Source organism: Salmo salar, chromosome 18 (assembly GCF_965601325.2).
Source record: "Salmo salar chromosome 18, fSalSal1, whole genome shotgun sequence".
In the NCBI taxonomy this organism is placed as follows: domain Eukaryota; kingdom Metazoa; phylum Chordata; class Actinopteri; order Salmoniformes; family Salmonidae; genus Salmo; species Salmo salar.
Window position 1 is genome coordinate 96,348,713 of NC_138308.1, and position 133,136 is coordinate 96,481,848.

At 42.1% G+C, this 133,136-nt stretch overlaps 5 protein-coding genes across 16 annotated transcripts; 1 reads left to right on the forward strand and 4 right to left on the reverse strand.

The window, feature by feature from the left end:
* Nucleotides 1-5,294: 5,294 nt before the first annotated feature.
* On the reverse strand, nucleotides 5,295-8,575 carry LOC145861709 (putative selection and upkeep of intraepithelial T-cells protein 1 homolog). Its single transcript, XM_082964602.1, has 4 exons — nucleotides 8,550-8,575; nucleotides 7,378-7,733; nucleotides 6,558-6,842; nucleotides 5,295-6,436 (listed from the first exon to the last, which is right to left on the reverse strand). The coding sequence occupies exons 1-4, from the start codon at nucleotides 8,573-8,575 to the stop codon at nucleotides 6,021-6,023; spliced, it is 1,083 nt and encodes a 360-aa protein (XP_082820728.1). The 3' UTR covers nucleotides 5,295-6,020.
* A 10,577-nt stretch (nucleotides 8,576-19,152) lies between these two features.
* On the reverse strand, nucleotides 19,153-23,280 carry LOC123738290 (endonuclease domain-containing 1 protein-like). The gene is made up of 2 exons (XM_045713351.2): nucleotides 22,809-23,280; nucleotides 19,153-22,588 (listed from the first exon to the last, which is right to left on the reverse strand). Exons 1-2 carry the CDS (start codon nucleotides 23,136-23,138, stop codon nucleotides 21,887-21,889), a joined length of 1,032 nt encoding a protein of 343 aa, XP_045569307.2. The 5' UTR covers nucleotides 23,139-23,280; the 3' UTR covers nucleotides 19,153-21,886.
* Nucleotides 23,281-46,184: 22,904 nt separating this feature from the next.
* Nucleotides 46,185-66,307, reverse strand: LOC123723989 (endonuclease domain-containing 1 protein). 11 transcript variants are annotated; one of them, XM_082965364.1, is made up of 5 exons: nucleotides 66,221-66,305; nucleotides 64,975-65,149; nucleotides 61,095-61,319; nucleotides 57,518-57,774; nucleotides 46,185-49,621 (listed from the first exon to the last, which is right to left on the reverse strand). In XM_082965364.1, the coding sequence occupies exons 4-5, from the start codon at nucleotides 57,731-57,733 to the stop codon at nucleotides 48,974-48,976; spliced, it is 864 nt and encodes a 287-aa protein (XP_082821490.1). In that variant the 5' UTR covers nucleotides 57,734-57,774; nucleotides 61,095-61,319; nucleotides 64,975-65,149; nucleotides 66,221-66,305; the 3' UTR covers nucleotides 46,185-48,973. The 11 variants fall into 11 exon arrangements, with proteins under 11 accessions (XP_082821490.1, XP_082821488.1, XP_082821489.1 ...); XM_082965362.1 differs by having other exon boundaries at nucleotides 66,096-66,303; XM_082965363.1 differs by having other exon boundaries at nucleotides 61,095-61,197; nucleotides 65,936-66,298.
* Nucleotides 66,308-85,400: 19,093 nt separating this feature from the next.
* On the forward strand, nucleotides 85,401-100,585 carry LOC106598859 (myelin-oligodendrocyte glycoprotein). Of its 2 annotated transcripts, none has more exons than XR_014381501.1 (3): nucleotides 85,401-85,657; nucleotides 96,742-97,068; nucleotides 100,469-100,585. XR_014381501.1 is itself a non-coding variant. In XM_082965367.1 (3 exons), exons 1-3 carry the CDS (start codon nucleotides 93,759-93,761, stop codon nucleotides 100,498-100,500), a joined length of 441 nt encoding a protein of 146 aa, XP_082821493.1. In that variant the 5' UTR covers nucleotides 93,647-93,758; the 3' UTR covers nucleotides 100,501-100,585. The 2 variants fall into 2 exon arrangements, 1 of the variants encoding a protein (XP_082821493.1); XM_082965367.1 differs by lacking the exon at nucleotides 85,401-85,657 and adding an exon at nucleotides 93,647-93,840.
* Nucleotides 100,586-106,490: 5,905 nt separating this feature from the next.
* On the reverse strand, nucleotides 106,491-125,936 carry LOC106591982 (butyrophilin subfamily 1 member A1). The gene is made up of 7 exons (XM_082964603.1): nucleotides 125,660-125,936; nucleotides 123,965-124,291; nucleotides 123,145-123,429; nucleotides 122,772-123,023; nucleotides 113,272-113,556; nucleotides 113,010-113,150; nucleotides 106,491-107,276 (listed from the first exon to the last, which is right to left on the reverse strand). Exons 1-7 carry the CDS (start codon nucleotides 125,739-125,741, stop codon nucleotides 107,227-107,229), a joined length of 1,422 nt encoding a protein of 473 aa, XP_082820729.1. The 5' UTR covers nucleotides 125,742-125,936; the 3' UTR covers nucleotides 106,491-107,226.
* Nucleotides 125,937-133,136: the final 7,200 nt, after the last annotated feature.

A 133,136-nucleotide genomic window follows, 5' to 3' on the forward strand; every position in this document is an offset into this window, starting at 1 on the left:
AAATCAAATGCCCTAGAGGCACCAATTGCTCAAATCTTAAAGTGCATTGTTGATCATTCCAAACGCAAGGAAACCAAAGGCTGATTTACCTAAATCTCTAGACCCCAAAGGAAATATATCAAACAGTGTCATACTTGAGTAAAAGTAAAGAGACCTTCATAGAAAAGGACTCAACTAAAAGTCACCCAATAAAATACTACTTGAGTAAAAGTCTAAAAGTATTTGGTTTTAAATATACTGAAGTATCAACATTTAAATTACTTTTTAAGTATCAAAAGTAAAATTAAGAACGTAACGAGAATGTGACTTTTGGGTTATTTTCTTTAGGAATGAGGTGGAATAAAAGTAAAAGTTGTCAAATATAAATAGTACAGAAACCAAAAAACTAGACGCCCTTACTACTGTACGCTAATACATGCCTTATCCAGTGTTTATATGCCAGTAATTCATGTATGGGTACTATCCATACTGCATATCCTGTTTATCTATCCCCTTGGCATAGTTCTGGGTAGAGTACAGTATTCAGCCCTTCAAATTGTTGGTTGTGTCTAAGATGGCTACCAGGTGATAATTCTTACACAACCAGTATGGCCGACCGGTGATGTCATCACACCCGGTCACTTCCTCATACGTACCTAGCCTCTACCAAGATGGCTGTCTGTTTACATATTAGCATTGTTAGCCACACAGCATGCTAACTCGCTACCACTAATGGTGCTGGTTATATTATTGCTATATATTCCGCCTGCTAGCCTAGCGTGCTAAGTTATTACCTTTGCTAGCTCTATATATATTGTGTGCTGTTTATCATAGCAGCCCATTGCTAACACCTTGCTGCATAGAGCCATTGTCCCTGTCAAATAAATCAGCACCTATTACAGACTACCTAAACTACACCAAAGATGGCTGATTAGAAAAAACTAATGCTGATGACACAGTGCTACATATGGAGCGGCAGGAAGTCTAGTGGTTAAGAGCATGGGGCCAGTATCCAATGTTGCTAGTTCAAAACCCTGAGCCAATAAGATGAAAAATCTGTCAGTGTACCCTTGAGCAAGGCACCTAACCCTAACTGTTCCTGTAAGTTGCTCTGGATAAGAGTGTCTGCTAAATGACTCAAATGTAAATATAGCCATGCATATTCCTATATAGTCATAGTTAAGCATGGTCCTTGTAACTCCAGGATAGTGGGTTTGATTCCTGGGACCATCCATACAAGTCTGTTAAATGGCACATAATACTATTATTATAGATCATTTCACATTTAAACCAATGAACGACTGGGTTCACTGGCCTCATCTTCATCATTCTTCATCGTCTCCTTGTTCTTCTTCATTACTGACGTCCACGCTTCCTGTTTAAACAGGATGAGAGACAGGACTAGTACAGAACTGTCTAATAGCACCTCACATGAACACAGTCAACTAAGAGAAACATTTTAAAAACTAAACACAAACTAGTTTCATCTAGAAGTATAATATGGTCATCATCACTGGACTGGTGGAAGCTACTATGTAGTCAAGAACTCTGTGTCTCCTATTGACCGTGTAGACCAGTGGTCTCCTATTGACCGTGTAGACCAGTGGTCACCTATTGACCGTGTAGACCAGTGGTCACCTATTGACCGTGTAGACCAGTGGTCACCTATTGACCCGTGTAGACCAGTGGTCACCTATTGACCGTGTAGACCAGTGGTCACCTATTGACCAATGAGACCAGTGGTCACCTATTGACCGTGTAGACCAGTGGTCACCTATTGACCGTGTAGACCAGTGGTCACCTATTGACCAGTGAGACCAGTGGTCACCTATTGACCAGTGAGACCAGTGGTCACCTATTGACCGTGTAGACCAGTGGTCACCTATTGACCGTGTAGACCAGTGGTCACCTATTGACCAGTGAGACCAGTGGTCACCTATTGACCAGTGAGACCAGTGGTCACCTATTGACCGTGTAGACCAGTGGTCACCTATTGACCGTGTAGACCAGTGGTCACCTAGTGACCGTGTAGACCAGTGGTCACCTAGTGACCAATGAGACCAGTGGTCACCTATTGACCAATGAGACCAGTGGTCACCAACCGTCTGTCAACATCACTAACACTCAGATTCTCTTTTAAACAGGACTTCAAAAACAGAAGCCTACGCAACATTAACCTGTATCTTAAACTGTATCTTTAACCTCTCTTGGGCAGGTGGGATGCTAGCGTCCCACCCACGGTTCACACTATTCAACAGCCAGTGAAAAATCAGAGCGCCAAATTCAAAACAACAAAATGTCATAATTCAAAGTTCTCAAACATACGACTATTTTACACCATTTTAAAGGTACACTTCTCCTTAATGTAACCACATTATCCGATTTCAAAAAGGGTTTATGGCAAAAGCATAAAGTTAGATTATGTTAGTGTAACCGATGTGAAATGGCTAGTTAGTTAGCGGTGGTGCGCGCTAATAGCGTTTCAATCGGTGACGTCACTCGCTCTGAGACTTGAAGTAGGGTTGCCCCTTGCGTTGCAAGGGCCGTGGCTCTTGTGGCGCGATGGGTAACGATGCTTCGGTGGGTGTCAGTTGTTGATGCGTGCAAGGGTCCCTGGTTCGAGCCCGGGTTGAGGCGAAGAGAGGGACGGAACCTACACTGTTACATTGATGCTGTTGACCCGGATCATTGGTTGCTGCGGAAAAGGAGGAGGTCAAAGGGGGGGTGAGTGTAACCGATGTGAAATGGCTAGTTAGTTAGCGGTGGTGCGCGCTAATAGCGTTTCAATCGGTGACGTCACTCGCTCTGAGACTTGAAGTAGGGTTGCCCCTTGCGTTGCAAGGGCCGTGGCTCTTGTGGCGCGATGGGTAACGATGCTTCGGTGGGTGTCAGTTGTTGATGCGTGCAAGGGTCCCAGGTTCGAGCCCGGGTTGAGGCGAAGAGAGGGACGGAACCTACACTGTTACATTAGGACAGGGACAACACAAGAAAAACCACACAGCCATTTTCCAAGCAGGAGAGGTGTCACAAATACCAGAAATTCAGATAAAATTAAGCACTAACCTTTGACGATCTTCATCAGATGACACTCCTAGGACTCAATGTTAGACAATACATGTATGTTTTGTTTCGATAAAGTTCATATTTATATCCAAAAACAGCATTTTACATTGGCGCGTGATGTTCAGAAAATATTTTGCCTCCAATACTGCCAGTGAATCAGCACAACAATTTACAAAAATACTCATCATAAACGTTGATAAAATATTATACTGTTATTGAAAGAATTATAGATAACCATCTCCTTTATGCAACCGCTGTGACAGATTTCAAAAAAGCTTCACGGGGAAAGCACACTTTGCAATAATCTGAGTACGGCGCTCAGAAACATACACCAGGCAATACAGATACCAGCCATTTTGGAGTCATCTAAAATCATAAATAGCGTTATAAATATTCACTTACCTTTGATCTTCATCAGAAGGCACTTCCAGGACAGGAATCCCAGGTCCACAATAAATGTTGTTTTGTTCGATAAAGTCCATAATTTATGTCCAAATACCTCCTTATTGTTAGCGCGTTCAGTAAGCAACTCCAAATGTAGGAAGCGCGACGAAAAGTTTAAAAAAAGTTATATTTACGTTCGTTGAAACATGTCAAACGTTGTATAGCATCAATCTTTAGGGCCTTTTTAACATAAAACTTCAATAATATTCCAACCGGACGATTCCAATGTCTTGAAAAACGTTTTGAAACACATACCTCATCACGTGAACGAGCGCCACAAAACTCATGTAATTTTCTGAGTCACCAACTTCCCAGCCTTCTTGTTCGCTCTCTGTTCACTGCAAAAGCCTGAAACTAGGTTCTAAAGACTGTTGACATCTAGTGGAAGCCTTAGGAAGTGCAAAATGAACCCCAAGTCACTGTGTTAGATAGGCAAGGACTTGAAAAGATTACAAGAACCAGATTTCCCACTTCCTGGTTGGATTCTTCTCAGGTTTTTGCCTGCCATATGAGTTCTGTTATACTCACAGACATCATTCAAACAGTTCTAGAAACTTCAGAGTGTTTTCTATCCAAATCTACTAATAATATGCATATTCTAGTTCCTGGGTCCGAGTAGTAGGCCATTTAATTTGGGTACGTTTTTCATCCGGCCGTGAAAATACTGCCCCCTACCCAAGAGAGGTTAAAATGGTGTAAAATAGTCATAAGTTTGAGAACTTTGAATTATGACATTTTGTTGTTTTGAATTTGGCGCTCTGAGTTTTCACTGGCTGTTGAATAGTGTGAAACGTGGGTGGGACGGTAGCGTCCCACCTGCTCAAGAGAGGTTAATCGTTGTAAAAATTCCCTGTCTTAGGTCAGTTAGGAACACCACTTTATTGTGGAGAGTGATTTATTTCAGCTTTAATTTCTTTCATCACATTGCCAATGAGTCAGAAGTTTAAATACACTCAATTAGTATTTGGTAGCATTGCCTTTAAATTGTTTAACTTGGGTCAAAGGTTTCAAGTAGCCTTCCACAAGCTTCCCACAATAAGTTGGGTGAATTTTGGCCCATTCCTCCTGATAGAGCTGGTGTAACTGAGTCAGGTTTGTAGGCCTCCTTGCTCGCACATGCTTTTTCAGTTCTGCCCACAAATGTTCTATAGGATTGAGGTCAGGGCTTTGTGATGGCCACTCCAATATCTTGACTTTGTTGTCCTTAAGCCATTTTGCCACAACTTTGGAAGTATGCTTGGGGTCATTGTCCATTTGGAAGACCCATTTGCGACCAAGCTTAAGTTCCTGACTGATGTCTTGAGATGTTGCTTCATAATATCCACATCATTTTCCTTCCTCATGATGCCATTTATTCTTCGGCTTGCAAGCCTCCCCCTTTTTCCTCCAAACATAACGATGGACATTAAGGCCAAACAGTTCTATTTTTGTTTCATCAGACCAGATGACATTTCTCCAAAAAGTACGATCTTTGTCCCCATGTGCAGTTACAAACCATAGTCTGGCTTTTTTATGGCAGTTTTGGAGCAGTGGCTTCTTCCTTGCTGAGTGGCCTTTCAGGTTATGTCGTTATAGGACTTGTTTTACTGTGGATATAGATACTTTTGTACCTGTTTCCTCCAGCATCTTCACAAGGTTGTTTGCTGTTGTTCTGGGATTGATTTGCTCTTTTCGCACCAAAGTACGTTAATCTCTAGGAGACAGAACGCGTCTCCTTCCTGAGCGGTATGACGGCTGCGTGGTCCCATGGTGTTTATACTTGCGTACTATTGTTTGTACAGATGAACGTGGTACCTTCAGGCATTTGGAAATTGCTCCCAAGGATGAACCAGACTTGTGGAGGTCTACCATTTTTTTTCTGAGGTCTTGGCTGATTTCTTTAGATTTTTCCTATGATGTCAAGCAAAGAGGCACTGAGTTTGAAGGTAGGACTTGAAATGCATCCACAGGTACACCTCCAATTGACTCAAATGATGTCAATTAGCCTATCAGAAGCTTTGAAAGCCATGACATTTTCAGGAATTTTCCAAGCTGTTTAAAGGCACAGTCAACTTAGTGTATGTAAACTTCTGACCCAGTGGAATTGTGATACAGTGAATTATAAGTGAAACAATCTGTCTGTAAACATTTGTTGGAAAGATTACTTGTGTCATGCACAAAGTAGATGTCCTAACCGACTTAACAAAACTATACTTTGTTAAGAAGAAATTTGTGGAGTGGTTGAAAAAGTAGTTTTAATGACTCCAACCTAAGTGTATGTAAACTTCCGACTTCAACTGTATGAAATGGTTCTAAATAGGAACACTTTGCCTTCCTGGTACCAGGGCTGCTGAATCAAATGTACCTACTGCAAACAGCACAAAAACAAACAAAAAAAATAGGAACGCGAGGCTTTATCGTTGGATGTTTTACAGAAATGTTTGGTGATAAACTAGGAATGGCTTGGAGATGGACCAGTCAATCACGATCGACCGGTTGGTGACCACTGATGTAGACAGACATGACTTTCCTCTCTCTTTAGGTTGTTTAATATATTATAGCTCCACCAGATAACACCACCACACCAGGAAGTAACACCACCACACCAGGAAGTAACACCACCACACCAGGAAGTAACACCACCACACCAGGAAGTAACACCACCACACCAGGAAGTAACACCACCACACCAGGAAGTAACTCCACCAGATAACACCACCACACCAGGAAGTAACTCCACCAGATAACACCACCACACCAGGAAGTAACTCCACCAGATAACACCACCACACCAGGAAGTAACTCCACCAGATAACACTACCACACCAGGAAGTGTGACTTACCTTTCTGATAGTCAATATCCCTTTTTTTATCAACAGGTAGAGACCTCCAGCTCCAGCAAGAACTGTAACAAGAACTGCTACTACAACTGTCAGCCAGCAGGAATGACACGTCTTAGGAAACATTTGATCTGAAACACAGGATGTAGAATTATTACAATACCTAATGCTTAATAGACATGAAATGACTTTTAAACAGGACATTTTTTTACAGATAGTGCCTTTTTTCAAATATCCAAAACAGACCCTCACCTGGAACATGAACCCGTCTCTCCTTCATGTGTTTGATCTCCAACTGTTGAACCCGACAGGTGAAGGTGTTGTTGTCAGAGTTCTGGACGATGACATGGCTTGTCACAGTGTAGCAGCCTTCACGGTCTCTGGCTGTCTCTGTAGGTCCAGCAGCAGAGAGGACACGTCCATGAGCATCACACCACTCCATGACAGGCTCTGGGTAGCAGCCTTCAGCCTCACACCGCAGGACCACCTCATCGCCTTCGTTTCCCTCAATGATGATAACTGGTCTAGACGCAGCACCTATACAGATACAAAGATATACCACGGCTTTCAGCCAATCAGCATTCAGGGCTCAAACCACCTAGTTTATAATGTTTGTGATATCAGACTGTATACCACAGGTATGACAAAACAATACTTTTTACTGTTCTGTTACCTTGGTAACCAGTTCATAACAGCAATAAGGCAACTCAGGGTCCGTAGTATATGGCCAATATACCACGGCTAATGGCTGTATCCAGGTTGCGTCGTGGATAAGAACAGCCCATAGCCGTGATATATTGGCCATATACCACACCCCCCTCGTGCCTTATTGCTTAAATATAACACAAGGGTTTGTTGATATTCTTGGACCTTTAAATTAATAGAGGAACTAACAAGTGATCACAGCATTGCACATGGACTTAACTAGGGTTAAGGTAAGTATGTAGTCTAACCAATGTACAGTATGTAACTAATACTCATCATGCTATGGACTTGACACTGAACTCACCCTTGATTTCATGAGATCTGTCTCCTAAGGGGGTTTGGGTGGTCAGCAGGTGTGTTGACTCACCAACAATGAGTTGAATGATGGTTTTCTGGTGGTCCAGCAGTGGAATGTAACAGGTGTAGTTTCCAGCATCAGAGAGTTTCACTCTGGTCAACTTTAAACTAGCGTTGCCGTTCTCTAGTTCTTCTTTAAACAGTGACGTTCTTCCCCTGAAGACTGGATTCTGGAGCACAAGATCGTCCTTCTCATCTCTGTAAAGATGGACCTCTTTTGGTTTTAGGTCTGGTCTCTGCCACTCTACTGACTGATACACAGCACTGACAGTGCTGCTCAGGGTGCAGGGCAGGATGACGTCATCACCAACTAAGGCCACAATGTGCTGAACTGTACCTGAAAGAAACAGATTACAGATTGATATACTTTGAGACAAAGCCAGATATACTCAGCAAAGAAAGAAACGTCCCTTTTTCAGGACCCTGTCGTCGTCCTACAAATGTGAACTTTACTCTCATAGACAATTCAATAAATCATCTCACTAAATAGTATGGATCAGTTAGAATAATCGGTTTATTGATTAGTTGATCGGGGGCGTTTGAATCAATCACAGATATGAAAAAGGCTGCATTTCCACAGACAGCTGATCTCTCTTTAGTGAGAGCTTCCACATTATGCTAGGCTTCCTCAGGAGACACGGTTAAAAGATCCAATGTAGCCGTTTTTATCTCAATATCAAATCATTTCTGGGTAACGATTAAGTACCTTATTGTGATTGTTTTCAATTAAAATGGTCAAAAAGAAACAAAAATAGAATCTTAGCAAAGACACTTTTCTCAAGCAATAATTTATCTGGGACTTGTCTGGGGCTGGTCTGGGAGTGGTATGGGACTGGTCTGGGAGTGGTATGGGACTGGTCTGGGAGTGGTGTGGGACTGGTCTGGGACTGCCTGAATGTAGCATTGACATTGTCCATATGTTGCCTTTCTAGATCCATGGACCTTATCCGTATATCAGCTCTGCTGCACGGCAGGTCTCCACTGCCAAGACCAGCAGCAAACGTCTGTGGGTTCCCTCATCAGTTATGCCAAGCACTAGCTTATCTCTGATCAGTTCATCTCTTAAAGCACCATAGTCACATGTAGCTGCCTTTTCCCTTCGCCTAGTGACACAGCTGTCAATGGACTCCCCGTCCTCTGGTTTGCAACAACCGAAAACATAACGCTCGTAGATAAACGTACTTTGCTGGCTTAAAGTTCAAGAGCATCGAGAATAGCTGTAGCGTTACCATGCTGAGCTGCTGTTAGGTTCAGGTTGTGTTTGAAGCTAACTAGCATAGTCCTCCCATCCACCTCTAAACGTATCCCAGTTTGTGCTGGATGTCTAACCGCTGCTAACAACACTGAAGCTAACTAGCAAACTCACTCTAGCTAAGGACAAGTTTTACTCAAATAAGCATGTTTTTGGGGCGGTAAACCAGAACAGGTGACTCTAATTTGCGGAAAGCATGGTTAGTTATCCGACTCTGACACCATGTTTGAATGTTAAATAACGAGACAGAGGCATTGATGCGAGTAACCAGTCTTGTTCAGTATATTACAATACATCCGGGTATTTCAAGCACATCGGTAAAAACACTGGAGTTGCAGTAATTAACATTGACCACCAGATGGCGGTGCCACCTTACAGCCATAACAATAGGATCCAATCTGATGATTTGGGGAAACCGGTCCCTAACCCTGTTCCATTCTACAGATCCTGTGTTTAAGAAAGTAACGTTACAACTGCAAAACCCACATTATCACTAGTTATCAAACGTACTTACCACCGGTGTCACTTGATGTTAATGATATACTAATGATGTACATTAAAAGTGTACACAACCCGCAGACTGAATAAGTCTTCATATTGTCCGGTTAAAGACAGAAGTTATGTAGAACCTGCCTCTCTCCTAAACCGGTTAAAGACAGAAGTTATGTACAAATATAGGATCGTGTCAATCTATCTTCTACACGATACAGTGACCTGAAACCGCTGAGCTGCTGCTGCAAACACACTCTCCTTGATGAAGAAAGTCGCATTGCGTCAAACTCGTCACAGGAACCACTGGATATGTCTGATCACCGCCCAGCGGTCAGTACTGACTGGGAAGCGGTGTTTCACTGGGTGTTAGTGTACACGAAGGGAGCCAATAAATAGTGGTCTCTCAACACACACACACACACACACACAGACACACACACACACACACAGACAGACAGACACACACACACACACACCCCACCAGCCTGTCAAGTCAGATTGTATTGGTCATATACACATGGTCAGCCTGTCAGGGTGGGTATAATTTGTGGAACGTTCCAATAGGAATCTGTTCCAAAAACGTTGTAAATAACAAGGTTGCCAACAAATAACGCAAACAAAGTTGTATAGCGGCGGAATAAGATACCGGGCAGGAAGTGGCCAATGTAATTCCGTTTTATTACTCACCACGTTTATTCAGAAACATGTCTGTCTTCATTCTGGTATCCTCCACCGTCTCTCGTTCGTTGTTTTAGTTATTATTTCCCGTGTGTCGGCATTCGGCAGGTGAACTCTACTGCTCCTCTATTAGGCTCCTCTATTAGGCTCCTCTATCAGGCTCCTCTATCAGGTTCCTCTATCAGGCTCCTCTATCAGGCTCCTCTATTAGGCTCCTCTATCAGGCTCCTCTATCAGGCTCCTCTATCAGGCTCCCCTATATTAGGCTCCTCTATTAGGCTCCTCTATCAGGCTCCTCTATTAGGCTCCTCTATCAGGCTCCTCTATTAGGCTCCTCTATCAGGCTCCTCTATTAGGCTCCTCTATCAGGCTCCTCTATCAGGCTCCTCTATCAGGCTCCTCAATCAGGCTCCTCTATTAGGCTCCTCTATCAGGCTCCTCTATTAGGCTCCTCTATCAGGCTCCTCAATCAGGCTCCTCTATTAGGCTCCTCTATCAGGCTCCTCTATTAGGCTCCTCTATCAGGCTCCTCTATTAGGCTCCTCTATCAGGCTCCTCTATCAGGCTCCTCTATCAGGCTCCTCTATTAGGCTCCTCTATTAGGCTCCTCTATTAGGCTCCTCTATTAGGCTCCTCTATGGTTAACATGTAACTTCACTAATGACTGCCTGCTCCAATATTTTATTAACTAGGTGGCTTGTACATAATTGTTACCGATGATACTGTATATACCAGCCTACTCCAAATACAGAAGCATACATTGTATTTTACCAAGTTTTCTCTGTCTTAATCCTGTTGCCCAAATATAGCAGGTAACGTGTGTCTGTGTCCAAGATGTTGAGTTAAATGTAATATATGCTTTGACCTATTTCAGGTAACCTCAAGATGCTTGACTCACTACAGCTGCTTCTGAAGAACTTTCCAGTCGTTTGTTCTTTACATTCCGACTTTACATTCCGACTTTGCATGTCTGTTTATTGGACATATATATTAGTGAGAAGAGCAACGTATGTAAAGCATCCCATCTGTTTTAAGGTGATTGTGTGTGTGGTGTAGTTCCTCTTGATGTCCACCAGGTGTCAGCACAGTTTCAATAATGTCACACCAGGTTCACAACATGTTTTTATGTTGTGAATACGACATGTGTAGACCTTACAGTGAAATGCTGAATACACCATGTGTAGACCTTACAGTGAAATGCTGAATACAACATGTGTAGACCTTACAGTGAAATGCTGAATACAACATGTGTAGACCTAACAGTGAAATGCTGAATACAACATGTGTAGACCTAACAGTGAAATGCTGACTTACAAGCACTGAACCAACAATTGAGTTTTAAGAAAAATACAGACAAGCACAAAAAAAGGTGAAACAGATCAGGGTGTTACAGTATAACATGTTGAAGCAGCACGACCCAGGTAATGGTGTCCAGGTGTTCCCAGAGCAGTGTCCAAAAGGTTCTTCTCAGAAAGAGAGAGAGAAGAGTAGAGAGAGGGAGGTAGGAAGGGGGGATGTTAGCAGGAAAAGGTTAATGAAATGTGATGAGGATTGTAAATGTGTCTCTTTGTAGTTGTCACAGATCATTTCCTGTCCCAGAGTTTGGTCCAGTGGAAACACAGACAACTATAAAGTACATTCCCTCATGGGAGACCAGGGTTCAAGTCAAATCTTTCTATACTGACTTTCACTGCTATGTCTATATATCACATGAAATTCTGAAGAAAATAAAGTTTAATTCAGTTATGATATAAAGACATTACTGTTGTTAATACATAGTCCAACAGTATGTCAGGTTCTGACTACCATGTAACTGTTACCATGGAGATACTATTATATGTTCTGAATGTAATTCTATCACTGTTACCATAGAGATACTATTATATGTTCTGAATGTAATTCTATCACTGTTACCATGGAGATACTATTATATGTTCTGAATGTAATTCTATCACTGTTACCATAGAGATACTATTATATCTCCGAGTTGGGCATCTCCGGCACGGCCCACGCTTGGATTGCGTCCTACCTGACAGGTCGCTCCTACCAGGTGGCGTGGCGAGAATCTGTCTCCGCACCATGCGCTCTCACCACTGGTGTCCCCCAGGGCTCTGTTCTAGGCCCTCTCCTATTCTCGCTATACACCAAGTCACTTGGCTCTGTCATATCCTCACATGGTCTCTCCTATCATTGCTATGCAGACGACACACAATTAATCTTCTCCTTTCCCCCTTCTGATAACCAGGCGGCGAATCGCATCTCTGCATGTCTGTCAGACATATCAGTGTGGATGACGGATCACCAGCTCAAGCTGAACCTCGGCAAGACGGAGCTGCTCTTCCTCCCGGGGAAGGACTGCCCGTTCCATGATCTCGCCATCACGGTTGACAACTCCCTTGTGTCCTCCTCCCAGAGTGCTAAGAACCTTGGCGTGATCCTGGACAACACCCTGTCGTTCTCCACTAACATCAAGGCGGTGACCCGATCCTGTAGCTTCATGCTCCACAACATTCGCAGAGTACGACCCTTCCTCACACAGGAAGCGGCGCAGGTCCTAATCCAGGCACTTGTCATCTCCCGTCTGGATTACTGCAACTCGCTGTTGGCTGGGCTCCCTGCCTGTGCCATTAAACCCCTACAACTCATCCAGAACGCCGCAGCCCGTCTGGTGTTCAACCTTCCCAAGTTCTCTCACGTCACCCCGCTCCTCCGCTCTCTCCACTGGCTTCCAGTTGAAGCTCGCATCCGCTACAAGACCATGGTGATTGCCTACGGAGCTGTGAAGGGAACGGCACCTCCATACCTTCAGGCTCTGATCAGGCCCTACACCCAAACAAGGGCACTGCGTTCATCCACCACTGGCCTGCTGGCCCCCCTACCTCTGAGGAAGCACAGTTCCCGCTCAGCCCAGTCAAAACTGTTCGCTGCTCTGGCACCCCAATGGTGGATAAGCTCCCTCACGACGCCAGGACAGCGGAGTCAATCACCACCTTCCGGAGACACCTGAAACCCCACCTCTTTAAGGAATACCTAGGATAGGATAAAGTAATCCTTCTAACCCCCCCCCCCCCCTTAAAATATTTAGATGCACTATTGTAAAGTGGTTGTTCCACTGGATATCATAAAGTGAATGCACCATTTTGTAAGTCGCTCTGGATAAGAGCGTCTGCTAAATGACTTAAATGTAAATGTAAATGTAAATGTAAATATGTTCTGAATGTAATTCTATCACTGTTACCATAGAGATACTATTATATGTTCTGAATGTAATTCTATCACTGTATGTATCCATCTTCTTCCCAACTGAAGGAATAAAAACTGTAATGATTTAAGTGTTTGAGAGTTTAAAGGTTTGTCTGTATGGTGTTAAATGGAGCCACAGGTAGTGTACACACACTAATCACAAGCCCTGTCAGAGAGAAGTTCAACTAAAATACTTTTAACAATGTATTTTGGTCACATTAGATGTTGAGAGTCTATATACCAGCATTCCCCACACGGGGCCTGGCAGCCCTGGCTCATTATATGAGAGAACGAGAAACTAACAAATACCCACCAACAAACTTTATTCTACAGTTGAATATGTTTTGACATATAACTATTTCAGGTTTGATGATGAATTCTACCTCCAAACGAATGGGACGTTGAAGGGCTCCTAATTTGCTCCAAGCAATGCTAACCTTTATGTGGGTCATTTTTAAAGAACATTTTGTTAACAATGAAAATTAAAATCGTTTTTTAAATAAAAAATCCTGAAGTTGTATCGATATATTAATGACATGTTTTGCATATGGGGAGGAACGGGAGAAGAGCTGTCAGACTTTATAGCATTTCTCAATGACATTGACCCCAATCTGAAATTCACTATTGAATGTGACACTAGACTTGTTCATTACCTCGATATGTGGATTGAGAAATTACATGGAACCCTGTTTACAACTCTGTATAGAAAAAAAACAGAAATACTCTATTACAGGGAGACAGATTCCACCCTGAGACAATACTATATTACAGAGAGACAGATTCCACCCTGAGACAATACTACATTACAGGGAGACAGATTCCACCCTGAGACAATACTAGATTACAGGGAGACAGATTTCACCCTGAGACAATACTATATTACAGAGACAGATTCCACCCTGAGACAATACTATATTACAGGGAGACAGATTCCACCCTGAGACAATACTATATTACAGGGAGACAGATTCCACCCTGAGACATTAAAAAGAGGACTTCCAAGAAGCCAGTTTTTCAGACTGTGTGGTATTTGCCACTCCAAAGAGGACTCTGTAGAAAAATCAGCGGAGATGCGCAATAGGTTTCTAAGGTAAAGCTACTCTCCACAATGTGTGGATGAAGCTCTTAATGTGGCATTAGGGAAAACACGAGATGAACTGATACAAAAAAAGCCACTAGAGCTAAAGAACTCTGTAATGTTCACCACCACATAGACGTTGAACTCAGACAAAGTGGGAGATGCTGTCAAGAACCATTGTCATGTTTTATCATCGGACCCAGCTCTGCCAGCTGAATTTAACAACCCATCCCGTATTGTATATAGGAGAGGATGCAATTTACGTGACAAATTGGTCCATGCCAAACTGCCAGCCACAAAAGAAAACGAGCCAGGCTCTTTACATCCTCTTCTGAATGGTAGCTATAAATGCAGATGCTGAGCTCAGTACAACAATATGATGAAGTGTGAATGTTTCTGTCACCCACATACAGGAAAACGGTTCCAAATAAATGACATCATTACCTGGTCCACCACCCATGTTATCTACATTATTACATGTCCATGTGGGCTGTGTTATGTAGGTAAAACCTCTCGTTATCTCAGAGAATTAGTGAACATAGAAGTTAAATCAGGAGTAAAGACAGGGATTATCCAGTCGCAGTACATTGTAATGACCTAAAACATGACATTTCTACCTTTAGGTTGTGAGACACAGAGAAAGTCAAGATATCAGACAGGGGAGGTGATATAACACTGAGCTAATGAGAATGTTTTGGGATTTTCACCCTCCAGACATTATTCCCTAAAGGTCTTAATGATGAAATGTCCATGCATGTTATGTTGTAAATGTGAACATGAATTAATGCCTCCACTTCAGACTTCATTCCCCCTTCTCCCGAAGTTCATACCACTATCCTTGGTAGCTATGGTGATGTGTGTGTTTATATCTCCTGAAGTTCATACCACTATCCTTGGTAGCTATGGTGATGTGTGTGTTTATATCTCCCGAAGTTCATACCACTATCCTTGGTAGCTATGGTGATGTGTGTGTTTATATCTCCTGAAGTTCATACCACTATCCCTGGTAGCTATGGTGATGTGTGTGTTTATATCTCCTGAAGTTCATACCACTATCCTTGGTAGCTATGGTGATGTGTGTGTTTATATCTCCTGAAGTTCATACCACTATCCTTGGTAGCTATGGTGATGTGTGGGTTTATATCTCCTGAAGTTCATACCACTATCCTTGGTAGCTATGGTGATGTGTGTGTTTATATCTCCTGAAGTTCATACCACTATCCTTGGTAGCTATGGTGATGTGTGTGTTTATATCTCCTGAAGTTCATACCACTATCCTTGGTAACTATGGTGAGGTGTGTGTTTATATCTCCTGAAGTTCATACCACTATCCTTGGTAGCTATGGTCATGTGTGTGTTTATATCTCCTGAAGTTCATACCACTATCCTTGGTAACTATGGTGAGGTGTGTGTTTATGGGATTATCCAATTATGAAACATTAATAAATTAATCTACCAAATAAATGATTGTATTTTTAAAAAATGTGTGTGTGTTAGGAAGACGATTAGTGATTAAGACAGTAACCTAACAGGTTAACGTTAGTGATTAAGACAGTAACCTAACCTGTTAACGTTAGTGATTAAGACAGTAACCTAACCTGTTAACGTTAGTGATTAAGACAGTAACCTAACCTGTTAACTTTAGTGATTAAGACAGTAACCTAACCTGTTAACGTTAGTGATTAAGACAGTAACCTAACCTGTTAACGTTAGTGATTAAGACAGTAACCTAACCTGTTAACGTTAGTGATTAAGACAGTAACCTAACCTGTTAACGTTAGTGATTAAGACAGTAACCTAGCCTGTTAATGTTAGCTAGCTACTATTAATCAAATCAATCAAATGTATTTATAAAGCCCTTCTTACATCAGCTGATATCTCAAAGTGCTGTTCAGAAACCCAGCCTAAAACCCCAAACAGCAAGTAATGCAGATATAGAAGCACGGTGGCTAGGAAAAACTCCCTGGAAAGGCCAAAACCTAGGAAGAAACCTAGAGAGGAACCAGGCTGAGGGGTGGCCAGTCCTCTTCTGGCTGTGCAGGGTGGAGATTATAACAGAACATGGCCAAGGTGTTCAAATGTTCATAGATGACCAGCAGGGTCAAATAATAATAATCCCAGTGGTTGTAGAGGGTGCAACTGCTCAGCACCTCAGGAGTGCAACTAGTGGATATCATTTTAGATAAAAGTCATCTATATGTGCTAGCGGTGGTGCGCTAATAGCGTTTCAATCGGTGACGTCACTCGCTCTGAGACCTGGTTGTTTCCCCGGCTTTTGTGGCGCGATGGGTAACGATGCTTCGTGGGGTGTCAGTTGTTGATGTGTGCAAGGGTCCCTGGTTCGAGCCCGGGTTGGGACGAAGAGAGGGACGGAACTTACACTGTTACATATAGAGATTTCAAACAATTTGCTGCCATGTCTTATAGACAAAACATATCAGGAAGCGAATATAAAAATAAAAAACAATGAGAAAAGAGGCAAAATCTCTAAACCAAAGAAATTGTCTGGTGAAATGTATCAGTGTGCAGCAACGTCCATCAGCCGGTGGGGAGAATTACAAGCCTACGAGGACAGGCCATTCATTCACCGAGAACGACGAGCCCCCGTTAGCTGATTCTAGCAGCGAAGAGGACAAACCGGAGGAGTCCGAGCCATGCACTTCCACCGATGATGACAGCTCTCTGGCTGGACAAGAACAGGTGGTAGCACCAGACCCAGCTACACCTCCAAACAATGCCGGAGAAGACCTTACTATTTTGGACCCAGACTCAGATGAGACAAAAATCATAGAAGATCCCAGTGAGTTGCCAAAATATATGAATATATCTTTACGGGATATGTTAGAACAGGCTGGGCCACATCAGGATAAGGAGGGGAATTTACCAAGAGATGAGGTGCAACGACAGTTTTCGGTGGCCAACTACAATAGGAGGATGGTGAACGGGGAGAGAGTGGAGAGACCAAGGCTTGTCTATTCCAAGAAAAACGATGCAGCCTTCTGTTTTTGCTGCAAACTTTTTTCACAAGAGTGTAAATCTGCGGTGGTCAGGGATGGAACCAGGGACTGGAGGAATCAGTGTCTCCTCCTCAGCCTCTCATGAGAAGTCGCATGACCACCCAGATAGTTTCCAGAGGTGGAAGGAGCTGGAGATCAGGCTGGTGTCCAAGCAAACTCACATGATTTGATTTCAGGACCATGGACAGCTACCGAGAGAAAACATCGCTGACTGCAACGCAACACCACAGCAGAGGAAAGAGGCCACTCTACACAATAAATACATGCTGATGTTGGACCATCACATTCGATATGGAAATAAACATCATTCATTAAGGCTGGGTCATTGACAGAAAGATTATTTTACACTGCTACAGCGAAACGAGGCCCGCCATGCATTTATGAAAGCGCTTGTTTCCAAAGCTCAAATGATCTTACTGTATTTTACAGTTCTACAGGAATATTAAATATATGTTCAATATGTTATATAAAAGTGTTATTTTTATTGTAATTGTAACATTTATGGGGTCGTTCCATGTGTGATAACAGGTGTGATATTATTAATCAGAAACCCGTTTTCCTACTGTAGGTAGTAGGTTGCATAGTGACAGCAACATTGTAACTCTCCGATGCAGCGGTTCAAGTTAAATTCCCTTCTGCCTGGTAAGGAACCTCCTATATGTACACGCGTCCACACAACATGTTAACGGTCATAAACACACAACTACACAGATAATTGGAGCTTATTTCTTCATCCTCCAATAAATAAGTGGTGAGACTCCCTGTTTGACGGACACAATTATCCTCCATAGATGTCGGTATAGACATATACTCCAATACTGTCTCATGTTCTGATTATATACCTCCGTGTCTGGGAAGGGCTTGGTGTGTTTGGTTCTGATTAAATACCTCCGTGTCTGGGAAGGGCTTGGTGTGTTTGGTACTGATTAAATACCTCCGTGTCTGGGAAGGGCTTGGTGTGTTTGGTTCTGATTAAATACCTCCGTGTCTGGGAAGGGCTTGGTGTGTTTGGTTCTGATTAAATACCTCCGTGTCTGGGAAGGGCTTGGTGTGTTTGGTTCTGATTATATACCTCCGTGTCTGGGAAGGGCTTGGTGTGTTTGGTTCTGATTAAATACCTCCGTGTCTGGGAAGGGCTTGGTGTGTTTGGTTCTGATTAAATACCTCCGTGTCTGGGAAGGGCTTGGTGTGTTGGACTAAAACCAAGGCTCCAATTGACAGAGGGTATCACATATCTTTTGTTAAAGAAATTGGCAAAAATGATATCTATTGTTTGCTTTATATTTGTGAATAAATAAAACGTATCCAGATTATATCCAGCGGTCTATAACAATGCTTAACTCTGTGACGTCTTATGGTAGAAACAACCTCTAAAATGCCGAGAAAGACGGGACTCCGATGCATATGGAGATAAACTGATTCCTCTCTATGACAATCTAAAGCTGAGCTGCAGCCTTTGATATTCTTAGAGGTACAAAAAAATGGACTTTGCTATTCTGTCCCTATTAATTGAGCTTTTCTCTTTCTGAAAGAGAAGATTTTTGTTTAAACCCAGGCAGCTTTTAATAAGGAAGCACTTCTGTTGTTGGGTTTTACAACAGACGAGAAGCCAGCAGTTGAAGCTTACAGTTTTCTGTGACAGTAGAGCCTCTGTCTGGGTGGAAAGTTCACTTTTGAAAGTGCCATGCTTAGATTCATCAGGATGTCTAAGATGTCATTATTTTTCTCTCGTCTAGGATGGCAGAACATCTGGGACATTGGTGATTTTATCAATGTAATCAGATATACCAGGCTATGTTATTGACATTGAACTGATTATATAGCCTACTAACCAGATGTGTTAAATGGTGTTTAATTTGTAGCAGAGGACTATTAATTGGAATGCTATTATGTTCTGTTCCTCCGACGTTTAGCTGAGAAAAAATGGACCCAAACACATTGGGGGGCAGAACATCCAGGTCCGGTCCTGGAAGTGTTTAACACGTTTTATGTACACACTTTATTATAATACTTATGAAATACACATTGTTATATTTGGTAACACATGTTTATTTCCCCTCGACTCCAACCCCATTCGATGTAATGTCTACATAAGGGTCCAAACGACAAAACACTCACACAGCTCTGAGGAAGGCCTTGAGGCCGATACGGACAGCTGAATAAAGATCAGTGATACTAGCAAGAGCAGTGGGCTGGTTTCTCCTTTTTTATCAGTTTAACAACGTATAAAATACAACATTATTCAGAATATCAGATAACAGGACTTATTATCCAGCTGCGTATTGTTAGGTAGCTCTGGTCCAGGGTGTTATATCCATCAAGACGGTTCAGCACCATCAAGATGCACGTCACACCCTGGACCAGAGCTAATCATTAGGACCTAGTGCAACAATATATTCCAGTTAGCTACGTCCCTAATGGCCCCCTATTCCCTTTATAGTGCACTACAATAGGGTACCATTTGGGAAGGAAATAAGTTCGTAATTATAACAAAGAACCACTGGGGGGCGACAGACAACAGTAGACAACTCTGTACAATAGAACATAAATACATAAATTACTTTAAAATGCCAATCTCTGCAGAAAGTGTGTGTGTGTGTGTGTGTGTGTGTGTGTGTGTGTGTGTGTGTGTGTGTGTGTGTGTGTGTGTGTGTGTGTGTGTGTGTGTGTGTGTGTGTGTGTGTGTGTGTGTGTCAGTATGACTCCAGTTACAATGAAAATCACTTTGTTCAACAGACCTGGAGATATTTATTGGTTATTGATGGATCAGCAAAGTGATTGGTGATTGATTGGTAACATGGTGAGTACAGGGTTCTCCATGTTTTCTCCCAGGTCAGTAATGTATTGCTTTGTCCCAAATGGAACCCTATTCCCTATGTAGTGCACTACTTTAGACCAGGGCCTATATGAACCCTATTCCCTAACCCTACATAAAAACTAAATAGAACGTTCAGTACATTAAAACTAAATAGAACGTTCAGTACATAAAAACTAAATAGAACGTTCAGTACATTAAAACTAAATAGAACGTTCAGTACATTAAAACTAAATAGAACGTTCAGTACATTAAAACTAAATAGAACGTTTAGTACATTAAAACTAAATAGAACGTTCAGTATATTAAAACTAAATAGAACGTTCAGTATATTAAAACTAAATAGAACGTTCAGTACATTAAAACTAAATAGAACGTTCAGTATATTAAAACTAAATAGAACGTTCAGTATATTAAAACGTAGTGGAGCGTTCAGTTGAATAGAAATGGTGCTGTACTGAACAACCAGCTGAAGAAATGGGGAGCGGTTGGGTTGTGGGTTCAAGATGCATCGTTGCCCTTAAAACACGTCACTCAATGCTTTAATCCACACCCGGCAGACCCACTGAACGGAACAAAGCTGAGAAAAGATTAGGGACCTGCTTTGTTTACTGTACAAGACTCATATTGTCTAACAATGATCACATTTTCAATCCCTGTTCAACCTCACTTGAACCAGGAAATACACATTTTAATATTCCCCTTACCAAACCAAACCCTAACCAAATCAGCTACTCGGTTATATTCTCTAAGAATCAATGGGTACATATCAATCATTTCAGATTGCCCCTTTAACAAGAGAAATAGACTTATAAATAATATACAGAGTGAATCTACTAAAGCAGGTCAGGTCAGTAGTCTACTAAAGCAGGTCAGGTCAGTAGTCTACTAAAGCAGGTCAGGTCAGTAGTCTACTAAAGCAGGTCAGTAGTCTACTAAAGCTGGTCAGTACAGTAGTCTACTAAAGCAGGTCAGGTCAGTAGTCTACTAAAGCAGGTCAGGTCAGTAGTCTACTAAAGCAGGTCAGTAGTCTACTAAAGCAGGTCAGGTCAGTAGTCTACTAAAGCAGGTCAGGTCAGTAGTCTACTACAGCAGGTCAGGTCAGTAGTCTACTACAGCAGGTCAGGTCAGTAGTCTACTAACGCAGGTCAGGTCAGTAGTCTACTAAAGCAGGTCAGGTCAGTAGTCTACTAAAGCAGGTCAGGTCAGTAGTCTACTAAAGCAGGTCAGTAGTCTACTAAAGCAGGTCAGGTCAGTAGTCTACTAAAGCAGGTCAGTAGTCTACTAAAGCAGGTCAGTAGTCTACTAAAGCAGGTCAGGTCAGTAGTCTACTAAAGCAGGTCAGTAGTCTACTAAAGCAGGTCAGGTCAGTAGTCTACTAAAGCAGGTCAGGTCAGTAGTCTACTAAAGCAGGTCAGTAGTCTACTAAAGCAGGTCAGGTCAGTAGTCTACTAAAGCTGGTCAGTACAGTAGTCTACTAAAGCAGGTCAGGTCAGTAGTCTACTAAAGCAGGTCAGGTCAGTAGTCTACTAAAGCAGGTCAGTAGTCTACTAAAGCAGGTCAGGTCAGTAGTCTACTAAAGCAGGTCAGGTCAGTAGTCTACTAAAGCAGGTCAGGTCAGTAGTCTACTACAGCAGGTCAGGTCAGTAGTCTACTACAGCAGGTCAGGTCAGTAGTCTACTAACGCAGGTCAGGTCAGTAGTCTACTAAAGCAGGTCAGGTCAGTAGTCTACTAAAGCAGGTCAGGTCAGTAGTCTACTAAAGCAGGTCAGGTCAGTAGTCTACTAAAGCAGGTCAGGTCAGTAGTCTCCTGTGCTGATAGTTCAGAAAGTATTGTCATTAAAAGTGATTGTTGATCACAGCGTGAAACTCAGGTCAGACTAAACCAGGTCCATTATTACCTGCTTGACCTGATGATGTCACAGGTTCCTGGTGGTTATGTCACTACATCATCATCACCAGCACAGAAACTAATACAACAGGTAGGTAATAACCTTTGACCCCAACAGAGGAATAGACACAGTCATTATCATAGACACTATGATCATGTACATCCCCATCCTTGAGGAGAAGCTCTCTCAGAATATCACCTTTTGGACACTGATCTGGGAACACCTGGACATCACCACCACCACCATAATGCCTGTCCAGCATGTCATACAGTTCTGCCAAGGTATTTGAGGGCAATGTTTTATTGTCCTCCTTTTGGTTCTCCCCCCAGTGTGCTTGGGCCACCCACTGTTTCAGGTTGTTGTTGTAACAGCAGTAGGCTGTCCACATGAGATCTGGGATGTTCACTCGTTCCTTCAGTGTGTTGTTGTTACTGGGCACTGCTCCAGTCACCACATAGGCTTTTATCTGGTCGTTAGCATCCTTACAGTTAAGCTTAAGAGTCGTTTGGACTTTGCACTCCATATTCATCCACCTGCCATTGTTGAAGGACACCACCTGGGGAACGATGTTGGTCAGGGTAAAGGTGGACTTCTGAGTATCAAGGTCATGAGCATGTGAACATGGGAAGAGGTGACCTCTGTTCACCCCTTTAATTGGTATTGAGTTCTTATAGTCGTTGTCCCCAGCCTGCTTTTGATATTCAATCTCTTTACTATCCTTCTGCATTTCAGGGCTGTTGTTTTCCCCGTTGAGCTGCAGGAAACAACAGTCATACATTCATTCACAAGTTTTCTGTACAATAAACCCTCCTTTCTGTACAATAAACCCTCTTCTGGGGGTGTTCACAATCAAGACAAATCAAGTCTCTATACCCTCCATAGTGGTAGTTCTATATTCTGTAACATAACTGTCTGTGATTTATAGCAGTAAACAAATACAAATGTTATGTTATATGAGAAAACATTAGTCCTACCTGGGGCTCAATCATCCAGGGTTGATGTGGTCTGGGGTCTGTAGGAGGACCAGTGAAGGTGTAGGCTGAGAACACAGGGATCCTGTTGGTCGTGTCGTAGAGAGTTGCAAACCTGTAGATGTTGTTGAACAACTGGCAAATCGGCTTGTAGCGGTTCTGGTTCTGGACCGTCCCATCAACCAAAATACCCGTCAGATTTGGAGTTGTCCCCTCCAGGAAGAAATTCTGGCACTGTGGAACATCACTGAACTTCTCCACTACATGAGAGAGAGCAGGAGGAAGGAGAGAGAGAAGGAGGAGAGTAGAGAGATGATTCAATACCCCCATCATCACCTGAAGACTGTACACCACAGAGACAAAGATGAAGTTACAGAGACCAGTTGGTAGACTGGAGACTGTTGAGCTGAGTCAGGACTGGCTGCTTTAAATAGTTATTACAGAGACCAGTTGGTAGACTGGAGACTGTTGAGCTGAGTCAGGACTGGCTGCTTTAAATAGGTTTTCAGAGACTCCTCCTTCATGTGAGACAGAAAGGGTTGATTTGCATAAACTCTTCTGTATGTTTCCATGGAAACTGCTGTAACAAATAACATGTGACTCACCTCCTGCCCAGTCGTGGCCAAAAGATTTGAGAATGACACGAATTTAAATTTTTCACAAAGTCTGCTGCCTCAGTGTCTTTAGATATTTTTGTCAGATGTTACTATGGAATACTTGGGTGAGCAGGCAACTGTCGGGGGAAGGAGAGGGGGGACATTAAAGATAAACTAAAATTCCTTATAAACTGTGTTGTTTGATTTTGAAATTCTAAAACCTATGTTAAAAACACTATTTTAAGAAAAATCAAGGAGGGGGGCAGGGGGTTGGGGAAATTACTTTTACAATGACAGAGTTAGGGCCAATTTTTAATTTCTCAAACACGTCTGTGATGGTTCTTGTTAAAAGGACTGATCACCACACAGTCCCAGGAAGTAGACCTACAGTAGGTTTACATTTGATTTGTCACACCAGATCCAGGAAGTAGACCTACATTAGGTTTACATTTGATTTGTCACACCAGTTCCAGGAAGTAGACCTACAGTAGGTTTACATTTGATTTGTCGCACCAGTTCCAGGAAGTAGACCTACAGTAGGTTTACATTTGATTTGTCGCACCAGTTCCAGGAAGTAGACCTACTGTAGGTTTACATTTAATTTGTCACACCAGTTCCAGTTCATATTCGCTTTCCCTAAAAATTGTATTTCCTGACAACAATATTTCAAAGTTCACCCAGTATAACCAGCTCACCCAGAGATGCAACCTCTCTTATCATTACTCAGTGCCTGGGCTTACCTCCACTGCACATTATGCCCTGAATCTATTCTACCACGCCCAGAAATCTGCTCCTTTTTTTATTCTCTGTCCCCAATGCACTAGACGGCCAGTTTTGATAGCCTTTAGCCGTACCCTTATGTTCCTCGGGTGATGTGGAGGTAAACCCAGGACCTGCATGTCCCCAGGCACTCTCATTTGTTGACTTCTGTAATCGAAAAAGCCTTGGTTTCATGCATGTTAACATCAGAAGCCTCCTCCCTAAGTTTGTTTTACTCACTGCTTTAGCACACTCCACCAAGCCTGATGTCCTTGCCGTGTCTGAATCCTGGCTTAGGAAGGCCACCAAAAATTCTGAGATTTCCATCCCCAACTACAACATTTTCCATCAAGATAGAACTGCCAAAGGGGGAGGAGTTGCAATCTACTGCAGAGATAGCCTGCAAAGGTCTGTCATACTTTCCAGGTCTATGCCCAAACAGTTTGATCTTATAATTTTAAAAATGAATCTCTCCAGAAATAAGTCTCTCACTGTTGCCACCTGTTATAGACCCCCCTCAGCTCCCAGCTGCCCTGGACACCATATGTGAATTGATTTCCCCCATCTATCTTCAGAGTTCGTTCTGTTAGGTGACCTAAACTGGGATGTGTTTAACACCCCGGCAGTCCTACAATCTAAGCTTGATGCCCTCAATCTCACACAAATCATCAAGGAACCCACAAGGTACAACCCTAAACCTGTAAACATGGGCACCCTCATAGATATTATCCTGACCAACTTGCCCTCCAAATACACCTCTGCTGTTTTCAGTCAGGATCTCAGCGATCACTGCCTCATTGCCTGCATCCGCTATGGGTCCGCGGTCAAACGACCACCCCTCATCACTATCAAATGCTCCCTAAAGCACTTCTGCGAGCAGGCCTTTCTAATCAACCTGGCCCGGGTATCCTGGAAGGATATTGACCTCATCCTGTCAGTTGAGGATGCCTGGACGTTCTTTAAAAGTAATTTCCTCACCATCTTAAATAAGCATGCCCCTTTCAAAAAATGTAGAACTAAGAACAGATATTGCCCTTGGTTCACTCCAGACCTGACTGGCCTCGACCAGCACAAAAACATCCAGTGACGGACTGCACTAGCATCAAATAGTCCCTGCGATATGCAACTGTTCATGGAAGTCAGGAACCAATACACGCAGTCAGTCAGGAAAGCAAAGACTAGCTTTTTCAAACAGAAATTTGCATCCTGTAGCTCTAACTCCAAAAAATGTTGTGACACTGTAAAGTCCATGGAGAATAAGAGCACCTCCTCCCAGCTGCCCACTGCACTGAGGCTAGGTAACATTGTCACCACCTATAAATCCACTATAATCGAGAATTTCAAGAAGCATTTCTCTACGGCTGGCCATGCCTTCCTCCTGGCTACCCAAACCCCAGCCAACAGCTCCGCACCCCCCGCAGCTACTTGCCCAAGCCTCCCCAGCTTCTCTTTCACCCAAATCCAGATAGCAGATGTTCTGAAAGAGCTGCAAAACCTGGACCCGTACAAATCAGCTGGGCTAGACAATCTGGACCCTCTCTTTCTAAAATTATCCGCCGCCATTGTTGCAACCCCTATTACCAGTCTGTTCAACCTCTCTTTCGTATCGTCCGAGATCCCTAAAGATTGGAAAGCTGCCGCGGTCATCCCCTTGTTCAAAGGGGTTGACACTCTAGACCCAAACTGTTATCGACCTATATCCATCCTGCCCTGCCTCTCTAAAGTCTTCGAAAGCCAAGTTAATAAACAGATCACTGACCATTTCGAATCCCACCGTACCTTCTCCACTGTGCAATCCGGTTTCTGAGCTGGTCACGGGTGCACCTCAGCCACACTCAAGGTACTAAACGATATCATAACCGCCATAGATAAAAGACAGTACTGTGCAGCCGTCTTCATCGAGCTGACCAAGGCTTTTGACTCTGTCAATCACCGTACTCTCATCGGCAGACTCAACAGCCTTGGTTTCTCAAATGACTGCCTCGCCTGGTTCACCAACTACTTCTCAGACAGAGTTCAGTGTGTCAAATCGGAGGGCCTGTTGTCCGGACCTCTGGCAGGCTCTATGGGGGTACCACAGGGTTCAATTCTCGGGCCGACTCTTTTCTCTGTATATATCAATGATGTCGCTCTTGCTGCGGGCGATTCCCTGATCCACCTCTACGCAGACGACACCATTCTGTATACTTCTGGCCCTTCCTTGGACACTGTGCTAACTAACCTCCAAACGAGCTTCAATGCCATACAACACTCCTTCCGTGGCCTCCAACTGCTTTTAAACACTAGTAAAACCAAATGCATGCTTTTCAACCAAACTAGCTTCAATACCATACAACACAGTGTTGCCTTGAATCAAATCAAATCACATTTTATTTGTAGCGAAATGCTTGGGCTTCTAGTTCCGACAATGCAGTAATATCCAACGAGTAATCTAACCTAACAATTTCACAACAATTACCTTATACACACAAGTGTAAAGGAATGAATAAGAATATGTACATTAAAAAAATTATATGTATGTATGATGGTATAGAACGGCATAGGCAAGATGCAGTGGATAGTATAGAGTACAGTATAAACACATGAGATGAGTAATGTAGGATATGTAAACATATAAAAGTGGAATTGTTTAAAGTGGCTAGTGATACATTACATCAAGATGGCAAAGATGCAGTAGATGCTATAGAGTACAGTATATACATATGAGATGAGTAATGTAGGGTATGTAAACATTATATGAAGTGGCATTGTTTAAAGTGGCTAGTGATACATTTATTACATCAATTTTTCCATTATTAAAGTGGCTGGAGTTGAGTCAGTATGTTGGCCGCCGCCAATCAATGTTAGTGATGGCTGTTTAACAGTCTGATGGCCTTCAGATAGAAGCTGTTTTGCAGTCTCTCGGTCCCCGCTTTGATGTACCTGTACTGACCTCTCCTGCTGGATGATAGCGGGGTGAACAGGCAGTGGCTCGGGTGGATTTCCTTGATGATCTTTTTGGCCTTCCTGTGACATCGGGTGGTGTAGGTGTCCTGGAGGGCAGGTAGTTTGCCCCCGGTGATGCGTTGTGCAGACCTCACTACCCTCTGGAGAGCCTTACGGTTATGGGCGGAGCAGTTGCCGTACCAGGCGGTGATACAGCCCAACAGGGTGCTCTCGATTGTGCATCTGTAAAAATTTGTGAGTGTTTTTGGTGACAAGACGAATTTCTTCAGCCTCCTGAGGTTGAAGAGGCGCTAGTGCACCTTCTTCACCACGCTGTCTGTGTGGGTGGACCATTTCAGTTTGTCCGTGATGTGTACGCCGAGGAACTTAAAACTTTCCACCCTCTCCACTACTGTCCCACCGATGTGGATAGGGGGCGGCTCCCTCTGCTGTTTCCTGAAGTCCACGATCATCTCCTTTGTTTTGTTGACATTGAGTGTGAGGTTATTTTCCTGACACCACACTCCAAGGGCCCTCACCTCCTACCGTAGGCCGCCTCGTCGTTGTTGGTAATCAAGCCTACCACTGTAGTGTCATCTGCAAACTTGATGATTGAGTTGTATGCGTGCATGGCCACGCAGTCGTGGGTGAACAGGGAGTACAGGAGAGGGCTGAGAATGCACCCTTGTGGGGACCCAGTGTTGAGGATCAGCGGGGTGGAGATGTTGTTACCTACCCTCACCACCTGGGGGTGCCCGTCAGGAAGTCCAGGACCCAGTTGCTCAGGGCGGGGTCGAGACCCAGGGTCTGGGCAAGGGCGTCGAGCTTAATGATGAGTTTGGAGGGTACTATGGTGTTAAATGCTGAGCTGTCGTCGATGAACAGCATTCTTGCATAGGTATTCCTCTTGTCCAGATGGGTTAGGGCAGTGTGCAGTGTGATTGCGATTGTATCGTCTGTGGACCTATTGGGGCTGTAAGAAAATTGGAGTGGGTCTAGGGTGTCAGGTAAGGTGGAGGTGATATGGTCCTTGACTAGTCTCTCAAAGCACTTCACTATGACGGAAGTGAGTGCCAAGGGGCGGTAGTCATTTAGCTCAGTTACCTTAGCTTCTTGGGAACAGGAACAATGGTGGCCCTCTTGAAGCATGTGGGAACAGCAGACTGGGATAAGGATTGATTGAATATGTCCGTAAACACACCAGCCAGCTGTTCTGCGCATGCTCTGAGGACGCGGCTGGGGATTCCGTTTGGGCCTGCAGCCTTGCGAGGGTTAACACGTTTAAATGTTTTACTCACGTTGCCTGCAGTGAAGGAGAGCCCGCAGGTTTTGGTAGCGGGCCGTGTCAGTGGCACTGTATTGTCCTCAAAGCGAGCAAAGAAGTTGTTTAGTCTGTCTGGGAGCAAGACATCGTCGTCCGTGACGGAGCTGGTTTTTCTTTTGTGGTCCGTGATTGACTGTAGACCCTGCCACATACCTCTCGTGTCTGAGCCATTGAATTGTGACTCTACTTTGTTGCTATACTGACGCTTAGCTTGTTTGATTACCTTGTGGAGGGAATAGCTACACTGTTTGTATTCGGTCATGTTTCCAGTCACCTTGCCCTGATTAAAAGCAGTGGTTTGCGCGTTCAGTTTTGCGCTGAATGCTGCCACCAATCCACGGTTTCTGGTTGGGGAATGTTTTGATAGATGCTGTGGCTACAACATCACCGATGCATTTCCTAATAAACTCGCTCACCGAATCAGCGTATTCATCAATGTTGTTTTTCGACGCTATGCAGAACATATCCTTGTCCACGTGATTGAAGCAATCTTGAAGAGTGGAATCCGATTGGTTGGACTAGCATTGAATAGACCTGAGCGCTGTTGCTTCCTGCTTTAGTTTCTGTCTACAGGCTGGGAACAACAAAATGGAGTCGTGGTCAGCTTTTCCTTAAGGAGGGCGGGGGAGGGCCTTATATGCTTAGCGGAAGTTAGATTAGCAATGATCTTGGGTTTTGCCAGCCCTGGTAGTGCAATCGATATGCTGATAGAATTTAGGGAGCCTTGTTTTCAAATTAGCCTTGTTAAAATCCCCAGCTACAATAAATGCACCCTCAGGATATGTGGTTTCCAGTTTACATAGAGTCGAATTAAGTTATTTCAGGGCCGTCGATGTGTCTGCTTGGGGGGGAATATACACAACTGTGATTATGATCGAAGAGAATTCTCTTGGTAGATAATGCGGTCGGCATTTGATTGTGAGGAATTCTAAGTCAGGTGAACACAAGGACTTGAGATCCTGTATGTTGTTATGATCACACCACGTCTCGTTAATCATAAGGCATACACCCCCGCCCTTCTTCTTACCAGAGAGATGCTTGTTTCTGTCGGCGCGATGCATGAAGAAACCAGGTGGCTGTACTGAAATTCAGATAGCGTGTCTCGAGTGAGCCATGTTTCGGTGAAACAAAGAACGTTACAGTCTCTGATGTCTCTCTGGAAGGCAACTCTTGCTCGGATTTAGTCTACCTTGTTGTCAAGAGACTGGACATTGGCGAGTAGTACGCTCGGGAGCGGTGCGCGATGTGCCCGTCTACGGAGCCTGACCAGAAGACCGCTCCATCTGCCCCTTCTGCGGCACCGTTGTTTTGGGTCACCTGCTGGGATCCGATCCATTGTCCTGGGTGGTGGGCCAAACAGAGGATCCGCTTCGGGAAAGTCGTATTCCTGGTCGTAATGTTGGTGCGTTGACATTGCTCTTATATCCAATAGTTCCTCCCGACTGTATGTAATAAAACCTTAGATTTCCTGGGGTAAAAATGTAAGAAATAACACATAAAAAAACGAAATACTGCATAGTTTCCTAGGAACGTGAAGCGAGACGGCCATCTCTGTCGGCGCCGGGAGTAGTATGGTATTATCTAAGAAATGCTCCAGTCACCACATTGACCTTGGGTTTACCAGTATTATCTAGACACTGCTCCAGTCACCACATTGACCTTGGGTTTACCAGTATTATCTAGACACTGCTCCAGTCACCACATTGACCTTGGGTTTACCAGTATTATCTAGACACTGCTCCAGTCACCACATAGACCTTGGGTTTACCAGTATTATCTAGACACTGCTCCAGTCACCACATAGACCTTGGGTTTACCAGTATTATCTAGACACTGCTCCAGTCACCACATAGACCTTGGGTTTACCAGTATTATCTAGACACTGCTCCAGTCACCACATTGACCTTGGGTTTACCAGTATTATCTAGACACTGCTCCAGTCACCACATTGACCTTGGGTTTACCAGTATTATCTTGACACTGCTCCAGTCACCACAGAGGCGTTTTTGCAGTGTCCAGTGGCTCTTGCCCTTTGGGACATTCTGGCTCAGGCAATACCATATTACCTGTTTCTTTGGAAACAAAATGAGTGAACTATCGTTTTAACTGTTGTCAACTGACTACTTAAGTAAGTAAACCTTGCCTCACTACTTTACATTGTAACAAAGTGTAATTTCTTCAGTGTTGTCACATGAAAAGATATACTCAAATATTTACAAAAATGTGAGGGGTTTACTCACTTTTGTGAGATACTGTAAATATCCAATGTTTTCTCTCCCCTCCCTTTTCACTGTAAGGTCTACACCTGTTGTATTCGGCGCATGTGACAAATAACATTTGATTTGATTAGGGGAGAGAAAACAACAGCTGGTGCACGATATGTAAGGAAGTCTCGAGTCATTGCTCTACTGAGGTAGTTTCTCATGAAAGAGCTGTAGACCACATTACCTACTGAGAGAGTTTTTATCTATATTCTTTGCAGCTGTTTACATACTACAGCAGTCAGAGGCTGGAACCAAGATAGCATTGAATGAGCTGTATTCCACCATAAGCAAACAAGAAAATGCTAAGGGCAAAGTGCAACTGCCAACATTCATTATCCAAAGGGATACATTCTAATGACAAGCATCTCACATAAGCATATTATGCAAATACAACATCTTAATTATCTATGTTACCCAACTAATTCTGATTCATCCGCCACACTTCTCAGGGCTTTGACTGTCCTGTCCTCTTCACTATCAACATGTCTATGTTCTACCATTAACTCTAGCTTTTCTACATCTAAACGTCCATCAAATTCGTACTTATTTCTCCATTTTGGGCCATTATCCTTGGATTCAATATATCTCTCTTAATTCCGGGACCTCCTTTGAGGATTTACCACCCATATTATTCAATTACTTTCCTTGTTATTATGCTTATTCTCACAATCTATGTGTGTGCTTTTACTGTTTTTATACTTAAATCTTACAATCTATGTGTGTGCTCTTATTCTCATATATTTTTAATAGTCCCAGACTACTTCCCATATGTTTTTACTTGTCCCAGACTACTTCCCATATACCCCAAATAGTCTCAGACTACTTCCCATATTCCTCTAATAGTCCCAGACTACTTCCCATATATTCTTGAATAGTCCCAGACTACTTCCCATATACCTCTAATAGTCCCAGACTACTTCCCATATTCCTCTAATAGTCCCAGACTACTTCCCATATACCCCTAATAGTCCCAGACTACTTCCCATATACCCCAAATAGTCCCAGACTATCTAGATACTTTGTTACTTTTGAACTTTCTCTATATAAACTTCTAAAAACGCTATACTGAATATGAATCCTCCTGGACGTTGTCACGTCATGACCAGTAATAGGGGTTATTTGTTATGGTAGTTTGGTCAGGACGTGGCAGAGGGTATTTGTTTTAGGTGGTTTGGGGTGGTTGTGTGTTTAGTGGTGTGTTTGATTTATTATTCCGGGTTTTTTGGGCAATGTTCTATGTTTATGTATTTCTATGTTTAGTCTAGTTATTTGTATTTCTATGTTTATGTAATTGGGGTTTGGACTCTCAATTGGAGGCAGGTGTTTTCTAGTTGCCTCTGATTGAGAGTCCTATATATAGGTATGTGTTTGTTTGAGTATTTTGTGGGAGATTATGTGCTGTGTATAGCTTTGTGCCTTACCGGCCTGTTATTTGTAGTCGTGTTTTCTGTATACGTGTTTATTTTGGTTTTTCCTTCTTTGCCGTTAATAAAAGAAGATGAGTGTACATATACCCGCTGCGTCTTGGTCCACTTTACCCTACGACAACCGTGACAGAATCTCCCACCAACCAAGGACCAAGCAGCGGAGGAAGGAGCAACGGGTGGACTGTCGGGAGCAGCACCTGGAGTGGAGAAAACAGCGCGCTCGGGAGGTAATGGCATCCTGGTCGCTGGAGGTATTAGAGGCAAGGATTGACTGGACGTGGGTACAACTACTGGACCATTGTGACAGCCTGCCTGGGAAACAGGTAAAGGTGTTGAGGACGGTAGTTTGGCTGGGCAAGGATTAAGCCCCAAGCCAAATCCCCGTGCTTTTGTTGAGCAACCTTTGACTGGACAGGTCCCGTGCTTCGGGTTATTGCGTACTGTGGAGAGGCCAGGTGTTTTTAGGCCGGTGTGCGCAGTGCCAGTGCCCCGCATTTGCCAGGGGTAATTGGGCACCCAGCCAGTAAGGGCGTTGCCAGTCCTGCGCTCGAGACCGCCAGTGTGCCTCTACGGTCCAGTACATCAGCCCAGTCCAGTATGTCCTGTTCCCGCTCCTCGCACTAGCCCTGAGGTGCGTGTCCCCAGTCTGGTACCTCCACTACCAGCCCCACGCATCAGGCGTCCAGTGCGTCAGCCCAGTCCCGAGCTTCCGGCAACAGTGCCTCGTCCAGAGTGTCCGGAACCGAGTGAGTCTGCCTACAGTCTGGAACCGAGTGAGTTGGCCTACAGTCTGGAACCGAGTGAGTTGGCCTACAGTCTGGAACCGAGTGAGTCTGCCTACAGTCTGGAACCGAGTGAGTTGGCCTACAGTCTGGAACCGAGTGAGTCGGCCTACAGTCCGGAACCGAGTGAGTCGGCCTACAGTCTGGAACCGAGTGAGTCGGCCTACAGTCTGGAACCGAGTGAGTCGGCCTACAGTCTGGAACCGAGTGAGTCTGCCTACAGTCTGGAACCGAGTGAGTCGGCCTACAGTCTGGAACCGAGTGAGTCGGCCTACAGTCTGGAACCGAGTGAGTCGGCCTACAGTCTGGAACCGAGTGAGTCGGCCTACAGTCTGGAACCGAGTGAGTTGGCCTACAGTCTGGAACCGAGTGAGTCGGCCTACAGTCTGGAACCGAGTGAGTCGGCCTACAGTCCGGAACCGAGTGAGTTGGCCTACAGTCTGGAACCGAGTGAGTCGGCCTACAGTCCGGAACCGAGTGAGTTGGCCTACAGTCTGGAACCGAGTGAGTTGGCCTACAGTCCGGAGCTCCCAGAGACGCTCTACAGCCCCAAGCATTCAGCAGGGGTGGACAGGTTTGGTGGGGGAAGTAGACCAGAGCCTGAGCCACCTCCAGTATAGGTGGGTTGGGGAGGGGGGGGTGTAGCACAGTAGCCGTCGTTGACGGCAGCCACCCTCCCTTCCCTCCCTTTAGTTAGGGGTTTATTTTGGGGGGTTTTGTTGAGGTGCATACAGGGTCTGCACCTTTGGGGGGGGGGGGGGGTAATGTCACGTCCTGACCAGTAATAGGGGTTATTTGTTATTGTAGTTTGGTCAGGACGCGGCAGAGGGTATTTGTTTTAGGTGGTTCGGGTGGTTGTGTGTTTAGTGGTGTGTTTGATTTATTATTCCGGGTTTTTTGGGCAATGTTCTATGTTTATGTATTTCTATGTTTAGTCTAGTTATTTGTATTTCTATGTTTAGGTAATTGGGGGTTGGACTCTCAATTGGAGGCAGGTGTTTTCTAGTTGCTTCTGATTGAGAGTCCTATATATAGGTATGTGTTTGTTTGAGTATTTTGTGGGAGATTATGTGTTCTTGTTTAGCTGTGTGTGCCTGAGAAGACTGTCAAGTTCGTTTAGTTTTTTTTGCATACGTTTTTCTGTGTTTTTCCTTCTTCACTAAATAAAAAAAAGATGAGTATACATTTTCCCGCTGCGTTTTGGTCTACACCCTACGACAACCGTGACAGACTTTAGTAATTATCACCTTACCTACACAAGATTTATAACAATGTATACGTCTAATGCAAGTTTAGATCCTACCCCCAAAATCCATGAATAAAGACTACTGACCTTATTCTTGCAGCTGAGAATTCAATGTAGGTTGGATCTCGTCACCGTTTCTGTTGCATACCAATTCGCCATCGGTCTGTAAAGAACCCTCAGTCTGGGGCCAGGTCTTTAATCTATGGATATCTCATCCGCCCGTGCACGGTTTCGGTGTCTCCATGGAACGACAGAAAAAGGTATTGAGATCCGGCTCGAAGGACCAAGCTGTCATAAGAATTTTTCAATCCCAATGATGATAACTAACAGTCAATAAGCTTTGACTAATCCCCGAGGTTTGTAAGACACTGGGTTAATAATAATTAGGCAAAGACTCAGCTTCTGCAAAAGGTCCGTACAGTTTAATTCAGAGAACGTTCTGAAGTTCATAATCCAAAGACATCCATTTTATAGTTCACTGCCTACGTACACACATACATACACACGAATGTAGATATCCTACACACATACATACACATGAACGGTAGGTGAGTTGTATCCCTCCCCAGAGTTCTCACCACTGTTTATCACTACCCAGCACTGTCCATTCCATTCCCCCGAGATTAGAGAAACCTTGAGAAGTATTCCCTGTCCTATCATAAGTTCCTCAGAGTTTTAGCCAGGTCGGGCCAAACACAGTCTAATTGTTCTCGGTATTTTCTTAGGCACACACATACAGATCTCTTCCTCACAGGTCTCTACTAAACCTTATGGGACTTACGTTTAGTACTTTAATTATTCATTATACATGCTACATAACCTAATAATCACTAATAGTTAGGTTTCAGGGTAGAATTATTTAATCATTACATTTAAACATATAAATCCCTTATCAGGGATGTCTTCTACCTGGGGGGATGTCTTCTACATCCTGAAATATATTCCTGGGGGGATGTCTTCTACATCCTGAAATATATTCCTGGGCGGGGATGTCTTCTACATCCTGAAATATATTCCTGGGGGGGGATGTCTACTACATCCTGTAATATATTCCTGGGGGGATGTCTTCTACATCCTGAAATATATTCCTGGGGGGATGTCTTCTACATCCTGAAATATATTCCTGGGGGGATGTCTTCTACATCCTGATATATATTCCTGGTGGGGATGTCTTCTACATCCTGAAATGTATTCCAGGGGGGGATGTCTTCTACATCCTGAAATATATTCCTGGTGGGGATGTCTTCTACATCCTGAAATATATTCCTGGGGGGATGGCTTCTACATCCTGAAATATATTCCTGGGGGGATGTCTTCTACATCCTGATATATATTCCTGGTGGGGATGTCTTCTACATCCTGAAATGTATTCCAGGGGGGGATGTCTTCTACATCCTGAAATATATTCCTGGGGGGATGTCTTCTACATCCTGAAATATATTCCTGGTGGGGATGTCTTCTACATCCTGAAATATATTCCAGGGGGGGATGTCTTCTACATCCTGAAATATATTCCAGGGGGGGGATGTCTTCTACATCCTGAAATATATTCCAGGGGGGGATGTCTTCTACATCCTGAAATATATTCCTGGTGGGGATGTCTTCTACATCCTGAAATATATTCTTGGTGGGGATGTCTTCTACATCCTGAAATATATTCCTGGGGGGATGTCTTCTACATCCTGAAATATATTCCTGGTGGGGATGTCTTCTACATCCTGAAATATATTCCGGGGGGGATGTCTTCTACATCCTGAAATATATTCCTGGTGGGGATGTCTTCTACATCCTGAAATATATTCTTGGTGGGGATGTCTTCTACATCCTGAAATATATTCCTGGGGGGATGTCTTCTACATCCTGAAATATATTCCTGGTGGGGATGTCTTCTACATCCTGAAATATATTCCGGGGGGGATGTCTTCTACATCTTGAAATATATTCCGGGGGGGATGTCTTCTACATCTTGAAATATATTCCGGGGGGGATGTCTTCTACATCCTGAAATATATTCCTGGGGGGATGTCTACTACATCCTTGTCACGTCCTGACCATAGTAAGTTTTTATTTTCTATGGTAGAGTGGTCAGGGCGTGTACTCACCATGTTACCAATCAATCACCAATCACTTTGCTGATCCATCAATAACCAATAAATATCTCCAGGTCTGTTGAGTGTGTGTATTGTGTACATAGTTAGAATACATCCTGGTACTAGAGGTTCTGATCTCTACCGTTCAACAGTTTGGGGTCACTTAGAAATGTCCTTGTTTTTGAAAGAAAAACAAATTTTTCGTCCATTAAAATAACATCAAATTGATCAGAAATACAGTGTAGACATTGTTAATGTTGTAAATGACTATTGTAGCTGGAAACGGCTGATTTTTAATGGAATATCTACAGAGGCCCATTATCAGCAACCATCGCTCCTGTGTTCCAATGGCACATTGTGTTAGCTAATCCAAGTTTATCATTTTAAAAGGCTAATTGATCATTAGAAAACCCTTTTGCAATTATGTTAGCACAGCTGAAAACTGTTGTCTTGGCTAAGGGGTTAATATTGTAACTAGGTATTGTCTCTCTCTCTCTGGTACCAGGATATATTGTAACTGTGTCTCTCTCTAGTACCAGGATGTATTGTAACTGTCTCTCTCTCTCTCTCTAGTACCAGGATGTATTGTAACTGTCTCTCTCTCTCTCTAGTACCAGGATGTCTGTTGAACAAAGGTATTTTCATTGTAAGTGGGGTCATACTGACACACACACACACACACACACACACACACACACACACACACACACACACACACACACACACACACACACACACACACACACACACACACACACACACTTTCTGCAGTGATTGGCATTTTAAAGTAATTTATGTATTTATGTTCTATTGTACAGAGTTGTCTACTGTTGTCTGTCGCCCCCCAGTGGTTATTTGTTGTAATTACGAACTTATTTCCTTCCCAAATGGTACCCTATTGTAGTGCACTATAAAGGGAATAGGGGGCCATTAGGGACGTAGATAACTGGAATATGTTGTTGCACTAGGTCCTAATGATTAGCTCTGGACCAGGGTGTGACGTGCATCTTGATGGTGCTGAACCGTCTTGATGGATATAACACCCTGGACCAGAGCTACCTAACAATACGCAGCTGGATAATAAGTCCTGTTATCTGATATTCTGAATAATGTTGTATTTTATACGTTGTTAAACTGATAAAAAAGGAGAAACCAGCCCACTGCTCTTGCTAGTATCACTGCTCTTTATTCAGCTGTCCGTATCGGCCTCAAGGCCTTCCTCAGAGCTGTGTGAGTGTTTTGTCGTTTGGACCCTTATGTAGACATTACATCGAATGGGGTTGGAGTCGAGGGGAAATAAACATGTGTTACCAAATATAACAATGTGTTTTTCATAAGTATTATAATAAAGTGTGTACATAAAACGTGTTAAACACTTCCAGGACCGGACCTGGACGTTCTGCCCCCCAATGTGTTTGGGTTCATTTTTTCTCAGCTAAAAGTCGGAGGAACAAAACATAATAGCAGCCCAATTAATATTCCTCTGCTACAAATTAAACACCATTTAACACATCTGGTTAGTAGGCTATATAATCAGTTCAATGTCAATAACACAGCCTGGTATATCTGATTACATTGATAAAATCACCAATGGCCCGGATGTTCTGCCATCCTAGACGAGAGAAAAATAATGACATCTTAGACATCCTGATGAATCCAAGCATGGCACTTTCAAAAGTGACCTTTCCACCCAGACAGAGGCTCTACTGTCGCAGAAAACTGTAAGCTTCAACTGCTGGCTTCTCGTCTGTTGTAAAACCCAACAACAGAAGTGCTTCCTTATTAAAAGCTGCCTGGGTTTAAACAAACATCTTCTCTTTCAGAAAGAGAAAAGCTCAATTAATAGGGACAGAATAGCAAAGTCCATTTTTTGTATCTCTAAGAATATTATAGGCTGCAGCTCAGTTTCAGATTGTCATAGAGAGGAATCAGTTTATCTCCATATGCATCGGAGTCCCGTCTTTCTCGGCATTTTAGAGGTTGTTTCTACCATAAGACGTCACAGAGTTAAGCATTGTTATAGACCGCTGGATATAATCTGGATACGTTTTATTTATTCACAAATATAAAGCAAACAATAGATATCATTTTTGCTATTTTCTTTAACAAAGGATATGTGATACCCTCAGTCAATTGGAGCCTTGGTTTTAGTCCAACACACCAAGCCCTTCCCAGACACGGAGGTATTTAATCAGAACCAAACACACCAAGCCCTTCCCAGACACGGAGGTATTTAATCAGAACCAAACACACCAAGCCCTTCCCAGACACGGAGGTATTTAATCAGAACCAAACACACCAAGCCCTTCCCAGACACGGAGGTATTTAATCAGTACCAAACACACCAAGCCCTTCCCAGACACGGAGGTATTTAATCAGAACCAAACACACCAAGCCCTTCCCAGACACGGAGGTATTTAATCAGTACCAAACACACCAAGCCCTTCCCAGACACGGAGGTATTTAATCAGAACCAAACACACCAAGCCCTTCCCAGACACGGAGGTATTTAATCAGAACCAAACACACCAAGCCCTTCCCAGACACGGAGGTATTTAATCAGAACCAAACACACCAAGCCCTTCCCAGACACGGAGGTATTTAATCAGAACCAAACACAGCAAGCCCTTCCCAGACACGGAGGTATTTAATCAGAACCAAACACACCAAGCCCTTCCCAGACACGGAGGTATTTAATCAGAACCAAACACACCAAGCCCTTCCCAGACACGGAGGTATTTAATCAGAACCAAACACACCAAGCCCTTCCCAGACACGGAGGTATTTAATCAGAACCAAACACACCAAGCCCTTCCCAGACACGGAGGTATTTAATCAGAACATGAGACAGTATTGGAGTATATGTCTATACCGACATCTATGGAGGATAATTGTGTCCGTCAAACAGGGAGTCTCACCACTTATTTATTGGAGGATGAAGAAATAAGCTCCAATTATCTGTGTAGTTGTGTGTTTATGACCGTTACCATGTTGTGTGGACGCGTGTACATATAGGAGGTTCCTTACCAGGCAGAAGGGAATTTAACTTGAACCGCTGCATCGGAGAGTTACAATGTTGCTGTCACTATGCAACCTACTACCTACAGTAGGAAAACGGGTTTCTGATGAATAATATCACACCTGTTATCACACATGGAACGACCCCATAAATGTTACAATTACAGTAAAAATAACACTTTTATATAACATATTGAACATATATTTTAATATTCCTGTAGAACTGTAAAATACAGATAATTTGAGCTTTGGAAACAAGCGCTTTCATAAATGCATGGCGGGCCTCGTTTCGCTGTAGCAGTGTAAAATACGCTTTCTGTCAATGACCCAGCCTTAATGAATGATGTTTATTTCCATATCGAATGTGATGGTCCAACATCAGCATGTATTTATTGTGTAGAGTGGCCTCTTTCCTCTGCTGTGGTGCTGCATTGCAGTCAGCGATGTTTTCTCTCGGTAGCTGTCCATGGTCCTGAAATCAAATCATGTGAGTTTGCTTGGACAGCAGCCTGATCTCCAGCTCCTTCCACCTCTGGAAACTATCTGGGTGGTCATGCGACTTCTCATGAGAGGCTGAGGAGGAGACACTGATTCTTGTCCTCGTAGGCTTGTAATTCTCCACACCGGCTGATGGACGTTGCTGCACACTGATACATTTCACCAGACAATTTCTTTGGTTTAGAGATTTTGCCTCTTTTCTCATTGTTTTTTATTTTTATATTCGCTTCCTGATATTTTTGGTCTATTAGACATGGTAGCAAATTGTTTGAAATCTCTATAGATGACTTTTATCTAAAATGATATCCACTAGTAGTACTCCTGAGGTGCTGAGCAGTTGCAGCCTCTACAACCACTGTGATTATTATTATTTGAACCTGCTGGTCATCTATGAACATTTGAACATCTTGGCCATGTTCTGTTATAATCTCCACCCGGCAAGGCCAGAAGAGGACTGGCCACCCCTCAGCCTGGTTCCTCTCTAGGAGTTTTTCCTAGCCACCGTGCTTCTACACCTGCATTGCTTTCTGTTTGGGGTTTTAGGCTGGGTTTCTGGGTTGGTCTTGAAGCATCGAGATTGTGACTCTTTTCTCAATGTTTTTTATTTTTTTTAATTTTCACTTCCTGATATTTTTTGTCTATTAGACGTGGTAGCAAATTGTTTTATATCTCTATAGATGACTTTTATCTAAAATGATATCCACTAGTAGTAGCTAGCTAACGTTAACAGGTTAGGTTACTGTCTTAATCACTAACGTTAAGTTACTGTCTTAATCACTAACGTTAACAGGTTAGGTTACTGTCTTAATCACTAACGTTAACAGGTTAGGTTACTGTCTTAATCACTAACGTTAACAGGTTAGGTTACTGTCTTAATCAATAACGTTAACAGGTTAGGTTACTGTCTTAATCACTAACGTTAACAGGTTAGGTTACTGTCTTAATCACTAACGTTAACAGGTTAGGTTACTGTCTTAATCACTAACGTTAACAGGTTAGGTTACTGTCTTAATAACTAACGTTAACAGGTTAGGTTACTGTCTTAATCACTAACGTTAACAGGTTAGGTTACTGTCTTAATCACTAACGTTAACAGGTTAGGTTACTGTCTTAATCACTAACGTTAACAGGTTAGGTTACTGTCTTAATCACTAACGTTAACAGGTTAGGTTACTGTCTTAATCACTAACGTTAACAGGTTAGGTTACTGTCTTAATCAATTAACGTTAACAGGTTAGGTTACTGTCTTAATCACTAACGTTAACAGGCTAGGTTACTGTCTTAATCACTAACGTTAACAGGTTAGGTTACTGTCTTAATCACTAACGTTAACAGGTTAGGTTACTGTCTTAATCACTAACGTTAACAGGTTAGGTTACTGTCTTAATCACTAACGTTAACAGGTTAGGTTACTGTCTTAATCACTAACGTTAACAGGTTAGGTAACTGTCTTAATCACTAACGTTAACAGGTTAGGTTACTGTCTTAATCACTAACGTTAACAGGTTAGGTAACTGTCTTAATCACTAATCGTCTTCCACACACACTTACAAAAAATACAATCATTTATTTGGCAGATTCATTTATTAATGTTTCATAATTGGATAATCCCATAAACACACACATCACCATAGCTACCAAGGATAGTGGTATGAACTTCGGGAGATATAAACACACACATCACCATAGCTACCAAGGATAGTGGTATGAACTTCAGGAGATATAAACACACACATCACCATAGCTACCAAGGATAGTGGTATGAACTTCAGGAGATATAAACACACACATCACCATAGCTACCAAGGATAGTGGTATGAACTTCAGGAGAAGAGGGAATGGGGTGGGGGGGACTGTAGCAACACTATGAGCTGGTGGCTGGGCGCAGCATGCGGTGTAGTGACCGAACAAGGGCACCGGAGGGCGGCAGACAAGTGCTGCCATAGGCGACGGTCTAATGGGAGGGCTGGCCCTGAACACGTCTGTAAACCCACAATGAGGACATCAAGTAAGTTTTCATAAATCATTGGGTTCCGTTCAAGAAAAAACGTCAGAGTAGTCCGAAGTGGAGGCATTAATTCATGTTCACATTTACAACATAACATACATGGACATTTCATCATTAAGACCTTTAGGGAATAATGTCTGGAGGGTGAAAATCCCAAAACATTCTCATTAGCTCAGTGTTATATCACCTCCCCTGTCTGATATCTTGACTTTCTCTATGTCTCACAACCTAAAGGTAGAAATGTCATGTTTTAGGTCATTACAATGTACTGCGACTGGATAATCCCTGTCTTTACTCCTGATTTAACTTTTATGTTCACTAATTCTCTGAGATAACGAGAGGTTTTACCTACATAACACAGCCCACATGGACATGTAATAATGTAGATAACATGGGTGGTGGACCAGGTAATGATGTCATTTATTTGGAACCGTTTTCCTGTATGTGGGTGGTAGAAACATTCACACTTCATCATATTGTTGTACTGAGCTCAGCATCTGCATTTATAGCTACCATTCAGAAGAGGACGTAAAGAGCCTGGCTCGTTTTCTTTTGTGGCTGGAAGTTTGGCATGGACCAATTTGTCACGTAAATTGCGACCTCAACGTCACTGATCTTCACCACTCTGTCTGTCTGTCTGTCTGTCTGTCTGTCTGTCTGTCTGTCTGTCTGTCTGTCTGTCTGTCTGTCTGTCTGTCTGTCTGTCTGTCTGTCTGTCTGTCATTCTGTCTGTGTGTCTGTCATTCTGTCTGTGTATCTGTCATTCTGTCTGTGTATCTGTCTTTCTGTCTTTCTGTCATTCTGTCATTCTGTCTGTCTGTCTGTCTGTCTGTCTGTCTGTCATTCTGTCTGTGTATCTGTCTGTCTGTGTATCTGTCTGTCTGTCTTTCTGTCTGTGTATCTGTGTGTCTGTCATTCTGTCTGTGTATCTGTCTGTCTGTCATTCTGTCTGTGTATCTGTCTGTCTGTCATTCTGTCTGTGTATCTGTCTGTCTGTCATTCTGTCTGTGTATCTGTCTAGATTTAGGTTCCCAAGGAAGGTTCTCCTGATAGCGCTCAAACCCGTCTGGATCTTGACACTCTGAACGTACGTTTTGCATCATATCTCTGACACCAGATATGATATTTGCTGTATTTTGTTCATTGTAAAAGGGTATTTTCTTTTTGTTTGCTGCAAAAACTGAAAAACCTGCTTGGAACGAAATACTGCTGTGAAACCTACAGGAGCCGTATCTTAATTTGATCATCTTGTTGTGTAGGAATTTTCCTGTACAAAATGAAATGCTAATTTGTAATGTATTCCAGGTTAAAAAGGCTTCTAAAGTTTGTAATGACTTCTTTAAAAATGTCAGACTTTTTTTTACTTAACTATTTTTGTAACAACCCCTACAAAAAATGTCCATTAATTATAAACAACATAACAATTACAATTTCCTGTTGCTGAAGGATCATTTTCTTGCTGTGTGAAACTGTCTCAAATGAATATATGGCATATCTCTCTCTCTCTGCCTCCCTCGCTCTCTGCCTCTCACTATCTCTCTATATTTTACTCATCAAGGTATTTTTTTCTATAGACTACTAAAGTGACACGTCATTTTCCAGGAAGTGGCATTGTAGTATTTTGTTGTCTTTCTGAATAGTCTTCAATGGGCAAAAACGCATCACAATGGTCTTCAAGCCAAATAATCCATAAAAGGAATCCAGGCAGAGGTAAATTCATCCAAAACAAAATATGTGTTTTATATATATCGTAAATGACCGTGTTTTCACAAATGTTATGATATGAAGTTCAAGTCATTTCAAAAGATTTGGGGACACGACCCGGAAGTAAAACGGAAGTGGCTGTCGTGACTTTGGCTATGCCGGATTAAGTGATATGACATGCTATTCTTTAAAATCATTTCTCTGTCATTAATATCACCTGATTAAGCTACTCAAACCATCAGCTTTTTCCAACATTGGTTCTCCTTTCATCCCCCAAGGTCAGTCTGTCTCTCTTACCTCAGCGTCAGGTTAGTCTGTATCTCTTACCTCAGCGTCAGGTCAGTCTGTCTCTCTTACCTCAGCGTCAGGTCAGTCTGTCTCTCTTACCTCAGCGTCAGGTCAGTCTGTCTATCTTACCTCAGCGTCAGGTCAGCCTGTCTCTCTTACCTCAGCGTCAGGTCAGTCTGTCTCTCTTACCTCAGCGTCAGGTCAGTCTGTCTATCTTACCTCAGCGTCAGGTCAGCCTGTCTCTCTTACCTCAGCGTCAGGTCAGTCTGTCTCTCTTACCTCAGCGTCAGGTCAGTCTGTCTCTCTTACCTCAGCGTCAGGTCAGTCTGTCTCTCTGACCTCAGCGTCAGGTCAGCCTGTCTCTCTTACCTCAGCGTCAGGTCAGTCTGTCTCTCTTACCTCAGCGTCAGGTCAGTCTGTCTCTCTTACCTCAGCGTCAGGTCAGTCTGTCTCTCTTACCTCAGCGTCAGGTCAGTCTGTCTCTCTTACCTCAGCGTCAGGTCAGTCTGTCTCTCTTACCTCAGCGTCAGGTCAGTCTGTCTCTCTTACCTCAGCGTCAGGTCAGTCTGTCTCTCTGACCTCAGCGTCAGGTCAGTCTTTCTCTCTGACCTCAGCGTCAGGTCAGTCTTTCTCTCTTACCTCAGCGTCAGGTCAGTCTGTCTCTCTTACCTCAGCGTCAGGTCAGTCTGTATCTCTTACCTCAGCGTCAGGTCAGTCTGTCTCTCTTACCTCAGCGTCAGGTCAGTCTGTCTCTCTTACCTCAGCGTCAGGTCAGTCTGTCTCTCTGACCTCAGCGTCAGGTGTGTCTTTTGTTGCCTTCCACTGAATGCAGGGAAACATTTTGTAATTATTTTTCACAGCAGCTCAACCAGTGACATTTTGAGGAAAAATAATAGTATTTCTTGTTTGTGGACTTGGACAAAAGGGGGACATTTCCTGGTTCAAGTGTGGCTGAATGTGGGATGTAAAGTCTCACAATCTGTTTTTAGTCTGCTTGTTTAGCGTAACTGAATGCAAATATGCTAATTATCAATGATATGGATAATAGATCTAAAACACAGATGATGGTGACTAATTGGACATATATCAATCATTCAATCAATCAATTGAAACCTGTTCTGTTCACAGAGCTCATGGAGTGGAGGTTTGAAAACTGGAACAAGGCTGCCACCTGCTGGTGAGATGATTGGAGAACACTGCTTGAAAATACTTTTAAAACTTTTTTTTAACCTTTATTTAACTAGACAAGTCAGTTAAGAACAAATTATTATTTAAAATGACGGCCTACCCCGGCCAAACCTGGACGATGATGGGCCAATTGTGCGCCGCCCTATGGGACACCCAATCACGGCCGGATGTGATGCAGCCTGGATTTTGATGATTCCAGAACAATGTTTGTAAATCCTTCTTGACCAGCTCCAGGTATGTTTAGAGACATGGTAGCTTCTTGACCAGCTCCAGGTATGTTTAGAGACATGGTAGCTTCTTGACCAGCTCCAGGTATGTTTAGAGACATGGTAGCTTCTTGACCAGCTCCAGGTATGTTTAGAGACATGGTAGCTTCTTGACCAGCTCCAGGTATGTTTAGAGACATGGTAGCTTCTTGACCAGCTCCAGGTATGTTTAGAGACATGGTAGCTTCTTGACCAGCTCCAGGTATGTTTAGAGACATGGTAGCTTCTTGACCAGCTCCAGGTATGTTTAGAGACATGGTAGCTTCTTGACCAGCTCCAGGTATGTTTAGAGACATGGTAGCTTCTTGACCAGCTCCAGGTATGTTTAGAGACATGGTAGCTTCTTGACCAGCTCCAGGTATGTTTAGAGACATGGTAGCTTCTTGACCAGCTCCAGGTATGTTTAGAGACATGGTAGCTTCTTGACCAGCTCCAGGTATGTTTAGAGACATGGTAGATAGCTGGTATCTTGGACCATAGCTGGTTGGACACATAGTTACGGCAAAGTTTGAATGATAAACCGACAACTAAAAGAGTACTTTAGGAGTTTACTTTTAAGAGTACTTACCTCTGAGGAAGCACAGTTCCCGCTCAGCCCAGTCAAAACTGTTCGCTGCTCTGGCACCCCAATGGTGGAACAAGCTCCCTCACGACGCCAGGACAGCGGAGTCAATCACCACCTTCCGGAGACACCTGAAACCCCACCTCTTCAAGGAATACCTGGGATAGGATAAAGTAATCCTTCTAACCCCCCCCCCCTTAAAAGATTTAGATGCACTATTGTAAAGTGGTTGTTCCACTGGATATCATAAGGTGAATGCACCATTTTGTAAGTCGCTCTGGATAAGAGCGTCTGCTAAATGACTTAAATGTAAATGTACTTTCAATCATTTATGTTTTTAGCTCAAATAACTTGGTCTAATGTTGAATTGGAACATTGGAGTCTCTTGGCTACATTTAATTACTATGAGAACAAAACACCAGACTCTCACAGGCTTCATTCATTATAGATGTTTATTCCTTCAGATGGGAAGAAGATGGATACATACAGTGATAGAATTACATTCAGAACATATAATAGTATCTCCATGGTAACAGTGATAGAATTACATTCAGAACATATAATAGTATCTCTATGGTAACAGTGATAGAATTACATTCAGAACATATAATAGTATCTCTATGGTAACAGTGATAGAATTACATTCAGAACATATAATAGTATCTCTATGGTAACAGTGATAGAATTACATTCAGAACATATAATAGTATCTCTATGGTAACAGTGATAGAATTACATTCAGAACATATAATAGTATCTCTATGGTAACAGTGATAGAATTACATTCAGAACATATAATAGTATCTCTATGGTAACAGTGATAGAATTACATTCAGAACATATAATAGTATCTCTATGGTAACAGTGATAGAATTACATTCAGAACATATAATAGTATCTCCATGGTAACAGTGATTGAATTACATTCAGAAGATATAATAGTATCTCTATGGTAACAGTCATATGGAAGTCACAACCTGACAAACTGTAGTCCAGGGTTGGGGTTAATTCCATTTCAATTCCAAATGTTCCTCATTGAAAAGCATTGAAGAGAAATGGAATTCCAGTGTATTTCTAGAATTGACTGGAATTGAAATGGAATTGACCTCAACCCTGCTGTGAGCATAATTATTAACATTAACAAGAGTAATGGCAGCACATCATCAAGGAATTAAACTGTATTTTATTTCTTAGAATAGAATTCTGTTCCCTTTTGTACTTTTTATATTTGATATAGACAGAGAAGAGTATAGACTATAGATATATATAGACATAGAAGAGATGGGTAGAGAGGGAAGAGAAGAGACTATAACCCGTATTACCACTATAACAATTATTACCACTATAACCCTTAACAACTATAACCACTATAACCCTTATAACCACTATAACCCTTATAACCACTATAACCCTTATAACCACTATAACCCGTATAACCACTATAACCCGTATAACCACTATAACCCTTATAACCACTATAAGCCCTATAACCACTATAACCCTTATAACCACTATAACCCTTATAACCCCTATGACCCTTATAACCACATATAACCCTTATAACCACTATAACCACTATAACCCTTATAACCACTATAACCACTATAACCACTATAACCCCTATAACCACTATAACCCCTATAACCACTATAACCCTTATAACCACTATAACCCCTATAACCCTTATAACCACTATAACCCTTATAACCACTATAACCCTTATAACCACTATAACCCTTATAACCACTATAACCCTTATAACCACTATAACCCTTATAACCACTATAACCATTATAACCACTATAACCCTTATAACCCCTATAACCACTATAACCACTATAACCCTTATAACCACTATAACCACTATAACCCTTATAACCACTATAACCCCTATAACCACTATAACCCCTATAACCCTTATAACCACTATAACCCTTATAACCACTATAACCCTTATAACCACTATAACCACTATAACCACTATAACCCTTATAACCACTATAACCCTTATAACCCCTATAACCCCTATAAACCTTATAACCACTATAACCCTTATAACCCTTATAACCCCTATAACCCTTATAACCACTATAACCCTTATAACCCCTATAACCACTATAACCCCTATAACCCTTATAACCACTATAACCCTTATAACCACTATAACCCCTATAACCACTATAACCCTTATAACCACTATAACCCTTATAACCACTATAACCCTTATAACCACTATAACCCTTATAACCACTATAACCACTATAACCATTATAACCACTATAACCCTTATAACCACTATAACCCTTATAACCCCTATAACCACTATAACCCTTATAACCACTATAACCCCTATAACCACTATAACCCCTATAACCACTATAACCCCTATAACCATTATAACCCTTATAACCCCTATAACCACTATAACCCCTATAACCACTATAACCCTTATAACCCCTATAACCCTTATAACCACTATAACCCTTATAACCACTATAACCCTTATAACCACTATAACCCTTATAACCACTATAACCCTTATAACCACTATAAACCTTATAACCACTATAACCCCTATAACCACTATAACCCTTATAACCACTATAACCCCTATAACCACTATAACCCCTATAACCACTATAACCCTTATAACCACTATAACCCTTATAACCACTATAACCCTTATAACCACTATAACCCCTATAACCCTTATAACCCCTATAACCACTATAACCCTTATAACCACTATAACCCTTATAACCACTATAACCCCTATAACCCCTATAACCACTATAACCCTTATAACCACTATAACCCTTATAACCACTATAACCACTATAACCCCAATAACCACTATAACCCTTATAACCCTTATAACCACTATAACCCTTATAACCACTATAACCCTTATAACCCTTATAACCACTATAACCATTATAACCACTATAACCCTTATAACCCTTATAACCACTATAACCCTTATAACCACTATAACCCTTATAACCACTATAACCCTTATAACCACTATAACCCTTATAACCACTATAACCCTTATAACCCTTATAACCCTTATAACCACTATAACCATTATAACCACTATAACCCTTATAACCACTATAACCCTTATAACCACTATAACCGTAACAAGTGGCTGCATATCAACATCATTTCAACAGAGTTTAGTTGGTCGTTTGTTGATATAGTCTGAGCATCTGTACCCAGATCATCCAATTCTATTCATCATGGAATTGGAAAGATTCCTGACTGTGGAAGAAATTCTTTCAAGATAATTCTTCCAACTGGGTTGGTTAGTGGTAGGTTTAGGACCTCTTGGACAATCCTTTGGGAACACCTGGACACGACCACCTTGGTGAAATTGGTTCAACTCCTTTTCGAGTGCTCCCAAGGTTTCTGGTTTCAATGTTTTCCTCTTTCCCTTCTTGTTCCACCCCCAGTGTGCTTCGGCCTTCCACTTTTTCTTCTTGTTGTAACAGCAGTAGGCTGTCCACATGAGATCAGGGATGTTCACTCTGTTCTTCAGTGTTTTGTTCTTACTGGGCACCGCTCCAGTCACCACATAGGCCTTTATCTTCCTGTTGTTACTAAAACAGTCCGTCATCAGCTTCTCTCTGACATTTTCCTCCATTTTCATCCACCTGCCATTGTTGAAGGACACCACCTGGGGAACGATGTTGGTCAGGGTAAAGGTGGACTTCTGAGTATCAAGGTCATGCGCATGTGAATTTGGGAAGAGGTGACCTTTGTTCACCCCTTTATTTTGTATTGAGTTACTATAGTCGTAGTTCCCAGCCTGGTGTTGGTAGTGTTCTCCCATATTCTTCATTTCAGGGCTGTTGTTTACACCGTTGAGCTGCAGGACACAATCATACGTTCATTAATTTACAAACTTTCAGTGAATAAACCCTCCTTTCAGTACAATAAACCCTCCTTTCAGTGAATAAACCCTCCTTTCAGTATAATAAACCCTCCTTTCAGTATAATAAACCCTCCTTTCAGTACAATAAACCCTCCTTTCAGTACAATAAACCCTCCTTTCAGTACAATAAACCCTCCTTTCAGTACAATAAACCCTCCTTTCAGTACAATAAACCCTCCTTTCAGTACAATAAACCCTCCTTTCAGTATAATAAACCCTCCTTTCAGTACAATAAACCCTCCTTTCAGTACAATAAACCCTCCTTTCAGTACAATAAATCCTCCTTTCAGTACAATAAACCCTCCTTTCAGTACAATAAACCCTCCTTTCAGTATAATAAACCCTCCTTTCAGTATAATAAACCCTCCTTTCAGTACAATAAACCCTCCTTTCAGTACAATAAACCCTCCTTTCAGTACAATAAACCCTCCTTTCAGTACAATAAACCCTCCTTTCAGTACAATAAACCCTCCTTTCAGTGAATAAATCCTCCTTTCAGTATAATAAACCCTCCTTTCAGTACAATAAACCCTCCTTTCAGTACAATAAACCCTCCTTTCAGTACAATAAACCCTCCTTTCAGTACAATAAACCCTCCTTTCAGTACAATAAACCATCCTTTCAGTACAATAAACCCTCCTTTCTGTACAATAAACCCTCCTTTCAGTACAATAAACCCTCCTTTCAGTGAATAAACACTCCTTTCAGTATAATAAACCCTCCTTTCAGTGAATAAACCCTCCTTTCAGTACAATAAACCCTCCTTTCAGTACAATAAACCCTCCTTTCAGTACAATAAACCCTCCTTTCAGTACAATAAACCCTCCTTTCAGTATAATAAACCCTCCTTTCAGTATAATAAACCCTCCTTTCAGTACAATAAACCCTCCTTTCAGTACAATAAACCCTCCTTTCAGTACAATAAACCCTCCTTTCAGTACAATAAACCGTCCTTTCAGTATAATAAACCCTCCTTTCAGTACAATAAACCCTCATTTCAGTACAATAAACCCTCCTTTCAGTATAATAAACCCTCCTTTCAGTATAATAAACCCTCCTTTCAGTATAATAAACCCTCCTTTCAGTACAATAAACCCTCCTGTCAGTACAATAAACCCTCCTTTCAGTACAATAAACCCTCCTTTCAGTATAATAAACCCTCCTTTCAGTACAATAAACCCTCCTTTCAGTACAATAAACCCTCCTTTCAGTACAATAAACCCTCCTTTCAGTGAATAAACCCTCCTTTCAGTATAATAAACCCCCCTTTCAGTACAATAAACCCTCCTTTCAGTACAATAAACCCTCCTTTCAGTACAATAAACCCTCCTTTCAGTATAATAAACCCTCCTTTCAGTATAATAAACCCTCCTTTCAGTGAATAAACCCTCCTTTCTGTACAATAAACCCTCCTTTCAGTATAATAAACCCTCCTTTCTGTACAATAAACCGTCCTTTCAGTACAATAAACCCTCCTTTCAGTACAATAAACCCTCCTTTCAGTATAATAAACCCTCCTTTCTGTACAATAAACCGTCCTTTCAGTACAATAAACCCTCCTTTCAGTACAATAAACCCTCCTTTAAATACAATAAACCCTCCTTTCAGTACAATAAACCCTCCTTTCAGTACAATAAACCCTCCTTTCAGTACAATAAACCCTCCTTTCAGTACAATAAACCCTCCTTTCAGTACAATAAACCCTCCTTTCAGTACAATAAACCCTCCTTTCAGTACAATAAACCCTCCTTTCAGTACAATAAACCCTCCTTTCAGTACAATAAACCCTCCTTTCAGTATAATAAACCCTCCTTTCTGTACAATAAACCCTCCTTTCTGTACAATAAACCCTCCTTTCAGTATAATAAACCCTCCTTTCAGTATAATAAACCCTCCTTTCAGTATAATAAACCCCCCTTTCAGTACAATAAACCCTCCTTTCAGTGAATAAACCCTCCTTTCAGTACAATAAACCCTCCTTTCAGTACAATAAACCCTCCTTTCAGTATAATAAACCCTCCTTTCAGTACAATAAACCCTCTTTTCTGTACAATAAACCCTCCTTTCTGTACAGTAAACCCTCCTTTCAGTATAATAAACCCTCCTTTCAGTACAATAAACCCTCTTTTCTGTACAATAAACCCTCCTTTCTGTACAATAAACCCTCCTTTCAGTATAATAAACCCTCCTTTCAGTACAATAAACCCTCCTTTCAGTACAATAAACCCTCCTTTCAGTACAATAAACCCTCTTTTCTGTACAATAAACCCTCCTTTCTGTACAATAAACCCTCCTTTCTGTACAATAAACCCTCTACTGGGGGGGTTCACAATCAAGACAATCAAGTCTCTATACCCTCCATAGTGGTAGTTCTATATTTTGTAACATAACTGTCTGTGACATACAGTTGAAGTCGGAAGTTTACATACACCTTAGCCAAATACATTTAAACTCAGTTTCACAATTCCTGACATTTAATCCTAGTAAAAATTCCCTGTCTTAGGTCAGTTAGGAAAACCACTATTTTAAGAAAGTGAAATGTCAGAATAATAGTAGAGAGAATTATTTATTTCAGCTTTTATTTCTTTCATCACATTCCCAGTGGGTCAGAAGTTTACATACACTCAATTAGTATTTGGTAGCATTGCCTTTAAATTGTTTAACTTGGGTCAAATGTTTAGGGTAGCCTTCCACAAGCTTCCCACAATAAGTTGGGTGAATTTTGTCCCATTCCTCCTGACAGAGCTGGTGTAACTGAGTCAGGTTTGTAGGCCTCCTTGCTTGCACACACTTTTTACATTTACATTTAAGTCATTTAGCAGACGCTCTTATCCAGAGCGACTTACAAATTGGTGCATTCACCTTATAATATCCAGTGGAACAACCACTTTACAATAGTGCATCTAAATCTTTTAAGGGGGGGTTAGAAGGATTACTTTATCCTATCCCAGTTATTCCTTAAAGAGGTGGGGTTTCAGGTGTCTCCGGAAGGTGGTGATTGACTCCGCTGTCCTGGCGTCGTGAGGGAGCTTGTTCCACCATTGGGGTGCCAGAGCAGCGAACAGTTTTGACTGGGCTGAGCGGGAACTGTGCTTCCTCAGCGGTAGGGAGGCGAGCAGGCCAGAGGTGGATGAACGCAGTGCCCTTGTTTGGGTGTAGGGCCTGATCAGAGCCTGAAGGTACGGAGGTGCCGTTCCCCTCACAGCTCCGTAGGCAAGCACCATGGTCTTGTAGCGGATGCGAGCTTCGACTGGAAGCCAGTGGAGAGAGCGGAGGAGCGGGGTGACGTGAGAGAACTTGGGAAGGTTGAACACCAGACGGGCTGCGGCGTTCTGGATGAGTTGTAGGGGTTTAATGGCACAGGCAGGGAGCCCAGCCAACAACGAGTTGCAGTAATCCAGACGGGAGATGACAAGTGCCTGGATTAGGACCTGCGCCGCTTCCTGTGTGAGGCAGGGTCGTACTCTGCGAATGTTGTAGAGCATGAACCTACAGGATCGGGTCACCGCCTTGATGTTAGTGGAGAACGACAGGGTGTTGTCCAGGGTCACGCCGAGGCTCTTAGCACTCTGGGAGGAGGACACAAGGGAGTTGTCAACCGTGATGGCGAGATCATGGAAAGGGCAGTCCTTCCCCGGGAGGAAGAGCAGCTCCGTCTTGCCGAGGTTCAGCTTTTTCAGTTCTGCCCACAAATTTTCTATAGGACTTTGTGATGGCCACTCCAATACCTTGACTTTGTTGTCCTTAAGCCCTTTTGCCACAACTTTGGAAGTATGCTTGGGGTCATTGTCCATTTGGAAGACCCATTTGCGACCAAGCTTTAACTTCCTGACTGATGTCTTGAAATGTTGCTTCAATATTTCCACATAATTTTCCTGCCTCACGATGCCATCTATTTTATGGAGTGCACCAGTCCCTCTTGCAGCAAAGCACCCCCACAACATGATGCTGCCACCCCCGTGCTTCACGGTTGGGATGGTGTTCTTCGGCTTGCAAGGATCCCCCTTTTTTCTCCAAACATAACGATGGTCGTTATGGCCAAACAGTTCTGTTTTTGTTTCATCAGACCGGAGGAAGTTTCTCCAAAAAGTACGATCTTTGTCCCCATGTGCAGTTGCAAACCGTAGTCTGGCTTTTTTATGGTGGTTTTGGAGCAGTGCTTCTTCCTTGCTGAGCTGCCTTTCAGGTTAAGTCGATATAAGACTCGTTTTACTGTGGATATAGATACTTTTGTACCTGTTTCCTCCAGCATCTTCACAAGGTCCTTTGCTGTTGTTATGGGATTGATTCGCACTTTTCGCACCAAAGTACGTTCATCTCTAGGAGACAGAACGCGTCTCCTTCCTGAGCGGTATGACGGCTGCGTGGTCCCATGGTGTTTATACTTGCGTACATTGTTTGTACAGATGAACGTGGTACCTTCAGGCATTTGGAAATTGCTCCCAATGATGAACCAGACTTGAGGAGGTCTACATTTTTTTCTGAGGTCTTGGCTGATTTCTTTAGATTTTCCCATGATGTCAAGCAAAGAGGCACTGAGTTTGAAGGTAAGCCTTGAAATACATCCACAGGTACACCTCCAATTGACTCAAATTATGCCAATTAGCCTATCAGAAGCTTCTAAAGCCATGACACCATTTTCTGAAATTTCCCAAGCTGTTTAAAGGCACAGTCCACTTAGTGTATGTAAACTTCTGACCCACTGGAATTGTGATACAGTGAATTATAAGTGAAATAATCTGTCTGTAAACAAATGTTCGAAAAATGACTTGTGTCATGAACAAAGTAGATGTCCTAACCGACTTGCCAAAACTATAGTTTGTTAACCAGTTAGGGCTAGGGGGCAGTATTGACACGGCTGGATAAAAAAACATACCCGATTTAATCTGGTTACCACTCCTACCCAGTAACTAGAATATGCATATACTTATTACATATGGATAGAAAACACCCTAAATTTTCTAAAACTGTTTGAATGGTGTCTGTGAGTATAACAGAACTCATTTGGCAGGCAAAACCCTGAGACATTTTCTGACAGGAAGTGGATACCTGATGTGTTGTATTACCTTTAAACCTATCCCATTGAAAAACACAGGGGCTGAGGAATATTTTGGCACTTCCTATTGCTTCCACTAGATGTCACCAGCCTTTACAAAGTGTTTTGAGTCTTCTGGAGGGAGATCTGACCGAACAAGAGCCATGGAACGATGATGGCCCATTAGACACCTGGCGCGCGAGTTCATGTTGGGCACCCTCGTTCCAATACGTTATAAAAGAGGATGCATTCGTCCACCTTGAATATTATTCATGTTCTTGGTTAAAAAAGGCCCTAATGATTTATGCTATACAACGTTTGACATGTTTGAACGAACGTAAATATCTTTTTTCCCCTCGTTCATGAAGTGAAGTCCTGCGGGCTTAGATCATGTGCTAACAAGACGGAGATTTTTGGACATAAATGATGAGCTTTTTTGAACAAAACTACATTCGTTATGGACCTGTGATACCTGGAAGTGACATCTGATGAAGAGAATCAAAGGTAATGGATTATTTACATAGTATTTTCGATTTTAGATCTCCCCAACATGACGGCGAGTCTGTATCGCAACGCGTATTTTTCTGGGCGCAGTGCTCAGATTATTGCAAAGTGTGATTTCCCAGTAAGGTTATTTTTAAATCTGGCAAGTTGATTGCGTTCAAGAGATGTAAATCTATAATTCTTTAAATGACAATATAATATTTTACCAATGTTTTCTAATTTTAATTATTTAATTTGTGTTGCTGACTTGACTGCCGGTTATTGGAGGGAAACGATTTCCTCAACATCAATGCCATAGTAAAACGCTGTTTTTGGATATAAATATGAACTTGATAGAACTAAAAATGCATGCATTGTCTAACATAATGTCCTAGGAGTGTCATCTGATGGAGATTGTAAAAGGTTAGTGCATCATTTTAGCTGGTTTTATGGTTTTGGTGACCCTGTCTTTGAATTGACAAAACATTACACACAACTCTTGTAAATGTACTGTCCTAACATACTCTAAATTTATGCTTTCGCCGTAAAACCTTTTTGAAATCGTAAAACGTGGTTAGATTAAGGAGATGTTTATCTTTCAAAGGGTGTAAAATAGTTGTATGTTTGAAAAATTTGAATTTTGACATTTATTTGGATTCAAATTTGCCGCTCTTGAAATGCACCTGCTGTTGATGGAGTGCACCACGGGTGGCACGCTAGCGTCCCACCTAGCCCATAGAGGTTAACCTGTTGGGGCTAGGGGGCAGTATTTGCACGGCTGGATAAAAAAACATACCCGATTTAATCTGGTTACTAATCCTACCCAGTAACTAGAATATGCATATACTTATTATATATGGATGGAAAACACCCTAAATTTTCTAAAACTGTTTGAATGGTGTCTGTGAGTATAACAGAACTCATTTGGCAGGCAAAACCCTGAGACATTTTCTGACAGGAAGTGTATACCTGATGTGTTGTATTACCTTTAAACCTATGCCATTGAAAAACACAGGGGCTGAGGAATATTTTGGCACTTCCTATTGCTTCCACTAGATGTCACCAGCCTTTACAAAGTGTTTTGAGTCTTCTGGAGGGAGATCTGACCGAACAAGAGCCATGGAACGATGATGGCCCATTAGACACCTGGCGCGCGAGTTCATGTTGGGCACCCTCGTTCCAATACGTTATAAAAGAGGATGCATTCGTCCACCTTGAATATTATTCATGTTCTGGTTAAAAAAGGCCCTAATGATTTATGCTATACAACGTTTGACATGTTTGAACGAACGTAAATATCTTTTTTCCCCTCGTTCATGAAGTGAAGTCCGGCGGGCTTAGATCATGTGCTAACAAGACGGAGATTTTTGGACATAAATGATGAGCTTTTTTGAACAAAACTACATTCGTTATGGACCTGTGATACCTGGAAGTGACATCTGATGAAGAGAATCAAAGGTAATGGATTATTTACATAGTATTTTCGATTTTAGATCTCCCCAACATGACGGCGAGTCTGTATCGCAACGCGTATTTTTCTGGGCGCAGTGCTCAGATTATTGCAAAGTGTGATTTCCCAGTAAGGTTATTTTTAAATCTGGCAAGTTGATTGCGTTCAAGAGATGTAAATCTATAATTCTTTAAATGACAATATAATATTTTACCAATGTTTTCTAATTTTAATTATTTAATTTGTGTTGCTGACTTGACTGCCGGTTATTGGAGGGAAACGATTTCCTCAACATCAATGCCATAGTAAAACGCTGTTTTTGGATATAAATATGAACTTGATAGAACTAAAAATGCATGCATTGTCTAACATAATGTCCTAGGAGTGTCATCTGATGGAGATTGTAAAAGGTTAGTGCATCATTTTAGCTGGTTTTATGGTTTTGGTGACCCTGTCTTTGAATTGACAAAACATTACACACAACTCTTGTAAATGTACTGTCCTAACATACTCTAAATTTATGCTTTCGCCGTAAAACCTTTTTGAAATCGTAAAACGTGGTTAGATTAAGGAGATGTTTATCTTTCAAAGGGTGTAAAATAGTTGTATGTTTGAAAAATTTGAATTTTGACATTTATTTGGATTCAAATTTGCCGCTCTTGAAATGCACCTGCTGTTGATGGAGTGCACCACGGGTGGGACGCTTGCGTCCCACCTAGCCCATAGAGGTTAACAAGAAATGTGTGGAGTGGTTGAAAAACGAGTTTTAATGACTCCAACCTAAGTGTATGTAAACTTCTGACTTCAACTGTACAGCAGTAAACAAATAATGTTATGTTATATGACAAAACATTAGTCCTACCTGGGGCTCGATCATCCAGGTTGGATTTGGTCTGGGGTCTGTAGGAGGACCAGTGAAGGTGTAGGCTGAGAACACAGGGATCCTGTTGGTCGTGTCGTAGAGAGTTGCAAACCTGTAGATGTTGTTGAACAACTGACAAATCAGCTTGTAGCGTTTCTGGTCCTGGACCGTCCCACCAACCAAAATACCTGGGAGATTTGGAGTTGTCCCATTCATGAAGAAATTCTTGCACTGTGGAACATCACTGAACTTCTCCACTACATGAGAGAGAGCAGGAGGAAGGAGAGAGAGGAGGAGGAGAGTAGAGAGATGATTCAATACCCCCATCATCACCTGAAGACTGTACACCACAGAGACAAAGATGAAGTTACAGAGACCAGTTGGTAGACTGGAGACTGTTGAGCTGAGTCAGGACAGACTGCTTTAAATAGTTATTACAGAGACTCCTCCTTCAGATGTCAAGACAGATAGGGTTGATTTGCATAAACTCCTCCCTATGTTTCCATGGAAACTGCTGTAACACATAAAATGGAATAGATAGTATAGAATAGATAGTATAGGATAGTATAGATAGTGTAGAATAGATAGTATAGAATAGATAGTGTAGAATAGATAGTATAGAATAGATAGTGTAGAATAGATAGTATAGAATAGATAGTGTAGAATAGATAGTATAGAATAGATAGTATAGTATACTATCACCTCCTGTAGTTTCTAACACGTATGGACCCAGAACTGAATCACACAATATTATAGTTCTGGGTTAATGAGATTAGACTGCTCTAAATAGTGACTGCATCCACACTTTGGTTCTGGTAGAAAAACGTTTTAGGATAAAACATGACTTTACTCAGCATAGAGTCTGTCAGAAGATACACATCAGACTATTGTAACAGAGGGACTGTTCTGGAATTACGGTTGCTGAGTTCACATTCATTAATATCCCACAAGGCTTAGCGACTCTGACTCAAAAACTCAAAGAAGTAAACTTGCATTTCCCTTGACAAGCAAGTAAAGGGAAATGTAGGGAAATGCTTGTGCTTCTTATTCCAACAGTGCAGTAATATCTAACAGGTAATATCTAATAATTCCACAACAAATACCTAATACACACAAATCTAGTAAAGGAATGGAATAAGAATAATAATATATAAATATATGGATGAGCAGTGTCAGAGAGGCTAAGATGCAATAGATAGTATAGAATAGATAGTATAGAATAGATAGTGTAGTATAGTGTAGAATAGATAGAATAGAATAGATAGTGTAGACTAGATTGTATAGAATAGATAGTATAGAATAGATAGTGTAGAATAGATAGTGTAGTATAGATAGTGTAGAATAGATAGTGTAGAATAGATAGTATAGTGTAGATAGTATAGACTAGATAGTATAGGATAGATAGTGTAGAATAGATAGTATAGAATAGATAGTGTAGAATAGATAGTGTAAAATACAGTATATATATGGATCAGCAATGTCAGAGTGGCATAGGCTAAGACGCAATAGATGGTATTCTATACTATCAGGTACGAAGGCTAAGATGCAATAGATAGTATTCTATACTATCAGGTATGAAGGTAAGACCCAGATGCAGACAAGTTGAATTAACAATGGATTAATAATCCAACAGGGGCAATAGACAGGTCAAGGCAGGCAGGGGTCAGTAAAGGCAGGCTCCGGGTCAGGGAAGGCAGAGAGGTCAGGCAGGTGGGCTCAGAGTCAGGACAGGAAAGGGTCAAAACCAGGAGGGTGAGAAAAAGAGAGACTCAGAAAAAAAAAAGCTGGTTGACCTGGCAACAGACAAACAGAGAACACAGGTATAAATACACAGGGGATAATGGGGAAGATGGGCGACACCTGGAGGGGGGTGGAGACAACAGGGACAGGTGAAACAGATCAGGGTGTGACAGAATACAATATATACATATTAGATGAATAATGTGAGATATGTAAACATTCTTAAAGTGGCATTATTAAAGTGACTAGTGTTCCATTTATTAAAGTGGCCGATAATTTCAAGTCTGTATGTGGGCAGCTGCCTCTCTGTGCTAGTGATGGCTGTTTAACCTGTTTAGGATAGGGGGAAGTATTTTCACGGCCGGATAAAAAACGTACCCGATTTAATCTGGTTATTACTCCTGCCCAGAAACTAGAATATGCATATAATTATTTGATTTGGATAGAAAACACCCTAAAGTTTCTAAAACTGTTTGAATGGTGTCTGTGAGTATAACAGAACTCCTATGGCAGGCCAAAACCTGAGAAGATTCCATACAGGAAGTGCCCTCTCTGACCATTTCTTGGCCTTCTATAGCCTCTTTATCGAAAATAGAGGATCTCTGCTGTAACGTGACATTTTCTAAGGCTCCCATAGGCTCTCAGAAGGCGCCAGAACGTGGAATGAGATCTCTGCAGTCCCTGGGCGAAAAACAGTAGGGGTTTTGGAAAGTGGTCGTTCTGAGAACAATGACACGGGTGCGCGCGTGCATGTGAAGACTCCATTTTCTATCTTCAGTGTTTGAACGAAAACAAGGTCTCCCGGTCGGAATATTATCTCTATTTTATGAGAAAAATCGCATAAAAATTGATTTTAAACAGCGTTTGACATGCTTCGAAGTACGGTAATGGAATATTTTGAAATTTTTTGTCACGATACGCGCCGGCGCGTCACCCTTCGGATAGTGTCTTGAACGCAAGAACAAAACGCCGCTATTTGGATATGACTATGGATTATTTGGAACCAAAACAACATTGGGTGTTGAAGTAGAAGTCCTGGGAGTGCATTCTGACGAAGAACAGCAAAGGTAATCCAATTTTTCTTATAGTAAATCTGAGTTTGGTGAGTGCCAAACTTGGTGGGTGTCAAAATAGCTAGCCGTGATGGCCGGGCTATCTACTCAGAATATTGCAAAATGTGCTTTCACCGAAAAGCTATTTTAAAATCGGACACCGCGATTGCATAAAGGAGTTCTGTATCTATAATTCTTAAAATAATTGTTTTGTTTTTTTGTGAACGTTTATCGTGAGTAATTTAGTAAATTCACCGGAAGTTTTCGGTGGGTATGCTAGTTCTGAACGTCACATGCTAATGTAAAAAGCTGGTTTTTTATATAAATATGAACTTGATTGAACAAAACATGCATGTATTGTATAACATAATGTCCTAGGAGTGTCATCTGATCATCAAAGGTTAGTGCTGCATTTAGCTGTGGTTTTGGTTTTTGTGACATTATATGCTAGCTTGAAAAATGGGTGTGTGATTATTTCTGGCTGGGTACTCTCCTGACATAATCTAATGTTTTGCTTTCATTGTAAAGCCTTTTTGAAATCGGACAATGTGGTTAGATAAAGGAGAGTCTTGTCTTTAAAATGGTGTAAAATAGTCATATGTTTGAGAAATGGAAGTTTTGGGATTTTTGAGGTGTTTGTAATTCGCGCCACGCTCTATCATTGGATATTGGAGAGGCGTTCCGCTAGCGGCACATCTAGATGTAAGAGGTTAACAGTCTGATGGCCTTGAGATAGAAGCTGTTTTTCAATCTCTCAGTCCCAGCTTTGATGCACCTGTACTGACCTCGCCTTCTGGATGATAGCGGGGTGAACAGGCAGTGGCTCGGGTGGATGTTGTCCTTGATGATCTGTTTGGCCTTCCTGTGACATCGGGTGGTGTAGGTGTCCTGGAGGGCAGGTAGTTTGCCCCATGGTGATGCGTTGTGCAGACCTCACTACCCTCTGGAGAGCCCTGCTGTTGTGGGCGGAGCAGTTGCCGTACCAGGACGTGATACAGATATGTGTTCAACTGAATGAAACGGAGGAAGATGTGTTCAACTGAATGGAATGGAGGAAGATGTGTTCAACTGAATGGAATGGAGGAAGATGTGTCCAACTGAATGAAATGGAGGAAGATGTGTTCAACTGAATGAAACGGAGGAAGAGGTGTACAACTGAATGAAACGGAGGAAGATGTGTTCAACTGAATGGAATGGAGGAAGATGTGTTCAACTGAATGGAATGGAGGAAGATGTGTTCAACTGAATGAAATGGAGGAAGCTATCAAATGTCAATCAAGTTTCCACCTCTGATTTGGCCTCTAATCAATCAATCAATCAATCAATCAATCAATCAATCAATCAATCAATCAATCAATCAAATGTATTTATAAAACCCTTATTACATCAGCTGATGTCACAGAGTGCTGTACAGAAACCCAGCCTGAAACCCCAAACAGCAAGCAATGCAGGTGTAGAAGCACGGTCGAACACACTTCCTGGAAACCAGAAGATGGCAATAATGGATGTTTCATTTACTGGTGGTGTTTATGTTGATGTATTGTGGTCTGACCTCTGCTGAGTTTATTTCCAGTAACTAAAGTAGGTCACAGTAAGAGTTGACACAAGGCTGTGTATGTAGCATTAGAAAATGTGGTTCCTAACAACACTGTGGTCAGAGCAGCACTGGACTGATTAACACCTCAGACTCAGCAGCTGTAGATTCTTCAGTTGAGGAGGCCTTTTCTCAGTCAGAGTAGAGGAGACTGGGGAACAAACTAACACTTTTACACTTTAGTTAATTATGAAAATATTATTTAAGTTAGATTAATCATATTTTTATATAAACATACATACCTCAGCTACCTTTACACACTAAGTATGTTCCCAGGACCTACCAGTCATTTACAATTGAACCAAGTGGAGGATATTAAATGTTATAATTGACCCAGTAGGTGAATGTTCCACAGGTCAATAATTTAACAAAAAGACAGGAGGATAGAATATTTACTTTAGGACCTCAAAACCTTTTTTCTTCTTCAATAAAACTAAAAGTCATCAATGGATTTAAACAAAACCTCTTGGTCATGTAGCGACTAGAGCTGGGTGATATGGCCAAAATATCATATCATTATATTTTTGTCATTTTTGACGGTATTTTATGTTTTTGATGAATAAAAGTTGTACATTTTCTTTATGAGTAGTGTGTGATCCTACCGTGGCAACACATATATTCTGAATTATTTCAATGGGTCTTTCTACATTCTGATTGGTTTATTCTCTTCAATTAAACTTCAACCTAAAATCATTTCCTGCATTTACATCAATTTCTGCATTTCCTGCACTCATTTCAGATCATTTCCACGATATGGGCAAAAATACTAGGCCTCATTTTTAACCAAATGTTGCAATTGCGATTTAGATCAAAACACTTGGGTGAACATTTGGAATCATGGAAATAGAATGTTTATTATAATTCTATAGTTAGAATATAAATAACAGTGGGCACTTTGAATACAGTGTTGTTTGACATGACAACGAATGAAAGGACCAGTTATTGTGACAGGGTAGGAACCAAAGTGATGTTCAGCGCTTCCTTGGGGACCCTATAATCTTTGGCTACATTAAAACTTTATTCATATTGCCAGCATATTCATGCTTTGCCTATTTCTCTTTGATTTAGAAGATACTGTTGCACAATCAACATGCTGATTTAGCCAGCTAACTAGCGTGTTAGCCATTAGTGGCAAACACGATTTAGCTTAACTTGCTAAGAAAATAAAATACTATTGTTGGGGTAAAGTACTGGGTAATGGAGATGTACTGCTTTAGTTCTCAGGCTGAGACCTACCTGCACCTACTGATAGTCACGTAGCCTCAAGGCCAAGATGTTCTGAAAATAGCAAAGCGTCTGAGACCACACAGGTGTGGTTGATGGCTTGTAGCAGAGTGTGAAACCACATGTTTTTCTCATCTGAGATACCTTGTATCTAATCCAATGCAACAATGTTAAGATATGATTGACGGTAGGTTGTTCACACCACCCAGTATAAAGAGTGTTGTCTCCTGTTTCACAACACAGATCATCACTATAGACTCCTGAGGTATTCTGGGTGTCAATCTCTGTCTGCAATTGTATTTTATTAGTAAAGAATTTTATATCAAGGTTCCTGTGTCATCTATCTGGAAGACTGATTGTTGAAAGAAACTTACATCACACCATGCAAAGGACACTATGAATCAATTTATATTTCATGAAACTACAGGAATCCTTTGTTTCAGGGAAACATTATATTTGTTCAACATGCGTGTGGGGAGGAGTTCCCCTTTCTGTCCAATGAGGTCATTTCTGGACAATATTTCAGCAAGTAAAATGATGGTTCTACTTTAGAATGTGGAACACAGCCAATAGGGAGGTTTGATTGTTACACATTCTAAATAGTTCCACCTGTTCCACATACAGAGGAGTTTATCCAACCCTCCTTGTCCAGTCTGACCACTAATTATACCAGACAGGACTCATCTTCATACAGAGGAGTTTATCCAACCCTCCTTGTCCAGTCTGACCACTAATTATACCAGACAGGACTCATCTTCATACAGAGGAGTTTATCCAACCCTCCTTGTCCAGTCTGACCACTAATTATACCAGACAGGACTCATCTTCATACAGAGGAGTTTATCCAACCCTCCTTGTTATTATTTGACCATGCTGGTCATTTATGAACATTTGAACATCTTGGCCATGTTCTGTTATAATCTCCACCCGGCACAGCCAGAAGAGGACTGGCCACCCCTCATAGCCTGGTTCCTCTCTAGGTTTCTTCCTAGGTTCTGGCCTTTCTAGGGAGTTTGAACTAGCCACCCCTCATAGCCTGGTTCCTCTCTAGGTTTCTTCCTAGGTTCTGGCCTTTCTAGGGAGTTTTTCCTAGCCACCGTGCTTCTACACCTGCATTACTTGCTGTCTGGGGGTTTTAGGCTGGGTTTCTGAACAGCACTTTGTGACATCAGCTGATGTAAGAAGGGCTTTATAAATACATTTGTTTTGATTTGTCCAGTCTTGACCACTAATTATACCAGACAGGACTCATCTTCATACAGAGGAGTTTATCCAACCCTCCTTGTCCAGTCTGACCACTAATTATACCAGACAGGACTCATCTTCATACAGAGGAGTTTATCCAACCCTCCTTGTCCAGTCTGACCACTAATTATACCAGACAGGACTCATCTTCATACAGAGGAGTTTATCCAACCCTCCTTGTCCAGTCTGACCACTAATTATACCAGACAGGACTCATCTTCATACAGAGGAGTTTATCCAACCCTCCTTGTCCAGTCTGACCACTAATTATACCAGACAGGACTCATCTTCATACAGAGGAGTTTATCCAACCCTCCTTGTCCAGTCTGACCACTAATTATACCAGACAGGACTCATCTTCATACAGAGGAGTTTATCCAACCCTCCTTGTCCAGTCTGACCACTAATTATACCAGACAGGACTCGCTCTAGGCCAGTTCCTCTGTTTACTTCAGACATATATTCTTCCACATATCATCACAGAAAAGTTAATCAGTTAGATAATATTTACCCAGTGGCATCCTGAGACATTGATAGATCATGAGAGAAGAAAATATTAAATTACCATTTCTAAGCTGCTCATTTATTATGTTAAAACTCACCCCAGCACATTCTGAGGCAGGAAGGACATCACCCTCTTCTGGTCTTCACCCCACTGGGGCAAGTTCAGAAGCCTGGGGTGGATACAAGAGGGCCTGGGATAGATCACCAGGGACAGGGGCCGAACGTGAGGCAGGAGGGAGTGCTGCAGGTACCTGCATGTCCACGGGTTCATACCTAATACATACAGAGAATACCTAAGACACAGATACAGTACTAAGCATTCTCAGCACCATGACAGTAAATCTACAGCATGAAAGGTAAGAGACAGATACAGTACTAAGCATTCTCAGCACCATGACAGTAAATCTACAGCATGAAAGGTAAGAGACAGATACAGTACTAAGCATTCTCAGCACCATGACAGTAAATCTACAGCATGAAAGGTAAGTGACAGATACAGCACTAAGCATTCTCAGCACCATGACAGTAAATCTACAGCATGAAAGGTAAGAGACAGATACAGCACTAAGCATTCTCAGCACCATGACAGTAAAACTACACCATGAAAGGTAAGTGACAGATACAGTACTAAGCATTCTCAGCACCATGACAGTAAATCTACAGCATGAAAGGTAAGAGACAGATACTAGATTTAGTTGTGTAACTAAAGGACAAAGAATGCATAGCCCTTTATGACAGATTCAGGAAGGGAGTGTCATGATGCTGAGGAGTGTCACATTCAATACATGGACAAATAGTAAGATTAACACAATGCATATCTTCCATTATTGTAAAGTATTCATGCTTGCAGAATGTCAAGGGAACAGAATATCCTACCTAACATTGCAGAACCATATTCATGTGTAGATTGAAATGCAAGGCAAATATCATGATTATGACACCATGAAACTAGACAACATAATACATCTATTATCTAATCCATGACTGATACATGTTGAATAAAACTGTTTTACACTGAAACATAAACTACTGTACAGTAGCATGTTAAAGTTACTCAACTGTAGCCTGCATCACGTTCACACGATTTCACAACTTCACAGACGTCTTACACCACACAACAAAGCACCAATTTAAGCGATAGTATGAATTAAAATAGCTCCGATTGTAAAAATAGTATTGAAAATGCAGACAAGTGGTGTGTGATTGTACAGGTAGTTACCGATACCAAACCAATGCTACGGGTATCATAGGTAGATGACTGCTGAGATGTTTTACATTCACTTTTCCATTCTTCTTACAACTTCACAGATGTAGCAATAAGATTTACAACTGATTTCATCCAACCTTGTAAAAGATATTTACTCTGTAACTCTCCGTTTGATGTAAACAAAGATCCGATGAGGGGAAAGTGTCATGGCGCCGTTTGGTTTTTCAAACTTCCGGTTAGGGCGGAGCTAAGGTCAAAGGGCGAATCTGATTGGACCACACGTAGATGGATACGGATCTTTGAGACTGTCTCGCATTCCCATTGGTGGATTTACGCTAGTTGAGACTGGATAGACATCCGGTTGGTCTGCACAGGAAAATAATGCGCAACAGATTACACGCACATTCGTGAAGCGGCCTTATTCTGTCCCTCCGCTGGGGATAGACATGTTCCTGAGCGAACATAGCGAATAACTTTGAAATGTACGTTTATTTAACTATTGAATTAATGTATTTATTTACCAAATTGTTTAAATGCCCAACAAATTACTTTAATGTGAATTTTTAATTCAAATGTTGAGTCAGTGCTTTTAGGGATAACCACTAGGCTACCCTGCCACCGCTATATGCACGACCTACAGACGGCTGTATTCCCCGTGGACCGGTTCATAAGTAAATGTATTCTGCTGCAAGGCGTCTATTTTCTCCAGTACTCGATTTAATGTCGAAGACAGAAAAAAACGGAAAGACACCGTTTTCCACCACCACGAGTGTATAGCTGATTGCATACAACTTGATCAAGACCATGCATATGCAAAACTCTTTATAAAACCATTGCACATTAATAAAGGGAGTTGAGGTTCTCAGCAACTTGAACCAACACTGAAATTTGAGCAATAAGGTAATTTCCCCCCCTTATGTTTCTGCTCTGTTCTCCTCAGGCTGAAGCACATCCCCCCATCACCCAGACAGATGTAATGAAGTTGGGAACCTCCCGTCCAACAGGAACATCCCCCTATCCCAGGAGGTCAGTCAGGAGTTTATTCAGCAACATCACTATGGTTAGATGGAAGTAGATCCACACATGTTGTTCTCTATCATGCAGAATTGCCATCTCATTGTAACTTATAAAGCACATTGTAAAATACAGATGTGGGTGATTTCTGTCCCAGGGTACTGCATTGTGTACAAGTTTTCTTTCCTGCCAGCCCAGCACAAACACCTTGTTCAACTACTCATGGTGCTCAATGTAGATCACAATGAGTTGAATGAGGTCAGAAAGGGTCTGGAACATGAGCCTTCATTCAGAAAGGGTCTGGAACATGAGCCTTCATTCAGAAAGGGTCTGGAACATGAGCCTTCATTCAGAAAGAGTCTGGAACAAACAAAAAACGTCACTGTCATGAGCCTTCATGTACCCAACAAGCTTTTGAGTGTTGGAGGTTCATCTCCTTGATGTCCCTCACTTGGGGATGACTTATTTTGTACAATGGACTGTGTTCTAAGGGTTCATGCACAGATACAGGAAACCAATAAGAGTTTATATTATTAAAAATGACAAGTGCTGATGTCTCTCCACGGTTCTGGTTTGGAGGCTTGGACAGGATGCAGTTTATCTGTCTAATACCCTGCAAGGAGAAAGACAATAATTGTGGTATCCTGGGAGGTCTACCCCGGGGGTTGGTGATAGAGGGGAGGTACATGCCGGGACGTTGGCTCCCTCTGCTGGGAGTACCCGGAATGGATGGCACCAATTAGGGGAGAGTGCCAACCAGCCGTGCAGGCCACATAAATGGAGCACTGCGGGGGAGGAAAAGAGAGGCACTCCCGGGGTACAGTGTTGTACCAGAGGGCAATGATGTCTTCCTGGATGGGTCAACTTCAAATATTCAGGGTACTTCGGTTGGTGGGACAGTCCAGGACCAGAACAGCTACAAGCTGATCTGCCAGTTGTTTAAATACATGAAGAAAAAGGAAGTTTACAACACCTACGTTTGCAACTCTCTATGACACAACAAACAAGATCCCTGTGTTCATTTTACATTTCACTCATTTTACAATTTAGACATTTTTATAAGCAACAGCTAAAATACACAAAAGAAGAACATAATTATATATCTACGTAGAGAGCCTTCGGAAAGTATTCAGACCCCTGGACTTTTCCACATTTTGTTACGTTACAGCCTTATTCTAAAATTGATGAAGATTTTTGTTATTTAATCCATCTACACACAATACCCCATAATGACAAAGCAAAAAAATGGTTTTTAGATTTTTGGGGAAATGTATTAAAAATAGAAAACAAATACCTTATTTACTTATGTATTCAGGACCTTTGTTATGAGACTCGAAATTGAGCTCAAGTGCACCCTGTTTCCATTGATCATCCTTGAGATGTTTCTACAACTTTAATTGAGTCCACCTGTGGTAAATTCAATTCATTGGACAGTGCGTCAGAGCAAAAACCAAGCCATGAGGGATGAAAGAATTGTCCGTAGGCACAGATCTGGGGAAGGGTACTAAAAAATGTCTGCTGCATTGAAGGTCCCCAAGAACACAGTGGCCTCCATCAGTCATAAATGGAATACGTTTGAAACCATCATGTCTCTTCCTAGAGTTGGCCGCCCGGCCAAACTGAGCAATCGGGGGAGAAGGGCCTTAGTAAGGAAGGTGACCAAGAACCCGATGGTCACTCATGCAGAGCTCCAGAGTTCCTCTGTGGAGATGGGAGAACCTTCCAGAAGGACAACCATCTCTGCAGCACTCCACCAATAAGACATTTATGGTAGAGGGGCCAGACGGAAGCCACTGCTCAGTAAAAGGCACATGACAGACCGCTTGGAGTTTACCAAAAGGCACCTAAAGGACTCTCAGACCATGAGAAACAAGATTCTCTGGTCTGATGAAACCAGGATTGAACTATTTGGTCTGAATGCCAAGTGTCATGTCTGGAGGAAACCTGGCACCATCCCCTACGGTGAAGCATGCTGGTGGCAGCATAATGCAGTGGGGATGTTTTTCAGCGGCAGGGTCTGGGAGACTAGTCAGGATCGAGGCAAAGATGAACAGAGCAAAGTACAGAGAAATCCTTGATGAAAATTGAGGGCTCCAGAGGGCTCCAGAGGGCTCACCTTCCAACAGAACAAAGACACTAAGCACACAGCCAAGACAACTCAGAAGTTGCTTCAGGACAAGTCTCAATGTCCTTGAGTGGCCCAGCCAGAGCCCAGACTTGAACCCGATCAAAAATCTCTGGAGAGACGCAGAAAATAGCTGTGCAGTAACGCTCCCCATCCAACCTGACAGAGCTTGAGAGGATCTGCAGATAAGAATGGGAGAAACTCCCCAAATACAGGTGTGCCAAGCTTGTAGCGTCATACCCAAGTCTGTAATGTAACAAAATGTGGAAAAAGTCTGAATACTTTCATAGATGACATCTCTAAACTACCAGGTCTAAACTACCAGGTCTTCAATCACTAATCAACCAGAACATCACTACTGTAAACTGCCTGAGCGGCACCAGAACATCACTACCAAATGAAATCAAATGTATTTATATAGCCCTTCGTACATCAGCTGATATCTCAAAGTGCTGTACAGAAACCCAGCCTAAAACCCCAAACAGCAAGCAATGCATGTGAAAGAAGCACGGTGGCTAGGAAAATCTCCCTAGGAAAAACACCCTAGAAAGGCCAAAAACCTAGGAAGAAACCTAGAGAGGAACCAGGCTATGAGGGGTGGCCAGTCCTCTTCTGGCTGTGCCGGGTGGATATTATAACAGAACATGGTCAAGATGTTAAAATGTTCATAAATGACCAGCGTGGTCAAATAATAATAATCATAGTAGTTGTCGAGGGTGCAACAAGCACGTCCGGTGAACAGGTCAGGGTTCCATAGCCGCAGGCAGAACAGTTGAAACTGGAGCAGCAGCACGGCCAGGTGGACTGGGGACAGCAAGGAGTCATCATGCCAGGTAGTCCTGAGGCATGGTCCTAGACATTTACATTTTACATTTAAGTCATTTAGCAGACGCTCTTATCCAGAGCGACTTACAAATTGGTGCATTCACCTTATAATATCCAGTGGAACAACCACTTTACAATAGTGCATCTAAATCTTTTAAGGGGGGGTTAGAAGGATTACTTTATCCTATCCCAGGTATTCCTTAAAGAGGTGGGGTTTCAGGTGTCTCCGGAAGGTGGTGATTGACTCCGCTGTCCTGGCGTCGTGAGGGAGCTTGTTCCACCATTGGGGTGCCAGAGCAGCGAACAGTTTTGACTGGGCTGAGCGGGAACTGTGCTTCCTCAGAGGTAGGGAGGCGAGCAGGCCAGAGGTGGATGAACGCAGTGCCCTTGTTTGGGTGTAGGGGCTGATCAGAGCCTGAAGGTACGGAGGTGCCGTTCCCCTCACAGCTCCATAGGCAAGCACCATGGTCTTGTAGCGGATGCGAGCTTCGACTGGAAGCCAGTGGAGAGAGCGGAGGAGCGGGGTGACGTGAGAGAACTTGGGAAGGTTGAACACCAGACGGGCTGCGGCGTTCTGGATGAGTTGTAGGGGTTTAATGGCACAGGCAGGGAGCCCAGCCAACAACGAGTTGCAGTAATCCAGACGGGAGATGACAAGTGCCTGGATTAGGACCTGCGCCGCTTCCTGTGTGAGGCAGGGTCGTACTCTGCGAATGTTGTAGAGCATGAACCTACAGGATCGGGTCACCGCCTTGATGTTAGCGGAGAACGACAGAGTGTTGTCCAGGGTCACGCCGAGGCTCTTAGCACTCTGGGAGGAGGACACAAGGGAGTTGTCAACCGTGATGGCGAGATCATGGAACGGGCAGTCCTTCCCCGGGAGGAAGAGCAGCTCCGTCTTGCCGAGGTTCAGCTTGAGGTGGTGATCCGTCATCCAAACTGATATGTCTGCCAGACATGCAGAGATGCGATTCGCCACCTGGTTGTCAGAAGGGGGAAAGGAGAAGATTAATTGTGTGTCATCTGCGTAGCAATGATATGAGAGACCATGTGAGGATATGACAGAGCCAAGTGACTTGGTGTATAGCGAGAATAGGAGAGGGCCTAGAACAGAGCCCTGGGGGACACCAGTGGTGAGAGCACGTGGTGCAGAGACCAGAACATCACTACTGTTGTACTTTCTTTCTCTCAGGTCCTCCGAGAGAAAGAAAGAAAGAGAGAAAGAGAGAATTAGAGAGAGCATATTTAAATTCACACAGGACACCGGATAAGACAAGAGAAATACTCCAGATGTAACAGACTGACCCTAGCCCCCCGACACATAAACTACTGCAGCATAAATACTGGAGGCTGAGACAGGAGGGGTCAGGAGACTGTAAACTGTAAACTGCCTGAGCGGTACCAGAACTGCACTACTGTAAACTGCCTGAGCGGCACCAGAAAATCACTACTGTAAACTGCCTGAGCGGTACCAGAACATCAATACTGTAAACTGCCTGAGCGGCACCAGAACATCACTACTGTAAACTGCCTGAGGGGTACCAGAACATCACTACGGTAAACTGCCTGAGCGGCACCAGAACATCACTACTGTAAACTGCCTGAGCGGCACCAGAAAATCACTACTGTAAACTGCCTGAGCGGTACCAGAACATCACTACTGTAAACTGCCTGAGGGGTACCAGAACATCACTACTGTAAACTGCCTGAGCGGCACCAGAACATCACTACTGTAAACTGCCTGAGCAGCACCAGAACATCACTACTGTAAACTACCTGAGCGGCACCAGAACATCACTACTGTAAACTGTCTGAGCAGCACCAGAACATCACTACTGTAAACTGCCTGAGCGGCACCAGAACATCACTACTGTAAACTGCCTGAGCGGCACCAGAACATCACTGCTGTAAACTGCCTGAGCGGCACCAGAACATCACTACTGTAAACTGCCTGAGCGGCACCAGAACATCACTACTGTAAACTGCCTGAGCGGCACCAGAACATCACTACTGTAAACTGCCTTAGCATGGCAGAGGCTGACACATTAGTTCAGTCCGATCTGAAAAATTCCATCATTAGAATATTTTGGCAAGAAAAGCGGCAAGTCTGCAGGATATGCACTATGCCTTACCATTACATTTACAGTAAATTACATATTGTAATGCATGTAAATTCACAAAACGTTACAGTATTCTTACAGTTTGATCTATTGACAGTGGACTCTGTTCTACCCTCAGAATAGACAGAAGACCCCATGGTGGTGGGCGTGGTCGTGTGCTGACCGACCAGGAGGAGTGGGCCGTGGAGGAAATGGTGAGGGCCAGGGAATGACATACGGCTGTCTGAAATAAAGCAGGCCATTGAGGAGAACGATGACGCCTTTGCCAATGTGATATCCATCAGCCTACCATCAATCACCCTGCTTTTAGAAGAGTCACCAGGTGTTTATGAAACACATTTACCTGGTGCCTTTTGAGAGAAACAACGACCAGTATATACAGTACTATATACTGTTTTACTGTACAGTACTATATACTGTTTTACTGTACAGTACTATATAGTGTTTTACTGTACAGTACTATATACTGTTTTACTGTACAGTACTATATACTGTTTTACTGTACAGTACTATATACTGTTTTACTGTACAGTACTAATATACTGTTTTACTGTACAGCACTAATATACTGTTTTACTGTACAGCACTAATATACTGTTTTACTGTACAGCACTATATACTGTTTTACTGTACAGTACTATATACTGTTTTACTGTACAGCACTAATATACTGTTTTACTGTACAGTACTATATACTGTTTTACTGTACAGTACTATATAGTGTTTTACTGTACAGTACTATATACTGTTTTACTGTACAGTACTATATACTGTTTTACTGTACAGTACTAATATACTGTTTTACTGTACAGTACTATATACTGTTTTACTGTACAGTACTATATACTGTTTTACTGTACAGTACTATATACTGTTTTACTGTACAGTACTGTATACTGTTTTACTGTACAGTACTATATACTGTTTTACTGTACAGTACTATATACTGTTTTACTGTACAGTACTATATACTGTTTTACTGTACAGCACTAATATACTGTTTTACTGTACAGTACTATATACTGTTTTATTGTACAGTACTATATACTGTTTTACTGTACAGTACTATATACTGTTTTACTGTACAGCACTAATATACTGTTTTACTGTACAGCACTATATACTGTTTTACTGTACAGTACTAATATACTGTTTAACTGTACAGCACTAATATACTGTTTAACTGTCCAGCACTAATATACTGTTTTACTGTACAGTACTAATATACTGTTTTACTGTACAGCACTAATATACTGTTTTACTGTACAGCACTAATATACTGTTTTACTGTACAGTACTATATACTGTTTAACTGTACAGCACTATATACTGTTTTACTGTACAGTACTATATACTGTTTTACTGTACAGTACTATATACTGTTTTACTGTACAGCACTATATACTGTTTTACTGTACAGCATTATATACTGTATTACTGTACAGTACTATATACTGTTTTACTGTACAGTACTAATATACTGTTTTACTGTACAGTACTATATACTGTTTTACTGTACAGTACTATATACTGTTTTACTGTACAGCACTAATATACTGTTTTATTGTACAGTACTAATATACTGTTTTACTGTACAGCACTAATATACTGTTTTACTGTACAGTACTAATATACTTTTTTACTGTACAGTACTATATACTGTTTAACTGTACAGTACTATATAGTGTTTTACTGTACAGTACTATATACTGTTTAACTGTACAGTACTATATACTGTTTTACTGTACAGTACTATATACTGTTTTACTGTACAGTACTATATACTGTTTTACTGTACAGTACTATATACTGTATTACTGTACAGTACTATATACTGTTTTACTGTACAGTACTATATACTGTTTTACTGTACAGCACTATATACTGTATTACTGTACAGTACTATATACTGTTTTACTGTACAGTACTATATACTGTTTTACTGTACAGCACTAATATACTGTTTTATTGTACAGTACTAATATACTGTTTTACTGTACAGCACTAATATACTGTTTTACTGTACAGTACTATATACTGTTTAACTGTACATTACTATATACTGTTTTACTGTACAGTACTAATATACTGTTTTACTGTACAGTACTATATACTGTTTAACTGTACAGTACTATATACTGTTTTATTGTACAGTACTATATACTGTTTTACTGTAGAGTACTATATACAGTTTTACTGTACAACACTAATATACTGTTTTACTGTACAGTACTATATACTGTTTAACTGTACAGCACTAATATACTGTTTTACTGTACAGTACTATATACTGTTTAACTGTACAGTACTATATACTGTTTTACTGTACAGTACTATATACTGTTTTACTGTACAGCACTAATATACTGTTTTACTGTACAGTACTATATACTGTTTTACTGTACAGCACTAATATACTGTTTTACTGTACAGTACTAATATACTGTTTTACTGTACAGTACTATATACTGTTTAACTGTACAGTACTATATACTGTTTTACTGTACAGTACTATATACTGTTTAACTGTACAGTACTATATACTGTTTTACTGTACAGTACTATATACTGTTTTACTGTACAGTACTATATACTGTTTTACTGTACAGTACTATATACTGTATTACTGTACAGTACTATATACTGTTTTACTGTACAGTACTATATACTGTTTTACTGTACAGCACTATATACTGTATTACTGTACAGTACTATATACTGTTTTACTGTACAGTACTATATACTGTTTTACTGTACAGCACTAATATACTGTTTTATTGTACAGTACTAATATACTGTTTTACTGTACAGCACTAATATACTGTTTTACTGTACAGTACTATATACTGTTTAACTGTACAGTACTATATACTGTTTTACTGTACAGTACTAATATACTGTTTTACTGTACAGTACTATATACTGTTTAACTGTACAGTACTATATACTGTTTTACTGTACAGTACTATATACTGTTTTACTGTACAGTACTATATACAGTTTTACTGTACAGCACTAATATACTGTTTTACTGTACAGTACTATATACTGTTTAACTGTACAGCACTAATATACTGTTTTACTGTACAGTACTATATACTGTTTAACTGTACAGTACTATATACTGTTTTACTGTACAGTACTATATACTGTTTTACTGTACAGCACTAATATACTGTTTTACTGTACAGCACTAATATACTGTTTTACTGTACAGTACTATATACTGTTTAACTGTACAGCACTAATATACTGTTTTACTGTACAGTACTATATACTGTTTAACTGTACAGTACTATATACTGTTTTACTGTACAGTACTTATATACTGTTTTACTGTACAGTACTATATACTGTTTTACTGTACAGTACTAATATACTGTTTAACTGTACAGTACTATATACTGTTTTACTGTACAGTACTATATACTGTTTTACTGTTACTATTAATGCACATGATACTTCACAATATCATACTGGAACTATACTGTAAAAATAACTAGCCACAATATATTGTTATAGAGTGATGGTGCTTGATGCTGCTGTGAACCATCACAACTATATCTTTGTTGATGAAGTGGTTCTTCAATCTGGCCAAAATTCAGCGCCGTGGGTCAGAACCTCATCGGCCAACGGGCATCCATCCAGGTGCCTGGACAACGGAGAGGAAACATCTCCATGTGCGCTGCTATCTCTGAAGATGAAGATGGTGTGGTAGGACGTAGACAATTACTTGGATCCTACAACGCTGCACACCTCATTGTGTTTCTCAGTGAAATTGAGCAGGCCTGTCAAGGTCAAGGGGTCACACACCTCATTGTGTTTCTCAGTGAAATTGAGCAGGCCTGTCAAGGTCAAGGGGTCACACACCTCATTGTGTTTCTCAGTGAAATTGAGCAGGCCTGTCAAGGTGAAATGGTCACACACCTCATTGTGTTTCTCAGTGAAATTGAGCAGGCCTGTCAAGGTCAAGGGGTCACACACCTCATTGTGTTTCTCAGTGAAATTGAGCAGGCCTGTCAAGGTCAAGGGGTCACATATGTCATTGTGTGGGACAATGTCAGGTTCCACCCTGCAGAGGTGGTTCAGGCATAGTTTTCGGGACCAGCCCTGATTCGTGACTCTACACCTGCCCCCATACTCTCCTTCCCCTCCACACTATTGAGGATTTGTTTTTCAGCATGGAGGTGGAAGGTGTACGATCGGCGTGTCGACCACCTTCTGGCCATGGATGAGGCATGCGACAACATCAACGCAGACTAATGTCAAGCTTGGATTCATGAACAATGAGGACGTTCACTGTGATGTGGATGAGAATTTACAGCTAAATGCTCAAGACAGGCTTGATGCAAATGTGTGCCTGCTAAACATTATGTTTCTGTCATTTCATTCATTTCGTTTGTTTCATTTACTTTCTTACATTTGATTACAGACAGCACACGATTTGAAACACGTATCTTGCATTGTTCACTATTTGATTAAACTGGTAGTTAAAACGACTAAATAAAAAATATATTATTATGCTGTGTTTTGGTGATTAAATCAATGTTCTCATTACATTTCACAATAAACTTATATTTTGAATCAATGGTTATGTGGTGAGAGATGTTTACAATCCAAATGATGCACTATTAATGCACATGATACTTCACAATATCATACTGGAACTATACTGTAAAAATAACTAGCCACAATATATTGTTATAGAGTGATGATGCTTGATGCTGCCGGTAACCATCACAACTATATCTTTGTTGATGAAGTGATTCTTCAATCTGGCCAAAACCCGTCAAACATCGAAGACAGTCAGGTTTTGATCAACTGGAGAACAACTGGTCTCACCTTGCTGTAGTTGCATGTTCTATCCAGAAGGGGGAGCCGTCTCCCCTCTGTACCACACAACGCTTGATTACTAACACCTACGTTGTAACCTTTCATTCATAGGCCAGGCTGTAGCAACCTCACGATGGGTACAGGGAACATTCTAGTATCATGTAGTAACCTAAACCCATCACTGTTACATTGAACTGGGTGAATATGAAGGACAGTATCCTAAACCCATCACTGTTACATTGAACTGGGTGAATATGAAGGACAGTATCCTAAACCCATCACTGTTACATTGAACTGGGTGAATATGAATGACAGTATCCTAAACCCATCACTGTTACATTGAACTGGGTGAATATGAATGACAGTATCCTAAACCCATCACTGTTACATTGAACTGGGTGAATATGAATGACAGTATCCTAAACCCATCACTGTTACATTGAGCTGGGTGAATGGAATATGAATGACAGTCATCCATTATGCTGTAATAGAAATAAGGCCAATCCTCATTCCTCATCTGAAACTGCACCGACCGCCACTGGTGTGTGTGTGTGTGTGTGTGTGTGTGTGTGTGTGTGTGTGTGTGTGTGTGTGTGTGTGTGTGTGTGTGTGTGTGTGTGTGTGTGTGTGTGTGTGTGTGTGACATGGGAAGTTGAACAGTCGAGGTTCTTCGATGATCCTGATGAGAACTTCTCAGCAGGCGATATGTGTTTCAACAGAGAACTGTTCACATACACACACAGACCGACATGTCTCTACAATGCTACCGTTTTCGGGGGGCATATTCTCCTAAAATATTTTGCTGTGCTTCCTGGACTTCTAATTTAGGAGCACCAGCGCCCCTAGAAAAATAATCACTCAGGTAATAATGGTTGTAATGATTTCTTTGCTGTCCCGCAGCCTCAGCAGTATGCATGTGGTGGCACAGAGAGAAAGAAAGAAAGAAAGAAAGAAAGAAAGAAAGAAAGAAAGAAAGAAAGAAAGAAAGAAAGAAAGAAAGAAAGAAAGAAAGAAAGAAAGAAAGAAAGAAAGAAAGAAAGAAAGAAAGAAAGAAAGAAAGAGAGAAAGAAAGAGAGAAATAAAACGAGAAAGAAGGAGAGAAAGAAAGTGTCATGCTCGTCGTAAAGATGAGACCAAGGCGCAGCGGGAATGTGTCTGCTCATCTTCTTTATTTAATGAGACGAAAACGAAACAAAACACTTAATCAAAACGACGACGAGAAACAGTCCTGTAAGGAACACAACTACACAAGGAACAACTACCCACAAAAACCCATGAAAAAAACACCCCTACTAAATAGGACCTTCAATTACAGGCAACGAGAAACAGCTGCCTCCAATTGAAGGTCAAACCAATAAACTAAGCATAGAAATAGATAAACTAGACACAGACATATAAATAGACTAACATAGAACATTGCCCAACAAACCCCGAAACACAATAAACAAACACCCCCTGCCACGTCCTGACCAAACTACAATAACAAATAACCTCTTTACTGGTCAGGACGTGACAGCAAGAGAGAAAGAGAGAAAGAAAGAGGGAAAGAAAGAAAGAAAGAAATAGAGAAAGAAAGAAAGAAAGAAAGAAAGAAAGAAAGAAAGAAAGAAAGAAAGAAAGAAAGAAAGAAAGAAAGAGAGAAAGAGAGAAAGAAAGAAAGAAAGAGAGAGAAAGAAATAGACAGAGAAAGAAAGAGAGAAAGGAATATAGAGAGCTTCTTTATGAGCTGTAAATGTAGCTGGATTCATAAATGTAGGCTGTATCTCAACCTTAGAAATACAAGCACAAGTACACGTGTTTCTGGTGCTCCTGAACAAGTGTTCTCATTAAAGGGGAAATCTGCAGTTACTACATACATTTTTGGATTTATAAATGAATGATATAAACCCATTGGTTCTTGAAGAGTAGGCTAGTTCAACTGTCGTACCCCACGGAAACCAACGTATTAAACAAAACATGTAAACAAACACTGTATCATCTCTAAACATGTTAAACCGTATCATGTTGATGTTATGGAATTTTGATTTATTTATCCTTTATTTAACCATTGAGACCCAGAGCCTCTTTTTCAAGGGAGACCTGGCCAAGAAGGTAGCAACAATCAATACATTACAGATTTAATACATACAACAATACAATACAACATGATCCAGCTTTAAAAAAGCATTTACACTCCTCTGTAACAGAGTCTCCCATCAATATTTTAAATTCATTCAGTGGCACTAACATATCTAGATGAAGCATGGGTTATAGACTATTCCATGCCTCTGGTGCACAAGAAGAGAAGGCAGTCTTGCCTAATACTGTGTATGTCCTGGGGACTTTAAGTAGCAACCACCTAGCAGACCGGTTATGGGAACTGCTGGTGGTGAAGGAGACCAGACTACAGAGTTAAAGAGGGAGTTTACCCAAAAGGGCTATGTAGAAGAACACATATAAAGTGAGGTCCAACCTACCATTTGGTACAATGTGCAATGGTGGGTGAGTGACTTGGCATTTGTAATAAAGCCCAAGGATGCATGATAAACAGAGTCCAGTCTCTGTAAGATGGAGGAGGCTGCATGATAAACAGAGTCCAGTCTCTGTTAGATGGAGGAGGCTGCATGATAAACAGAGTCCAGTCTCTGTTAGATGGAGGAGGCTGCATGATAAACAGAGTCCAGTCTCTGTTAGATGGAGGAGGCTGCATGATAAACAGAGTCCAGTCTCTGTTAGATGGAGGAGGCTGCATGATAAACAGAGTCCAGTCTCTGTTAGATGGAGGAGGCTGCATGATAAACAGAGTCCAGTCTCTGTTAGATGGAGGAGGCTGCATGATAAACAGAGTCCAGTCTCTGTTAGATGGAGGAGGATGCATGATAAACAGAGTCCAGTCTCTGTAAGATGGAGGAGGCTGCATGATAAACAGAGTCCAGTCTCTGTTAGACAGAGGAGGCTGCATGATAAACAGAGTCCAGTCTCTGTTAGATGGAGGAGGCTGCATGATAAACAGAGTCCAGTCTCTGTAAGATGGAGGAGGCTGCATGATAAACAGAGTCCAGTCTCTGTTAGACAGAGGAGGCTGCATGATAAACAGAGTCCAGTCTCTATAAGACAGAGGAGGCTACATGAATATTCAACAAGTCACCATAATCAATTACAGAGAGAACAGTGGCCTGAACAAGCTTCTTTCTAGCCATAAGCATAAGCAAGCCGTATTACGAAAATAAAACCCATATTTTAGATTTAAGCTTCCTCACAAGATTATCCACATGAACTTTAAAGGACAACTTGTCATCCAACCATATACCTAGGTACACTAATTTTAGGATGACACTTTTCAATGGATAAGCCACCAGATATGACAATGCTAACCTTTTCTGGCAGAGTTTGAGCTCTGGTAAAGGTCATTCATTTGGTTTTTTGTACATTCAAGACCAGTTTGAGACCATAAAGGGAGGTCTGCAGTGACTGAAAACCTTCTTCAACAGCCTGAACCAGAGAAGGAGCATATGAATATATGACTGTATCGTCTGCATATAAACTCAGCAAAAAAATAAACGTCCTCTCACTGTCAACTGCGTTTATTTTCAGCAAACTTAACGTGTGTAAATATTTGTTTGAACATAACAAGATTCAACAACTGAGACATAAACTGAACAAGTTCCACAGACATGTGACTAACAGAAATTGAATAATGTGTCCCTGAACAAAGAGGGGGGTCAAAATCAAAAGTAACAGTCAGTATTTGGTGTGGCCACCAGCTGCATTAAGTACAGCAGTGCATCTCCTCCTCATGTACTGCACCAGATTCGCCAGTTCTTGCTGTGAGATGTTACCCCACTTTTCCACCAAGGCACCTGCAAGTTCCCGGACATTTCTGGGGGGAATGGCTCTAGCCCTCACCCTCCGATCCAACAGGTCCCAGACGTGCTTAATGGGATTGAGATCCGGGCTCTTCGCTGGCCATGGCAGAACACTGACATTCCTGTTTTGTAGGAAATCACGCACAGAACGGGTAGTATGGCTGGTGGTATTGTCATGCTGGAGGGTCATGTCAGGATGAGCCTGCAGGAAGGGTACCACATGAGGGAGGAAGATGTCTTCCCTGTAACCCTCCACCTCCAAATCAATCCTGCTCCAGAGTACAGGCCTCGGTGAAACGCTCATTCCTTGTGAGACAAAACTGCGACTCGTCAGTGAAGAGCACTTTTTGCCAGTCCTGTCTGGTCCAGCGATGGTGGGTTTGTGCCCATAGGCGACGTTGTTGCCGGTTATGTCTGGTGAGGACCTGCCTTACAACAGGCCTACAAACCCTCAGTCCAGCCTCTCTCAGCCTATTGCGGACAGTCTGAGCACTGATGGAGGGATTGTGCGTTCTTGGTGTAACTCGGGCAGTTGTTGTTACCATCCTGTACCTGTCCCGCAGGTGTGATGTTCAGATGTACCAATCCTGTGCAGGTGTTGTTACACGTGGTCTGCCACTGCGAGGACGATCAGTTGTCCGTCCTGTCTCCCTGTAGCCCTGTCTTAGGTGTCTCACAGTACGGACATGGCAATTTATTGCCCTGGCCACATCTGCCTCTTTGCAGCATGCCTAAGGCACGTTCATGCAGATGAGCAGGGACCCTGGGCAACTTTCTTTTGGTGTTCTTCAGAGTCAGTAGAAAGGCCTCTTTAGTGTCCTAAGTTTTCATAACTGTGACCTTAATTGCCTACCATCTCTAAGCTGTTAGAGTCTTAATGACCGTTCCACAGGTGCACGTTCATTAATTGTTTATGGTTCATTGAACAAGCATGGGAAACAGTGTTTAAACCCTTTACAATGAAGATCTGTGAAGTTATTTGGCAGCTCTGGCAGCTCCGGACAGGCGGGCGACTCTGGCAGCTCCGGACAGGCGGGCGACTCTGGCAGCTCCGGACAGGGGTCAGGCACAGGACTCACCAGTCTGGGGAGACATGCAGGAGCCCTGGCTCTGGTAGCAGGCACAGGACTCACCAGTCTGGGGAGACATGCAGGAGCCCTGGCTCTGGGAGCAGGCACAGGACTCACCAGGCTGGGGAGACATGCAGGAGCCCTGGCTCTGGGAGCAGGCACAGGACTCACCAGGCTGGGGAGACATGCAGGAGGCCTGGCTCTGGGAGCAGGCACAGGATAGACCGGGCTGTGGGGGAGCACTGGAGACACAGGTGCGTAGGCTTGACACCACTCTTCCAGGCTGAATGCCCACTTTCGCCCAGCACAGGACGAACTGAGCCCTCCCAGCGCCCCGGAGACACAGTACGCAGAGCCTGCGCAGGATACCCTGGGCCGAAACGGCGCACTGGAGACCAGACGCGCTGAGCTGGCACAATCCGCCCTGGCTCGATGCCCACTCTCGCATGCCACTTGCGGGGGGCTGGTATATAGCGCACCGGGCTATGAGCACGTACTGGAGACACCGTGCGCTTCACCGCATAACACGGTGCCTGACCAGTACCACGCTGCTTCCGATAAGCATGGGGAGTTGGCTCAGGACTATCGCCTGACTCCACCAATCTTTGGGGGGCTGCCTCTCAGCCTCCTCTTGCCGTGCCAGCCGATCCTCCCAGAAATGCCGTTCTGCCTTCGCTGCCTCTATCTCCTCCGGCGGGCGGCGGTATTCTCCCGGCCTTGCCCACGGTCCTGCCCCATCCAGGATTTCCTCCCAGGTCCATGACTCCTTTTTCCCATGCTGCTTGGTCCGTTGGTGGTGGGTGCTTCGGTAACGTTCGTCTTTGGAAGAAGGAGTAGACCAAAGCACAGCGTGGCATGTGTTCATGATGTTTAATAATATCTTGAACACAGCAACAACAAAACAAAGTGGAACAAAACGCAACAGCTCTGAAAGGAGCAAACACTAAACCGAAATTAACCACCCACAAAACCCAGAAGAAAACAGGCTACCTAAGTATGGCTCCCAATCAGCGACAGCGATGTACAGCTGTCCCTGATTGAGAGCCATACCAGGCCAAAACAAAGAAATACAAAACATAGAATGCCCACCCTAGTCACACCCTGGCCTAACCAAAATAGAGAATAAAACCCTCTCTATGGCCAGAGCGTGACACCGTTACTGCATCAATGCCCTCTACAATAGGGCCTGTTACTGCATCAATGCCCTCTACAATAGGGACCGTTACGGCATCAATGCCCTCTACAATAGGGACCGTTACGGCATCAATGCCCTCTACAATAGGGCCCGTTACTGCATCAATGCCCTCTACAATAGGGACCGTTACTGCATCAATGCCCTCTACAATAGGGGCTGTTACTGCATCAATGCCCTCTACAATAGGGACCGTTACGGCATCAATGCCCTCTACAATAGGGCCCGTTACTGCATCAATGCCCTCTACAATAGGGACCGTTACGGCATCAATGCCCTCTACAATAGGGCCCGTTACGGCATCAATGCCCTCTACAATAGGGACCGTTACTGCATCAATGCCCTCTACAATAGGGGCCGTTACTGTAGGGCGTCCTGGAGGTTTTGTAACATTCTTGTGTAATTTCGTATCAGATTGTACAACCAACCCTCCCTTATCAGCAGGACGGGTAAGGACTGACGATCAGATTGTTCTTCATCCTTAAGTAAATGATGGATAGAGATGTTCTCCTGTTGGTTCTACAGTAAATGATGGATAGAGATGTTCTCCTGTTGGTTCTACAGTAAATGATGGATAGAGATGTTCTCCTGTTGGTTCTACAGTAAATGATGGATAGAGATGTTCTCCTGTTGGTTCTTCAGTGAAGATGATGGATAGAGATGTTCTCCTGTTGGTTCTACAGTAAATGATGGATAGAGATGTTCTCCTGTTGGTTCTACAGTAAATGATGGATAGAGATGTTCTCCTGTTGGTTCTACAGTAAATGATGGATAGAGATGTTCTCCTGTTGGTTCTACAGTAAATGATGGATAGAGATGTTCTCCTGTTGGTTCTACAGTAAATGATGGATAGAGATGTTCTCCTGTTGGTTCTACAGTAAATGATGGATAGAGATGTTCTCCTGTTGGTTCTACAGTAAATGATGGATAGAGATGTTCTCCTGTTGGTTCTACAGTAAATGATGGATAGAGATGTTCTCCTGTTGGTTCTACAGTAAATGATGGATAGAGATGTTCTCCTGTTGGTTCTACAGTAAATGATGGATAGAGATGTTCTCCTGTTGGTTCTACAGTAAATGATGGATAGAGATGTTCTCCTGTTGGTTCTACAGTAAATGATGGATAGAGATGTTCTCCTGTTGGTTCTACAGTAAATGATGGATAGAGATGTTCTCCTGTTGGTTCTACAGTAAATGATGGATAGAGATGTTCTCCTGTTGGTTCTACAGTAAATGATGGATAGAGATGTTCTCCTGTTGGTTCTACAGTAAATGATGGATAGAGATGTTCTCCTGTTGGTTCTACAGTAAATGATGGATAGAGATGTTCTCCTGTTGGTTCTACAGTAAATGATGGATAGAGATGTTCTCCTGTTGGTTCTACAGTAAATGATGGATAGAGATGTTCTCCTGTTGGTTCTACAGTAAATGATGGATAGAGATGTTCTCCTGTTGGTTCTACAGTAAATGATGGATAGAGATGTTCTCCTGTTGGTTCTACAGTAAATGATGGATAGAGATGTTCTCCTGTTGGTTCTACAGTAAATGATGGATAGAGATGTTCTCCTGTTGGTTCTACAGTAAATGATGGATAGAGATGTTCTCCTGTTGGTTCTACAGTAAATGATGGATAGAGATGTTCTCCTGTTGGTTCTACAGTAAATGATGGATAGAGATGTTCTCCTGTTGGTTCTACAGTAAATGATGGATAGAGATGTTCTCCTGTTGGTTCTACAGTAAATGATGGATAGAGATGTTCTCCTGTTGGTTCTACAGGAGATGAACACCACATTTTTCAATGAGTCTGCAATATGTCTCAAATGAGAGATTGTTATTGGCTGGAGGTACAACCAACATGTTCAGTTGAAATATCACGATTTGGGGATCTTAAGTATTCCCTTAAACCGATGTTTCTAAAAAATAAAAACCCCTAACTTAAACATGTCTACCTTCACATCGAAATCGTTGCACTGAGTTGTAGACACAAAATATAAGCCATTACAGGCTGTTGCTGAGTGGTGAGGTGTGTGTGTGTGTGTGTGTGTGTGTGTGTGTGTGTGTGGTGTGTGTGCGTGCGTGCGTGCGTGCGTGCGTGCGTGCGTGGTGTGTGTTGAGAGAGCACTACAGTTATTTGCTCACTTTGTGTTCCCAGTCAGTCCGCTGGGCTGTGATTAGTCATATCTAGTGGTTACTGTGGTCACTCAGTCGGTCAGTCAATATCGATATTATCCTTGGGAAGGGAGGAGCTGGGACTTTCTTCAGCGGCTGCACACTTGACAGATTGTGGAAGTAGAAGGAACTATTGGCTAATGGTGTAGTTTGTGTTTGACAAAAGTCGATAAAAGGGGCTGTCTGCTATAGACAGAGGCAGTGTAGCAGCAGCTCAGCGTTTCAGGTCACTGTCTCCTGTCGCAGATAGATTGACATGATCCTATAGTTCTACATAACTTCTGTCTTTAACGGGACAATATGAAGACTTATTCAGTCTGCGGGTTGTGGATACTTTTAATGTACATCATTAGTATTTCATCAACATCAAGTGACACAGACGGTAAGTACGTTTGATAACTAGTGATAATGTGGGTTTTGCAGTTGTAACGTTACTTTCTTATACACAGGATCTGTAGAATGGAACAGGGTTAGGGACCGGTTTCCCCAAATCATCAGATAGGATCCTATGGTTGTAACGATACACTGAGCCTTAAGATGCTTCTTGTCGTGTACACAATCTGGGTGGGTATAAACAAACAACGCAAACAACGTTGTATAGCGGCAGAATAATATACCAGGTAGGGAGTGGGACATTTAATTACGTTTTTCACTCACCACGTTTATTCAGGAAAATGTCTGTCCTCACTCTGGTAGCCTAGGGACAAACATTAAGAATAAGCTACGTGGTGAGTTGATGCCTATTCGGCAACTAGTTGAATTGATCGTGTTACTTTGCATTAGTTGTTTGTTGGTAACCTTGTACTTCACCAAGTTTTAGTGAACAGATTCCTGTTGGAACATTACACAAATTATATCCACCCAGACAATCTTGTTTTGTACCAGGGATGCAAACTAGTCACCTGATGGCGAAATTCACCGTTTTGAATCCAAAATAGGTGACCTACATGATTCGTGTAGATCCGATGAGAAAAGTTGAGAGGGAACTGTTTCGGAATAAACGTGGTGAGTAAAAAAACGGAATTACATAGGTCACTTCCTGCCCGGTATCTTATTCCGCCGCTATACAACTTTGTTTGCGTTATTTGTTGGTAACCTTGTTATTTACAACGTTTTTGGAACAGATTCCTATTGGACCGTTCCACAAATTATACCCACCCTGACAGGCTGACCATGTGTATATGACCAATACAATCTGACTTGACAGGCTGGTGGGGGTGTGTGTGTGTGTGTGTGTGTGTGTGTGTGTGTGTGTGTGTGTGTGTTGAGAGAGCACTAGTTATTGGCTCCCTTCGTGTACACAAACACCCAGTGAAACATCGCTTCCCAGTCAGTACTGACCGCTGGGCGGTGATCAGACATGTCCAGTTTTCAGCAAGGGGGTGGTTACTTGAGGGGGGAGTGGCCGCTGGACGAGAGTGTGTTTCCAGCAGGCAGCTCAGCGTTTCAGGTCACTGTCTCCTGTCGCAGATAGATTGACATGATCCTATAGTTCTACATAACTTCTATCTTTAACCAGACAATATGAAGACTTATTCAGTCTGCGGGTTGTGGACACTTTTAATGTACATCATTAGTATATCATTAACATCAAGTGACACAGACGGTAAGTACGTTTGATAACTAGTGATAATGTGGGTTTTGCAGTTGTAACGTTACTTTCTTATACACAGGATCTGTAGAATGGAACAGGGTTAGGGACCGGTTTCCCCAAATCATCAGATAGGATCCTATGGTTGTAACGATACACTGAGCCTTAAGATGCTTCTTGTCGTGTACACAATCTGGGTGGGTATAAACAAACAACGCAAACAACGTTGTATAGCGGCAGAATAATATACCAGGTAGGGAGTGGGACATTTAATTACGTTTTTCACTCACCACGTTTATTCCGTAAAATGTCTGTCCTCACTCCCCCCTTATTCTTAATGTTTGTCCCTAGGCTACCCTAGGGACAAACATTAAGAATAAGCTACGTGGTGAGTTGATGCCTATTCGGCAACTAGTTGAATTGATCGTGTTACTTTGCATTAGTTGTTTGTTGGTAACCTTGTACTTCACCAAGTTTTAGTGAACAGATTCCTGTAGGAACATTACACAAATTATATCCACCCAGACAATCTTGTTTTGTACCAGGGATGCAAACTAGTCACCTGATGGCGAAATTCACCGTTTTATATCCAAAATAGGTGACCTATTTTGGACCACTACTGGCTGTAAGAGAACGACTGATGACTGTGTGTCATGGCTGTTAGCTGGTGAGCAGTACTGTCTGTATCCAAGACTGGTGAGCAGTACTGTCTGTATCCAAGACTGGTGAGCAGTACTGTCTGTATCCAAGACTGGTGAGCAGTACTGTCTGTATCCAAGGCTGGTGAGCAGTACTGTCTGTATCCAAGGCTGGTGAGCAGTACAGTCTGTATCCAAGACTGGTGAGCAGTACTGTCTGTATCCAAGGTTCAGCCAATCGGTCACATGACAACAGAATACAGCAGCTCCGGAAAGCGATGAGAAAGCGGAAATGCAGTTCACCAAATCTGTAGAGCTGAAATACAGTTCACCAAAGCTGTAGGGCGGAAACCATTTACAGTTTACACGCGATTTGAACAGTTGTTATGGGCATTTTACACGCATTCATTACACCCGTTCAGCCTATTGGGGAAGGAATGGCGATTTTGTCGTTGTTTTTGGATAATTGCCGAATACAACTTATTTGGTTGTTAACATCACTTTTTAAAACAATGTTTTAAGCATTTATGTATTGAAAGAAGCACAAAGGCTTCATAATTCATCGAGGTAATTTTTATAAGGTATCCATAATTTTTCTTTGTCTGAAGTATCAAGCTAAGTATCAAATATAATATATATATATATATATATATATATATATATATATATCTACCTACCTACCTACCTACCTACCTACCTACATATAACTAGGTGACTTGTACATAATTGTTACCGATGATATTGTATATACCAGCCTTCTCTAATACAGAAGCATACATTGTATTTTACCAAGTTCTCTCTGTGTTAATCCTGTTGCCCAAATATAGCAGGTAACTTGTTGTTTGAATGTTAAATGACGAGACAAAGGCATTGATGTCTTGTTCAGTATATTGCAATACATCCGGATATTTCAAGCACACCGGTAAAACACTGGAGTTGCAGTAATTAACATTGACCACCAGATGGCGTCACGGTGCCACCTTACAGCCATAACAAGTACTGATCCAAACGCGCATCAGTCGTTCCTTACAGCCATAACAAGTACTGATCCAAACGCGCATCAGTCGTTCCCTTACAGCCGTAACAGCCCCGTCCCAAAGCAGTCCCAGGCGGCCCAGTCCCTCCCGGGTCCAGTCAGAGCAGGAGATGTTCACCCCGTCCCAAAGCAGTCCCGGGCGGCCCAGTCCCTCCCGGGTCCAGTCAGAGCAGGAGATGTTCACCCCGTCCCAAAGCAGTCCCAGGCGGCCCAGTCCCTCCCGGGTCCAGTCAGAGCAGGAGATGTTCACCCCGTCCCAAAGCAGTCCCAGGCGGCCCAGTCCCTCCCGGGTCCAGTCAGAACAGGAGATGTTCACCCCGTCCCAAAGCAGTCCCAGGCGGCCCAGTCCCTCCCGGGTCCAGTCAGAGCAGGAGATGTTCACCCCTCCGCGTCCAGACTGCAAATGAATCCCGCCCTGGTTTACATTAAAACAACAAACTATTAACCTGAATTAGGGCCAGACTAGTTACCATCATTTTATCACATTGACAGTTTTTTCTATTGTCTCTTGTTGGTCCATTTAGATTGTTAATGTAGATTTTATACAAAAACAATAAAAAAATGTTATGGTTAAAAATGTTCATGTTTTACTGTGACTTGTTGTGGGCTCCTAAGTGGACCATAAGGTTAAAAACCAAACTAAATTAAGAAAACTAAACTAATAAACAAAAAAAATAATAAAATAAAATAAAAAAATTAGTAAGTCCGCCAGAGTGTCTCTTTTGGGTCACTTTTGCTGGTCCCAAGCCCGGATAAAGGAGGAGGGTTGGAATTGTGACATTAAAAAAAAACAAGAATCGACAGAAGAAAGTTAATTTGCAGTTCTAAACATATTTAGGGTGTTTTTTACTCACTTTTTGTCTCTCCCACGACGTCATTCCTCTCTCCTACAGTGTCCATCACAATTACATGCACACGGCCAATTATGAAAATTAGGTGATGACGTCAGACCTGGTTGTCGTAGCGCCGAGTAGGATTGCCCATAGCAACAGAACCTCGTTCTCCAGGGACACAGGCGTGGCTGTTGGGGCCGCAGGGCGCTATGGCAACCGGGGGCACTACCATGGCTACCGGGGGCACTATGGTGATACTAATAGATACTGTACATAGGGTGGTGTGATGTCACAACTTCCTCTGAGAAAGCTTTGTTTTTTAAAATATATTAAAAAATATATATGTTTAGAAGTATATTTTTGTGGGTTTACGTATTTATTGAGATAGAACAGTGAAGAGGAGACAGAAAAGAGAGGAGAGGAGAGGTTGGACAGTGAAGAGAAGACAGGAAGAGAGGAGAGGAGACAGGAAAGAGGAGACCCATTTTTTGTCCATTAAAATAACATTAAATTGATCAGAGATACAGTATAGACATTGTTAATGTTGTAAATGACTATTGTAGCTGGAAACGGCTGAATTTTAATGGAATATCTACATGGGCGTACAGAGGCCCATTATCAGCAACCATCACTCCTGTGTTCCAATGGCACGTTGTGTTAGCTAATCCAAGTTTATCATTTTAAAAGGCTAATTTATCATTAGAAAACCCTTTTGCTATTATGTTAGCACAGCTAAAAACTGTTGTCCTGATTAAAGAAGCAATAAAACTGGCCTTCTTTTAGACTAGTTGAGTATCTGGAGTATCAGCATTTGTGGGTTCGATCACAGGCTCAAAATGGCCAGAAACAAAGAACTTTCTTCTGAAACTCGTCAGTCTATTCTTGTTCTGAGAAATGAAGGCTATTCCATGTGAGAAATTGCCAAGAAACTGAAGATCTCGTACATTGCTGTGTACTACTCCCTTCACAGAACAGAGCAAACTGGCTCTAACCAGAATAGAAAGAGGAGTGGGAGGCCCCGGGGCACAACTGATCAAGAGGACAAGTACATTAGAGTGTCTAGTTTGAGAAACAGACGCCTCACAAGTCCTCAACTGGCAGCTTCGTTAAATAGTACCCGCAAAACACCAGTCTTAACGTCAACAGTGAAGAGGAGACTCCGCGATGCTGGCCTTCTAGGCAGAGTTGCAAAGAAAAAGCCATATCTCAGACTGGCCAATAAAAATTAAAGATTAAGATGGGCAAAAGAACACAGACACTGGACAGAGGAACTCAGCATCCCAGAGTCGCCTCTTCACTGTTGACGTTGTAGGTTATTGTCCTGCTGAAATGTGAATTCATCTTCCAGTGTCTGGTGTAAAGCAGAGTGAACCAGGTTTTCCTCCAGGATTTTGCCTGTGCTTAGCTCCATTCCATTTCTTTTTTTATCCTGAAAAACTCCCCAGTCCTTAACGATTACAAGCATACCCATAACATGATGCAGCCACCACTATGATTGAAAATATGGAGAGTGTTACTCAGTAATAGGTTGTATTGGATTTGCCACAAACACAACACTTTGTATTCAGGACAAACAGTGAATCGCTTTGCCACATTTTTTGCAGTATTACTTTAGTATCTTGTTGCAAACAGGATGCATGTTTTGGAATATTTGTATTTTGTACAGTCTTCCTTCTTTTCTCTCTGTCAATTAGGTTAGTATTGTGGCGTAACTACAATGTTGTTGATCCATCCTCAGTTGTCTCCTATCATTAAACTCTGTAACAGTTTTAAAGTCATAAAATGGCATCATGGTGAAATCCCTGAGCGGTTTCCTTCCTCTCTGGCAACTGAGTTAGGAAGGACGCCTGTATCTTTGTAGTGACTGGGTGCATTGATACACTATCCAAAGTGTAATTAATAACTTCACCATGCTCAAAGGGACATTCAATGGCTGCTTTTGATATTTGACCCAGCTACCAATAGGTGCCCTTCTTTGCGAGGCATTGGAAAACCTCCCTGGTCTTTGTAGTTGAATCTGTGTTTGAAATTCACTGCTGGACTGAGGGACCTTACAGATAATTGTATGTGTGGGGTACAGAGATGAGGTGGTCATTCAGGGTGAACACAGAGTGAGTCCAGGCAACTTATTATGTGACTTGTTCAGCACATTTTTACTCCTGAACTTATTTAGGCTCCTTACCATAACAAAAGGGTTGAATACTTATTGACTCACTTCTGCGTTTCATTTTTTAATAATTTGTAAATATTTCTAAAAACATCCACTTTCACATTATGGGGTAGTGTGGGTTGGCCATTGACAAAACATCTCAACTCTACTAACTGCTGTACTAACTGCTGTACTAACTACAGCCACTGGCCTACCAAAAGTACTAACTGCAGCCACTGGCCTACCAATAGTACTAACTGCAGCCACTGGCCTACCAATAGTACTAACTACAGCCACTGGCCTACCAATAGTACTAACTGCAGCCACTGGCCTACCAATAGTACTAACTGCAGCCACTGGCCTACCAAAAGTACTAACTGCAGCCACTGGCCTACCAATAGTACTAACTGCAGCCACTGGCCTACCAATAGTACTAACTGCAGCCACTGGCCTACCAATAGTACTAACTGCTGTACTAACTACAGCCACTGGCCTACCAATAGAACTAACTGCTGTACTAACTATAGCCACTGGCCTACCAATAGTACTAACTACAGCCACTGGCCTACCAATAGTACTAACTGCTGTACTAACTACAGCCACTGGCCTACCAATAGACTAACTGCTGTACTAACTGCAGCCACTGGCCTACCAATAGTACTAACTGCAGCCGCTGGGGTCTGTCTGTCTGTCTGTCTGTCTGTCTGTCTGTCTCTGTCTCTGTCTCTGTCTCTGTCTCTGTCTCTGTCTCTCTCTGTCTGTCTGTCTGGGGTTAGGGCTCTGTCTGTCTGTCTGTCTGTCTGGGGTTGGGGTTAGGGCTCTGTCTGTCTCTCTGTCTGTCTGGGGTTGGGGTTAGGGCTCTGTCTGTCTCTCTGTCTGTCTGGGGTTGGGGTTAGGGCTCTGTCTGTCTCTCTGTCTGTCTGGGGTTGGGGTTAGGGCTCTGTCTGTCTGTCTGTCTGTCTGTCTGGGGTTAGGGCTCTGTCTGTCTGTCTGTCTGTCTGTCTGTCTGTCTGTCTGTCTGTCTGTCTGTCTGTCTGTCTGTCTGTCTGTCTGTCTGTCTGTATGTCTGGGGTTAGGGCTCTGTCTGTCTGTCTGTCTGTCTGTCTGGGGCTGCTTCAGTAGATGGAAGAAAGTCTGCTTCTGTTTCTGGACTTTTAGTCCTCACCTCCCTTCTTCACACACATCACACACACACACACACACACACACACACACACACACACACACACACACACACACACACACACACACACACACACACACACACACAGGTAGAGTAGAGATGGAAGGCTGAGTAGTCTCATTGAAATACAGAAAATACTGTGTGTGTGGTGGTTAAAATACATCAGTAGAATAATATGAAGTAGTTTTGTATAAATACCTGCAACCTCAATGTTTTGTGTAACGTTATACTGTAACCCTAATGTCAACATTCCCATAACGTCAACTCCTGATACTCCCCCAACCTTCATGTCAAACTGCAGTAATAAAACACTTCACTGTAACTAGGGTTGTAACATCAAATTCAGGTTGGAGCGTTCCAGATTTATGACTTTTTCCTGTCCTTCTGATTCTGGGAATCTTTCAACCAGGATTTCTGGAAAACCTGGGAATTTTACAGGAAAGTTACCAGAATTTTGCCACCCTAACAAACTTTCAGTAACTTATGTGCCCCCGATCATAACTTAACCCCAACGTTGAAGCAATGTTATTATGTAAATGTTACTGTATTCTGTAATGCTAAGGGGATTTTTTAAATGTTTTTGATTTTCTTAAAACTAATTTCTATGTTCAATTCATGTGCTGAGTTAATTTCTATGTTCTAAACACACCTGTTATATTCAATCACCTGATATCAAGGCTCAGGCTAAGACCCAGTTTCTGACACAGGAGGCGGATTGTACAAGTCTCAGAGTTTATTATAGTTCAAGATGCAAAAGGTAAATCAAGGCAGGAAAACAAAGGGAAAGAGTCGTAATTCAAATCAGAGTTCACGAGTTGGCGACGAAGGGTTAAAAGGAGCGAAAGGCAGGTTTGGGTTTGAAGCGTTACGTGGAAGGAGCGGTGTCGAAAGTGGGAGGGGCTACATGGGGCCAATGAAGAGAGGAGAGCGGTGGGTTGGTAGCCTACGTCACAGTGTCTACTAATGGAAGGAATGCAACGGCATTGTCTCCTGTCGCTGATAGATTGACATGATCCTATAGTTCTACATAACTTCTGTCTTTAACGGGACAATATGAAGACTTATTCAGTCTGCGGGTTGTGGACACTTTTAATGGACATCATTAGTATTTCATCAACATCAAGTGACACAGGCGGTAAGTACGTTTGATAACTAGTGATAATGTGGGTTTTGCAGTTGTAACGTTACTTTCTTATACACAGGATCTGTAGAATGGAACAGGGTTAGGGACCGGTTTCCCCAAATCATCAGATAGGATCCTATGGTTGTAACGATACACTGAGCCTTAAGATGCTTCTTGTCGTGAACACAATCTGGGTGGGTATAAACAAACAACGCAAACAACGTTGTATAGCGGCAGAATAATATACCAGGTAGGGAGTGGGACATTTAATTACGTTTTTCACTCACCACGTTTATTCCGGAAAATGTCTGTCCTCACTCTGGTAGCCTAGGGACAAACATTAAGAATAAGCTACGTGGTGAGTTGATGCCTATTCGGCAACTAGTTGAATTGATCGTGTTACTTTGCATTAGTTGTTTGTTGGTAACCTTGTACTTCACCAAGTTTTAGTGAACAGATTCCTGTTGGAACATTACACAAATTATATCCACCCAGACAATCTTGTTTTGTACCAGGGATGCAAACTAGTCACCTGATGGCGAAATTCATCGTTTTGAATCCAAAATAGGCACTTATTTTGGACCACTACTGGCTGTAAGAGAACGACTGATGACTGTGTGTCATGGCTGTTAGCTGGTGAGCAGTACTGTCTGTATCCAAGACTGGTGAGCAGTACTGTCTGTATCCAAGACTGGTGAGCAGTACTGTCTGTATCCAAGACTGGTGAGCAGTACTGTCTGTATCCAAGACTGGTGAGCAGTACTGTCTGTATCCAAGACTGGTGAGCAGTACTGTCTGTATCCAAGACTGGTGAGCAGTACTGTCTGTATCCAAGACTGGTGAGCAGTACTGTCTGTATCCAAGACTGGTGAGCAGTACAGTCTGTATCCAAGACTGGTGAGCAGTACAGTCTGTATCCAAGACTGGTGAGCAGTACAGTCTGTATCCAAGACTGGTGAGCAGTACTGTCTGTATCCAAGACTGGTGAGCAGTACTGTCTGTATCCAAGACTGGTGAGCAGTACTGTCTGTATCCAAGACTGGTGAGCAGTACTGTCTGTATCCAAGGCTGGTGAGCAGTACTGTCTGTATCCAAGGTTCAGCCAATCGGTCACATGACAACAGAATACAGCAGCTCCGGAAAGCGACGAGAAAGCGGAAATGCAGTTCACCAAAGCTGTAGGGCGGAAACCATTTACAGTTTACAGGCGATTTGAACAGTTGTTATGGGCATTTTACACGCGTTCATTACACCCGTTCAGTCTATTGGGGAAGTAATGGCGATTTTGTCATTTTTGGATAATTGCCGAATACAACTTATTTGGTTGTTAACATCACTTTTTAAAACAATGTTTTAAGCATTTATGTATTGAAAGAAGCACAAAGGCTTCATAATTCATCGAGGTAATTTTTATAAGGTATCCATAATTGTTCTTTGTCTGAAGTATCAAGCTAAGTATTATATATATATATATATATATAACTCTTTCCATCCACCAGATGGTGGTGTTTTCTAAAGTACCTACATAGCTCTCTGTCTATGAATTAGAGAGTGGTTCCATATCTTCAGGCTCCTCCCTCAGCTTTTACCAAAACTGGGGCAGGGAGGAGCCTTTGTTATTGTTTCAACAGCTGATTGCTGATTTAAAGAAATGTCTGCAGGTAACTGTTCAGGAGAACTATTAAAGGCCCAGTGCAGTCAAAAATCTGATTTGCCCCCTGTGTTTTATATTTCCACACTGAGGTTGGCATAATGCCGTGGAATTGTGAAAATTATGATTATGCCATTTTAGTGTTGGAGCTGTTTGAAAAGACCAGGTGAAATTTCAGCCTGTTTTGGTGGGATGTTTTGTCTTTCCATGGTGACATCACCATGAGGTAAATTAGTTAATAGACCAATAAGAAAGAGTTCCAAACCAATAACAGCTACTTTTCAGTTTCCCCTCCCACTCAGACCAGTCCCAGACCAGTCCCAGACCAGTCCCAGACCAGTCCCAGACCAGACCCAGACCAGACCCAGACCAGACCCAGTCCAGTCCCAGACCAGTCCAGTCCCAGACCAGTCCAGTCCCACACCAGTCCCAGTCCAGTCCCAGTCCCAGTCCAGACCCAGTCCAGACCCAGTCCAGACCCAGTCCAGACCCAGACCAGTCCCAGACCAGTCCCAGTCCAGTCCCAGACCAGTCCAGTCCCAGACCAGTCCCAGTCCCACACCAGTCCCAGACCAGTCCAGTCCCAGACCAGTCCCAGTCCCACACCAGTCCCACACCAGTCCCAGACCAGTCCCAGACCAGTCCCAGACCAGACCCAGACCAGACCAGACCCAGACCAGTCCGAGACCAGTCCCAGTCCAGTCCCAGACCAGTCCCAGACCAGACCAGACCCAGACCAGTCCCAGTCCCAGACCAGTCCCAGACCAGTCCCAGACCAGCCCCAGACCAGTCCCAGACTGTCCCAGATAAATTATTGCTTGAGAAAAGTCTCTTTGCTAAGATTCTATTTTTGTTTCTTTTTGACCATTTTAATTGAAAACAATCACAATAAGGTACTTAATCGTTACCCAGAAATGATTTGATATTGAGATAAAAACGGCTACATTGGATCTTTTAACCGTGTCTCCTGAGGAAGCCTAGCATAATGTGGAAGCTCTCACTAAAGAGAGATCAGCTGTCTGTGGAAATGCAGCCTTTTTCATATCTGTGATTGATTCAAACACCCCCGATCAACTAATCAATAAACCGATTATTCTAACTGATCCCTACTATTTAGTGAGATGATTTATTGAATTGTCTATGAGAGTAAAGTTCACATTTGTAGGACGACGACAGGGTCCTGAAAAAGGGACGTTTCTTTCTTTGCTGAGTATATCTGGCTTTGTCTCAAAGTATATCAATCTGTAATCTGTTTCTTTCAGGTACAGTTCAGCACATTGTGGCCTTAGTTGGTGATGATGCCATCCTGCCCTGCACCCTGAGCAGCACTGTCAGTGCTGTGTATCAGTCAGTAGAGTGGCAGAGACCAGACCTAAAACCAAAAGAGGTCCATCTTTACAGAGATGAGAAGGACGATCTTGTGCTCCAGAATCCAGTCTTCAGGGGAAGAACGTCACTGTTTAAAGAAGAACTAGAGAACGGCAACGCTAGTTTAAAGTTGACCAGAGTGAAACTCTCTGATGCTGGAAACTACACCTGTTACATTCCACTGCTGGACCACCAGAAAACCATCATTCAACTCATTGTTGGTGAGTCAACACACCTGCTGACCACCCAAACCCCCTTAGGATACAGATCTCATGAAATCAAGGGTGAGTTCAGTGTCATGTCCATAGCATGATGAGTATTAGTTACATACTGTACATTTTTTCTATAGGATTGAGGTCAGGGCTTTATGATGGCCACTCCAATATCTTGATTTTGTTGTCCTTCAGCCATTTTGCCATAACTTTGGAAGTATGCTTGGGGTCATTGTCCATTTGGAAGACCCATTTGCGACCAAGCTTAAGTTCCTGACTGATGTCTTGAGATGTTGCTTCATAATATCCACATCATTTTCCTTCCTCATGATGCCATTTATTCTTCGGCTTGCAAGCCTCCCCCTTTTTCCTCCAAACATAACGATGGACATTAAGGCCAAACAGTTCTATTTTTGTTTCATCAGACCAGATGACATTTCTCCAAAAAGTACGATCTTTGTCCCCATGTGCAGTTACAAACCATAGTCTGGCTTTTTTATGGCAGTTTTGGAGCAGTGGCTTCTTCCTTGCTGAGTGGCCTTTCAGGTTATGTCGTTGTAGGACTTGTTTTACTGTGGATATAGATACTTTTGTACCTGTTTCCTCCAGCATCTTCACAAGGTTGTTTGCTGTTGTTCTGGGATTGATTTGCTCTTTTCGCACCAAAGTACGTTCATCTCTAGGAGACAGAACGCGTCTCCTTCCTGAGCGGTATGACGGCTGCGTGGTCCCATGGTGTTTATACTTGCGTACTATTGTTTGTACAGATGAACGTGGTACCTTCAGGCGTTTGGAAATTGCTCCCAAGGATGAACCAGACTTGTGGAGGTCTACCATTTTTTTTCCTGAGGTCTTGGCTGATTTCTTTAGATTTTTCCTATGATGTCAAGCAAAGAGGCACTGAGTTTGAAGGTAGGACTTGAAATACATCCACAGGTACACCTCCAATTGACTCAAATGATGTCAATTAGCCTATCAGAAGCTTCGAAAGCCATGACATTTTCTGGAATTTTCCAAGCTGTTTAACCTCTAGGGTCGGCGGGACAAAATCGTCCCACCTACTCAACAGCCAGTTGAATCCCGTGGCGCGTTATTCAAATACCTTAGAAATGCTTTTACTTCAATTTCTCAAACATATGACTATTTTACACCATTTTAAAAGACAAGACTCGTTAATCTAACCACACTGTCCGATTTCAAAAAGGCTTTACAACGAAAGCAAAACATTAGATTATGTCAGCAGAGTACCCAGACAGAAATAATCAGACACCCATTTTTCAAGCTAGCATATAATGTCACATAAACCCAAACCACAGCTAAATGCAGCACTAACCTTTGATGATCTTCATCAGATGACAACCCTAGGACATTATGTTATACAATACATGCATGTTTTGTTCAATCAAGTTCATATTCATATCAAAAACCAGCTTTTTACATTAGCATGTGACGTTCAGAACTAGCATACCCCCCGCAAACTTCCGGTGAATTTACTAAATTACTCACGATAAACGTTCACAAAAAACAGAATTATTTTAAGAATTATAGATACAGAACTCCTCTATGCACTCGCTATGTCCGATTTTAAAATAGCTTTTCGGTGAAAGCACATTTTGCAATATTCTCAGTAGATAGCCCGGCATCACAGGGCTAGCTATTTAGACACCCACCAAGTTTAGCACTCACCAAAATCAGATTTACTATAAGAAAAATGTTATTACCTTTGCTGTCTTCATCAGAATGCACTCCCAGGACGTCTACTTCAATAACAAATGTTGGTTTGGTTCAAAATAATCCATAGTTATGTTCAAATATCCTCTGTTTTGTTCGTGCGTTCAAGACACTATCCGAATGGTAAATATGGGTGACGCGCACGACGCATTTCGTGACAAAAAAAATCTAAATATTCCATTACCGTACTTCGAAGCATGTCAACCGCTGTTTAAAATCAATTTTTATGCCATTTTACTCGTAAAAAAAGCGATAATATTCCGACCGGGAATCTGTGTTTAGGTTCAAAGACGATAGAAAATAAAAACATGGGGTCGACTCGTGCACGCGCCTCATCCCATTGTCCTCTGATAGAGCACTTGCCAAAAGTGCTAATGTGTTTCAGCCTGGGGCTGGAATTACATCATTCAGCTTTTTCCCGCTTTCTGAGAGCCTATGGGAGCCGTAGGAAGTGTCACATTACAGCAAAGATCCTCAGTCTTCAATAAACAGAGTCAAGAAGCTCAAGGAATGGTCAGAGAGGGCACTTCCTGTAAGGAATCTTCTCAGGTTTTTGCCTGCCATATGAGTTCTGTTATACTCACAGACACCATTCAAACAGTTTTAGAAACTTTAGGGTGTTTTCTATCCAAAGCCAATAATTATATGCATATTCTAGTTTCTGGGCAGTAGTAATAACCAGATTTAAATCGGGTATGTTTTTTTATCCGGCCGTGTAAATACTGCCCCCTACCCCCAACAGGTTAAAGGCACAGTCAACTTAGTGTATGTAAACTTCTGACCCAGTGGAATTGTGATAGTGAATTATAAGTGAAATAATCTGTCTGTAAACAATTGTTGGAAAGATTACTTGTGTCATGCACAAAGTAGATGTCCTAACCGACTTACCAAAACTATACTTTGTTAACAAGAAATTTGTGGAGTGGTTGAAAAAGTAGTTTTAATGACTCCAACCTAAACTTCCGACTTCAACTGTATGAAATGGTTCTAAATAGGAACACTTTGCCTTCCTGGTACCAGGGCTGCTGAATCAAATGTACCTACTGCAAACAGCACAAAAACAAACAAAAAAAATAGGAACGCGAGGCTTTATCGTTGGATGTTTTACAGAAATGTTTAGTGATAAACTAGGAATGGCTTGGAGATGGACCAGTCAATCACGATCGACCGGTTGGTGACCACTGATGTAGACAGACATGACTTTCCTCTCTCTTTAGGTTGTTTAATATATTATAGCTCCACCAGATAACACCACCACACCAGGAAGTAACACCACCACACCAGGAAGTAACACCACCACACCAGGAAGTAACACCACCACACCAGGAAGTAACACCACCACACCAGGAAGTAACTCCACCAGATAACACCACCACACCAGGAAGTAACACCACCACACCAGGAAGTAACACCACCACACCAGGAAGTAACACCACCAGATAACACCACCACACCAGGAAGTAACTCCACCACACCAGGAAGTAACACCACCACACCAGGAAGTAACTCCACCAGATAACACCAGGAAGTAACTCCACCAGATAACACCACCACACCAGGAAGTAACTCCACCAGATAACACCACCACACCAGGAAGTAACTCCACCAGATAACACCACCACACCAGGAAGTGTGACTTACCTTTCTGATAGTCAATATCCCTTTTTTTTATCAACAGGTAGAGACCTCCAGCTCCAGCAAGAACTGTAACAAGAACTGCTACTACAACTGTCAGCCAGCAGGAATGACACGTCTTAGGAAACATTTGATCTGAAACACAGGATGTAGAATTATTACAATACCTAATGCTTAATACACATGAAATGACTTTTAAACAGGACATTTTTTTACAGATAGTGCCTTTTTTCAAATATCCAAAACAGACCCTCACCTGGAACATGAACCCGTCTCTCCTTCATGTGTTTGATCTCCAACTGTTGAACCCGACAGGTGAAGGTGTTGTTGTCAGAGTTCTGGACGATGACATGGCTTGTCACAGTGTAGCAGCCTTCACGGTCTCTGGATGTCTCTGTAGGTCCAGCAGCAGAGAGGACACGTCCATGAGCATCACACCACTCCATGACAGGCTCTGGGTAGCAGCCTTCAGCCTCACACCGCAGGACCACCTCATCGCCTTCGTTTCCCTCAATGATGATAACTGGTCTAGACGCAGCACCTATACAGATACAAAGATATACCACGGCTTTCAGCCAATCAGCATTCAGGGCTCAAACCACCTAGTTTATAATGTTTGTGATATCAGACTGTATACCACAGGTATGACAAAACAATACTTTTTACTGTTCTGTTACCTTGGTAACCAGTTTAACAGCAATAAGGCAACTCAGGGTTAGTAGTATATGGCCAATATACCACGGCTAATGGCTGTATCCAGGTTGCGTCGTGCATAAGAACAGCCCATAGCCGTGATATATTGGCCATATACCACACCCCCCTCGTGCCTTATTGCTTAAATATAACACAAGGGTTTGTTGATATTCTTGGACCTTTAAATTAATAGAGGAACTAACAAGTGATCACAGCATTGTACATGGACTTAGCTGGGGTTAAGGTAAGGATGTAGTCTAACCAATGTACAGTATGTAACTAATACTCATGCTATGGACTTGACATTGAACTCACCGTTGATTTCATGAGATCTGTCTCCTAAGGGGGTTTGGGTGGTCAGCAGGTGTGTTGACTCACCAACAATGAGTTGAATGATGGTTTTCTGGTGGTCCAGCAGTGGAATGTAACCTACGTTTTCGTTTATACCCGAGAACAGTTGAGACGGTACTGTTTCTGAATAAACGTGGTGAGTAATAAAACGGAATTACATAGGCCACTTCCTGCCCGGTATCTTATTCCGCCGCTATACAACTTTGTTTGCGTTATTTGTTGGCAACCTTGTTATTTACAACGTTTTTGGAACAGATTCCTATTGGAACGTTCCACAAATTATACCCACCCTGACAGGCTGACCATGTGTATATGACCAATACAATCTGACTTGACAGGCTGGTGGTGTGTGTGTGTGTGTGTGTGCCTGTGTGTGTGTGCCAGTGTGTGTGCGTGTGTGTGTGTGTTGAGAGAGCACTACAGTTATTGGCTCCCTTCGTCTACACTAACACGCAGTGTTGACGTAATGCGACTTTCAACAGCAAAGAGGTGAAAGGAGGCAGTGTGTTTTTCAAAGTTTTTTTTATAGGGAGTGGGAGTGTGAATTTGACTTGACAGGCTGGTGGGGTGTGTGTGTGTGTGTGTGTGCGCAGGGGCGAAAATCTGATATCAACTTTGGAGGGGACAATTACATTACATTTTCTCAAGAGCAATTCCTGAGGGGGACACCAAAAGTAGTGCTGTAACACATAGCCTACATTGTAATATGGTAAATGTATATTGAGGAACCAAAGAAATAAGGTGTTTGCCGTACTCCTAACTACCGGTACCCAAAACTACACAACTAATCACAACAGCAATACCATTGCCTTTAACAAATCTTAGTTCAGTCACCAGTTTAAGTTGAGTGGGGGTATCCATGGCATTTTCCAATTATGTTCCTATTTTACAAGTAAAAAAAATTGAGAACCTTTCATAATGTTGCCAAACAAAGACTCAACAAACTTACCTGAGACTCCCTGTCTCTGCCAGTCTGTCCCTGCATATCTGTCCCCAACTCTGCTGTCTGTGTGCCATCTGTTGCCTGCTCTGCCTAATGACATCATTGTGAAACATTTCCATTAGAATTTCATTTCTTTCTTATGAACATTTTATCAACTAGTCTTTGAGATATTAGGCTACTAGGGTTCTTACTATGTGTTTTGGTGTATTGAAAAATACTCTTTTATTTTTCTGCCATTTTTCTACCTGGCTGGCTGGCTGGCTACACACACAGTGTGTAGGTTATTTACAGTAGGAGATGGGCTTCTATCATCTTCAATCATTCTATATGGGCTTCGATCTAAAAGGTAGCTAGCAAATGTGAAACGGATTAAAATGACAAGAGTTGACAGCTGTATGAGTTCACCATTTACACAACATATGCTGCAACCTTTTGTAATTTTAATAGTTTGTTTCATATTGGCTGGCTTCCAACAATAGCTGAATTTGCAAAGCTAGCGAGCACCAATTCAGTTTCAGTGGTGTTTGCTATAATCTTTGCTACCCGGGTTAAATAAAGGTGAGATTAAATAAATAAAAGTTCCCTTGCGACAATTTAGCTTTTGCAACGAGACCATTAAATATATTTAAGACAATGGTAGATGAGAGTGTAGTTCTGTTCAGTTTGGACTTCAGTTTATCGCTAACCTTATCACAGGGACTTTGAAGCACTAACTTACATCATCTGCATGCTGATTCCATCTTTGACGACGCCACATAAATGGAATAGGTACTAGCTAGCTTAATAGTTAATATTTGCGCGCTAGCTCTGCATATTCAGCTAGTGTGTGTGTGCGCGATTGACTGGATGAACCTCACGGCAGTTACGGAGCAAGCTAAGGAACTGGCAGTGGATCAAACCATTGTGAGGCAAAGGGGTCGCAATCTTTTGAAACTTAAAAACGCGCTATTAAGTGTCAATAATCAGCACAATTGCTTTCATTGCGTATTATTAACCTCTTGGGGCTAGGTGGGACGCTAGCGTGCCACCTGTGGTGCACTCCATCAACAGCAGGTGCATTTCAAGAGCGGCAAATTTGAATCCAAATAAATGTCAAAATTCAAATTTTTCAAAAATACAACTATGTTACACCATTTGAAAGATAAACATCTCCTTAATCTAACCACGTTTTACGATTTCAAAAAGGTTTTACGGCGAAAGCATAAATTTAGAGTATGTTAGGACAGTACATTTACAAGAGTTGTGTGTAATGTTTTGTCAAGTCAAAGACAGGGTCACCAAAACCATAAAACCAGCTAAAATGATACACTAACCTTTTACAATCTCCATCAGATGACACTCCTAGGACATTATGTTAGACAATGCATGCATTTTTAGTTCTATCAAGTTCATATTTATATACAAAAACAGCGTTTTACTATGGCATTGATGTTGAGGAAATCGTTTCCCTCCAATAACCGGCAGTCAAGTCAGCGTCACAAATTAAATAATTAAAATTAGAAAACATTGGTAAAATATTATATTGTCATTTAAAGAATTATAGATTTACATCTTTTGAACGCAATCAACTTGCCAGATTTAAAAATAACCTTACTGGGAAATCACACTTTGCAATAATCTGAGCACTGTGCCCAGAAAAATACGCGTTGCGATACAGACTAGACGTCATGTTGGGGAGATCTAAAATCGAAAATACTATGTAAATAATCCATTACCTTTGATTCTCTTCATCAGATGTCACTTCCAGGTATCACAGGTCCATAACGAATGTAGTTTTGTTCAAAAAAGCTCATCATTTATGTCCAAAAATCTCCGTCTCGTTAGCACATGATGTAAGCCAGCCGGACTTCTCGTCATGAACGAGGGGAAAAAATATATTTCCGTTCGTTCAAACATGTCAAACGTTGTATAGCATAAATCATTAGGGCCTTTTTTAACCAGAACATGAATAATATTCAAGGTGGACGAATGCATAGCCTTTTATAACGTATTGGAACGAGGGTACCCAACATGAAGTAGCGCGCCAGGTGTCTAATGGGACATCACCGTTCCATGGCTCTTGTTCGGTCAGATCTCCCTCCAGAAGACTCAAAACACTTTGTAAAGGCTGGTGACATCTAGTGGAAGCAATAGGAAGTGCCAAAATATTCCTAAACCCCTGTGTTTTTCAATGGGATAGGTTTAAAGTCAATACAACACATCAGGTATCCACTTCCTGTCAGAAAATGTCTCAGGGTTTTGCCTGCCAAATGAGTTCTGTTATACTCACAGACACCATTCAAACAGTTTTGGAAACTTTAGAGTGTTTTCTATCCATATATAATAAGTATATGCATATTCTAGTTACTGGGTAGGATTAGTAACCAGATTAAATCGGGTACATTTTTTTTATCCAGACGTGCAAATGCTGCCCCCTAGACCCAACAGGTTAATATTATTTAAATTACATAGTTATGTTTCAGTGATATATTGGGGGGGACAAATCATATTTTTCCCAGGATGGGGGGGTCGTGTCCCCCCCGTCCCCCCCGGGATTTCCGCCCCTGGGTACAAGTGTATCGTTAGATAGACACGATCCTATAGTTCTATCTGCAATACGATACAGTGACCTGAAACCGCTGAGCTGTCTGCTGCAAACACACTCTCCTCCAGCGGCCACTCCCTCCCAAGTAACCCCCTCTTGCTGAAGAAAGTCGCATTGCGTCAAACTCGCCACAGGAACCACTGGATATGTCTGATCACCGCTCAGCGGTCAGTACTGACTGGGAAGCGGTGTTTCACTGCGTGTTAGTGTACACGAAGGGAGCCAATAACTAGTGGTCTCTCAACACACACACACACACACACATTGGACACTTCCTGGTTGGTATCATTAACACATTATTATAAATAATGACTATTATTCACTCTAAAATTAGATGTTTTTTCATTTATATGATAAAATATGGTCATTTTCCCGTTCCCTCTGTTGCGTAGTGATGGGCATTCAGTCTTCTGTTAGCCGGATCATTTGTCTCCGTTCACCTAAAAAGAGCCGTTCATTCGGCTCCCAAACGGCTGTTCGTTCAGTAAGACTTAGAAATGGAGAAACCATTACAACAATCACATTTTATTTCACCTTTATTTTGAGTCATGCTGAGACGAAGGTCTCTTTTCCAGGTGAGCCCTGTATAGCACCACAATACAATAAACACATGAAACTACACATTAAACAATTATACACTACAATACATGAAAAGCAAAATACAATCATATAAAACAGACAGGCTTCAGTAAAAAGGCTCCAGAGTGGTGCAGTGGTCTAAGACACTGCATCTCAGTACAAGAGGTGTCATTGCAGTAAATGGCTCAAATCCAGTCTGTATCACATCCAGCCGTGAATGGGAGTCCCATAGGGCGGCGCGCAATTGGCCCAGCGTTGCCCGGGTTTGGCTGGAGTAGGCCGTCATTGTAAATAAGAATTTGTTCTTAACTGTCTTTCCCTAGTTAAATAAAGGTTCAAATAAATAAAAAAATCAAATGCCCTAGAGGCACCAATTGCTCAAATCTTAAAGTGCATTGTTGATCATTCCAAACGCAAGGAAACCAAAGGCTGATTTACCTAAATCTCTAGACCCCAAAGGAAATATATCAAACAGTGTCATACTTCAGTAAAAGTAAAGATACCTTCATAGAAAATGACTCAACTAAAAGTCACCCAGTAAAATACTACTTGAGTAAAAGTCTAAAAGTATTTGGTTTTAAATATACTGAAGTATCAAAATGAAATTACTTTTTAAGTATCAAAAGTAAAATTAAGAACGTAACGAGAATGTGACTTTTGGGTTATTTTCTTTAGGAATGTGGTGGAGTAAAAGTAGAAGTTGTCAAATATAAATAGTACAGAAACCAAAAAACTAGACGCCATTACTACTGTACGCTAATACATGCCTTATCCAGTGTTTATATGCCAGTAATTCATGTATGGGTACTATCCATACTGCATATCCTGTTTATCTATCCCCTTGGCATAGTTCTGGGTACAGTACAGTATTAAGCCCTTCAAATTGTTGGTTGTGTCTAAGATGGCTAACAGGTGATAATTCTTACACAACCAGTATGGCCGACCGGTGATGTCATCACACCCGGTCACTTCCTCATACGTACCTAGCCTCTACCAAGATGGCTGTCTGTTTACATATTAGCATTGTTAGCCACACAGCATGCTAACTCGCTACCACTAATGGTGCTGGTTATATTATTGCTATATATTCCGCCTGCTAGCCTAGCGTGCTAAGTTATTACCTTTGCTAGCTCTATATATATTGTGTGCTGTTTATCATAGCAGCCCATTGCTAACACCTTGCTGCATAGAGCCATTGTCCCTGTCAAATAAATCAGCAACTATTACAGACTACCTAAACTACACCAAAGATGGCTGATAGAAAAAACTAATGCTGATGACACAGTGCTACATATGGAGCGGCAGGAAGTCTAGTGGTTAAGAGCATGGGGCCAGTACCCAATGTTGCTAGTTCAAATCCCTGAGCCAACATGATGAAAAATCTGTCAATGTACCCATGAGCAAGGCACTTAACCCTAATTGTTCCTGTAAGTTGCTCTGGATAAGAGCGTCTGCTAAATGACTAAAATGTAAATATAGCCATGCATATTCCTATATAGTCATAGTTAAGCATGGTCCTTGTAACTCCAGGATAGTGGGTTTGATTCCTGGGACCATCCAAACAAGTCTGTTAAATGGCACATAATACTATTATTATAGATCATTTCACATTTAAACCAATGAACGACTGGGTTCACTGGCCTCATCTTCCTCATTCTTCGTCGTCTCCTTGTTCTTCTTCATTACTGACGTCCACGCTTCCTGTTTAAACAGGATGAGAGACAGGACTAGTACTGAACTGTCTAATAGCACCTCACATGAACACAGTCAACTAAGAGAAACATTTTAAAAACTAAACACAAACTAGTTTCATCACGAAGTATAATATGGTCATCACTGGACTGGTGGAAGCTACTATGTAGTCAAGAACTCTGTGTCTCCTATTGACCGTGTAGACCAGTGGTCACCTATTGACCGTGTAGACCAGTGGTCACCTATTGACCGTGTAGACCAGTGGTCACCTATTGACCAATGAGACCAGTGGTCACCAACCGTCTGTCAACATCACTACCACTCAGATTCTCTTTTAAACAGGACTTCAAAAACAGAAGCCTACGCAACATTAACCTGTATCTTAAACTGTATCTTTAACCTCTCTTGGGCAGGTGGGATGCTAGCGTCCCTCCCACGGTTCACACTATTCAACAGCCAGTGAAAAATCAGAGCGCCAAATTCAAAACAACAAAATGTCATAATTCAAAGTTCTCAAACATACGACTATTTTACACCATTTTAAAGGTACACTTCTCCTTAATGTAACCACATTATCCGATTTCAAAAAGGCTTTATGGCGAAAGCATAAAGTTAGATTATGTTAGGACAGGGACAACACAAGAAAAACCACACAGCCATTTTCCAAGCAGGAGAGGGGTCACAAATACCAGAAATTCAGCTAAAATTAAGCACTAACCTTTGACGATCTTCATCAGATGACACTCCTAGGACTCAATGTTAGACAATACATGTATGTTTTGTTCGATAAAGTTCATATTTATATCCAAAAACAGCATTTTACATTGGCGCGTGATGTTCAGAAAATATTTTGCCTCCAATACTGCCAGTGAATCAGCACAACAATTTACAAAAATACTCATCATAAACGTTGATAAAATATTAAACTGTTATTGAAAGAATTATAGAAGAACATCTCCTTTATGCAACCGCTGTGACAGATTTCAAAAAAGCTTCACGGGGAAAGCACACTTTGCAATAATCTGAGTACGGCTCTCAGAAACATACACCAGGCAATACAGATACCCGCCATTTTGGAGTCATCTAAAATCATAAATAGCGTTATAAATATTCACTTACCTTTGATCTTCATCAGAAGGCACTTCCAGGACAGGAATCCCAGGTCCACAATAAATGTTGTTTTGTTCGATAAAGTCCATAATTTATGTCCAAATACCTCCTTATTGTTAGCGCGTTCAGTAAGCAACTCCAAATGTAGGAAGCGCGACGAAAAGTTTAAAAAAAGTTATATTTACGTTCGTTGAAACATGTCAAACGTTGTATAGCATCAATCTTTAGGGCCTTTTTAACATAAAACTTCAATAATATTCCAACCGGACGATTCCAATGTCTTGAAAAACGTTTTGAAACACATACCTCATCACGTGAACGAGCGCCACAAAACTCATGTAATTTTCTGAGTCACCAACTTCCCAGCCTTCTTGTTCGCTCTCTGTTCACTGCAAAAGCCTGAAACTAGGTTCTAAAGACTGTTGACATCTAGTGGAAGCCTTAGGAAGTGCAAAATGAACCCCAAGTCACTGTGTTAGATAGGCAAGGACTTGAAAAGATTACAAGAACCAGATTTCCCACTTCCTGGTTGGATTCTTCTCAGGTTTTTGCCTGCCATATGAGTTCTGTTATACTCACAGACATCATTCAAACAGTTCTAGAAACTTCAGAGTGTTTTCTATCCAAATCTACTAATAATATGCATATTCTAGTTCCTGGGTCCGAGTAGTAGGCCGTTTAATTTGGGTACGTTTTTCATCCGGCCGTGAAAATACTGCCCCCTACCCAAGAGAGGTTAAAATGGTGTAAAATAGTCATAAGTTTGAGAACTTTGAATTATGACATTTTGTTGTTTTGAATTTGGCGCTCTGAGTTTTCACTGGCTGTTGAATAGTGTGAAACGTGGGTGGGACGGTAGCGTCCCACCTGCTCAAGAGAGGTTAATCGTTGTAAAAATTCCCTGTCTTAGGTCAGTTAGGAACACCACTTTATTGTGGAGAGTGATTTATTTCAGCTTTAATTTCTTTCATCACATTGCCAATGAGTCAGAAGTTTAAATACACTCAATTAGTATTTGGTAGCATTGCCTTTAAATTGTTTAACTTGGGTCAAAGGTTTCAAGTAGCCTTCCACAAGCTTCCCACAATAAGTTGGGTGAATTTTGGCCCATTCCTCCTGATAGAGCTGGTGTAACTGAGTCAGGTTTGTAGGCCTCCTTGCTCGCACATGCTTTTTCAGTTCTGCCCACAAATGTTCTATAGGATTGAGGTCAGGGCTTTGTGATGGCCACTCCAATATCTTGACTTTGTTGTCCTTAAGCCATTTTGCCACAACTTTGGAAGTATGCTTGGGGTCATTGTCCATTTGGAAGACCCATTTGCGACCAAGCTTAAGTTCCTGACTGATGTCTTGAGATGTTGCTTCATAATATCCACATCATTTTCCTTCCTCATGATGCCATTTATTCTTCGGCTTGCAAGCCTCCCCCTTTTTCCTCCAAACATAACGATGGACATTAAGGCCAAACAGTTCTATTTTTGTTTCATCAGACCAGATGACATTTCTCCAAAAAGTACGATCTTTGTCCCCGTGTGCAGTTACAAACCATAGTCTGGCTTTTTTATGGCAGTTTTGGAGCAGTGGCTTCTTCCTTGCTGAGTGGCCTTTCAGGTTATGTCGTTGTAGGACTTGTTTTACTGTGGATATAGATACTTTTGTACCTGTTTCCTCCAGCATCTTCACAAGGTTGTTTGCTGTTCTGGGATTGATTTGCTCTTTTCGTACCAAAGTACGTTAATCTCTAGGAGACAGAACGCGTCTCCTTCCTGAGCGGTATGACGGCTGCGTGGTCCCATGGTGTTTATACTTGCGTACTATTGTTTGTACAGATGAACGTGGTACCTTCAGGCGTTTGGAAATTGCTCCCAAGGATGAACCAGACTTGTGGAGGTCTACCATTTTTTTTCCTGAGGTCTTGGCTGATTTCTTTAGATTTTTCCTATGATGTCAAGCAAAGAGGCACTGAGTTTGAAGGTAGGACTTGAAATACATCCACAGGTACACCTCCAATTGACTCAAATGATGTCAATTAGCCTATCAGAAGCTTCGAAAGCCATGACATTTTCTGGAATTTTCCAAGCTGTTTAACCTCTAGGGTCGGCGGGACGAAATCGTCCCACCTACTCAACAGCCAGTTGAATCCCGTGGCGCGTTATTCAAATACCTTAGAAATGCTTTTACTTCAATTTCTCAAACATATGACTATTTTACACCATTTTAAAAGACAAGACTCGTTAATCTAACCACACTGTCCGATTTCAAAAAGGCTTTACAACGAAAGCAAAACATTAGATTATGTCAGCAGAGTACCCAGACAGAAATAATCAGACACCCATTTTTCAAGCTAGCATATAATGTCACATAAACCCAAACCACAGCTAAATGCAGCACTAACCTTTGATGATCTTCATCAGATGACAACCCTAGGACATTATGTTATACAATACATGCATGTTTTGTTCAATCAAGTTCATATTCATATCAAAAACCAGCTTTTTACATTAGCATGTGACGTTCAGAACTAGCATACCCCCCGCAAACTTCCGGTGAATTTACTAAATTACTCACGATAAACGTTCACAAAAAACAGAATTATTTTAAGAATTATAGATACAGAACTCCTCTATGCACTCGCTATGTCCGATTTTAAAATAGCTTTTCGGTGAAAGCACATTTTGCAATATTCTCAGTAGATAGCCCGGCATCACAGGGCTAGCTATTTAGACACCCACCAAGTTTAGCACTCACCAAAATCAGATTTACTATAAGAAAAATGTTATTACCTTTGCTGTCTTCATCAGAATGCACTCCCAGGACGTCTACTTCAATAACAAATGTTGGTTTGGTTCAAAATAATCCATAGTTATGTTCAAATATCCTCTGTTTTGTTCGTGCGTTCAAGACACTATCCGAATGGTAAATATGGGTGACGCGCACGACGCATTTCGTGACAAAAAAAATCTAAATATTCCATTACCGTACTTCGAAGCATGTCAACCGCTGTTTAAAATCAATTTTTATGCCATTTTACTCGTAAAAAAAGCGATAATATTCCGACCGGGAATCTGTGTTTAGGTTCAAAGACGATAGAAAATAAAAACATGGGGTCGACTCGTGCACGCGCCTCATCCCATTGTCCTCTGATAGAGCACTTGCCAAAAGTGCTAATGTGTTTCAGCCTGGGGCTGGAATTACATCATTCAGCTTTTTCCCGCTTTCTGAGAGCCTATGGGAGCCGTAGGAAGTGTCACATTACAGCAAAGATCCTCAGTCTTCAATAAACAGAGTCAAGAAGCTCAAGGAATGGTCAGAGAGGGCACTTCCTGTAAGGAATCTTCTCAGGTTTTTGCCTGCCATATGAGTTCTGTTATACTCACAGACACCATTCAAACAGTTTTAGAAACTTTAGGGTGTTTTCTATCCAAAGCCAATAATTATATGCATATTCTAGTTTCTGGGCAGTAGTAATAACCAGATTTAAATCGGGTATGTTTTTTTATCCGGCCGTGTAAATACTGCCCCCTACCCCCAACAGGTTAAAGGCACAGTCAACTTAGTGTATGTAAACTTCTGACCCAGTGGAATTGTGATAGTGAATTATAAGTGAAATAATCTGTCTGTAAACAATTGTTGGAAAGATTACTTGTGTCATGCACAAAGTAGATGTCCTAACCGACTTACCAAAACTATACTTTGTTAACAAGAAATTTGTGGAGTGGTTGAAAAAGTAGTTTTAATGACTCCAACCTAAGTGTATGTAAACTTCCGACTTCAACTGTATGAAATGGTTCTAAATAGGAACACTTTGCCTTCCTGGTACCAGGGCTGCTGAATCAAATGTACCTACTGCAAACAGCACAAAAACAAACAAAAAAAATAGGAACGCGAGGCTTTATCGTTGGATGTTTTACAGAAATGTTTGGTGATAAACTAGGAATGGCTTGGAGATGGACCAGTCAATCACGATCGACCGGTTGGTGACCACTGATGTAGACAGACATGACTTTCCTCTCTCTTTAGGTTGTTTAATATATTATAGCTCCACCAGATAACACCACCACACCAGGAAGTAACACCACCACACCAGGAAGTAACACCACCACACCAGGAAGTAACACCACCACACCAGGAAGTAACACCACCACACCAGGAAGTAACTCCACCAGATAACACCACCACACCAGGAAGTAACACCACCACACCAGGAAGTAACACCACCAGATAACACCAGGAAGTAACTCCACCAGATAACACCACCACACCAGGAAGTAACACCACCACACCAGGAAGTAACTCCACCAGATAACACCAGGAAGTAACTCCACCAGATAACACCACCACACCAGGAAGTAACTCCACCAGATAACACCACCACACCAGGAAGTAACTCCACCAGATAACACCACCACACCAGGAAGTAACTCCACCAGATAACACTACCACACCAGGAAGTAACTCCACCAGATAACACCAGGAAGTAACTCCACCAGATAACACCACCACACCAGGAAGTAACACCACCACACCAGGAAGTAACTCCACCACACCAGGAAGTAACTCCACCAGATAACACCACCACACCAGGAAGTAACTCCACCAGATAACACCACCACACCAGGAAGTGTGACTTACCTTTCTGATAGTCAATATCCCTTTTTTTTATCAACAGGTAGAGACCTCCAGCTCCAGCAAGAACTGTAACAAGAACTGTAACAAGAACTGCTACTACAACTGTCAGCCAGCAGGAATGACACGTCTTAGGAAACATTTGATCTGAAACACAGGATGTAGAATTATTACAATACCTAATGCTTAATACACATGAAATGACTTTTAAACAGGACATTTTTTTACAGATAGTGCCTTTTTTCAAATATCCAAAACAGACCCTCACCTGGAACATGAACCCGTCTCTCCTTCATGTGTTTGATCTCCAACTGTTGAACCCGACAGGTGAAGGTGTTGTTGTCAGAGTTCTGGACGATGACATGGCTTGTCACAGTGTAGCAGCCTTCACGGTCTCTGCCTGTCTCTGTAGGTCCAGCAGCAGAGAGGACACGTCCATGAGCATCACACCACTCCATGACAGGCTCTGGGTAGCAGCCTTCAGCCTCACACCGCAGGACCACCTCATCGCCTTCGTTTCCCTCAATGATTATAACTGGTCTAGACGCAGCACCTATACAGATACAAAGATATACCACGGCTTTCAGCCAATCAGCATTCAGGGCTCAAACCACCTAGTTTATAATGTTTGTGATATCAGACTGTATACCACAGGTATGACAAAACAATACTTTTTACTGTTCTGTTACCTTGGTAACCAGTTTAACAGCAATAAGGCAACTCAGGGTTAGTAGTATATGGCCAATATACCACGGCTAATGGCTGTATCCAGGTTGCGTCGTGCATAAGAACAGCCCATAGCCGTGATATATTGGCCATATACCACACCCCCCTCGTGCCTTATTGCTTAAATATAACACAAGGGTTTGTTGATATTCTTGGACCTTTAAATTAATAGAGGAACTAACAAGTGATCACAGCATTGTACATGGACTTAGCTGGGGTTAAGGTAAGGATGTAGTCTAACCAATGTACAGTATGTAACTAATACTCATGCTATGGACTTGACATTGAACTCACCGTTGATTTCATGAGATCTGTCTCCTAAGGGGGTTTGGGTGGTCAGCAGGTGTGTTGACTCACCAACAATGAGTTGAATGATGGTTTTCTGGTGGTCCAGCAGTGGAATGTAACCTACGTTTTCGTTTATACCCGAGAACAGTTGAGACGGTACTGTTTCTGAATAAACGTTGTGAGTAATAAAACGGAATTACATAGGTCACTTCCTGCCCGGTATCTTATTCCGCCGCTATACAACTTTGTTTGCGTTATTTGTTGGCAACCTTGTTATTTACAACGTTTTTGGAACAGATTCCTATTGGAACGTTCCACAAATTATACCCACCCTGACAGGCTGACCATGTGTATATGACCAATACAATCTGACTTGACAGGCTGGTGGTGTGTGTGTGTGTGTGTGTGCCTGTGTGTGTGTGCCAGTGTGTGTGCGTGTGTGTGTGTGTTGAGAGAGCACTACAGTTATTGGCTCCCTTCGTCTACACTAACACGCAGTGTTGACGTAATGCGACTTTCAACAGCAAAGAGGTGAAAGGAGGCAGTGTGTTTTTCAAAGTTTTTTTTATAGGGAGTGGGAGTGTGAATTTGACTTGACAGGCTGGTGGGGTGTGTGTGTGTGTGTGTGTGTGTGTGCGCAGGGGCGAAAATCTGATATCAACTTTGGAGGGGACAATTACATTACATTTTCTCAAGAGCAATTCCTGAGGGGGACACCAAAAGTAGTGCTGTAACACATAGCCTACATTGTAATATGGTAAATGTATATTGAGGAACCAAAGAAATAAGGTGTTTGCCGTACTCCTAACTACCGGTACCCAAAACTACACAACTAATCACAACAGCAATACCATTGCCTTTAACAAATCTTAGTTCAGTCACCAGTTTAAGTTGAGTGGGGGTATCCATGGCATTTTCCAATTATGTTCCTATTTTACAAGTAAAAAAAATTGAGAACCTTTCATAATGTTGCCAAACAAAGACTCAACAAACTTACCTGAGACTCCCTGTCTCTGCCAGTCTGTCCCTGCATATCTGTCCCCAACTCTGCTGTCTGTGTGCCATCTGTTGCCTGCTCTGCCTAATGACATCATTGTGAAACATTTCCATTAGAATTTCATTTCTTTCTTATGAACATTTTATCAACTAGTCTTTGAGATATTAGGCTACTAGGGTTCTTACTATGTGTTTTGGTGTATTGAAAAATACTCTTTTATTTTTCTGCCATTTTTCTACCTGGCTGGCTGGCTGGCTACACACACAGTGTGTAGGTTATTTACAGTAGGAGATGGGCTTCTATCATCTTCAATCATTCTATATGGGCTTCGATCTAAAAGGTAGCTAGCAAATGTGAAACGGATTAAAATGACAAGAGTTGACAGCTGTATGAGTTCACCATTTACACAACATATGCTGCAACCTTTTGTAATTTTAATAGTTTGTTTCATATTGGCTGGCTTCCAACAATAGCTGAATTTGCAAAGCTAGCGAGCACCAATTCAGTTTCAGTGGTGTTTGCTATAATCTTTGCTACCCGGGTTAAATAAAGGTGAGATTAAATAAATAAAAGTTCCCTTGCGACAATTTAGCTTTTGCAACGAGACCATTAAATATATTTAAGACAATGGTAGATGAGAGTGTAGTTCTGTTCAGTTTGGACTTCAGTTTATCGCTAACCTTATCACAGGGACTTTGAAGCACTAACTTACATCATCTGCATGCTGATTCCATCTTTGACGACGCCACATAAATGGAATAGGTACTAGCTAGCTTAATAGTTAATATTTGCGCGCTAGCTCTGCATATTCAGCTAGTGTGTGTGTGCGCGATTGACTGGATGAACCTCACGGCAGTTACGGAGCAAGCTAAGGAACTGGCAGTGGATCAAACCATTGTGAGGCAAAGGGGTCGCAATCTTTTGAAACTTAAAAACGCGCTATTAAGTGTCAATAATCAGCACAATTGCTTTCATTGCGTATTATTAATATTATTTAAATTACATAGTTATGTTTCAGTGATATATTGGGGGGGACAAATCATATTTTTCCCAGGATGGGGGGGTCGTGTCCCCCCCGTCCCCCCCGGGATTTCCGCCCCTGGGTACAAGTGTATCGTTAGATAGAACTATAGGATCGTGTCTATCTGCAATACGATACAGTGACCTGAAACCGCTGAGCTGTCTGCTGCAAACACACTCTCCTCCAGCGGCCACTCCCTCCCAAGTAACCCCCTCTTGCTGAAGAAAGTCGCATTGCGTCAAACTCGCCACAGGAACCACTGGATATGTCTGATCACCGCTCAGCGGTCAGTACTGACTGGGAAGCGGTGTTTCACTGCGTGTTAGTGTACACGAAGGGAGCCAATAACTAGTGGTCTCTCAACACACACACACACACACACATTGGACACTTCCTGGTTGGTATCATTAACACATTATTATAAATAATGACTATTATTCACTCTAAAATTAGATGTTTTTTCATTTATATGATAAAATATGGTCATTTTCCCGTTCCCTCTGTTGCGTAGTGATGGGCATTCAGTCTTCTGTTAGCCGGATCATTTGTCTCCGTTCACCTAAAAAGAGCCGTTCATTCGGCTCCCAAACGGCTGTTCGTTCAGTAAGACTTAGAAATGGAGAAACCATTACAACAATCACATTTTATTTCACCTTTATTTTGAGTCATGCTGAGACGAAGGTCTCTTTTCCAGGTGAGCCCTGTATAGCACCACAATACAATAAACACATGAAACTACACATTAAACAATTATACACTACAATACATGAAAAGCAAAATACAATCATATAAAACAGACAGGCTTCAGTAAAAAGGCTCCAGAGTGGTGCAGTGGTCTAAGACACTGCATCTCAGTACAAGAGGTGTCATTGCAGTAAATGGCTCAAATCCAGTCTGTATCACATCCAGCCGTGAATGGGAGTCCCATAGGGCGGCGCGCAATTGGCCCAGCGTTGCCCGGGTTTGGCTGGAGTAGGCCGTCATTGTAAATAAGAATTTGTTCTTAACTGTCTTTCCCTAGTTAAATAAAGGTTCAAATAAATAAAAAAATCAAATGCCCTAGAGGCACCAATTGCTCAAATCTTAAAGTGCATTGTTGATCATTCCAAACGCAAGGAAACCAAAGGCTGATTTACCTAAATCTCTAGACCCCAAAGGAAATATATCAAACAGTGTCATACTTCAGTAAAAGTAAAGATACCTTCATAGAAAATGACTCAACTAAAAGTCACCCAGTAAAATACTACTTGAGTAAAAGTCTAAAAGTATTTGGTTTTAAATATACTGAAGTATCAAAATGAAATTACTTTTTAAGTATCAAAAGTAAAATTAAGAACGTAACGAGAATGTGACTTTTGGGTTATTTTCTTTAGGAATGTGGTGGAGTAAAAGTAGAAGTTGTCAAATATAAATAGTACAGAAACCAAAAAACTAGACGCCATTACTACTGTACGCTAATACATGCCTTATCCAGTGTTTATATGCCAGTAATTCATGTATGGGTACTATCCATACTGCATATCCTGTTTATCTATCCCCTTGGCATAGTTCTGGGTACAGTACAGTATTAAGCCCTTCAAATTGTTGGTTGTGTCTAAGATGGCTAACAGGTGATAATTCTTACACAACCAGTATGGCCGACCGGTGATGTCATCACACCCGGTCACTTCCTCATACGTACCTAGCCTCTACCAAGATGGCTGTCTGTTTACATATTAGCATTGTTAGCCACACAGCATGCTAACTCGCTACCACTAATGGTGCTGGTTATATTATTGCTATATATTCCGCCTGCTAGCCTAGCGTGCTAAGTTATTACCTTTGCTAGCTCTATATATATTGTGTGCTGTTTATCATAGCAGCCCATTGCTAACACCTTGCTGCATAGAGCCATTGTCCCTGTCAAATAAATCAGCAACTATTACAGACTACCTAAACTACACCAAAGATGGCTGATAGAAAAAACTAATGCTGATGACACAGTGCTACATATGGAGCGGCAGGAAGTCTAGTGGTTAAGAGCATGGGGCCAGTATCCAATGTTGCTAGTTCAAATCCCTGAGCCAACATGATGAAAAATCTGTCAATGTACCCATGAGCAAGGCACTTAACCCTAATTGTTCCTGTAAGTTGCTCTGGATAAGAGCGTCTGCTAAATGACTAAAATGTAAATATAGCCATGCATATTCCTATATAGTCATAGTTAAGCATGGTCCTTGTAACTCCAGGATAGTGGGTTTGATTCCTGGGACCATCCAAACAAGTCTGTTAAATGGCACATAATACTATTATTATAGATCATTTCACATTTAAACCAATGAACGACTGGGTTCACTGGCCTCATCTTCCTCATTCTTCGTCGTCTCCTTGTTCTTCTTCATTACTGACGTCCACGCTTCCTGTTTAAACAGGATGAGAGACAGGACTAGTACTGAACTGTCTAATAGCACCTCACATGAACACAGTCAACTAAGAGAAACATTTTAAAAACTAAACACAAACTAGTTTCATCACGAAGTATAATATGGTCATCACTGGACTGGTGGAAGCTACTATGTAGTCAAGAACTCTGTGTCTCCTATTGACCGTGTAGACCAGTGGTCACCTATTGACCGTGTAGACCAGTGGTCACCTATTGACCGTGTAGACCAGTGGTCACCTATTGACCAATGAGACCAGTGGTCACCAACCGTCTGTCAACATCACTACCACTCAGATTCTCTTTTAAACAGGACTTCAAAAACAGAAGCCTACGCAACATTAACCTGTATCTTAAACTGTATCTTTAACCTCTCTTGGGCAGGTGGGATGCTAGCGTCCCTCCCACGGTTCACACTATTCAACAGCCAGTGAAAAATCAGAGCGCCAAATTCAAAACAACAAAATGTCATAATTCAAAGTTCTCAAACATACGACTATTTTACACCATTTTAAAGGTACACTTCTCCTTAATGTAACCACATTATCCGATTTCAAAAAGGCTTTATGGCGAAAGCATAAAGTTAGATTATGTTAGGACAGGGACAACACAAGAAAAACCACACAGCCATTTTCCAAGCAGGAGAGGGGTCACAAATACCAGAAATTCAGCTAAAATTAAGCACTAACCTTTGACGATCTTCATCAGATGACACTCCTAGGACTCAATGTTAGACAATACATGTATGTTTTGTTCGATAAAGTTCATATTTATATCCAAAAACAGCATTTTACATTGGCGCGTGATGTTCAGAAAATATTTTGCCTCCAATACTGCCAGTGAATCAGCACAACAATTTACAAAAATACTCATCATAAACGTTGATAAAATATTAAACTGTTATTGAAAGAATTATAGAAGAACATCTCCTTTATGCAACCGCTGTGACAGATTTCAAAAAAGCTTCACGGGGAAAGCACACTTTGCAATAATCTGAGTACGGCTCTCAGAAACATACACCAGGCAATACAGATACCCGCCATTTTGGAGTCATCTAAAATCATAAATAGCGTTATAAATATTCACTTACCTTTGATCTTCATCAGAAGGCACTTCCAGGACAGGAATCCCAGGTCCACAATAAATGTTGTTTTGTTCGATAAAGTCCATAATTTATGTCCAAATACCTCCTTATTGTTAGCGCGTTCAGTAAGCAACTCCAAATGTAGGAAGCGCGACGAAAAGTTTAAAAAAAGTTATATTTACGTTCGTTGAAACATGTCAAACGTTGTATAGCATCAATCTTTAGGGCCTTTTTTTAACATAAAACTTCAATAATATTCCAACCGGACGATTCCAATGTCTTGAAAAACGTTTTGAAACACATACCTCATCACGTGAACGAGCGCCACAAAACTCATGTAATTTTCTGAGTCACCAACTTCCCTGCCTTCTTGTTCGCTCTCTGTTCACTGCAAAAGCCTGAAACTAGGTTCTAAAGACTGTTGACATCTAGTGGAAGCCTTAGGAAGTGCAAAATGAACCCCAAGTCACTGTGTTAGATAGGCAAGGACTTGAAAAGATTACAAGAACCAGATTTCCCACTTCCTGGTTGGATTCTTCTCAGGTTTTTGCCTGCCATATGAGTTCTGTTATACTCACAGACATCATTCAAACAGTTCTAGAAACTTCAGAGTGTTTTCTATCCAAATCTACTAATAATATGCATATTCTAGTTCCTGGGTCCGAGTAGTAGGCCGTTTAATTTGGGTACGTTTTTCATCCGGCCGTGAAAATACTGCCCCCTACCCAAGAGAGGTTAAAATGGTGTAAAATAGTCATAAGTTTGAGAACTTTGAATTATGACATTTTGTTGTTTTGAATTTGGCGCTCTGAGTTTTCACTGGCTGTTGAATAGTGTGAAACGTGGGTGGGACGGTAGCGTCCCACCTGCTCAAGAGAGGTTAATCGTTGTAAAAATTCCCTGTCTTAGGTCAGTTAGGAACACCACTTTATTGTGGAGAGTGATTTATTTCAGCTTTAATTTCTTTCATCACATTGCCAATGAGTCAGAAGTTTAAATACACTCAATTAGTATTTGGTAGCATTGCCTTTAAATTGTTTAACTTGGGTCAAAGGTTTCAAGTAGCCTTCCACAAGCTTCCCACAATAAGTTGGGTGAATTTTGGCCCATTCCTCCTGATAGAGCTGGTGTAACTGAGTCAGGTTTGTAGGCCTCCTTGCTCGCACATGCTTTTTCAGTTCTGCCCACAAATGTTCTATAGGATTGAGGTCAGGGCTTTGTGATGGCCACTCCAATATCTTGACTTTGTTGTCCTTAAGCCATTTTGCCACAACTTTGGAAGTATGCTTGGGGTCATTGTCCATTTGGAAGACCCATTTGCGACCAAGCTTAAGTTCCTGACTGATGTCTTGAGATGTTGCTTCATAATATCCACATCATTTTCCTTCCTCATGATGCCATTTATTCTTCGGCTTGCAAGCCTCCCCCTTTTTCCTCCAAACATAACGATGGACATTAAGGCCAAACAGTTCTATTTTTGTTTCATCAGACCAGATGACATTTCTCCAAAAAGTACGATCTTTGTCCCCATGTGCAGTTACAAACCATAGTCTGGCTTTTTTATGGCAGTTTTGGAGCAGTGTCTTCTTCCTTGCTGAGCGGCCTTTCAGGTTATGTCGTTATAGGACTTGTTTTACTGTGGATATAGATACTTTTGTACCTGTTTCCTCCAGCATCTTCACAAGGTTGTTTGCTGTTCTGGGATTGATTTGCTCTTTTCGTACCAAAGTACGTTAATCTCTAGGAGACAGAACGCGTCTCCTTCCTGAGCGGTATGACGGCTGCGTGGTCCCATGGTGTTTATACTTGCATACTATTGTTTGTACAGATGAACGTGGTACCTTCAGGCGTTTGGAAATTGCTCCCAAGGATGAACCAGACTTGTGGAGGTCTACCATTTTTTTTCCTGAGGTCTTGGCTGATTTGTTTAGATTTTTCCTATGATTTCAAGCAGAGGCACTGAGTTTGAAGGTAGGACTTGAAATACATCCACAGGTACACCTCCAATTGACTCAAATGATGTCAATTAGCCTATCAGAAGCTTTGAAAGCCATGACATTTTCAGGAATTTTCCAAGCTGTTTAAAGGCACAGTCAACTTAGTGTATGTAAACTTCTGACCCAGTGGAATTGTGATACAGTGAATTATAAGTGAAACAATCTGTCTGTAAACATTTGTTGGAAAGATTACTTGTGTCATGCACAAAGTAGATGTCCTAACCGACTTAACAAAACTATACTTTGTTAAGAAGAAATTTGTGGAGTGGTTGAAAAAGTAGTTTTAATGACTCCAACCTAAGTGTATGTAAACTTCCGACTTCAACTGTATGAAATGGTTCTAAATAGGAACACTTTGCCTTCCTGGTACCAGGGCTGCTGAATCAAATGTACCTACTGCAAACAGCACAAAAACAAACAAAAAAAATAGGAACGCGAGGCTTTATCGTTGGATGTTTTACAGAAATGTTTGGTGATAAACTAGGAATGGCTTGGAGATGGACCAGTCAATCACGATCGACCGGTTGGTGACCACTGATGTAGACAGACATGACTTTCCTCTCTCTTTAGGTTGTTTAATATATTATAGCTCCACCAGATAACACCACCACACCAGGAAGTAACACCACCACACCAGGAAGTAACACCACCACACCAGGAAGTAACACCACCACACCAGGAAGTAACACCACCACACCAGGAAGTAACACCACCACACCAGGAAGTAACACCACCACACCAGGAAGTAACACCACCACACCAGGAAGTAACACCACCACACCAGGAAGTAACACCACCACACCAGGAAGTAACTCCACCAGATAACACCACCACACCAGGAAGTAACTCCACCAGATAACACCACCACACCAGGAAGTAACTCCACCAGATAACACCACCACACCAGGAAGTAACTCCACCAGATAACACCACCACACCAGGAAGTAACTCCACCAGATAACACCACCACACCAGGAAGTAACTCCACCAGATAACACCACCACACCAGGAAGTAACTCCACCAGGTAACACCACCACACCAGGAAGTAACTCCACCAGGTAACACCACCACACCAGGAAGTAACTCCACCAGGTAACACCACCACACCAGGAAGTAACTCCACCAGATAACACCACCACACCAGGAAGTAACTCCACCAGGTAACACCAGGAAGTAACTCCACCAGATAACACCAGGAAGTAACTCCACCAGATAACACCAGGAAGTAACTCCACCAGATAACACCACCACACCAGGAAGTAACTCCACCACACCAGGAAGTAACTCCACCAGATAACACCACCACACCAGGAAGTAACTCCACCAGATAACACTACCACACCAGGAAGTGTGACTTACCTTTCTGATAGTCAATATCCCTTTTTTTATCAACAGGTAGAGACCTCCAGCTCCAGCAAGAACTGTAACAAGAACTGCTACTACAACTGTCAGCCAGCAGGAATGACACGTCTTAGGAAACATTTGATCTGAAACACAGGATGTAGAATTATTACAATACCTAATGCTTAATACACATGAAATGACTTTTAAACAGGACATTTTTTTACAGATAGTGCCTTTTTTCAAATATCCAAAACAGACCCTCACCTGGAACATGAACCCGTCTCTCCTTCATGTGTTTGATCTCCAACTGTTGAACCCGACAGGTGAAGGTGTTGTTGTCAGAGTTCTGGACGATGACATGGCTTGTCACAGTGTAGCAGCCTTCACGGTCTCTGGCTGTCTCTGTAGGTCCAGCAGCAGAGAGGACACGTCCATGAGCATCACACCACTCCATGACAGGCTCTGGGTAGCAGCCTTCAGCCTCACACCGCAGGACCACCTCATCGCCTTCGTTTCCCTCAATGATGATAACTGGTCTAGACGCAGCACCTATACAGATACAAAGATATACCACGGCTTTCAGCCAATCAGCATTCAGGGCTCAAACCACCTAGTTTATAATGTTTGTGATATCAGACTGTATACCACAGGTATGACAAAACAATACTTTTTACTGTTCTGTTACCTTGGTAACCAGTTCATAACAGCAATAAGGCAACTCAGGGTCCGTAGTATATGGCCAATATACCACGGCTAATGGCTGTATCCAGGTTGCGTCGTGGATAAGAACAGCCCATAGCCGTGATATATTGGCCATATACCACACCCCCCTCGTGCCTTATTGCTTAAATATAACACAAGGGTTTGTTGATATTCTTGGACCTTTAAATTAATAGAGGAACTAACAAGTGATCACAGCATTGCACATGGACTTAACTAGGGTTAAGGTAAGTATGTAGTCTAACCAATGTACAGTATGTAACTAATACTCATCATGCTATGGACTTGACACTGAACTCACCCTTGATTTCATGAGATCTGTCTCCTAAGGGGGTTTGGGTGGTCAGCAGGTGTGTTGACTCACCAACAATGAGTTGAATGATGGTTTTCTGGTGGTCCAGCAGTGGAATGTAACAGGTGTAGTTTCCAGCATCAGAGAGTTTCACTCTGGTCAACTTTAAACTAGCGTTGCCGTTCTCTAGTTCTTCTTTAAACAGTGACGTTCTTCCCCTGAAGACTGGATTCTGGAGCACAAGATCGTCCTTCTCATCTCTGTAAAGATGGACCTCTTTTGGTTTTAGGTCTGGTCTCTGCCACTCTACTGACTGATACACAGCACTGACAGTGCTGCTCAGGGTGCAGGGCAGGATGGCATCATCACCAACTAAGGCCACAATGTGCTGAACTGTACCTGAAAGAAACAGATTACAGATTGATATACTTTGAGACAAAGCCAGATATACTCAGCAAAGAAAGAAACGTCCCTTTTTCAGGACCCTGTCGTCGTCCTACAAATGTGAACTTTACTCTCATAGACAATTCAATAAATCATCTCACTAAATAGTATGGATCAGTTAGAATAATCGGTTTATTGATTAGTTGATCGGGGGCGTTTGAATCAATCACAGATATGAAAAAGGCTGCATTTCCACAGACAGCTGATCTCTCTTTAGTGAGAGCTTCCACATTATGCTAGGCTTCCTCAGGAGACACGGTTAAAAGATCCAATGTAGCCGTTTTTATCTCAATATCAAATCATTTCTGGGTAACGATTAAGTACCTTATTGTGATTGTTTTCAATTAAAATGGTCAAAAAGAAACAAAAATAGAATCTTAGCAAAGACACTTTTCTCAAGCAATAATTTATCTGGGACTTGTCTGGGGCTGGTCTGGGACTGCCTGAATGTAGCATTGACATTGTCCATATGTTGCCTTTCTAGATCCATGGACCTTATCCGTATATCAGCTCTGCTGCACGGCAGGTCTCCACTGCCAAGACCAGCAGCAAACGTCTGTGGGTTCCCTCATCAGTTATGCCAAGCACTAGCTTATCTCTGATCAGTTCATCTCTTAAAGCACCATAGTCACATGTAGCTGCCTTTTCCCTTCGCCTAGTGACACAGCTGTCAATGGACTCCCCGTCCTCTGGTTTGCAACAACCGAAAACATAACGCTCGTAGATAAACGTACTTTGCTGGCTTAAAGTTCAAGAGCATCGAGAATAGCTGTAGCGTTACCATGCTGAGCTGCTGTTAGGTTCAGGTTGTGTTTGAAGCTAACTAGCATAGTCCTCCCATCCACCTCTAAACGTATCCCAGTTTGTGCTGGATGTCTAACCGCTGCTAACAACACTGAAGCTAACTAGCAAACTCACTCTAGCTAAGGACAAGTTTTACTCAAATAAGCATGTTTTTGGGGCGGTAAACCAGAACAGGTGACTCTAATTTGCGGAAAGCATGGTTAGTTATCCGACTCTGACACCATGTTTGAATGTTAAATAACGAGACAGAGGCATTGATGCGAGTAACCAGTCTTGTTCAGTATATTACAATACATCCGGGTATTTCAAGCACATCGGTAAAAACACTGGAGTTGCAGTAATTAACATTGACCACCAGATGGCGTCACTGTGCCACCTTACAGCCATAACAATAGGATCCAATCTGATGATTTGGGGAAACCGGTCCCTAACCCTGTTCCATTCTACAGATCCTGTGTTTAAGAAAGTAACGTTACAACTGCAAAACCCACATTATCACTAGTTATCAAACGTACTTACCGTCTGTGTCACTTGATGTTAATGATATACTAATGATGTACATTAAAAGTGTACACAACCCGCAGACTGAATAAGTCTTCATATTGTCCGGTTAAAGACAGAAGTTATGTAGAACCTGCCTCTCTCCTAAACCGGTTAAAGACAGAAGTTATGTACAAATATAGGATCGTGTCAATCTATCTTCTACACGATACAGTGACCTGAAACCGCTGAGCTGCTGCTGCAAACACACTCTCCTTGATGAAGAAAGTCGCATTGCGTCAAACTCGTCACAGGAACCACTGGATATGTCTGATCACCGCCCAGCGGTCAGTACTGACTGGGAAGCGGTGTTTCACTGGGTGTTAGTGTACACGAAGGGAGCCAATAAATAGTGGTCTCTCAACACACACACACACACACACACAGACACACACACACACACACACAGACAGACAGACACACACACACACACACCCCACCAGCCTGTCAAGTCAGATTGTATTGGTCATATACACATGGTCAGCCTGTCAGGGTGGGTATAATTTGTGGAACGTTCCAATAGGAATCTGTTCCAAAAACTTTGTAAATAACAAGGTTGCCAACAAATAACGCAAACAAAGTTGTATAGCGGCGGAATAAGATACCGGGCAGGAAGTGGCCAATGTAATTCCGTTTTATTACTCACCACGTTTATTCAGAAACATGTCTGTCTTCATTCTGGTATCCTCCACCGTCTCTCGTTCGTTGTTTTAGTTATTATTTCCCGTGTGTCGGCATTCGGCAGGTGAACTCTACTGCTCCTCTATTAGGCTCCTCTATTAGGCTCCTCTATCAGGCTCCTCTATCAGGCTCCTCTATCAGGCTCCTCTATTAGGCTCCTCTATTAGGCTCCTCTATCAGGCTCCTCTATCAGGCTCCTCTATCAGGCTCCCCTATATTAGGCTCCTCTATTAGGCTCCTCTATCAGGCTCCTCTATTAGGCTCCTCTATCAGGCTCCTCTATCAGGCTCCTCTATCAGGCTCCTCTATCAGGCTCCTCTATCAGGCTCCTCTATCAGGCTCCTCTATCAGGCTCCTCAATCAGGCTCCTCTATTAGGCTCCTCTATCAGGCTCCTCTATTAGGCTCCTCTATCAGGCTCCTCAATCAGGCTCCTCTATTAGGCTCCTCTATCAGGCTCCTCTATTAGGCTCCTCTATCAGGCTCCTCTATTAGGCTCCTCTATCAGGCTCCTCTATCAGGCTCCTCTATCAGGCTCCTCTATCAGGCTCCTCTATTAGGCTCCTCTATTAGGCTCCTCTATTAGGCTCCTCTATGGTTAACATGTAACTTCACTAATGACTGCCTGCTCCAATATTTTATTAACTAGGTGGCTTGTACATAATTGTTACCGATGATACTGTATATACCAGCCTACTCCAAATACAGAAGCATACATTGTATTTTACCAAGTTTTCTCTGTCTTAATCCTGTTGCCCAAATATAGCAGGTAACGTGTGTCTGTGTCCAAGATGTTGAGTTAAATGTAATATATGCTTTGACCTATTTCAGGTAACCTCAAGATGCTTGACTCACTACAGCTGCTTCTGAAGAACTTTCCAGTCGTTTGTTCTTTACATTCCGACTTTACATTCCGACTTTGCATGTCTGTTTATTGGACATATATATTAGTGAGAAGAGCAACGTATGTAAAGCATCCCATCTGTTTTAAGGTGATTGTGTGTGTGGTGTAGTTCCTCTTGATGTCCACCAGGTGTCAGCACAGTTTCAATAATGTCACACCAGGTTCACAACATGTTTTTATGTTGTGAATACGACATGTGTAGACCTTACAGTGAAATGCTGAATACACCATGTGTAGACCTTACAGTGAAATGCTGAATACACCATGTGTAGACCTTACAGTGAAATGCTGAATACAACATGTGTAGACCTTACAGTGAAATGCTGAATACAACATGTGTAGACCTAACAGTGAAATGCTGAATACAACATGTGTAGACCTAACAGTGAAATGCTGACTTACAAGCACTGAACCAACAATTGAGTTTTAAGAAAAATACAGACAAGCACAAAAAAAGGTGAAACAGATCAGGGTGTTACAGTATAACATGTTGAAGCAGCACGACCCAGGTAATGGTGTCCAGGTGTTCCCAGAGCAGTGTCCAAAAGGTTCTTCTCAGAAAGAGAGAGAGAAGAGTAGAGAGAGGGAGGTAGGAAGGGGGGATGTTAGCAGGAAAAGGTTAATGAAATGTGATGAGGATTGTAAATGTGTCTCTTTGTAGTTGTCACAGATCATTTCCTGTCCCAGAGTTTGGTCCAGTGGAAACACAGACAACTATAAAGTACATTCCCTCATGGGAGACCAGGGTTCAAGTCAAATCTTTCTATACTGACTTTCACTGCTATGTCTATATATCACATGAAATTCTGAAGAAAATAAAGTTTAATTCAGTTATGATATAAAGACATTACTGTTGTTAATACATAGTCCAACAGTATGTCAGGTTCTGACTACCATGTAACTGTTACCATGGAGATACTATTATATGTTCTGAATGTAATTCTATCACTGTTACCATAGAGATACTATTATATGTTCTGAATGTAATTCTATCACTGTTACCATGGAGATACTATTATATGTTCTGAATGTAATTCTATCACTGTTACCATAGAGATACTATTATATCTCCGAGTTGGGCATCTCCGGCACGGCCCACGCTTGGATTGCGTCCTACCTGACAGGTCGCTCCTACCAGGTGGCGTGGCGAGAATCTGTCTCCGCACCATGCGCTCTCACCACTGGTGTCCCCCAGGGCTCTGTTCTAGGCCCTCTCCTATTCTCGCTATACACCAAGTCACTTGGCTCTGTCATATCCTCACATGGTCTCTCCTATCATTGCTATGCAGACGACACACGATTAATCTTCTCCTTTCCCCCTTCTGATAACCAGGCGGCGAATCGCATCTCTGCATGTCTGTCAGACATATCAGTGTGGATGACGGATCACCAGCTCAAGCTGAACCTCGGCAAGACGGAGCTGCTCTTCCTCCCGGGGAAGGACTGCCCGTTCCATGATCTCGCCATCACGGTTGACAACTCCCTTGTGTCCTCCTCCCAGAGTGCTAAGAACCTTGGCGTGATCCTGGACAACACCCTGTCGTTCTCCACTAACATCAAGGCGGTGACCCGATCCTGTAGCTTCATGCTCCACAACATTCGCAGAGTACGACCCTTCCTCACACAGGAAGCGGCGCAGGTCCTAATCCAGGCACTTGTCATCTCCCGTCTGGATTACTGCAACTCGCTGTTGGCTGGGCTCCCTGCCTGTGCCATTAAACCCCTACAACTCATCCAGAACGCCGCAGCCCGTCTGGTGTTCAACCTTCCCAAGTTCTCTCACGTCACCCCGCTCCTCCGCTCTCTCCACTGGCTTCCAGTTGAAGCTCGCATCCGCTACAAGACCATGGTGATTGCCTACGGAGCTGTGAAGGGAACGGCACCTCCATACCTTCAGGCTCTGATCAGGCCCTACACCCAAACAAGGGCACTGCGTTCATCCACCACTGGCCTGCTGGCCCCCCTACCTCTGAGGAAGCACAGTTCCCGCTCAGCCCAGTCAAAACTGTTCGCTGCTCTGGCACCCCAATGGTGGATAAGCTCCCTCACGACGCCAGGACAGCGGAGTCAATCACCACCTTCCGGAGACACCTGAAACCCCACCTCTTTAAGGAATACCTAGGATAGGATAAAGTAATCCTTCTAACCCCCCCCCCCCCTTAAAATATTTAGATGCACTATTGTAAAGTGGTTGTTCCACTGGATATCATAAAGTGAATGCACCATTTTGTAAGTCGCTCTGGATAAGAGCGTCTGCTAAATGACTTAAATGTAAATGTAAATGTAAATGTAAATATGTTCTGAATGTAATTCTATCACTGTTACCATAGAGATACTATTATATGTTCTGAATGTAATTCTATCACTGTATGTATCCATCTTCTTCCCAACTGAAGGAATAAAAACTGTAATGATTTAAGTGTTTGAGAGTTTAAAGGTTTGTCTGTATGGTGTTAAATGGAGCCACAGGTAGTGTACACACACTAATCACAAGCCCTGTCAGAGAGAAGTTCAACTAAAATACTTTTAACAATGTATTTTGGTCACATTAGATGTTGAGAGTCTATATACCAGCATTCCCCACACGGGGCCTGGCAGCCCTGGCTCATTATATGAGAGAACGAGAAACTAACAAATACCCACCAACAAACTTTATTCTACAGTTGAATATGTTTTGACATATAACTATTTCAGGTTTGATGATGAATTCTACCTCCAAACGAATGGGACGTTGAAGGGCTCCTAATTTGCTCCAAGCAATGCTAACCTTTATGTGGGTCATTTTTAAAGAACATTTTGTTAACAATGAAAATTAAAATCGTTTTTTAAATAAAAAATCCTGAAGTTGTATCGATATATTAATGACATGTTTTGCATATGGGGAGGAACGGGAGAAGAGCTGTCAGACTTTATAGCATTTCTCAATGACATTGACCCCAATCTGAAATTCACTATTGAATGTGACACTAGACTTGTTCATTACCTCGATATGTGGATTGAGAAATTACATGGAACCCTGTTTACAACTCTGTATAGAAAAAAAACAGAAATACTCTATTACAGGGAGACAGATTCCACCCTGAGACAATACTATATTACAGAGAGACAGATTCCACCCTGAGACAATACTACATTACAGGGAGACAGATTCCACCCTGAGACAATACTAGATTACAGGGAGACAGATTTCACCCTGAGACAATACTATATTACAGAGACAGATTCCACCCTGAGACAATACTATATTACAGGGAGACAGATTCCACCCTGAGACAATACTATATTACAGGGAGACAGATTCCACCCTGAGACATTAAAAAGAGGACTTCCAAGAAGCCAGTTTTTCAGACTGTGTGGTATTTGCCACTCCAAAGAGGACTCTGTAGAAAAATCAGCGGAGATGCGCAATAGGTTTCTAAGGTAAAGCTACTCTCCACAATGTGTGGATGAAGCTCTTAATGTGGCATTAGGGAAAACACGAGATGAACTGATACAAAAAAAGCCACTAGAGCTAAAGAACTCTGTAATGTTCACCACCACATAGACGTTGAACTCAGACAAAGTGGGAGATGCTGTCAAGAACCATTGTCATGTTTTATCATCGGACCCAGCTCTGCCAGCTGAATTTAACAACCCATCCCGTATTGTATATAGGAGAGGATGCAATTTACGTGACAAATTGGTCCATGCCAAACTGCCAGCCACAAAAGAAAACGAGCCAGGCTCTTTACATCCTCTTCTGAATGGTAGCTATAAATGCAGATGCTGAGCTCAGTACAACAATATGATGAAGTGTGAATGTTTCTGTCACCCACATACAGGAAAACGGTTCCAAATAAATGACATCATTACCTGGTCCACCACCCATGTTATCTACATTATTACATGTCCATGTGGGCTGTGTTATGTAGGTAAAACCTCTCGTTATCTCAGAGAATTAGTGAACATAGAAGTTAAATCAGGAGTAAAGACAGGGATTATCCAGTCGCAGTACATTGTAATGACCTAAAACATGACATTTCTACCTTTAGGTTGTGAGACACAGAGAAAGTCAAGATATCAGACAGGGGAGGTGATATAACACTGAGCTAATGAGAATGTTTTGGGATTTTCACCCTCCAGACATTATTCCCTAAAGGTCTTAATGATGAAATGTCCATGTATGTTATGTTGTAAATGTGAACATGAATTAATGCCTCCACTTCAGACTTCATTCCCCCTTCTCCCGAAGTTCATACCACTATCCTTGGTAGCTATGGTGATGTGTGTGTTTATATCTCCTGAAGTTCATACCACTATCCTTGGTAGCTATGGTGATGTGTGTGTTTATATCTCCCGAAGTTCATACCACTATCCTTGGTAGCTATGGTGATGTGTGTGTTTATATCTCCTGAAGTTCATACCACTATCCCTGGTAGCTATGGTGATGTGTGTGTTTATATCTCCTGAAGTTCATACCACTATCCTTGGTAGCTATGGTGATGTGTGTGTTTATATCTCCTGAAGTTCATACCACTATCCTTGGTAGCTATGGTGATGTGTGGGTTTATATCTCCTGAAGTTCATACCACTATCCTTGGTAGCTATGGTGATGTGTGTGTTTATATCTCCTGAAGTTCATACCACTATCCTTGGTAGCTATGGTGATGTGTGTGTTTATATCTCCTGAAGTTCATACCACTATCCTTGGTAACTATGGTGAGGTGTGTGTTTATATCTCCTGAAGTTCATACCACTATCCTTGGTAGCTATGGTCATGTGTGTGTTTATATCTCCTGAAGTTCATACCACTATCCTTGGTAACTATGGTGAGGTGTGTGTTTATGGGATTATCCAATTATGAAACATTAATAAATTAATCTACCAAATAAATGATTGTATTTTTAAAAAATGTGTGTGTGTTAGGAAGACGATTAGTGATTAAGACAGTAACCTAACAGGTTAACGTTAGTGATTAAGACAGTAACCTAACCTGTTAACGTTAGTGATTAAGACAGTAACCTAACCTGTTAACGTTAGTGATTAAGACAGTAACCTAACCTGTTAACTTTAGTGATTAAGACAGTAACCTAACCTGTTAACGTTAGTGATTAAGACAGTAACCTAACCTGTTAACGTTAGTGATTAAGACAGTAACCTAACCTGTTAACGTTAGTGATTAAGACAGTAACCTAACCTGTTAACGTTAGTGATTAAGACAGTAACCTAGCCTGTTAATGTTAGCTAGCTACTATTAATCAAATCAATCAAATGTATTTATAAAGCCCTTCTTACATCAGCTGATATCTCAAAGTGCTGTTCAGAAACCCAGCCTAAAACCCCAAACAGCAAGTAATGCAGATATAGAAGCACGGTGGCTAGGAAAAACTCCCTGGAAAGGCCAAAACCTAGGAAGAAACCTAGAGAGGAACCAGGCTGAGGGGTGGCCAGTCCTCTTCTGGCTGTGCAGGGTGGAGATTATAACAGAACATGGCCAAGGTGTTCAAATGTTCATAGATGACCAGCAGGGTCAAATAATAATAATCCCAGTGGTTGTAGAGGGTGCAACTGCTCAGCACCTCAGGAGTGCAACTAGTGGATATCATTTTAGATAAAAGTCATCTATATGTGCTAGCGGTGGTGCGCTAATAGCGTTTCAATCGGTGACGTCACTCGCTCTGAGACCTGGTTGTTTCCCCGGCTTTTGTGGCGCGATGGGTAACGATGCTTCGTGGGGTGTCAGTTGTTGATGTGTGCAAGGGTCCCTGGTTCGAGCCCGGGTTGGGACGAAGAGAGGGACGGAACTTACACTGTTACATATAGAGATTTCAAACAATTTGCTACCATGTCTAATAGACAAAACATATCAGGAAGCGAATATAAAAATAAAAAA

Excerpts from the sequence above, each read along its gene's own strand:
- LOC145861709 (XM_082964602.1), bottom strand. The coding sequence starts at position 8,575 with ATGCTCTTGAACTTTAAGCCAGCAAA. Across the intron at positions 7,734-8,549 it reads TTGAACTTTAAGCCAGCAAA|TATATCAATCTGTAATCTGT; the intron begins GTACGTTTATCT and ends TTTGTCTCAAAG. Across the intron at positions 6,437-6,557 it reads GAGACGGGTTCATGTTCCAG|ATCAAATGTTTCCTAAGACG; the intron begins GTGAGGGTCTGT and ends CCTGTGTTTCAG.
- LOC123738290 (XM_045713351.2), bottom strand. The coding sequence starts at position 23,138 with ATGATGGGGGTATTGAATCATCTCTCTACTCTCCTCCTTCTCTCTCTC. Across the intron at positions 22,589-22,808 it reads CCTGGATGATTGAGCCCCAG|CTCAACGGGGAAAACAACAG; the intron begins GTAGGACTAATG and ends TGTTTCCTGCAG.
- LOC123723989 (XM_082965355.1), bottom strand. The coding sequence starts at position 57,847 with ATGATGGGGGTATTGAATCATCTCTCTACTCTCCTCCTCCTCTCTCTC. Across the intron at positions 49,622-57,517 it reads CCTGGATGATCGAGCCCCAG|CTCAACGGTGTAAACAACAG; the intron begins GTAGGACTAATG and ends TGTGTCCTGCAG.
- LOC106598859 (XM_082965367.1), top strand. The coding sequence starts at position 93,759 with ATGAAGACTTATTCAGTCTGCGGGTTGTGGACACTTTTAATGGACATC. Across the intron at positions 93,841-96,741 it reads AACATCAAGTGACACAGGCG|GTACAGTTCAGCACATTGTG; the intron begins GTAAGTACGTTT and ends TGTTTCTTTCAG. Across the intron at positions 97,069-100,468 it reads CATCATTCAACTCATTGTTG|GTAGAGACCTCCAGCTCCAG; the intron begins GTGAGTCAACAC and ends TTTTATCAACAG.
- LOC106591982 (XM_082964603.1), bottom strand. The coding sequence starts at position 125,741 with ATGAAGACTTATTCAGTCTGCGGGTTGTGTACACTTTTAATGTACATC. Across the intron at positions 123,024-123,144 it reads GAGACGGGTTCATGTTCCAG|ATCAAATGTTTCCTAAGACG; the intron begins GTGAGGGTCTGT and ends CCTGTGTTTCAG. Across the intron at positions 113,557-122,771 it reads TGGTGTGGTGGTGTTATCTG|GTGCTGCGTCTAGACCAGTT; the intron begins GTGGAGTTACTT and ends GTATCTGTATAG.